General features: G+C 40.9%; 11 protein-coding genes and 1 long non-coding RNA gene across 19 annotated transcripts in view; 5 read left to right on the top strand and 7 right to left on the bottom strand.

The window, feature by feature from the left end:
- Window positions 1-13,401, bottom strand: part of LOC147800397 (N-acetylgalactosaminyltransferase 7-like) — a 22,845-nt gene extending 9,444 nt beyond the window's left edge. The window contains exons 1-3 of the mRNA XM_087137453.1: window positions 11,783-13,401; window positions 10,931-11,186; window positions 2,536-2,837 (exon numbers count right to left, since the gene is read on the bottom strand). Of these exons, the coding sequence (XP_086993579.1) occupies window positions 2,536-2,837; window positions 10,931-11,152 (524 nt within the window). The 5' untranslated portion in view covers window positions 11,153-11,186; window positions 11,783-13,401. The remainder of the gene's footprint in view (window positions 1-2,535; window positions 2,838-10,930; window positions 11,187-11,782) is intronic.
- Window positions 13,402-15,079: 1,678 nt separating this feature from the next.
- LOC110981448 (uncharacterized) lies at window positions 15,080-24,813 on the bottom strand. The gene is made up of 6 exons (XM_022239031.2): window positions 24,437-24,813; window positions 22,372-22,507; window positions 20,883-20,953; window positions 19,416-19,517; window positions 18,338-19,187; window positions 15,080-17,851 (listed from the first exon to the last, which is right to left on the bottom strand). Exons 1-6 carry the CDS (start codon window positions 24,722-24,724, stop codon window positions 17,778-17,780), a joined length of 1,521 nt encoding a protein of 506 aa, XP_022094723.2. The 5' UTR covers window positions 24,725-24,813; the 3' UTR covers window positions 15,080-17,777.
- A 64-nt stretch (window positions 24,814-24,877) lies between these two features.
- LOC147800396 (UPAR/Ly6 domain-containing protein cold-like) lies at window positions 24,878-29,757 on the top strand. The gene is made up of 3 exons (XM_087137471.1): window positions 24,878-25,263; window positions 25,830-25,958; window positions 27,090-29,757. Exons 1-3 carry the CDS (start codon window positions 25,206-25,208, stop codon window positions 27,314-27,316), a joined length of 414 nt encoding a protein of 137 aa, XP_086993597.1. The 5' UTR covers window positions 24,878-25,205; the 3' UTR covers window positions 27,317-29,757.
- On the bottom strand, window positions 28,708-35,484 carry LOC147800395 (DNA-dependent metalloprotease SPRTN-like). 2 transcript variants are annotated; one of them, XM_087137442.1, is made up of 6 exons: window positions 34,956-35,484; window positions 33,576-33,684; window positions 33,046-33,090; window positions 32,839-32,913; window positions 32,080-32,344; window positions 28,708-31,451 (listed from the first exon to the last, which is right to left on the bottom strand). In XM_087137442.1, the coding sequence occupies exons 1-6, from the start codon at window positions 35,303-35,305 to the stop codon at window positions 30,619-30,621; spliced, it is 1,677 nt and encodes a 558-aa protein (XP_086993568.1). In that variant the 5' UTR covers window positions 35,306-35,484; the 3' UTR covers window positions 28,708-30,618. The 2 variants fall into 2 exon arrangements, with proteins under 2 accessions (XP_086993568.1, XP_086993571.1); XM_087137445.1 differs by lacking the exon at window positions 34,956-35,484 and adding an exon at window positions 33,830-34,927.
- A 2,496-nt stretch (window positions 35,485-37,980) lies between these two features.
- LOC147800393 (uncharacterized) lies at window positions 37,981-49,373 on the top strand. 3 transcript variants are annotated; one of them, XM_087140335.1, is made up of 9 exons: window positions 37,981-38,709; window positions 41,458-41,536; window positions 42,573-42,673; window positions 43,124-43,225; window positions 43,373-43,412; window positions 43,856-43,950; window positions 44,900-45,090; window positions 47,345-47,543; window positions 48,421-49,373. In XM_087140335.1, the coding sequence occupies exons 1-9, from the start codon at window positions 38,527-38,529 to the stop codon at window positions 48,598-48,600; spliced, it is 1,170 nt and encodes a 389-aa protein (XP_086996461.1). In that variant the 5' UTR covers window positions 37,981-38,526; the 3' UTR covers window positions 48,601-49,373. The 3 variants fall into 3 exon arrangements, with proteins under 3 accessions (XP_086996461.1, XP_086996456.1, XP_086996451.1); XM_087140330.1 differs by having other exon boundaries at window positions 41,419-41,536; window positions 48,424-49,373; XM_087140325.1 differs by having other exon boundaries at window positions 41,419-41,536.
- LOC147800394 (uncharacterized) lies at window positions 39,537-40,878 on the top strand. Its single transcript, XR_015426218.1, has 2 exons — window positions 39,537-39,793; window positions 40,314-40,878. It is a non-coding gene; the product is annotated as an uncharacterized LOC147800394 (long non-coding RNA).
- Window positions 49,374-50,397: 1,024 nt separating the features above from the next.
- Window positions 50,398-63,506, bottom strand: LOC110981418 (L-asparaginase-like). Of its 2 annotated transcripts, XM_022238981.2 has the most exons (12): window positions 63,095-63,503; window positions 62,105-62,228; window positions 61,215-61,536; window positions 60,024-60,150; window positions 59,325-59,437; window positions 58,595-58,780; window positions 56,927-57,163; window positions 56,170-56,265; window positions 55,040-55,203; window positions 54,724-54,813; window positions 53,020-53,119; window positions 50,398-52,104 (listed from the first exon to the last, which is right to left on the bottom strand). In XM_022238981.2, the coding sequence occupies exons 1-12, from the start codon at window positions 63,348-63,350 to the stop codon at window positions 51,946-51,948; spliced, it is 1,974 nt and encodes a 657-aa protein (XP_022094673.2). In that variant the 5' UTR covers window positions 63,351-63,503; the 3' UTR covers window positions 50,398-51,945. The 2 variants fall into 2 exon arrangements, with proteins under 2 accessions (XP_022094673.2, XP_086996448.1); XM_087140322.1 differs by lacking the exon at window positions 54,724-54,813 and having other exon boundaries at window positions 63,095-63,506.
- A 3,437-nt stretch (window positions 63,507-66,943) lies between these two features.
- On the top strand, window positions 66,944-74,855 carry LOC147800392 (uncharacterized). 2 transcript variants are annotated; one of them, XM_087138592.1, is made up of 6 exons: window positions 66,944-67,068; window positions 67,721-68,074; window positions 68,877-68,938; window positions 70,207-70,284; window positions 71,327-71,422; window positions 72,252-74,855. In XM_087138592.1, exons 1-6 carry the CDS (start codon window positions 67,053-67,055, stop codon window positions 72,300-72,302), a joined length of 657 nt encoding a protein of 218 aa, XP_086994718.1. In that variant the 5' UTR covers window positions 66,944-67,052; the 3' UTR covers window positions 72,303-74,855. The 2 variants fall into 2 exon arrangements, with proteins under 2 accessions (XP_086994718.1, XP_086994726.1); XM_087138600.1 differs by having other exon boundaries at window positions 66,956-67,068; window positions 67,799-68,074.
- Window positions 74,856-75,369: 514 nt separating this feature from the next.
- On the bottom strand, window positions 75,370-84,833 carry LOC147800391 (uncharacterized). The gene is made up of 6 exons (XM_087138574.1): window positions 84,524-84,833; window positions 82,885-82,966; window positions 81,615-81,772; window positions 80,493-80,556; window positions 78,784-78,845; window positions 75,370-77,857 (listed from the first exon to the last, which is right to left on the bottom strand). Exons 1-6 carry the CDS (start codon window positions 84,707-84,709, stop codon window positions 77,561-77,563), a joined length of 849 nt encoding a protein of 282 aa, XP_086994700.1. The 5' UTR covers window positions 84,710-84,833; the 3' UTR covers window positions 75,370-77,560.
- Window positions 84,834-84,955: 122 nt separating this feature from the next.
- On the top strand, window positions 84,956-92,203 carry LOC147800390 (putative deoxyribonuclease TATDN3). Of its 3 annotated transcripts, none has more exons than XM_087138583.1 (9): window positions 84,956-85,160; window positions 86,622-86,654; window positions 87,297-87,416; window positions 88,434-88,535; window positions 88,870-88,979; window positions 90,153-90,208; window positions 90,604-90,716; window positions 91,278-91,352; window positions 92,035-92,203. In XM_087138583.1, exons 1-9 carry the CDS (start codon window positions 85,080-85,082, stop codon window positions 92,176-92,178), a joined length of 834 nt encoding a protein of 277 aa, XP_086994709.1. In that variant the 5' UTR covers window positions 84,956-85,079; the 3' UTR covers window positions 92,179-92,203. The 3 variants fall into 3 exon arrangements, with proteins under 3 accessions (XP_086994709.1, XP_086994706.1, XP_086994704.1); XM_087138580.1 differs by having other exon boundaries at window positions 91,275-91,352; XM_087138578.1 differs by having other exon boundaries at window positions 91,272-91,352.
- Window positions 92,204-92,239: 36 nt separating this feature from the next.
- Window positions 92,240-96,860, bottom strand: LOC147800389 (protein SPATA45 homolog). The gene is made up of 2 exons (XM_087138589.1): window positions 96,501-96,860; window positions 92,240-94,692 (listed from the first exon to the last, which is right to left on the bottom strand). The coding sequence occupies exons 1-2, from the start codon at window positions 96,757-96,759 to the stop codon at window positions 94,670-94,672; spliced, it is 282 nt and encodes a 93-aa protein (XP_086994715.1). The 5' UTR covers window positions 96,760-96,860; the 3' UTR covers window positions 92,240-94,669.
- Window positions 96,861-126,716: 29,856 nt separating this feature from the next.
- LOC147800388 (G protein-coupled receptor GRL101-like) lies at window positions 126,717-138,281 on the bottom strand. The gene is made up of 6 exons (XM_087144026.1): window positions 138,257-138,281; window positions 137,708-137,747; window positions 137,211-137,282; window positions 134,965-135,036; window positions 134,355-134,441; window positions 126,717-132,854 (listed from the first exon to the last, which is right to left on the bottom strand). Exons 1-6 carry the CDS (start codon window positions 138,279-138,281, stop codon window positions 131,759-131,761), a joined length of 1,392 nt encoding a protein of 463 aa, XP_087000152.1. The 3' UTR covers window positions 126,717-131,758.
- Window positions 138,282-142,031: the final 3,750 nt, after the last annotated feature.

Raw genomic sequence — 142,031 nt, 5'->3', positions numbered from 1 at the left:
TTGCCCTTCCCAGCGCCCTGTACTGTATAGGTGGTTTGTGACGAGTGAACGCATGTATGTGAGGTCAAAGAGCCTGGGGATTTCAATCCAGTTGATGAGAAAGTGTTTGTTAGTTTTCACGTCACCTTCACTTCATTTTTCTTTTTGCCTGCCGAAATCTCCTAAATCATAGCAGATTTTAATGTTAGAATGATATCAGCATCGAGTTTTAGTCCGAAATGGCAACACGCATTGGCTAAAAATATGCGTGGGCGTGGCCAGAATTTTTTTTTGGGGGGGGGGCAACCGTCTAGTTAAAACAAAACCATTCTACCGCTGGAAAAGGTTCGATTTTCTTTTTTCTCTCAAGCAAATAATTATGTTCTATTTCATTTCTAATGTTAAATTTCTTTTGCTGTTTTCTTTTCTTTTTCTTTTTCTTTTCAGGGTCCCCCCCCTCGTGGTGCGTATGTAAATAGGATTATTTAAACTATAAATGAAAAGGCACCGTAACCCTTTCAACAGGCAGTCACCCCTCTTGCGGATATGGAAATTCATACCCCAAAAGAGACTTCTTTTGTTTTCTTTTGTGTTGTAAATCAAGCTTGGGTGAAATGTTACATCCCCTTTTGTTCCAATTAGCATTCTAAAACCAAATCTCACTGAAATTTCACCCTAAAGACACATATGAAAACGGTGTGGTAAATAGGACTTATGACACTATTGAAATATTCGCTGCGGCGCGTCAAATTAATATCCCGCCGAGGCGGGAAATTAATTTGACGCTGCGGCAAGATCTTATAGCTCGCCGCGGCGGGATACACATTCAACGATTTTACTCGCCGCGGCGAGATAGTAGCCAGAAAAATATTCTTGCAAGTGGCCCTATACGCTTCTGTACCTCTCAAACACTTCTGGGAGTAAATTCATTCAATACCTGCAATGCACACCATGACAAATCTCTACAATGCCACAAATTTCAGGACAGGTGCAACCTGCTCTAAAATAATGGCAGACCAGCTCATCTCCTGATAATTATGTCAAGGTGAATAGTTAAATCATATGCAAATTTTGAAAAATCATTGAACGTGAAGTGGGGGAAAGTTACACGACAAACTAATTCATAAAATCGAAATAATGGACTGCTCAGGAACTGTTACAAGTACTAAAACGATTCCATAAATTAGATGTATCGCAAGAGACTTGAACATTTTCCACAACGTGAGAAATTGCGCACATTTTTTTAAATAGTTCACAAGATAGAATTGGGTCATCAAGTCTGCGCCTGCCGTCAAAGCAGCGCCACATACGTACTAAGCGAAAGCAAATCACAGGAATGTTGGAGCGATGATGCGACGGTCCGACGATGTGACGACTCCACGATGTTACGGTATGACGTTGCAACGGTACGACGATAGACGGCACGACGATGCGACGGCACGGGGATTCAATGGCACAGCGCGACTATGCGTGGGCACGATGCGACGATGTGACGGCACGACGCGACTACGCGCCGTTGACAGCGCATGTGGCTACAGACCCAAGCAGCAACGCCACACACGCGACGCGTAAAATGGCAGTAAGGAAATCCATAGACGACGGTGCGACCAGACGGTTCGACACAAGGGAGCTGTCGTGCCGTCGCATCGTGAAGTTGCGTTACCTGGAGAGAGAGAAATGTCCTAGATAAAAAGTGTCGTAAATAGTTCACCATACAAAATTGAAAAATGCAGGGGTACAAACCAGAGTGACATTGATGCATTCTTCCTGGGATGACATCACAGTTTTGCTCATGAAATACTCATAAGCATGAAAACAAAAAAAGCAGTAAAATATTCTTTGAAACAGTGAAACAAAAGTTGAAAAGATAATATTACTGAGACCCCAAGATGCATTTAGAAGGTTTGTAGTTTTCAACAATTGATAGCAGCTACCGTTTAAAGCGTCATGTTCAAATCCGCACTGTTTCTACGGTTAATAGTTCAAATGTTGAATCCACTACTTACATTCTGTGCCCATTTACAACCGTTTGAAAGTGCTGCATGCCGTATTCTAAATATTGAATTCAAAGTTTAAAGAGTGGATTTAAGAGTTAAAATGTTAATTGAACATGTTCACTCTTTCCCCATAAATTCTTGAATCAGCACTCAAACCTGACGCTGAATTTGCAGTTTAAATGCTGAAAACTTAGTTTAAGATTCTAGATTCACCACTTCAGAGCGTTATCACTGACCGAATGAACTAAGTGTGCGATTCCAGATTTCACATGACAAAACTTTGGCTAAGGCCTTTATTCAATTCGTTTGTACAGGTTCATTGTACCGGCCTGAGATGGCTTTGCTAAGGCCTATATTCAATTCGTTTGTACAGGTTCATTGTACCCGCCTGAGATGGCTTTGCTAAGGCCTATATTCAATTCGTTTGCACTCAGGTTCATTGTACCGGTCAGATATGGCTTTGCTTCAGGGTAAGAAGATGGTCATTCGACGGTATTTGATAATTCTTGATCCTGTTCGCTATTTCACTGTTTCAGCCAGCAAAGATCACTTCACTTACTGTGGATCCCGAATGTCCGGCACAGCTCGGTCCAGCGAGATGCGGTCACTGACCACCATATTGAACCCATATTCCTTGTAGCTCTGATCGTACAGAGCCTGTTCCGATGCCAGCAGCTTAGCGGGGATCCCGTTCTCCCCGACACCGCTCCGCCTTGGGGCAGGTATGTTTGGTTCATAATTTCCCAGGGTCTCTTTGAGTTCTGCTGGGGAGTTTCTTGGTGTGACCGCTTGGTGCTCAGAAGAGTCCTTTAGTTGACCGGAAGACAAATTTTGAGGTCTGTGATGAGAAGTGCTCAAAACCTACGGATGACAAACAAAAGTTTAGTTCGTCAATCTATTCCTGAACTCTTCATAACAAAGTTTTCGTCATGATAATAATGGAGGCCTAGCTTGGAGCATCAGTGATTCGAACTTCCATACATACAGGAATTTCCAAATTTAAAGGACAAACTCTGCAGTGACGTCAGTTTTACGTTACAAGGGGATTTTTTTTTATTGTTTTAAGCACAACCAAGCTTTTGTGTACTTCTGGGCGTCGCAAATGTTTTTTGGGATGGGAAGCAGCCGAATGGGGTGTCATCCATCCCCATTGACGTGGCCATTCGTTCTTCATTATTTTGGTGCCGTTTAATACGCCTGTCATCCACAATGTCTGTTCTAATTTGTACAACGTTCATATCTCAAACATAAAGTAGTTAACAAAATGAACGAAGGCATTTTCAGAAACCTTCAAGTATGAAATATGAACATCGGGCTAGTAGATTTAATATATTTTTGACGTGGAGTTGACGTTTACTTCAAAAGAATCTCGGCCACTGCACTTTTCAGGGCATGGCTCTGCACTTACGGAAACAATTGCCCGACGTCAGTCAATGCTTCCATCTCTCTTAATAATTACCCAGAGGACAACATTCAATGTGTACAGTGTGCACCACATTAAACTTGGAAAGCCTATGATTCATTCATGGCGTCCTTGAAGCGTGGAATACTTGCGATGGGAGAGGCGGGAGCAGGTGGCTTGGCAGTGCTGTTTGAAGTACCAGACATCGGGCGAGTGTAAGCGGTAATCGACACGGCTAACGCCTCCAACGATGGTCATGGGCGATTGATATGACAAGCCTAGCCATATCTCCGCCAACCTGCCACTCCCGAGAGACTGCACAACACAATACTGTCTTAAAGGATCCATGAAATGAATTTTTCTTTGAAGCCCTATTTGTGTATCTCTGCACCATTCTTCAACGTTTGAAGACCATTTAACATCTTTTTTGCTTTATGTGAACAGAAAAGTGCACTTTTTAAACATTAAAAATTGACCGAACATTATTTTCTGGACAAGTGAGGGCGCTTTTGATTTGATGTAAATCCAGGAAGACATGGTTAAGTTTGCATGTTTGCATCTTAAAATTGTGAACTCCTAATTTGCTGTCTAAAAACGTTTCTATGGAAGGTTGCTTACTGGCTTATTGCCATAATAATTATACTTACACAACAATAAGTTGCCAAAGGAAATGAAATCTATGATAACAGTGTTTAAAAACAATCTAGACATTTTCTTTTTGCACAAATCGGTGCAAGATCGAGATTAAATATGCCAATGTACATTAGCATAAAAACAAAAAAAGCTCCAAAACATGGGTATTTAAAATAAGGTTAACCAAAACCCAAAAGGTGCAATTTCAAGGGTGTTGTAAAATATTTATATTTCATGATCCCTGGATGCGGTATGACATCAAAGACATATGCCTATTGCCTTAAGTCTCAGAACACCAGGATGGAGTGATTATTAATATGAAACGAGTATATCAGATACTGCAAAGCTGTGTTTCGAGGAGGCAGGAAGTCGCGCTATAAAGAGGCCTTAATGATCTTCTTGTCACCTATGTCCTTGGTATGTGTGGTGGAAATGCCTGTGTTGGCGTCGCGAACAGAGAGTAATGAGGCAGGGCGACGTTTCGTGTTTAGTTTCGGATAATCGTAGGCCTATAAGGCGTGATGTGATGGTAGTTCCAATTAAACGCGAACAGAATCGAATTCGTTGCTTGCCAGTCGTTGAAACGTTCACACTAGGATGAATTATGTCTCCAAAGGGGGCTCATAAGATACATAAAGTTAACCACGTAATTTATGAAATTTCGTTCGGACTTAAAACTGTTGATGCTTTCGCAGTGCCTGGCGATTCGGCTTCAGAATAACGGCAGTTTTGCAGGCACTCCGTCAATTAACTGCTCTCATTGCTACACTTTTCATTTTTCCACAAAAGAGTGCTTTTTTTTTACCGAGACAGTACATTTCTGAATCACTCGACGGTTTTTATTTTTTTCCTGGCCTTGATTCTTGCGTTTCTCAAAGAACAAGATACAGTTTACTATTTTCGACACATGCGCATGGAAACGCAATCCCCTAATTACAAATTCCCACAATTCGATTCGGAAGAGCTTGGCACGAGCCAAAATATCAATTGTTTTTGGCATTCGCTGGCGGCAAAGAGCCTTTTCCAAGAGCACATGAGGCGACTAATTTCTTTCAGCACACAAATTTGGGAGGGAACCAGAAGCAAGGGGGTTTACCACAGTTTTAATGAAGTCACAATCTGTGAGCACATTTTGTGTGCACGCGTAAGTGATGATCCCTGGAAAGAAAAGTCTTGCAAGTAGATGTCCAACGACGATTCGCTGTTACCGGCGCCCCTGGGTTTGCAGCGGGTCACAGTGGGAATAAACAAGGCTTTCGTTGCTTTGTGGCGACGCTGAACAGAATATGCATCTCTACGATTGCTGCTACATGAGCCGTGGCGTATAAATCCAACAAGAACAACTTACTATGAACGGAAACGGGGCAGAAATAGAGCAATGGAACATTTCCGACATCCCCCCTTTAATGGCGGTGAGTGTGCAGAGCGACAGTCACTTTACCGCCACTGGTGTGCGGGGCCGCAAATGACACCAAGTCTTGTCATCAGATTCGTGTATATTTACGTCAATTAGGCCCCTCGAAATAGTTTGTCTCTGGTCAGACTGATGCTCCGGAATTGATGCGGCAACGCAGTTTTTTATCGTTTATTTTTTCCCTCCAGGGTTGGATAATACAGACAATTGCACACACACGTTGTTGAGTCATGGGGCTAGACTGACTTTATTATAATAATAAGCTGACATTAAACAACTTCAATTTGCTTTCAATGTGCAACATCTCGTCGATCGGGATCTAGGCCTATCACCCTGAGTAAGAGATCAACCTGCCCGCAAAAACATTGCCGCAAAGTGCAGCATTCGACCGTATCCTAACAGACCTAGTTTCAGTATTACCCCTGAACGTAATGTATACATTTGGAACCCATAATGGGATGGTACCAATTGATTTTGTGGGTCGAAATGAATACACTATGTTGGGAAATCCGACTGAAATTGGTACCTCTGCGAATACGGTCTATAGAGGGAGCTGTTGCAGCTCTCGCAGAAAAAAAAGACAAAGAAGATTGACGCGCATGCTTGAAATTGACGCGCGCTGATCAAAGACGAAAGACTTTTTTGGCCTTACCCAAATAGATCATAGCAACCGTGACGCTGGAGGTGTCACGCCTATTCTTGTACGCTGTGCCAAGTTTGCGTCAAAATAGGGCGACATAATGTTCCATGTAACGCCCACAAACTTACGAGATCACACGTGTGTGTAGGCATTCGCGAGGTTCTGAGTTGTTCGTGCGTTCTATGGTTCAATTATTTTACGCTCCTTCTATGACCTTTCCATAAAATCATAAACAGCACCCCCGTGAAATGATGTGACGTCCACATTTGTAATGTCCCCGGCCGGGAAATTGTTGTCATCGCCATGGACCTGTGCTGCCACAAATCTATACGCCATTGCCAGTACATATGAGTAGAGACAACGGCCCACGGCTGAGCCACAAACAAGTATGCCGTCATTTTAGTCATGCTGTCTAAAACAAAAACAACAAAAACACACCAACACCCACCAACAAATTGAAACGAAAAACGAAGATTAAAGAAATATGGAAGGGCTGCGTAGCACCGTGATCAGAATATTGACAAGAATATAAAATCAGTGCTCTGGAATATGACGTGATTACCGAGCTTTCGGTAACTGAATACCTTCTTCAGGGCAAGATTGCCCTGAAGAAGGTACTCATTTACCGAAAGCATCACATATTCCACAGCACTGATTTTATATTACATTCTTGTCAATACGTTGTAGATTACAGCCGGTTGCAATAACATTACATGTTATACACCCTGCAGATCATGGTCACATGCCGTGAGTTTCAAAGCTATGCATGGGCATCTTACATGGGGCCGCTATATCAGTTTCTGTAAGTTTGAATAAAATTATTTCTAAATGAAACAACCTCAGGAAACACTCTTGTCCGAATACTGCCTTCGTCTAAAGTTATTGAAAAGTCATGTGAAGATTGGTAAAAACAGAGATTTCATTTATGACCCCTCACATACACATATCAGTGCTCTAGGTTTCCTTGTCCGTGCACGTTTGATTTTAACCATTTAGGCCAACGTTTTTTAACCCTGCGCATGAGAACGAGAATGTATGGGTTGCGAAGATTTACCTACGTACTGCCGAAGGGGTCTACCATTCATTGGTCGAGCTGGCGCAAAGGTTAAATTAGACTTTAGCACTTTCCATGTATAGGCTATTACTCCATTGGTCTCCCGTTAGAAGTTCAGATTTTAATGAAGATTACCCCAAAAATAATTTCGTAAATTGTCATTTGGGTATGAGTCCACTGAGTTGCACTATTACTCATGCATTTGAGATTTTCTTTTATCTTGTCAGGTAATGTTTGATTTTCTATGCTTGCATGTGATCTATAAGGCCCTTTTTGTTTTCAGAAGCAAATGAACGAGCTACAATTGAAAACTCTAAAAACGAATACCAACACACGTTACTTGCCATTCAAAAGTTTGAGAAAGGCGCCACCAAGGGTGAACTTTCAGTCTCTCTCTATATATAATTGTGTCTATGCGTTGTTAGAAACGGACATCCCCTTTTACTTCAAAAGTTTCGGTTAAATAGTTCAAGGCCAGTATGCCTTATGTAAAAGAATTCTAAACGTGACAAATAAACGAATACACTTGTTCTTTGGCTTAGACTGTGTACAGGCGCAGTCGACCAACATCATATGCGGTACGGTGTGCAATACATGTATCCAAGTGGTCTGACGTCATTGCTCATGTTTGATTGATGGGAGGACCTTCTTTACTTAATTGGGAACAATTTTAATTTGTGAACTGAAAAGGAAACCCACTGCAACACAGGGAGTATGAAATGTCGATCAAATCAAGGGTTCAAAGTTCAGGATCTCTTTCGAGCTGCTCACCCGATATGCTGACATGGAAAAACCAATAACATGGAACTTTCAAAATTTCTGACTACCAAGCCAAAAATAATCATGTGAAAGTAGGCTCACATATAACGGGCTAGGCATATCTATCTAGTTTCAATTAACTTGATAAATATGCCTAGCCCATTAAGCAGACACACAGCCCATTTCTTCAAGCAAAGCTGCCACCGTATTTCTGAAAACTTTATGCATATTATTACTTTTTTATTTATATATAATCACACATGTACAATGCTCACATGACCGAAGGGCAACTATTACGGTCTCAATCCTTTTCAGCTTTGGAGCGCTGTATAGTTATCAGTCAACTACTTCGTTCCCAGCAGCTGGGTGGGCCTACTACTGACAGAACAGGCAGATTTAGGGCCCAAACTGACGAACACAGGAATTCGAATCCAGGAATAAACCAAGTTGAATGCCAACTGTCAAGGTCATAAGGCAGGGAATGAATCAATATTTTATTAGGTGTGAGCGGACGCTAAAGGAACTCTTCCCGCCAGAGAAAGCGAGAATGTACTACTTCCGAGTATGAAGAGGGAAATTACACATTGGCCTAAAGGGGAAGCGTAAACCCTCAACACCGGGTGTTAAACACTCTTCACCGGTCTAAAAGATGACAACTGGAATTAATTCTACACCAGATTTTGTTAATTTAACACCACGCTTTTCCAACATTTTCCCCCACTGCAAAATAGTTGGGGCCTTCCTTTAAAAATCAAGCACACCTTCCTTACCACCTCGAACAACGTGTGCAACACTAAACAAAAATAAAACCACGTTAATTGACAGATTTATTTTAACACCAATGATGAACATCATGCATAACTAAGGCCAAGCATGCAGTTCTCTGTCGTTGGTTGCATTCACTGATCACAATTATTTGCTTCAGAAATCGTGGGTTTTGCGACCGCGCTTCCTGAGTTTCTTCCTCCGTGTAGGGTTAATGCCCGGAGTTCTCACTCCCTTAGGGACGTCTCTTTAATTATTAAGAGACCATGAAATAGAAATATTTTACAAAAACGCTTGAAATTGCACCTTTGGGCTTTAATTAAGCTTATTTGAAATTTTTATTTGTAATTTTAGCCCATATTTTGGAGCTTTTTTGGTTTTTGGTTTATGCTAATGATTTGGCATATTCATAAGCAAATTATTTAAATGTTTAAATTACACTGGAGGGTGCAAAGATGCACACGAAGTGCTTCTTAGAAAATTCATTCCATGGATCCTTTAAGAGTGTAGCTGCAATGTATTTTTCTTAGATGTGGTTTTTCTGCAACTTTGAACACTTCTTTAACGTAAGAAATGTTTACATTCCTACTGGGACAGAGCATAGAAAAGAGGACTTCTTTGAACACTTGAATTATCCATGCTTTACTGGACAAGTGAAGGCGTTGTTGCTCAGTGTACATGTGATGTTATAGGGAAGACAAAGTTCAGTGCATACCGGTTTTTCTGCTCTTACATTTCTAAATTGTTTGCTTATTGCTCAGCACATAAGCAATGAATCCTCAAATAAGAGAAAATTTAGTGCATGAAAATCTACAAAAATGTAGAACTTTTGTGCGCATGTACAAACCAATGCACATTTTTGTTGAATGACATCACATTTGTACTCATGAATATAGAAAACTCATTAGCATAAAAAACAAAAAAGCAGTGTAACGATGGTTTAAAATAAGGTTAAGCTTAGGCCTAACTAAAAATGTCGAGATGTGAAAAAGTCAATAGCGTTAGTAATTGCACGCGCACGGCTGTTTGTTTTGTTTCGAATGTCTTTGTTTTTCTAAGGAAGCAACATAAAATCCAAGAGTCACGATCACCACCCGGGTAAAGTCCCTCTGAGGAAAAGCGAAATCTGTAATGAGGTTCAGAGTCTGTCTGCAACCTTTGTGCCACCGGTGATATAAACAACTCGCTTCCTCCCTGATCCCAAGAGCTGCTCGCTGTTAGTCAAGATAATTCACCCCGCAGCTGCCGCGCGCTGGCGATACAGGGATCACGCAGAAATAGCGTGGTGTAAAATCGCTCCACAGAACTTGCATAGTCCCCAAACCACAAGCAACCGAACGGACAAAAAAATTATTGAAACCGCTTCATTACAACACTAATTACTGGACGGAGAAATCACTCAAGCTCGGAAAAAACTAACAGGAGCACAGAATTTGCCAAGCAGATAAAGTTTACTTTTCATAAATTTCAGCGTAAAGTTTACCAGTATGTTGCGAAAAACATTCTGATTGCTGATTCTGGTTAAGTGATTATTATAATGCAACATTTTCTGCTCGGCACAAATCGGTTCCCGTTTTGGCAATGGGGCGTGCTGCTGCACTATGGCAGCTTTCTGATGACAATATCATTCATAAACGAGTGAGGCCATATTGATGAGGCGATTTGCAGTCGATCGAATTAACCTGTAAAAACGAGGCCTGTCAAACAGTGCATGCACAAAGCTATGACGCCAGTTTTACTCAGTAGGTTTTGTTTTCATGTTTGTGTTTTCTTCTGTCTTGAAAAGGATTTCAGGTCCTCCAATTTATTCATGTACACAAAATGAGGAGTAGTCAGGGTTTTGAACTTCTGCATTTGATCGGAAATTCCATATTTCCCGATAAATGTCAGGCAAATGCCACCGCAACAAGTCAGCTTCCCTGCTGAAAGTATAACCCAGAACATACAGGTAGAGCAAGGGATAATGACCAACTTCAACGCAATCCCTGCACATCAACCCCCGCACGTCACATGTATTTAGGTTGCTGTTGTGACTTAACTCAGTGTAAGAGACCCTTTCAAGAAGTTGGTGAAACGGGAAAATCTGCCCGCTCTGTTTATGAATAAACAAAACAATGTCAGCGCAGTTGAGGGCGCGTGTACAGGCATTTGTCTCTGAATCTGTATTTTTGTCCAAGTCCACGTATTTCGTGTTGCCATAAAATATGTCTCTTAAGGAATGTCATAATGATTCAGCCAAAACAAACCACAGGCCAGTGTAAACAGGGGAGCAAAAGGACGCACTTACATTGGCTGGCGCGGCGTACTCGTCCATCTCCCACGGAAACTGCCTGCCGCGATGAGGCATCATTTGTAGCAGATGCCCTCCCTGAATCCCGCCCGGATCAGAGAGTGGGATCAGAGAGGGGTCCCGACTGATGATCATTAGCAGTAAGGGGGCCAAGGCCAGGACCAATAGGGTGGCGATGGCAATCTGGAAGAAGTGCCTATTTCTGCGGTTCATCGCCATCGTTGCGTTGAGTGCTGCAGCTCGCTCAGAACATCTGATGGTTCACCCGATGTAAGTCATCGATTTATGCAGAAAAGAAATCCACACTGATTGGTTGGACTTTTCCATCTCCCGGAGAAATGCACTCAAATTAATACCACTAATCTCAGCATGTAATATAGTTTTCTCTGACACTCGATCAGCGAGTAAAACATGTTAGCAATATGAGAATGCGCCATTAACAATTAAAATCCGGACGATTTAGTTGAACAGGTGCAGACGACTAGACTGGCAGAGGCAAACATGGCTGCAAATACGCTAATCCCCATCCGTCCTTTGAGAAATCTGAACTGAAAATGTTGCTTTTGGAAAACAGGCTATACTTTCGCAAGTGAAAGTAGTGAAACCGAACGGCTTACGCACGCAATCCAAATAGAGAACTCTTGCATAATTAACTGAAGTCACGCATCGAAGTCGAAAACAGAAACCGACCACGTACACCCAAAGCACCCGCCCATCGCACACTGACTGAACCTTGGCCAATGCATATTACAACAAACCATATAGCTTTATCTCCCAGAACGGAATGCCACTTCAGCGAACAGAGAAAGCTTCCTATCAGCCCGACAACATTATGCAGTGACAACTTACTCCGCATCTTAAAGTACTATCTGTGGATTGATGAGACGGGAAAACACAGGCAACTGGCTTGACGGAGGAGCTTGGCCCCATGCAAGACTGAACGAGAACGTTTGAGCGATGCGCGTGACAGCACGTGCACTAGTACTGCGGTGACACGGGGGTGTTTGTACGTATTTACAGCGTCAGGTCGTGCTGGGGGTCAGTCCGTTCATGAGTGTGGGAAGGCTTGCTGAGTCGGATTGGAACATGTGGCGACGCGAGGGTGAGGTTCACTTTAACGGTCGTCACCTCCAGAGACCTCATGCTGCAACGATCCATCTATTATTTCAAACTTGGCTCGACGGAACCACCGCTGTTGGCCCCCCCAAAAATACACTCGCACGTTTGGATAACCTCTGCAAAATGAGGCTAAGAAAACATGGCGCTTGCTCGTTGACGCATCTTGCTAGTGTAATAACAAGCTCTTCGTCATGGTGACTGCTTATATCGGGGTTTTTATTTGCAGGTCGTATCATTCTGTCGATCGGACCCGTCTTTTCTTCAAGCTCTCTGTCAGATGTAGAAGATGATGAATTCCACACTCTCATAGACAGTTTGTCTGCGGCCTGCTTCGATGATTCGTTTTCTAATAGGCCTATGCTGTTTCTTGAATTTTAATCAGTCGACAGCGCAGCCGCATTTCATTTGTCGAGGTGGCAGGAGTTGTGGCCATCAGCGAGGTTTGAGGTGTTCATGTGTGCCGCCGGAGCATTGGAAGGGGGGATGGGGAGACCAACAATCCTCAAATTGCCTGGCCGTGGCAATTCAATTAATTAAGCGCAAGGGATGTACATGTATCGTATACCGCCACATCCACACGGGGTTTATGTCCACGACTTTCACGGTGCAAGCATGTGCAAACCAACTTATGCCTACTTAAAGTCGAATCGAAGTACATGTATACAAGTCATGTATACATCCCTCAATCTTTGTCAACAGGGAAACGGGTAGTCGCCCGTGACATGGGGTTGACATCTGTCCCTCGCTTTACTGCCTCTTCCGTTAGGAGCAGCGGCGGACAAAACATCTGTGGTTTCCTGCGACTAAACGGCCCAGGTTTGTTTTCCTGGATAACGTGATCGCGTGATCGTCATCAACTCACTTAGACGGGGAAATCCAACCTCAGACCAGCAGGGAACGGTACACTGGCATACCCAACCAAGGGAACGGGCAATACACTGGGCGCTGAATAATGATGCGATCTCAAGAATTAAGCGTTGACAGAGTTCTACTTTATGTTAATGGTAAAAGTGAAACATGTTAATTCTCATTTCTCAAATTAAACCACCCTCTACACAAATCTTTATGTGTAGTGTGGAAGCCGAAGAAAGTAACCACCCGTAATGACACAGCCTTATTATGGACAAATTCGATTAGACGCCATAACTGAAGTGGCATCACACTCACACGCACATTCTTCAGCTTGACGCGTGCGTACATTTGGAAAATCACGACACCCTACTGGTCAAAGAGGCATGTAACGCGCACGTATCACCTGTCCATGAGCGTTGTGCCACCGCAGATATGGCTTCAAATGGGCGATTCACAGTAGGGCGCCTCCAAGAGTTTGTAACGCGTTGGCCAATCACAGTGCGCGAAATCTTTCGACCTAACGCGCTAGAAAAGGTGGACAGATTTCGCGCATTGTGATTGGCCAACGCGTCGCAAACTCTTGGAGGCACTCTACTGTGAATCGCCCGTATTCTGCGAGTCAAATTACCTCATAAAATTGGTTGGCATTACAGGGTCCAGTCCACTAATTCAAGCCCCATTGAAAACAGTGTAAAATCAGCACCGTTCAGGGCCCAATAGCATGCACGCCAACATCCCTGAGATTTCTGAAACACAAATGAAATTCTTGTCTGGTCACTTATCTTTCAATATCTTTTCAATTTTTTTGTGGGTTAACCAAATACATTTTTAATTATTCCCACAAAACAAAATCACCCCCAAAAAGGTGATTTTTCCGAAGTCTGATTGCAACCCTCAACTTTCTCGGGCATTGAGGACCACTTTTCAACTGTAGTTTTTAGCCCTTCTGCTCTCATATGAAAGCTCAAAGACCCAGGGAGTTGATCCTGGCAACGATTTACACAATCTCACCATTTTGGGGGTCAAACAATCTCCTTTTTCAAAAGATACTGTGGGGGCACTTTTAATGCTGATGAGCTGGTCAGAAATTCTCACTTGAATTAGTGGTCTGCACCCTGCAGGAAATTAAGTACATGTATATGAGCAGCACAAAGTTCGCGTCGTTTGCTGGAGAACGCACACTATATTACAATGAATTATGCTACAAGAAGTTGCTGAATGAACAACTTGGGCCCGCACTGACGGGGACAGAGCCTTCGTGTCCTAGTCGTAGAGGCAGTTTTTGCCTGAGGGTTTTAGTACTTGATAAGCACTACAGCCACCGGGAAAATTGGAGGTGGCACTATGGCTGAGTTCGGGCGGCTTGTTCTCGTATGTTCATGAACAGCTTGATTTGTTGTTCTTGGGTCAGCCGCTCGAATGCCAGGAACGTACACCCGGTTATTGCTCGTAGTTAGTCACAAGCAACATGCAACATAGCGGCGTCCATGTACGTTATCCGAGAGTTAATGTTTTGATAACTGGGCTGAATTTCTTTTCTGTTTAAACAGGAACATTGATTTCTGTGTTACGAAGAATAATTAATGTTACTTTTGCAAAATTTTCTATTGTCTGTGGCTTTGTAAGCCATCACTCTACTTTTTTCCATGTTTGCAGCTGTTCCAAAATTAAAATCTCACGAGTTTTTCCGTGTGTTCTAGTAAAACCCTAACGAGGAGGTGGTGCGTGCTCCTGTTACGAGAATGGCGTTCTTGAGTCGTGTTCCCACCGTTCGAGCGCGAGAACAAAAAAACCCTGTTGAGAACAGGCCGCCCGAACTCGACCAAGGATGCGCGACGAGGGTGCACGACCGAAGCACCCTCTCCAGATACATGTATGTCTCATAAATTTCAGGGGTACAAATGGATAGGCAAAAAGAAACCCCAGAAATTAAGCAATAAAGGCTTCACAGTCCACTGAGGCGTCCTACCGTAGTAAATCTGCCTGCATATATTCTCTGTTTCACTCCCTCGAGTGTCACAGTCCGCGTCAAACTCCCGAAAGTAACAAGCTGCACCTGTTCCAAGCTTAACTCTCAATTACGACGCGTCAAAATTTCCGACCACCGGGCATTATTAATGGTATCTCAGTTTGTTATTATATTTACACGAAAAAAAAACCCAGCCACCCAGCAAGTGTTATCTGTAGCACTGCAGTTCAGTTTAATAACTGATGCAAGTTCAGATACCGACGTGAACTGTACATGTATTTACAGGAAGTAAGCAATAATTCATAAGACTACAATTCAAGTGTTATCCAGCGAAAACATACCAGTGGCGTAGCTAGGATTTTACGGGGGGGGCACAAGGGGGACCAACATCTTACGGGAGGTCACCAGCTTTCAGCGGTGTGATTTTTTTTTAGGGAGGGAAGCTTTTCTCCTTGTTTAATGTACATTCATCCCTTTTGTAGTGGGGGTACCTAGGGGCGCTAGGAATAGGGGGGGTGCCCCCCGGTGGCTACCCTCTGAAACACACTCCCGACTGTTTGGTTGATGTGGGAACCCACCTTCAAGAAACTCTTCGAATGTGGTGTAAAAAGTCTTTACATCTCTGAGTAAGATTCTAATTAAATAATCGATATTGATGGCAATAATGCGTTTCCGCTGGAGTTTCCACTCTGAGGGAAAAACCTGCCCCTCCCCACACAAAAAAAGAAGTTGACGGTGGGGCACGATGTACGTGCATACAGATCTTGGCTGGGTTAATTTTGGAAAGCAACATTATGTACACGACGCACTGCCGCATAAAATCGACAGGTCGGGGCAGATGAGAAAAGTGGCACTGCACGCGAGAACACGCTCTGACATCCTTTCATGTTCCAAACCTACACGTGGACTTTTTTGAGGACTGGGCATCCTGCCAAAAACAGAAACAAAGCAGCTGTGAAGTTTTCATCATGAGATCAATAACGTGAGACTGCCAATCGATACACGGCTCCTGTATCCATGAAATACATGTACCCAGCTTCCAGTTATCAGAAATGTTCTGTATCCGTTCACTGTCTGTGCAAACAGCTGGCCATTGCACATGCCGCGAATATTTCAAAGAACTGCATGAAAGTGCTACTGCTGCAATGATAAGGCAGAATTGATCTAATTCAAAGAGCAACTTATCGGTAAAGGCAATACTAGGGCATTACTGTGTAGGCGAGTTCCTTTCATTTGACCGATCACGCAATGACCTTTCCATAGGCGTGCTTACACCAAAGTGAAAATTATGTGCAATACGCGTATTCATGACCAGGACCCTTTATTTTGTAGACTGGCAATGGTCAACATGACAATGAGAAACGTTTGCGTACAAACTATACGCCAGGGACCCCAGTGATTCTAGAGACCGTCAGTGATGACGACTGTCCTCGAGTGCACAAACTGATACATCTACATTTAACACACCAATTAAACAGATTAAAGTGCGGTCTAGAGGAAGGCGGTGATTTCAAAGTCTCGGTTTGAACTGACTTTTACCCATGGAACTGCTGAAATTAAGGTGTGCACAGGAACTAGATACTTTGTTCAAGATAACACGAAAGGAAAGGAGCCCTTCATTTCAGAGAAAGAGCAAAAATGTATCCACAACACATGCATGACCTGTCTCACCTAAGCATGCCGTCTTACGCATCGACAAGTTAACTTTCCTTTGAGATGATGAGTCGATTTGTTCCCACATATCAATCAAGTACTCAGCAAAAGTTATAGAAGTAATCGCCCATCAGCACTTTTCATTCTTTGCACACTCTTTACAAAGTGTCACGATTTTCACTGTCAATTCTGATGTGCAGTGTGCAAAAGCATACCAAGGGCTCCTTTCTTTCACAGAATGTACATGTGCATGAAGCTCATGAAGACTGCAACAAATGTGCTGGAATGTGCCAATACAGCAGCCAAAAGCAGACTGTGTTGTTGTCAAGCTCGTTTGAGTCCATGCAAGTCCGTCGAGTCTCAAGTCAAGCCCCAAGATTGGGATTTCCAATCTGTTACAGCTAAATATCTGGTGTACTGACCTACAGTACATGCATGACTGCCCGGAGTTTACACTTGTGATTGACAAGGGGCATTCGTCTGACTTCAATCAAGACTGGATGAAATGTTGCTGTTATCTAACAGTCCAATGTACCCAAGCCTGCAACCAATGCCAATGCACTACACAAATACATATTCGATTGAGAGGCAATTTGTACACTTCCATAGAAAAAGGGAATCTTTCCCATCCAGAATAGTGCCATCTTGTGCTTTGATGTATCCAGCAGGGGAGGGGGAGGTAGGGCGAGTTGCCCTCCGTAAACATCTTGGTAATCCTTTTATATATTTTAAGGAACTGAAAGTGCCAGCCATTTAGAAACAATACTATTACTTTTCTGGGGGGGAGGGATTTTTTCCACAGGGGGAAAAAAATTGATAGTCATTTTGAGACCGTTTTGAGACAAAATTCCATTTTGATCCTCCCGGACCCAAGACCTGGATACGCCAATGCTCTTGTGTTTTCATTTTAAAATTCTAACACATGACAACGCAGACAATGCTACAATCAATGGGAGACTGAAGTTGAATGACAGCATGTACATTGTAACTTTCTGCTTTTAGTCTCTCTTTAGAAACAGCATTTAAAGTTGTAAAAAAATGTAACGGACTCAAGATTTGTAAAATGTCAGAGTGAAACCTCATTAAGGAAGACATACCTCCCATAAAGCCAACAACTGTGCAGAGATTTAGAATGGTATCTCAGCATGGCAAAAAGTCAATCATACGTGAATCAACAATGAGGTCCAAAATCTTGCTTTAAACCAAAACGTCAAGTTTCGATGTTTTTCTTCAGAAAATGGCGACATCAGATCAATCTCCAAGCACACTGTCAAGCCAGTCCTCTAGGCTATCTGAGCCATTCTGTCTACTGGTACAGGTAGTGGCTGAAAATGCAGCAAAAATCCATGACCAAATAAATTGTCAGAAAAATAGACAATTTGAAGTAGTCAAGTTCCATTCCATTTCCAAAATATGAGTTTGGGGAAATATATCTTCTTGAGACACTGATCTACATGTACTGTAAATGATAGAAAACAGTAAATCTGCTAACGTCAGTAGCTTCGTTATGAAAAGTAAGAATTTACTTTGTTTTAACCACGCCTTTGTATAAAAAGAGTGAAACAACAAAGAGCACACAAGAATTCAAGAAAGCAAGATTCTCAAAATTTGCTCTTGATAACAGTGTTTTGAACCATCACTGTTGTTTATATCAAGAGTTGGCTACATTGCATACATGAATAAGAAGCAGATTTTCAAAAAGTCTCGGTCAGTGCTGACTCATTATACGAGCTACAATCAAGTAATTAATGAAAGATTACGTCCTGTTCAGCAGTTTAAATGCAGATTTTGTTGATGGTTTGACTACTCACATTCAGTCTTCACAAGGGGTAGCGCTGGCTTGAATTTCTCGTCCCCATCGTCGGGTAGTCTTGGGCATTTCTCCTTGTCCTCATCTAGTAGCCTCTCTACCCTTTCCTCCTCGTCTAGCTGTCCACTGGTGATGCCTGGCTTGCTCCTCGTCTGCACAGGGTTCTCCAGGGCCAACAAGAAATTCAATTCGTCGTCATCTGCGTCTGAAGCATTTGGTGCTGAAGGCTGGGGTGCGCTTATTTGGGGTTTCTGCATGGGCACTGGTGAACTGAAAGGGAGTCTTGAACCAGTTTGGGATGCATTCTTTGTGTCATGGGCTGGAATCTCTTGCTGGTTGGATGCAAGATCCGGCATCTTCTGACTTTGCACTGGGGTTGATGGATCTTCCCCAGAAGTGTTCACTACAATGGTGGTCTTTTCTGAATTATTAACACTTTCTCCATTAATGTCTGAATATTCTGACTTCTTCAGCCTAACTGCATCATCCTCAGTCAACGCGATGTCTGGAACCTGATGAACTGTGGCAAGACTGGGCACATCTTGCAGTCTTCTGTCTAACTCAGGAAGGGTCACTTGTTGGACATCCTCCTGCCAATGACCGACAGATAAGTCCAAGGGAGACTGTGTCTGTCCATTCTTGGTCTGAGTCTCTTCTGCTACTTCCTCATCATTCTCTGCCTCAAAGCCGACGATGTCGAACTCTTCAGTATCCAAGACCTGATCACCATCTACAGGTACCAGAGATGATTTATCCTCACCAACTGATGTCCACACCTTCTTGCCTGGAGTGCTGCCAAATCGCTCTTTGTGTCTGGAGGCAAGCGCATCAAAGCTCTCCAACACTGATGGCTTTGAAAAGGGCAAACAAAGATACCAAAGATTTCTTAGAAGTTACTCTAAAATTTGGCACACTTCCGTTTCTTGCTGATTGTTACTCAAGACAACACTGCCTTATTCTTATTCTGCTACATGCCTTCTTTCCACCATGTCCACTAAATTTCAATCAGTATAATATCCACTGTACAGTACTTGAATTGGATCTCATAAGAACAAAATTTGATGCGTCACGGAACCCACCTCAAAGAACGAGCAATCAATGTTGAGTCTGATTGGTAGAGGGATTGCCATCAACCTCTGGGAGAGACCTTGGCAATCAATGGCTGGAATGCCCTCTGGAGCCTGGAAAAATAGTAATAATTCCAAGTTACACATTGGTCATTCTACAGATTTGGGGTCCAATTTTTTTCCTGCCAATTTTACACCAACGGTTAGCATATGATTCGGTAAGTTTACAACACATTCTTTGATTTTCAAGAGTGAGTAAGTGATGCAATTACCTGCCAAACAAATACAAATAGTTTGAAGTCAATTTCACTGAGATAACGCAGGTAAAATTACACAGGTCAGGTGTAACAGTGACAGAAAAATCTCACACACTAGTCCCAAATTTTAGAACGACCTAAATGCACATGTACGCATACATGTACTTGCAGTTGGAGCAAGCTTGTACATAAGCAGCCAAACTGTAGCTACGAAATGTTTGAAAAGCAGTGTTAATTCAAGATTGATGAAGTACATGTACATGTCAAGGCTATTCAAAGCCAACTTTCGATATAAAGGACACTGTTGTAACAAAAGATTTTACAAAGAGCAAAGTCAATGAACCCCAATCTCTTGAATTCTGGTGTGTTTCTTTGCTTTCTCTCTCCTTTTGCATGTACAACAAAATCCTGGTTATAACAAAGTACATTTTGTCTGGTCTCTGCAACACCATGATGAGAATGACGCGAGTTGACTGCACTTATTACCACATTCATCAGGATACCAATAAACAGTTCTTCATACATGTAAGTGTATGGTGCCTACACTCATAGATTACTATTAATGAGGTAAAGCGAGGCAGGCAGGGGACAAGCGACTTGCCCAAGGTCACAACATGTTAACAGCTGCTGGATTTCAGTCCCTTAACCAATGAGTAGAAGTCACAAACCCTATCCACTGAGACATACCTATATCCCCCCACCCTCAACAATTCAAATCTGAATTTCACTTACCTCAAACCAAGAGGCCTGCAAGTGATTTCGTTTTTAGAGTAGGGCTAGGTCTATTCTAATAATTCACTATTCTAAGATATTAGACCTTCAATTTGATCGAATATCAGAAGATTTGGTCTTACCGCCGGGCAGATTGTTGAAGATTAAACCATACAAAATCAGTTGCAATAACACACACAATGTACATGTACAGTTTGATAAGTATAGACGAACAATAATTCTTGCTCTGTTGAAAATTTTTATTTTTTTAAATGTTTTCATTTATAAAATGAAACAAGCTTGAAACAAGCCTCCACAGTGCAATTTTTCCCCTTTAAAACAAAAGAAAATTCTCCCTTCCTTTTCATGAATTTTTCATTCGAATATTCACATCTGGAAAACAACATTCAAATATTTGAGAATCAGTCAAATATTTGGTTATTGGGAAATTCAGCACAGCCCTGGGTATGAGGCTGACAAACCTACAAATCTGGCATCCTCTGACCGGTACCTGTCTCAGGTCTGACTCTTCTTCATCCCACAGCTGCTCATCCTTAAAGCGGAACTGACTGGAAGCATCTCCTGCACCCAAGAAATCAGAGGTAAAAGTTATTGATATAATCTCATATTGCATTATTATAGGCCTAACTGAAATGAAAGAAAAGTGTAATTTCCCTCGTTTCACAAATGAGGGGAACAAATGTGGGCAAGGAAAAGTTAACCCGAAGAGCCCCGAATACTGCAAAGTACTACTTAGTACTAAAATGTTGAATTCAGTGCTGTTGCTTGTAAGAGGACATGACCTTATTGTTCTCTGAAGCCATAAAATACAATAGAGAAGACAATGTGCTCTGGCACTATGAATGCACGACTTTATTGTTCTCTGTATGAGTAACAATGGAGGGTGCCCTAGGCAGAAGTAGTGATTTGTAGCGCTAGGTCCTTCAGGCTCAGACTACTGCTTAGTATTTTGTAGTACTGAGTACTGCAAGCCAAACTTTAAGCAGAACTGTTAGGGTGAAAGGACATGTCAACATGATCTGCCACTGGCAATCTGTACATGAACACACAGGCACGGATGACAGGTTGTAGCATCAAGCTTGCCTTGGAACACCTCCGGATGACGTCTGACCGAGCCACTCCCCCTTTAGATGTGAACACACACAATGTCCAAGAAATTTATGGAGGTGAACTGAGTGTTGAATTTGGCTGCTGTGCACAGCCTGTTCAACAGCAAAGTGCTCCGTGGGTGTGCCCCAAGGGATTGAAACATTAAAGATTATGATGAGAAGTCAATATACATGTACAGTGCAAATGACTTGCAAATCAGAATCTGTGGCATTCCTGCTGTCTATCTAAAGTTGGAGGTCAGACATGCATATTTCCTTTCTCAAAAATTGAAATTCTCGGCCCAAAATAATACCATCAGCAAGTGGTATAGGGTATACATGTACTCCAGCTTTATTCCTTCTTACCACATTCAATATCTGGCCAAGAACCTTGGCATTTGAAAAGAACTTGACTACAACACTGGGTGAAAGGCATTTGGGGACTTTTGTACCGCAGGCAAAGACTCTTCATCTGTAACTAACCAATCAGAATATCTGCTACGGTATACTTACATGCAAAAAATACTCTCCAGGGTTTACGTGAACAAAGTGGATATGTGCTGGCTGATCAGCTACGTGCATGAAAATAATGGATGCCAAGAATCGGCAAGTCTTTAATATTGCCCAGAGTACAAACTGATGAAGACTGATTGACCTGTCTGTGCATCTCAAGTGCATGTATCTGGCAGTGAAGTTGTAGTTAAGTCCATCACAGGTCTTAAGAGCTCCTCTTAAGAGCTCCTCACAACTTAATCACAGGTACCGTACACGCATTCAGGTCAAAAAATTACTTGTGAGAGGATTGACAGCTTGTGGCAGTTTTCAAGTCTTCCACAAGATACAAAGGTACCTGAACACAACTGGTCCAAAGCTGAAGGGCAGGATGCTCACCTGTTTGGCTGAGCAGGGCCTTGAAGTCGGCGCCCTTCAATCCATCATAGTTACACGACTCATCTCCATCATCATCCAGTGGTTCGTAGCGATCCCAGTTGCTTTCAATCTTCCGTCTCGAAAAGCATCTCACCCCCTGTAATACCAGCAAATTTGTCTTCTGAAAATGTGCCCATTATGAATGCAGGCATGTTGGAGGCTGTAGGTTTGCCTAACAAGAAGTACCGTATGCATGAAGCCACATTTAAATCCAAACCTGGTTTAATAATTATTCCATGATAGATTTTGTCACTTTCTTTTCATACTGGTTGGGTCCACAAAGTGCCTGAGGGTAGGATCAATGTGGGGCCTGTTTGACTCCCACAGATCTGCATTTTGCTCAGTGATTCTAACGCTGGTTCGCACCATTCATTAGGCAACTTTCGGTGTCCGTAAACCAACAATGGATCACTGATTGTGATCTAGATCCATGTGAAACAAACACAGACGTACAGTGTAGCTTACACAAGGCAACCATAACCTAGAGATTACCATGCATGCTGTGCCAAGTAAGTAGGACGGTGGGGACACGACGCGCGCGCTGTGTGATGCAGGCAACGTAGTGCGCAATGTGTTTGGATCGATTTTGTCATGAGAATGAGAGGGTGGTGCCCAAAAGCTCTGATTTTTGTAAAGAAATAATCATAAGATTTAAAGAGATATGCATAAGTTTGGACAGGTTTGGGGGGAAAAGATTTGCTTAAGAAAGAGGAATTTTTGATTGCAGTTAATGTACCCAAAGTGACATAACTAAAGTTCCATAAGGACATCACTTGACGCCTTGAGCACAAACTGCGCGTCGGTCACTTCACAGCATTTCCACTTGGCCCTATGTTACTTCGCCCCTTACCACTTTGCCCCGTTGCCACTTCACTCCATCCCCACATTACCCCAGCTGTGCTTGAAGGTGGAAACTCCAGCACAAACTGCCTTTCTTGTGGTGCCGATTGATATCACATGACAATGGATTTGATGATAAAATTGGCAAAAAAGGAAAGAAACACGATCACTTCTTAAAATTTTCATCAAAGTTTCTCGTGAAGTCTCCTATGGATCCCCATAGGCCAAGATGACATGTATGTCTTCTCTTCCATTTCAATCCTTTCATTTGAGCCACTAGACCATCTTTTGTGAATCTGTTTTCAACCAAACTTGACTTTTAAAGACAGAAATTAAAATGCATGTCTCCCCTTTTCATTCTGCTTTAGCAATTATATTCACTTGATAGTCAACAATCACAGCAACCCCAAAGTTTTGATAATCAATTTTTTGGTGAAACTACATGCAGGTAACGCAATGACAATTTCAGCGTAACTTCACTCCTTATGAAGCCAAGGAGTTCACTGCATTTAGGCCTATTGCCTGGCCATTTGAGGTGACTCTGTGATGGGATGATCGTGTTTTTCACTTTCATTGGCAAACTGTCTGAATTTGAACCCTTAGTTTAGCTGGGCAGATACATGTACATGTATACTGTCGACGTTGCAACCTGCACCAGTAGGTTAAAACCAAACTCACAGACGTTAAAGCTTACATTGGGGTGAAGTGCCGTGAACTAGGTGAAGTGGGATTGGGCCAAATCATGGCATTGGGGCAAAGTGGCAATGGAGCAATGTGGTTGTAAAGCCACAAACCCTATGGGAGTCTAGTCTAGAGTTGTTGTCTAAGTAAATGATTCACTATTTTCACTGCTAAATTTGACTTTTTGGGGTATGTTATATCACTTTTTGATGGCTCATAAACCATCAGTGATGTCCGTGTAATGGAACTCTCACCCAGTTAGTACACCGCATTTCAACTTAAATCTTAAAGGCTCTTTTCCATATGTAGGCCTACGTTTTTGGGTGTTCTGCATATAGGATGCTGTCATGCATTTTACTTTCACAGAAACAGAAATCGACTCCATGATTAACATAACGCGTGTGCATTGCGTTTGGCCGTTGGCGCAAGTGTTGACAGGCAAATGGAAAATTTTCCTGACGCGTCTGGAAAATTTCAATTTTAGAAAGCACAAGCGTAGGCCTACCTCAGCTTCGTCTTGTGTAAAGCCATTGCTTAGATACCTCTGTGATGATGAGCTGTGACTTTGCGATTCTGTTTGGCCATACTGAACTGATTCTTTGGTGGAGAAGGCATCTCTCGATTTGCTTGCGATTGCAGCGGACGATGAACTTGGAGTTGGAATTTCAGAAGCAGCCTTCGACAAGTTCGACTTTGATGAATTTGGCCTATTTGGGGCCTCTGCCTTTTGAGCTTGGCCATGCTTTCTCTTATACTGAGCACTCCGTTTTTTCTTGTGTTGATCTGGTTTCATGGTGATTTACGTTATAAAACGGTCAATATTTGAAGTGGTAGGCCGAATTTACTACAAGGCAACCCACTGCCACTGCTGGTGAAGTGCGAGGATCGTGAGCCTTTGAAAGCGCCCTCAAGAGCTTACTTTTTTAATTTTTACTTCGGCGTACGCGTTGCGTGGAGGGCCGGGGAAGCATGTAGGAAGGAAATAGCGCAACTTATGGATAACTTATGCCTAGGTAGTAACTTGTATTCTTTTCAGATGAAAAGTGAATCTTCACATTTAAGCTGAAGATCCCACCAGAAACACCAACAAGCGTCGACTGGCATTAACAGGAACTGGTGTCAGGCGTCACAACGAGTTACCCTAGTTGCAGGCTGCATCCTGATATTCATGATGATGATGTAGGCCTAGTCTGACTTTGAAAGTAAAAGATTGCGACCTACATGTAGCAGTAGCACTAGCAGGGCGCCGTGTGGCCTCCGTATATCATTCAGTGATGTGGTGCTCTATGTTGGATCTGTTTATTGCCTCGCTACTGATCTGTATACACACTGGTAAGACATACACCTGTATACCAGGGCGATTTGTTTTAATTTCAAATGTTCAAATTTCAGACTGTTTGTGACTGTTCCCAGAATCCAACACTTTTTATAGGAAAATGCCTTTTACATGTTTTATGTGTAAAGAGAATCACCATCCAAGTGGTGCATTATTAATCACATTCAAGCCCTCTAATAAACATGAGCCTAATCCCTTAGGCCCTGTAATTAGCATATAACTGGCCATGCTGACACAGTAGCTGACTTGGTAGAAGTCACAGCTCTGGCTAATCTGTAAACAAGGTATTAACAGAGAGTTTGCTGGAGAGTTCTTCTGTATACTGCAGTTCTTTATGTTGTGCACCGATAGCAAAAATGTCATGGGACCAGTTCACGGCCATTCAGAGTATTACAAATCTAGCTGTGGGTGAAGCATTACGCCTGTAATGATAAGCAATGTGCCACATGTATTGGCAACCCACTTTCAGCTGAGAACAACTGCTGGCAACTTTGGCCTGACACATGAAGATTTCCCCCCCAACCTGGCCTCAAATCAGTGTTTCCACATGGTTTGGTTTTAGTGTACAGTCTACAGTGCTATACATGTGCTGCTGAGGATACCAATGAGAACTGCAAAATCAACGAAGCACCAGTCTTAAGGACATGCCCATCTACAGAAGACCGGTGTCTTACACAGGTTATCTATTCAAGTAAGTTACAAGCAAGCTCAAGCATCCTGTCAAATAGGTAAGGGGCTGATAGATTGTAGCAGATGAGTCCCTTTCCACCTGTTAGGAAATTACTGATAATTATTATAAGTTGACAGTTAAATGTAACACAGGAGGAATGGAGACGGAAAACCTGTTACAGAAATGATCTGAGAACTTGGGATTTGGATAGTTAGAAGGAACCCACATGGTTGGGCAAAAGGACTTGTGAAATATCCAGGTGTTTTCATAAGGAGTCATCGGGCTTGAGTCCCAGTCCCAGGTTAAATTTCTTTATAGATATTTTCATAGAGATTCTCTAATTTCGACTCAGTATGTAGGCCGGTATGTAGGCAGGACATAAAAGCATACAGCTAAATGTTTATTAACTGAGCGGAAAACAATGACAGCAGCAAGAGAGGAACATTTCTTTGAAATAAAATAACACCTTAAAAGGAACTGCATGTAGTCACTGATATGTTTTTCACCATATTAAAAGTACAGTAAACACTTTTTTACTACTATTTAATTTCACGTCTCCCTCAAATTTTCCCCAAATAAACTGTACATGTAGATCTGTGTCATCAAAATACCGGTAAGGTACGAGTACATAGGGAAACAGGAGCGATACTCAAGGGACTATCACTTTTTAGGCCTTATTCAAGGTCCATGGTCAACCTACTCGTAGCCTGTCAGCATAGGAATCATCCCCTCTCTGCTGCCTGTGGTTGCCAGTGTATTTTTTGTGCTTTTCTGTACTAAGGACCTCATCACTCCTGGTGATGGGGAACAAAGTCATCAAATCGTCCCCATTCAAAGGGACGCATATTCAGTTCAAATCTTTTGAAGATGAGAAATTGAGAGTGTTTTATCTCCTTGTCAGTTGTTTTTCTGTGTTTTAAGTTTTATTTCTGCAGTGGGTTTCTTTTGCCTGATTGTTGAGGATGGGGTTGTTTGTTGGGCGGACTAAATATTGTATCAGATTTCAATAGCCTCTCTGTTAGTCTATTGATCTTGATGTAAAAATTAATCTCTTTGTAAAAAGGATCAATATATTGATTATTTATTGTAGAACAATTATTGTTATCAAGTTTGCAAGTATTGTTATTATTGTGGATACTTCCATTCTTTCAGCTGAGCGAGGCAAGTTGAGGATTGACAAGTACTGCGCATCTCAAGACGGGTGTGATGCAGCCACCGAGCAGCTTGGGAAGCGCTATTTCTGCGACAAGTCGCGGGCAGGATGGGGCTGTGTGGAGTGCTGTGACACAGACAAGTGCAACCTGAGCAGTGTTTCTCGAGTGAGGGCATCCGTGGCAGCTGTGTGTGCTGTTGCCATAGCGGCTAGATTTGTCAGCTGATTTCCTTGTTTTCCTATCCTCTTTATTGTAAATTGAAAACAAAAATCTGCAAAATCTTGCGCAGTTTGGAACTTCCTTGAATTGATCAGAATTCTTTATTGCATACTTGTATAACTTGAAATAGCAGCTGCATAGGATTTCTAGTCTTTTCACAGATGAACTGCAGGCTCATGTATTCCACAGCTTTCAGTCATTCTTGCATATCTAAATACCATTGAGAACTACATGTAAGTGAAGCACTTTGGACTTGTGGGCATTCATTGTTTGCCCAGTATCCATACACTGGAATGATCCAAAGAACCCTTCTCAACCCTCAGATTCGTCTCCGCCGTGGGGTATGCCTGTTCTGTAGGCTCCGACTTTGGCAATGTTTGGCTCAGCACAACTTGATATTGTGCATCAGGAATATGAAAATGCCTGATGGGAAGCCAAAGAAAATTGTGCCAAACTTATGTAGTGTAAACGATTAAAGGGATTTTTTAAAAAAATTGTTCCAAGAAGCCATGCTTGGGAAAGGCCAAAAGTTCTAAAGTCATTTGCTAGAAAAATGGATTCTATTTGGACAGGGGTCCTGTAGTTGATGACCACCTGTGGCAGTCCACTGGAGCTCAAGTGCAAGAATTCTGCGCACTTTATGCATGCCCATGCTTCCCTTTCTTCCTTTCACAACACTTTGGCCCAAGGACTGAGCATACAGTTACATGTGACTATATACCACTGAGGAGAGGGTATTACATGCCCATAGACGAAGCACAGGCACTTACCACTGAGGACAGTAGATTGACCTCTGAGGACAGGACAAACCAACAATGTTTAACTGCAGCTTTTGATTTCATTGACCTACCCCATTTGCAAGTTAGCTATGCCCCATGGACAGCCCTATGGAATTTTGTACATTGAAGTTTGTATCTGATTTTGTGCTTTCCCCATCCTTTTGTAATTTCACAAGTTGTATTGAATGTGATTCTGCTAGAACAGGTCAAATTTTAGAGATGTACATATTACTTACATGTGTTGGACTGTTTTTTTTTTCCTCCCAAGGTACTGCAAATGTAAGGGCAGGTACAGAGTAAGAACTTTCATTTCATTGAGAAAGGTCCACAATAATAGATCTTTGACTCCTCCGATATTGCAGCAACCTTGAGACAAGACTACCAAGCCACAGCTTCTCCTTCCTGCTAAGCACAGGAAGATACACTGTACATACGTGTATGTTTATGTAAATGTATATATTGCTAATGTTTTCAAGTCGGGTTGCCTTTTGCCTGTATATGCATTCTTATACATGTTATGCTTGTCCATGGTATTTTGGTGTAAAAATCTTTCGTTGTGTTCGAAAAAAAGATGAGACTAATTTCTGTGCTCTTTTATTTATTGCACTATTCATATAGTTTCATGAAACTTTTCCACTTTTATTAAATCCTCACTCTATGCTTTTAGAGACATTTCTAAATATTAGAAAAATGACACTTGTACATTGGGCACTAGTAACTTAGACATTTATGGCATTGAGATGGTTTCTTCCACAGTTCATTTTCCTTAAAGTGTGCTCTTCTATGTAGACTTGCATTTTAACGTTGTGTAAGTACACGTGCAGGAAAACAGTTGTTCCCTTCCTATTTATTTTTCTGTAAATGGTATTATTTAGAAGAGTTTTTTTCAGTTTTTCAAAATTAAGTGTGGATTGTGTGTGAATCTCAGCAAAAGTTACAGGTTTTCTTGCAAACAAAAAATTCACGCGAGGAAAATCAGAATTCGACACGGGCATGGATGTCGCAAGGGACAGTATTGACATGATTGAAGAAAATCAAAAAGTTAAAAAGAGGAAAATAGAGAGTACAAAATTGGCCACATGTACTTCTGTGAAATGCCTCAGAAATGACTCCCTCCCCTCCACTGTTGAGTGCTTTGCCCATCCTGAAAAGTTCAACGTACCCCCCATCCTGGAATGGGACCCCATGTAAACATTTAAAAGGGCAAATGTATCATTGCATGCATGCATGACACTCTAGGTCAAAGTCATATACATACATGTACATGTACGTATCGCTGCATAAAATATGTAAAGAAATCTTATGCTTTTTAAAACTTTTATTATAATAATCTCTTCTTAAATCCAGAGTAAATGTATTTTATAGTACAAAAAGTACTTGCATGTAAAAGCGAAAACCCTATATACAACATAAAATTTCTTAAGAGTTATAATCGAGTGAGTCATCACAGTAATTGCTGGTCCATAACCAGTTGATCCAGTGTCTCCTGATATCCCAAGCTATTCAAATGAACTGTGACAGGAATTCTTGCATTACACCACCCACTCCTTCCTTCCCAAATCCCTCTTCCTCATCCATACTTCTTCTTGTGCAGGGTTTTAAGTTTTGAATACGTAACAATTAACCTGTAGGCACATTGCCGATGGTAATAAAAACGGCAGTACTTGATTTACAGTGTAATGCAGTCTTTGTCATTCCGTCATGCAAGCATTGTTTAGAGCAGCTGCTCACATAAAGCCTTTCAACAGTTACAATTTCATTTATTACATTTGCAGCTCTGTAGAAAGGTTCATGGGTTTTGTCACTATCAGCTAGGCCCATACTTGTACAGGTTTGCCAAGAACAATTCTTTCTGCCAAATGCAGTCATTGCATCTACCACTGGAAGATACATGTAACATGAAGTTGAACTGATATTGCTCTAAACCTAGATTCATCATCTCACATCATTCAAATCTAAGCGATGGTCACTCTTTCATTTCTGACGACTGTTTCTTCCTCATTTTAATATATACAGCACAATGTAAAAATGGCACCTAAAAACCATGATCTACACATGCGTGCACTCCTGTCTAAAATTGTCATGTGATGAGTAATGAACTGACTTGTAGAAAACTTACATTTGCCCATTTTTGGTGGAAATACGTACATGTATACCATTTGGGAAGTCTATGAGAATGTTTGATACACATGTTTATGCATATACATTTGGAAATGAAATGGAAGGTTTCTTGTATTTGAAATGAAAGCCTTGCATCACTCTCTCTTCCCAGCTCGAATAAACAGGTGAAAGACAATTTTTTTTAATCCAGTCAAAGAAAACTAAGAGAGTCCATTTTGAACAATAAAATTAAGTGAAGTGATGTACATGTATGGAGCCCATGACTTTACAGCTTCCACTCGTAGGTACTGATAAATGTATTGAATTGTTCAAAATAACATTTAAAGACGTGCCTTGAAGCAAGAAAACAAAAGTTGTAGTGCAATCATCCTTCCTTCACGCAACAAATAGTCACACCCTCGACCTCTGTCATGATAAGCACTGATCAAGGTGCTGGTTGATTTTGGACCGTTCGACTTTGCATTGACAAACAGGGCAGTTGACCATCTCGTTATCAGGTGTTCTACTTTCTCCTTGTTCAGTGCTCTTTGTAGTGTAGGGGATGTTTCTTGTAAAAGATCCATCTTGGTGTCGTTCGTTTGCTTCACTGTCTCTGGGGACATAGTCAGTTTTGCCTGACTGCTGTCTCATCCGACTGAAGGCATCTATGATGGAGTCCTGTTTCTTCCCATGATCCTCTCTGGCTCCCTTGGAAGTGGATGCACCACTGTTTTTGGTTTTGGATGCGGCATCAGGTTGGCTGATCACTTCTGGTTTCGAGGTGGGTGAGCAATCCGCATGCTGCGAGCTGCTTTGAGTTGGAAGACCAGAATTATAGGCGTGACAACCATCAGACTGAGAGGACCTAGCTTTGCTGTGTGAAGTGGAGGTCTCCCCGATTTGGAATCCATTGGAGGGTGCCTCTTTGAGGGGCTTGTCAAACTTCACAATCACAATGTCCTCCTCGTCCGAATCATCGCTGTCAAATATCGCTGCAAGGGCTCTCAGTCTGGCATTCTTGGACTGGTTAACTTGGCTAGCATCTTCCACCTCCTCCTCGCTTTGGCTTCTTGAGGCAGGAGATGACTGGGGAGGTTGCTGCCCTGGAGACTTCTTTGGACCTTCAACCTTCTTCAGGAATTTGTCCAAGGTAGCCATTTTGGGTGCCACCAATCTAGATGTGGAGCCAGTTCCTCCAACTCTAAAACCTTTACCAGGAAATGATGAAGTTGGGACATCATCAGTTGCCCTCTTCTTTGTATCTAACATGCAAGATTCAAAAACAAAGACACTTGTAAATTCACTACAGTATGTATTACATCAATAACAGTGATACACCACAATTTAAAGCAATACACACCTAAGCCCGTGTCCAAAACGGGCTTCCAGAGCTACGGCTAGGTCTATTATCTGCACGTCGCCACACATTTCCAATGGAGCGAAGACCTTGACCTAGCTCTAGACAAGAGATTCAGATGCAGCCTAAGAGAGGTACATGTAATGTTTTTTAATTTCATGGGTGGCAAGACAATAAAATTAGTCTAGTCCTTGTTCAAAAGGAATACCACTTGTCTTACACCAAGCAAGAATAGATGGGTGCACGCACACAGCAGTTGTGTCCCTACCAATGAGACACCTTTGCTATACAAACATACAACCTCTTTTTCCTGCTCCCAGTGGAATTAACAACTCCTACCATGGACAGACACGTGAATAAGTGGGCTCCATATTTTCGCTGATACGTTTGGTACATTTTTACACATGCACCATACTCATCATGTTACCCACTATGTAAAAAAAAAAATGCCTGAAGCCATGTTATACTGCTTAGGAGGACTTATAGAGATCCGTCTGTGACATTTTTCAACATCAGGGTTCATAAACTCTCACCATTTTCAATGTCGTCCTCATCGGCATCTGCCTTCTTCCGCTTAGTTCCTTTCTTGACTCCGTATCCTTCAGGTTCCTTGACCTTGGTATACGACCCCCCACAGGTGCGCTGATGCTCCGCCCACCAGGGATCCCGCTTAGATGGTGCCCTGTTCATGGCTCTGCGCACCATTCCGTAATACGGGGGTCGTTTCTGACAGGGTCCATTGCAGCGCCACCAGTGCTGACGGTACACATCCACTTCATCATGAAAGTTGTGGTATATCTGGACCGACAACAGTTTTTGATTGAAGCCAAGAAGAATGGTTGCATGTTTTTGCTATGAAATTAACCAAAATTACAATCCAGGATGCATGGGCATTACTTAGTAAGAAAGGGGGCTTCAATTCCTTTTCTGTTACACACAATGCCACAGTCAGATGGTTTATTTCTTTTGTTACATTTTTAAACAACTCACAGGTTTATTGTTAGTAAAATCCCACCTGTGAGTTGAGTTTCTTTGACTAAATGAAAGCTTGATTGTAAATTGTACATCAAATAATGTTTCCATACTTGGGTTTACTTGATTTCTGATCTTCAACTTAGGGCTATCTCATATCAGACAAGTAACAAATGACCGGAAAATAAATTTAACTAGCACTGCCGAGCCTTCATGGCATCATATTTTGGGCACAACGATTTCGTAAACCCAAATGCAGGCAAGTTCTTTATGGTGGGTTAAACTCATGAACCCAAATTTGTTAATGACACAGAACTTACAGTAATGTTTGTGCCAGTGGATTGATTCAATCTGTTCATGTGCTTGCAGAACTCTGGTCCATGTCCATCATGATCCTGTGAGAATACAATTTTCAAAGATAATTTCCAATTATTCAATATAAGTACAGTTCTACAGTAATTAAACTTTGGCCCAACACCTTCGAATGGAGAAAATTACCAATATTGCAATGTATAATTTTGTCTTACCCTGTTATTGGCGGTCACAAATAAATAGGCGTGGATCATCTCGTGCTGCACAGGTGGAAAATGAGTGGACACAATTTAATGATAAATTCATTGCTTATTTTATTCATTGCTTACATCTTGGGTAAGGTTTTTCTTCACGTTTAGTGATAAAATCCAGTGGTAAAGGAATGATGACAAATGTACGATTTGCAAAGCGCAAACAAAGACTTTGCAGATCTGCATGTAGTTGAGAGGCCACGCTGGATTGGTACTGTATGTCAGTATCAGCATGATTGCACTGCACTATCAGTTGATGATGTACGCAATGTCCCACCCTATTTCCTTTTTTTTCCCAAATACACTTCCACAACTGCAAAGCAGAAGGAAAAGGTGACTAGGTTAAAGACAGAATTATTGCAAATTGTGCAACAAGATCAAGATTAAGATTTGCCAATCATGCCCAATATGTAAACTGTGACTAAACCAGGGCTGGAAAGAGCACAGCAGGGCGAGGCAGAGCAAGGTGAGGGGAGGAAAGGGCACAATCTCACCAATAATGTTTCCACTAAGTCTTTTCTTGGTCTCAGTTTCAACAATGGGGCACTCAAACGAATGGAGCACAGTCCTCCATGCCCTTCATAACAGCATAAACCTGCACACCTGTTGGAAAACATTGCAAAAGTAACGAAGAACTACACTGTACATGTAGCATTTCAAGAGAAAATTTCTCCTGTTTCAATTCCCAATAAGTACATGTAACTGTATAAAAATTCTAAGTCTTCCACAAAATACATCTCTGACTGACCTTACTGCTCATGCAGATAGGGTAAACTGTGTTTATACACGTATGTAGAGAAGAGTACGTTTGGGCAGGTGAATCTGCATATGTATAAGCAGAAGTTTATTCAAATCAAATTCAAGCAAAAAGCCTACATGTACATTAACCAAACACAGATTTACCATGCAAAAACCCCAGCTCTGATGTTCTACCAAAAAATCTCACTTTTCCCTCTTTTGAAGTCACAACAATCCCTCTGTATTCCCTAATCAGTGGTACATCTAGCAATGGGATGGATAACCCTCACTCTTCCTACATAGTGATTTTTTAAAAAGAAATGGTAATGTTACGTCCCAACTAAAGCATAAGTCCCCATAATACTCGGGACAGTCCCAACTGTAATGCTGCAGTTGGGCTGGCCCAACTATTGTTGACCAATGTCTGTGGGAAATGTCTCAAGTCTCAACATTATCCAAGTCAATGTGTCTCACACTTGACACAATTCATCTAAAATGTGGCACTTCATCTGTTCATCTAGCCTTATGTCCAGTGACACGGCATTTGTAAATAATATGACTTTGGCACATACTGGGCACATCATGCACACAGGACCTCTCTGCTGTAGTTGGGCCGGCCCAACTGTAGCACTCTAGTTGGGACGGGACTAACTACATGTATAGTTGGGACTGATGCTATAGTTGGGGCGTAACAGTATACATGTATGTAAAGACATCATATGGCACAGCAAAATCTCTGAGAATACATGTAACTATCCATCATGCTCAGAATTACATGCATGTGCTTGGCGCAACCTTCAATTTGAAAACTTTCATCAGCAAGTCTTTATGCAATAGAGGGGAAGAACTGTGGGGTCTAACGCCCGCCTTCATGGGAGTGGGGCGCACGTCAGACCCCACAGTTTTGGAGGTTACAGTACATGATGTACATGATTACATCATGTGGGCCTAGGTCTACCTCCTTTCTGCCAAATTTTTCACCAGCTTTATTGAAATAAATCTATCAATGGCAGATTGTTCTAACTGTATAATCTGAACACAACTGGATAGTTATTTTAAAAAGATGTTGGTCTTCCTGACTAATTCTGATGGGGGTATTAAAGTAAAATATTTCCTCTCGTTCTGGTAATGCTTACAAGGTCATTCGTGGACTCCACCTGACTTCGACGCCTGCCAATCGTCCCCAAAAATACTTGTCGTTGAATTCCAGAAACATGGCTCTCATGTCGGGGTTAGGGTCCAACAGTTCCCACCGCTCATCTACAATGGACATTGGCTGCTTTAGGCTCGGATTTACAGCTTGTGATACACTGCCATATTCTCCGAATCCCGCATCATGCTCATCAATTGAACTTGATGATGCCCACGCCGTCGACGCGGTGCCAGTGGATGGTTGCTCATTTTCTGCTATCTCCCGTACTGCTTCCTCGTCGAATTGCGCCTGTAATTTCAAAGCAAGTTCTAGATCCCTGTCTCTAGACATCATTATGACAGTTGACACTTATCCCGTATTCGTCCGGCATGTCCAGTACTAGTCAGTTAAACTTTTGCCCTCAAACGTGATTGCCAAAAAAGCACACATGACAAACGCCGCGCTAATCCCGTCCCACGTTTTTCGTGGCGGCATTAACTTAACGCCACACACGATCTGACATGTCCGATGTACAGTATATATATATCAATGAGTTATGGGAGAATGTCATGTGACTTAATCAGGTGACCGTTTTGTTCACGCACAAAAAAGTGCAGGGGGCCGGGTGTGAACATGTGCACTGATCTGTGTAGAGATAAATCAGTGGTGTGGTGTGAATCATTTCAAAATACACCCTCTTTTGTTCCTATTCGGAGTGGATTATTTTATTTTTCAAACACCACACCTCCTTCGGTGGCTACGCCTCTGTTAGGAGACAAAACACTCCTATGAGTATGACGGTCTTCAATCGTAGCTCAGGACGCTTGGGAAAAGCTCTCGCTAGGTGCCGCATCTTTGGTACACTGGATTGTGTCTTTATTTTGTCGCAGGAAATTCCATGCTGTAGAGTGGTTTACAATCCAGACAATCGGTCTAATTTATGTTTTTCAATTTCAACAAAAACCTCTTCCTTAGAGTCTGAAAATCAAGTTTTAAGTCTAAAAAACTTTATTTTAAAAATTCCGTGTTCTGATTCTGAGATATAACAGTTTTAATGTATAAGCTAACACTAGTAGAAAATAAAAAAGATCACATTTTGTTTCAATGTAAAATATCTACCGAGGCAAATAAAATACTTCGTTTAAATATAAAATATTGCTTTTTTATGTTGCCTAGACGTACCCCTTCGAATGGAATAGAGTATGATATGGGTCGATTCTTAGATGACACGGGCAACATAATACTGAAAAACTCCACTAAAATAGCACAAAATAAATCTGTTTAACAAATTTTTATGATAAGACATTTTGAAGAGTGCCTTCTAGTACCCATGGTAGAATACCATAAATTTGTAACATATCAAGAGAGTAAACATCCTTTGTCAAGTTAAAATCACGGTAAATTCGCGGAAATGACCCTTGCACCCGTAAAAGACGAAATTTCGATCGATGTTTTCACTAGAAATATTGTCGATCGCGCATAAATGAATAGTTCGTGCAGTTCAGCAACACGTGCCCGTACTTTTTGCTCTCTGATCCCACACGGTTTGTACGATGTCATCGCATTGAATATCGAAGTGCCGAAGCCACGGTTACATTTTCGACAAAGTGATATCTTTTTAGTTGTGATTTATTCGCCCATCTGCGATGAAATAGGAATATCTTGCCACTGATTGCATGGAATGTGAGATGCATTGTTGAGGAAAAGTCTTGCCCAAGAAAATTACAAAACGAACAAAGTTTTACTTTTGTAAACTTGACCGGGAGTGGAGCACAGTATGCGAGCAGAGGGTCTGGTTTAGCTAACCAGGCGTGTTTTTTTTTCAGAGGAAGCCAGATACACAGGTATCTTGGACTGATTTTTGTCAGGTCAAAAACCCCCAAAACAAACAGACAAAAGGTACTTGAGCTGTCAATGTGATGTAGAGCAGACATTGAATGGCTTTATCGTAACTCAGTAGAGCTTTATTTCCCGGAACTTTTCCAACCTGAAATCAACCCAGCCAGCAGAGGTCCATCCGACTCCTTATAAGAACCCCCTCAATTCGCAAAGCTACATATTTTACATTTTTCTGTCTTCAATGGCCAGGAAGATGGAACTCTCTAACGATGAGATAAATACCTAAAGACAGGATGGATCGGGCACTACTGTAACTGTAGCTGTAGAAATTAGAGCCGACTACAGCTTGATGGAAAGTTCACGGAGCTGTAAATTTCCAAGCAACTAAAAGCACACAGAGGGAGAAATGTGTGGAATTGAACAAATAACTGCCCCTTAGCATTCAAGAAATTTCTGTGATGAATTATTTTTAATTTTTGAGAAAGAGTCATCTCCAAAACAAATGACACATCATCATTACTGTTGCAGAAGCTTGTCCAAAAAGGCTGAAGCTGATATTCACACCCACTCCCTTAGATGAAGTGGGACCTCGCAAATTCCCGGACGCGATATTAGAAGAGTTGTGAGTAGAACCCATGGAAAATGGAGTATCCCGAACTCAGTTACTTTGTCTTATATAACATAAAGAGAAAAACTGTTGATGTTGGCATGAGGCTATTTACAGGTGATTTCTGCAATGGAAATAAGTTAATCTAACTTTTTTGCGTTATCCCTATTATTTCCACTTTTGGGAATCTTTGAGTTGGCTTTTCTTTAATTTATTTTTTGTAATAATATTTTGTGGAATGGTGAATAAATCAAATCAAATCGTTTAATTACTTCCCTCGATAAGGCAAAATGAACTGCAGCAGTTATTCCATTCATGAAGACGTAATTGGCAAACTGTAAACTCAACAATTTATTTCAGAATTTGACTGGTCTTTAAACTGGGGTACGAAACCAACATACATAAAATAAAAAAGCAGCCATGAAAAATGCTTGCACAAATCACCGAAACCTTTGTTTATTCTTTATTTAACCTCTGATCAACAACAAATATTGTTTTGATATCGCACCGGTACAGCAGAAAAAACAGTGCAAACGTTTATGCAGCTGAAGAGGGCGCTATGCATAAGTAGCGCCCTCTCTTAGATTTTGTTCCCGTTTTTGACCAGTTTGGTAAATTCTCCGGTTTAAATCTTTTCAACCTAGTTTTCTACATTTGGAGATGATGTTCAAACATGTTTGTTTTGTTTTTTAGGAATTTGGACCCTTCATTGTCCTGATATCGACTGATGTCTATGTCAAATATGGTTTTAAACCACTTTGTACCGTGGAATAATCTAAGTCCAAGGCTGCAGTGTTAATATAGCCTAACTGTGAGCTACAGTGGACAGAGTTACATGATTGTGTAGTAGTCCTATACGGTCATAAAATAACAATAGTCCATGCAAAATTCTGACCTTCGAACCGAAGTCTCCTTACTTCAAAATGGAACACTGATGACAGCTAGGTCCCTTTAATAACATATCGACCACCTTGACAATTTGCTACCTCTCCCTCAATATCACAAGCGGTTGTTGAAGCTTGATTTGAATAGATAATGCAAAAGGTCCGCTGCCAGTCTGTCTGTTCGTAAAAGTGTGTTTAATACTAGTAGAGACAGCGAGCTACACTAGCTTGGCTTTGTCACAAAAATGCCGATGAACACAAGGAAACGTTCTAGTCAACTAGGCGATTTACCAGAGGAGAAGAGGTCCAAACATGGCAAGGAGCCTTGTGTGGCCGAGCCTGAGCTGTATACCACCATTCCACCACAACCAAAGGCGAAAAAGCCAGGCCAGCTTACACACGATCAACTCAAACGCTACTTCGACGAGGTACGTGTGTGCAAACCCTACCGCGGTTGTTGACTTATATTACTAGGGAGCTTAATGTGATACTACTAAAATAATCTTCAACTGCCATTCGCAGTCCATCGCATGGCATGCCTTCTTAGGCCTATTCTTATTCGATTTCAGTTGACGAAAGGCGAGCATCGACGTAGCTTAATTCCCAAGTACTCTATGGGCTAAAGATGCTAACAGAAAGCCTGGAAATGACCTGGGGATGCACTCTGTCAAGTCTGGAGAGGGGGGCAATACTTCAAATAGACATAGGCATTGTATTTAAATTTCTAATGACCAGGCCTTTAGAGGTTGCAATCAACCATTACCTGCATGGGTGTCAATCAGTGAGAGACGGAGTCCCCCCACAACTTTCAAAGTTTGGAAGATATCACATCATTTGTCCTGTCTACATTTTTTCCAGACCCTAAATAACAAAAATGCGGGGAAAGAAGGCTTATATTTGATTCATCTTTCAGATAAAATTACGTGGAAATGAAGTAAATCTTCCAAGATAGTACACGTACTTGCTAAAAATGGTTGATCGCACCACAAAACATCAAGAACCATCAGTTCCAGGGACGTGGACGTCAGGCTGTTACCGCGATGCGCTTCGCGCAATAGCATTAGAGTTCTGATCAAGGTTACCCTCCCATATCTTTCGAAATAGCGTTTATGGGGCAAACGGGGGGAGGCACAGTCCTCGACAGAGGGGCATATATGCCCCGTGACTACGTCTGTTACCCTACAGGTGATAAAATCTAGCGAAGATAAAAAAACAATTCCAGCCGTGCCCTCGTTGAGTTGATGAATAATAACCCTGAGGAGCCCCATGTGACACATATGTAACATTTTTTTAAACATTAATTAAAATTACTTCCAAACTAAAAAATCCTTCCCAGTGCCCACCAAAGCCCAAAGTTACATCGATGTAACATAAATAGTGCCCTCTATAGGTTGTTTGAGGTTCAGCTGCCATGTCATGACCTTTTGAGAGTTCCCTCTCATGTGTTACCACCAAGGATAGTTCGTCTTGCCAAACTCCTAGAATTCTGTGGCGTTTTTCAAATCGTTGTTGGTAAGTGTCTTGCAGATATTTGATGTAGGAATTATCTATAGATACTAAAGTTCACTTTGATACAAATATTTGTGCAATACTTGCTATTTCTGCAGAGTAAAAGTGGATTTTATGGCCATGTTACACCCATGTCACATTGGGATATTGCGTGCACTGTACACGTGTACATGATAGTTATGTGTAATGTATGTACATGTACGTGCCCATGTACGTAGTGTATACGAGTGCATGTACATGTAATTTGAACATCTTGCTAGTTGGCCAGTACCTAATTTGTAAATTTGGAATCCCTACTTTTTGGAGGGGACTCGTCTTTGAACTTGAAAAAGTCTGAGAGATGTGGGGCAAATTACATGTACGTACATGTAGGCCTAGGCCTGAGGCATTCATTTACATGTGCATGTGTGTGCATGTCATTAGCCAATTCAACTCCTGCAGTTCTGTTCTTGCAATTTCCATGTTTCTTTATGTCATCAAGTGGTATTACTGGCGACAAAAGTGAATTTATTTTTTTTTACAGGAGGATGGCTTCCCATCAAAGGGGCCGGTTTCATGCAAAAGATGTATTGCAAGTTTTGGATTGTGATGAGAGCGATGATGGGTCAATAGATGACAGCGATTCAGATGAAGCGATGATGACTGGCCAGTGAAAGTGCAGAAGCGGGGCAGATGTAAACTTTGCGCAGTGAACAATACTAACACCTTGTGTGAAAAATGCAACGTGAGACTCTGCTTAGTTGAGGAACGTAACTGCTTCAAGTCTTACCATGTGTAGTGCCTGTTACTGGTATTCATATCAGTGATCCAGCAGTGTAAAGCCAAGATGGTTTATGATAAAAATTTACATGTTCGGGTATTGATACTTTGGGGTCGGGGGTCACTTCAACAAACAAAAGTTTAGAGAACATTGAAAATGCTGTCAATAAAGTGTTCATTGGTTTATCCTAAGGGGAAATTGTCATTCATTAGGTTGTTTTCAAATTCCCAATTACACCCAAATTTTGACCACAGAAAAAAAATACATGTATAGGCGGGGAGGGGGGTGCACACGACCCCCCTCCCAGATTTGACCAAGAAGTTGACTATGTACCATTAATTGACAAAATGGATAAAGATTCCTAAATATTTACTTGTACATGTACCTGATTGCGGTATGTATTGTGATCCATATCCACTCAGTTGCAAATAATAAGGTATATGTATGACCCAATGTTACATATGTGTCACATTCCGAAAAACACCCTGGGGAGACGAAATGTTTGAAAATAAAACTTGAATGTGGTAGAGCATCTCCAACAAAGGTGTTTCTGCTAAAAACAGATTTTTATGTCATTTACAAGAAGCCTTGGGTTCCTCAGGGATAATTATTGTGCACCAATTTTCATGACCTGCAAAAGAAAACTTCAGGCAATACTGCTCTCAAAAGTTAACAGGGCTAGAAGGGACACACACTTTTGTTTACGGTAGGATTCGTGGATTGATACTTGGAGGGAACACGAAGAAGTTGAATTTAAAATGATTTTAAAAATGTTTTACCCGGAAATTCTGTTGCTCTCTTATTTTGCGTCCACTGTGACAGTACCATTAAAGTTAATACTTTAGAAATAAACGTTACTTTTTAACAGGGATATCTTCTCATTCCTGATTTCTTCCAACCATTTGAGCTGGATCCCGTAAGAGAAGGCATTGCAGAAGAAGTGGACCGTCTGGTTGACCAACTTTACAATGCCGGCAAGATCAAAGGTTCGCAATTCCTTCAATGTTACACATACGGGCACACATTTAACACATCTCGTTTTGAAAAGATACTACCCTTTGATTTCACATCGATTTTGCCTTTAGTTTTCTTGCAGCACAAATTTTTAGTTCAATAAGAAAAGAAGGGAAAGCCATAGTTTTCAGCTTGTATGTTAGTGAACGTGCTTTTGTAATAGGCCTACTGTAATTCCAAAACTTCTTTTTCAACTGGAGTCGAGTCTAGTTACTGTAACGTAGTGACCGAGTCGAGTCGAATCATTAGGCCAAAAAGTTGAGTCGAGATAAGTCAAGTATTTAAATTTATCTCTGGTCACACTACATCTTACTCTTGATGATAATAACACGTAATATTTTCATTATCAAACGGTACTATGAGTTATTGCACTTTTTTCGCAAGTCTTATCAACTTTCACTCGAATTGGGTCTTCTGCTGAGGGACTCAAGTCAAGTCGACTCATTCGTTCGTAGTGACCCGGGTCAAGTCAAATCGTCAAAATTGTGACTCGAGTCGGACTCCATTTCTGCCAACCATTTCTACAGTTCTTCAGTTCAATTGCCGACATAATTCCAAAATCGAAATGCCCTGTGCGTCCACAAACACAAACCGAATAATTAATGTCCGACGATACTTCCGGGCAATGCCGAAGCCAACCCGAATTTAAAGGTGGCCTCGCAGCAATGAATTTATAATTAATGTCTTATACCATTATTAGTGTTTTCAAAAGAATACGGTCTTGGCATCAGTGGCGTATCCAGGTCTTAGGTCAGGAGAGGCAAAATGTATCTTTTTTTCTAAAAATCGATGTCTAATTGTTTTCTGCTGTAAAGAATCCCCATTTAACCCCACCAAGAAAGGTGCAATGGTATACGGTACCGTTTCTAAACTGTTGGCACTTTCAATTCCTAAAAACATTTCTTGGTCACTTCTTATGTAAGGTGTCTTATTGCGGTATTGCGTTCTTTCTCACATGACCGTATATGGATATAGTTATCAATTATTATAAGTTACCTGCCGTTTCAGACAAATGCAGCGATGCTGGGTTGTTTCAGCGCATGACGCTGATTGAAGAGCAGTTCCCGGGTGCTGCTGTGTTGCTACACAAGACAGGATATCTTCCTCAGGTAACCCATATGAATCATGATATGACATATATCACATTGTACAACGTTGCCCTGCAGTGGTTTTGATTATCTGCCCTCTGTGTTTCCTTCTTGTGGTGAACGTTTGCCTCTATTATAAAGAAATTGAAATCTTGCAGTTATGGTTAAGTCACCAGTTCACCGAAGTTAATGCACATTTAGTTTAGAATAGAATAGAATAGAATAGATCTAGAATAGCACAACTTCATGGGCAAAAGTACTGTAATGCCAGTAAACTCTAGCTGTTACCATGGTTTCTTACAATTATGTTTTGAGTGTTTTTTGCACGCTTTTATATTCTTGTTTGCCCGCTTTCCAGCATGTGTCACTGAAACGGATCGGTGTTTCTCCTCCTTTGTCTTTTTTGTTTTAAGCATCATCTGATCGGATCGCCTAATGTCTGGTTTTCTTTTCTCCTTTTTTTCTGGACAGAGGTTTCGAGACTTGTGGTCCAATGAGCGTTTGCTGAATGTCATGGAGCAATTGATCGGTCCAGATATTGCAGGTCATCCGGTGTGGAATCTTAGAGTTAAGGTATCGTCAACTTTGTTTTGTCTTTCAAGTACTACTCGCAAGTACTGGCAGCTAGAGGTTGTCCCATGATTACTGCCCCTTCCTCCGTCACAATTTTGTATTTCATTTTATATTACCAGAAGCAACACTGTCTGTTCTTTATCTTAGACTCCCCAAAATGAGCAAGCGACAGTGCCCTGGCACCAAGGTAAACATGAAACTTAGCTATGCATAAAATGTTCTATATTGATAAACTACTTCCACAAGTGTAAATCTCAAGAGTTTGACATCCGTCATTATTGTGGGGAATGTTATTAACTAGAAGTGTGGATTCTCTTGGTTTTCATGAATTCATGCTTTTGGAATAAAGGAGCTCAGATCTTGCTTTCATGGTTTTGCTATGATCTTGGGTGTCTCGGCCCTTATTTGGATTGAGATGAAGGACCACTATCGTATTTCAAACTTCCAATACAGTTTACATAGCACAGTATTAATCGATTCCCATTTACGCAGGGACGTTTTACACCAATGGGAAGGGGGTAACTACTTCGGTCAATAAATCGGGGCTCTCATCCTAAAGGATTAAGGCTCATGCTCATTACCATCCTGAAGTATTATGTACTATGAGTAAATTGATTTGTTTTTTACCAGATAATGCGTACTTGGGTCCTGAAGCTCTTCATGTGCTGCAGCCCACTGCGTGGATACCAATGTTGGATGTCCAAAAAGAAAATGGATGCCTGCAGGTAATTTCGGTTCAAAGGGAGTTGGCACGTGTCCAGTGATCCCACAGACCCCCGTATTGGCCATCCGCATCTCTCTTGCGTATGCACGTCAAATAATTCCGATGTACAAGTGATGTTTTGAAACAACACTCTGTTGTCAAGAGATGGATTGAGAAACTTAGTTACTACCTTAAAGAGTATACCCGAAGTCCCGGATGGACAATTGCGAAAATGGAGCGGAGGATCCCTTCAGTCTGAGGAAGAGTAACCTGTCCTTTTAACCTTGGGGGAAAGTCTGTTTCTTCTTGCCATGCAAGGCTCGGCTATTAAGTAACGCTTTATAAGCACTCTGTTTCACTGGGGTTTTTTAAGTGACACGTGGTGATGCTGCAAGGAAATGTGATTTTGTCCAGATCATGTTATGCCAGGTGCAGCATACACCATCATAATAATCAGATACGGAATTTTATTCAACAGTTCAGCAACAATGCACGGCGGTGGATATCTTAGTGGTAAAATCCCTCTGAAGCATCGAAACAGAGATCGCAGCGTGCGTGAAGACCAGCTGACTTGGTGCAAAAGCGAACAGAAACGCGAGTTTGTGAGGGCATGTCAAAATTTATTCGCGCTGCGAAGTCGGGAAAGTTGACCACATTTCAACTCAAACACAATAATTTAGCAGCAAATCTTTCACCTCGCTTCTCTTTCGTATTCGCGTGACGTATGCACCGGCCTGTACATCCGAACCAGGATCATTATCCAATGCATCTGTGGATAGAAGCAATTCAGAATATCCCCCATCCGATCTGTGTGCATGAAAATCGCAAAGACTGATATACGGCAATAAAACCGTCTCGCCGACCTCATTTCTTTCTATGTATTTTAAAAAGGTCAATTTTCTCTCGTGCCACTCATTCGTGCTATGGTCTCACTTTTCTCCAACGGTAACCTGGACTGTGTGTTGGCCCAGGTCATACCTCGTGGACATCGGAAGGGCGTCACAGCCACCCACACCTGCTGCGTGGGAGGAACTTGGTATGTGCAAATCAAGGACACCAGTGATATGATGACTTCCCTCGGTGTAGATGTCAAGGATGCGGTTACCGTGGAAATGCCGTATGGAGGAGTTCTGCTCATGAACAATGCTATACCGCATCAGAGGTTTGTTTTGATCCCTCTACGTAAGCCTCCACCTTAAGCTTTCTCTACACTACCCCGCTGGCACCTCCGACCTTTTTACTCCCTAGCAACACGTTCAATCAACATTTGCATCGAAGTGCATTTGCAACTGAGCATCCATTGCAGCTAAAATTGCACCCTTTCTTTTTGCTGCTCGGGGCGTGGCGGAGAGCGTACTATCAAACTGTAGGGGTGTGAAGTGGCAGAACGCAGCAACGGGCTGTAGATTTTGTAAGAAAAATTAGGAACCTAAGGCAAAGCAAAATCGGAACGACAAAATGGACAGTAAAACCACACGGCTAGTAATAGAAATTGGGATGATGGGAAACGGAAAAGACCACTTCATCGATCAAACCGACCAACAGTATCCATCAATGAGTTGAATTTTCGTGTCTCGAAACCTATCGGGTATACCCATTTATTTCCAAATTGTTACTCTAACCTTTAACGGTATATTGATTGCTCATCAGCATTCTAACCAATATATAAATCGTCAGAACCGTACGTGAGGCTCCCAAATCTGTCCCGCCGTAGCCTGCTGATCAGAGAACATGCTATATAGTTATACAATTTAACATTATACAAAGCCTTCACGAAGACAAGACAATTTTTAATGATTATAAATTCACAGGCGTCACCGGAAGTGAGACATGTCTGTTACGATATGTCACATGCCATCTTTTTGAGACATTAATTAATTAATTAATTAATAGTTTACATCATATCTCACACCTTACACTGCCTGGCGACCGTCATACTTTCTCAGTAACTAAAAGTAAGTTACTAAGGCCCGTAGCACCAATGTATTAGCACCAAATATGAATTATCAAAAGTGGGGTATTTATGTTTCTCCAAAGTTTGTTTTCACGAGATGTATTTTTAAGTTCTTTTTTACGAGCTCTATTTTTAGAAACATTGTTTCTATCTTTGGAAAAAAGTTTTCACAATACATTTTCTTCAACTTCATTTTTATGATGTGAATATATCTGGCGGCCTGATACAAAAAGCGAGTGATCTCAATATCCCCAAAACATCTCGTAAACGAATCTAAATGGAGTTAAATGGAATTTCTTTTGTTTATTAAAAATATATGTCATACATGTAAAACAAGCTTGGAAAGGACATTTCATAACAACGAACATTGGAAAATTCTGTCCCGTGGAAACAAATTTGAAAAATATATCTCAAAATGGAGACAAATTTCGAAAATACATCCCATCAAAACGAACTTTTGCACCTTACTTTTTCCTAATGAATAGGTGGCATGTATAGTCGGAACAGAGCACAGTGTTAAGTTGTAACCAACTGACGCGCGTGCAGCTGAAACATACATATCATTCCCAAGTTCATGCACTTATTTTCATATTTCGTTGGTTGGAATTAACCTTTTTAAATTTCCAAATCGGAGCCTTTCTCTAAAACAGAAAAGTGCAGACGGTGACGAATTTATTTTGCAAATTACGATGGCTTTACTATGTCCAGTAATGTCGTCCGGCGATATAGTCCACTTGTTTCAAAATAATTTCGCATGCACTTTTGATGGGCCTATACATATAATCGCTCTTTTTATGCGTTGAGGAGTTCTCTTCAGCCACCGAAAATAAAAATCAGGTGCTGGAGAGGCGGAAAAATCCAAAAGTTATGCGGTGTTGGCCAAGCATTCAGGTGCACGGACTCCTGAAATTCGCTACGAATCGCAGTTACCGGCTTCCATATAGGACTCATGGGTTCTCGGGGTTCCCGGCCCACCACACTTCCTCCCTTTCCATCCATTTAATCCAAAAGGATCGAGCGGCCATGCAAGGGAGGAAATAAGACAAGCCCCTAAGCCCTGGCCGCCGAGTCGGCCATACGTCTCGAACCTGTACTAAGGCGCTCACCTGGACTTCGCGGACAGTCCCAGCAGTAGAGCTTACCCAATTGGCTAAGATACTGTTGGTATTTTAGAATGGAAAATTTAATACTTTATACCTTGTGACCAGAGCCGTCCACTGAAAAATCAAAAGGAAAACACCGGGATTCGAACCTTGAACTCTTCGTCTTTCAACAGCCACCTTAACCACTCGGCCATTGGAAACCATATATGCGTAATCTCGCGTGTGTGTTTAGAAAAACACTAACTTGGCCTATCTGAATGGGGACATTACGCAACAGCAAGTGTGACAATTCAGGGTCTCAGTTGAGTGACTAGATGGTTTAGATGCAAACCAAATTAACTTTTCCTTCGTCTTCTCAGCTTGGAGAACTACTCTGACAAAATCCGTTGGAGCCTCGACCTTCGTTGGCAGAGGCCAGATAAGCCTAACGGTTTCTATGGCATCAAGGACAGCGTGCTCATGCGCACATCGAAGGATCCCAATTATACGATAGACTTCGAATCCTTCAATAAAGTTGATAGGCACATCAAGGCTGTGGATTCGATGCTAGGAACAGAGGTAGGCTACAGGGTCCCAAGTTTTCAATAAAAATGTCCTTCCAGTCCCCTAGAATCAGGATGCATACAATAGCATCTCCCTTATCAAGAAATTTAAAAAAAGCACGAACAGGAGAGTCACAAATAATACGGGCCGCATGCCACCGAAATTAGTTCCTCTTAAACGCAGCAAGGCCACATAACGAGGTGCTATCAAAGTTAAATTCTGAAGCATATTCCTGCCAAAAAAAGAAAGAAACACGTGTCCTCTCATGTCGTTTCATGACCCTTTGGCATTGTAAAATAGAGAGGAACGGTATCAGCATGCTCATGATAACGCAATATGAGCAAACTTTGATCAACATAACAAGTCAACACATTAGCCTAACCTTGATGAAATATTATATGCCTACTGCCTACACGCAAAGGAAAACCCGAAAGTTGGTGAATTTCACCCAAATTTACAGACACAAATTTCATAAATATTTTGTCTAGTAAAATTTTCGCCAGACTACCGAAACTTATTTCTAAATTATGCTAAAAGGGCCATGGGGGGGTTCTGTATCCAACATTACCTAGTATTTTGGGGCCTTTCTCGAGGCTTTTCACAGGCTTTCAGGAGGGAAAACGAAAAATCACAACAAATAGCATTTTTTCTTTTACATTTAGCAACAGAAATTGCCTTCCTTCTCTTTTTGTGTCATGGCATTCTCTACATAGATCTGATGATGAATAGATGCGAGAAAACGCGCTTCCAGCACCATTCTTAAGCTCGAAACTGAAAAATACATAAAACTCACTCAATGCCAGTAAAGAAAGAACTTCAGTTAAATTTGTCATGAGTTTATACCCTAACCCCGTGGGCCTTTACCTGGTGTATACAATTCCTGTTCCTGCAGCAGAAAGAACTGGGCGTGAGCCGTGACACAAAGGCAGACGACGAATTCGACACCACCATAATGGGTCCCTGGATGAAGCGATGGGAGTTGGTGCATCACAACCGACATACAGCCAAATTTGAGAGGAATGAAGACAAAGGTGGCGCTACCAGCTCTTGGCATTCCTGGGATAAGGCTTGATCACCGTCAACACTAAACCCCAAGGATATGCTCTTGCGGGGGATTTTTGGCCCAACCTGCCTTTGATATTTTCAACATGGACATTTATAAAGCGCAAAACATATTCACCATAAAGGTGCTCAAAGCATTTGCACGAATAAAATATCACAGAATTTACTTGAATTAAAAACAAACTGAACGGACTAAAAACAGACAAATACAAAACTGTCAACAACTAGAGTGGTTAATTGAAGGCTTCCGGCATTTTAATTATTTTTAACTTCCATTAATTCTATAAGTAAAAAAATAAGGTCAGTGGTTTCAACTAATACTTTCATTAACAACACATTGAATAAACCCACCCTATTAAATTCAATCGGGCTTTATTTACTTACAACTATGGCATTGAAACACTGAGCATGATATCCAATATACGGGGAAATAGTTCAATAATCCGTTAAGCAATCCGGCAACTATCAAATAAAAAATCCAACTTCCGAAACCTCGCAACAAGCTTTCAACTGCTAACAGTACCTACAATGTTAACGCAAATCCAGCCACCAACCTTTCCCACCTCAGTTTAAAGAGTCTGCTATTTCAGCTACATTCTCATGTAAAAAAACCTACAAATTTAAGAACAAAAATAAAATCCTTCTCAAGAAAACATGACATTATTCAGAAAGTCAGCGAACATTTAAAATATTGTGTATGACCTAGAATTAAAACACTGATAAATTGAAGTAACTTTGTTTCAGTATCTATAACATGTATCAATAAACCACTGCAAAGCCTTACAGTATTGTCAATGACGAATATCTATATCTGAGGGCATAACTGATATTCAATATGGTTAAGCAATGAATGAGGAGACAAATACATTCCTTGATCCATCCTATTTCAATCCAACCACAGTATGATTACGAAAAACAGGCAGAAATTTAGCATTCTCCGCCGATAAATAGGAAGCAAATAATAAAGTGCTGAATATAGGGAGGGAATAAGAAGTTGCTTATCAGTATACCAAGATCATGCAAACTGATGATCAGTCTAATGCTCTCATCATGCTGTCATATGTAAAAGGTCTTTGACCTTGAAAGGCTAAGGCTGCATCCGAATCTCTTGTCTAGAGCTAGGTCTAGTTCTTCACTCCATTAGAAATGCGGGGAGACGCGTAGACAATAGACCTAGCCGTAGCTTTGGAAGCCCGCTTCGGACACGGCCTAAGCACAGACGTGTCTAAGTCTATAAGTCTTCTCATTCCACTTCATGAACGTAATCATTTAACAGTGATAACACCGGATTTTAACAAAGTACCTCATTTCTTTGTAAGCTCTTCTGATAGCATCAATAGTAAGGGACAGATTCCCTCTCTTCTAACATGATTTCAGGTTTCACTGCCTTTTTTAAGGTTCATCGATCAAGCACACAAAATTAATTGCTTAACGTCCAATCTAATTCTGCTAATCAAATCTAACGTCCAATCCTTTCTACTATAAAGATTTTGTCTTTGGGATCATTTTGACATGAGTGTTAACACACCTTACGAAATAAAAAGATAGTTATTCAGCGGCTTTCTGCATAAAATTCACACACCCACGTAAATGTGTTAAAGTTAGACCGGTGTTACTGTTAATTTTTAATCATGTTACGCCTCCATGTACCACAAATTTTTGTATTGTATAATTACTGGAAGAAGTACCCAGATGACTGGAAAAATGAGAGTAATTATATTCCTTTTGATATCGCGAATAACTCTTCTTTTTTCCCTCTTAATCACCAGAGTTAAAAGTCGCAGCTGATTTCCAGTAATTTTTTCCCTAGTAATACACCATATGAACATCAAGTAGTCTCGTCAACACATACATGTGTGTAAGGAAGAATGTAAAATTTGAAGTTTCTAAAATTTGAAAAAGAAAAGCCCGAATCTCAATGCCACAAAAAAGGGCAAGAAACAGCTTAGTGCTTACTAGAAAGAGACAGATGGAATAAATTTCCAGCAGATATTGAAACGTTCTGCTTCAAGCCTTATGTGGAAGTGAGGAAAGTGAACGGTGAGTTTTACAAGACAGCATCACCGCACAGCATTTGTGCATGAATTTTATAGTCATTTTAACAAATGTATCATGATCACAATTAATGTGACGTGGAGTATATCATTAGTTTGAGATTAATAATAATACTGAAAGTGATCAGAGAGAACACAATGCACTTTCTCGTCTTTGATTTGTTCAATACCATTATCACCTGTACATTATCTCCCCCATTAAGCACTGGTGTATGTATCACCTAAAAGCCACTAATTTATCATACTAGTGTCAAAATTCACTTAAGTTTGACTACAGACCCTGAGTTCAAGACCCTGAGTAGGAAGTACAAGGTTAAATAAATTCCATAAACACACTTTTATGCAACATGTTTGTCCCATATTGCTAGTATTTGGTATTTCCTTCGATATTTGGTTTGTCTTTGCCAACACACATTTCTGTGGGAATTTTCCCACAAGCTCTAGGCAACATATATGTGTAATAGAGTGTACGGAGATTAATGAATTGTGACTAAGGACTGACCAAATGAGTCTTTTCCAGTCACAAAAATCTTCACCAACAGCAGCCGTTAACATCAGTACGTCCACACTGCTGGAGGCGTATCCAGGTGTTGAATTGGAGGGGCAGCCGGGAGCAAAATAAATTTCTCTACTGAATGCTTCATCCATTACAGATGACAACCCCTTTCCTCCACCTAGTTTAGGAAGGTATTGGTAACATTGCCGGAGTGTTGGCAATTTCTATTCCCTCAAAGATGGAAGAATAAAGTGGAAATATGTCTCCATGCCCCCTGCCCCCAGGATACATCACATCGTGCTCCATGTTGAGCAACCTTTATGTGGCTTGACACTTTAAAGGGTTACAGAAAAAGAAAGCGTTTAGTTAGCGTGAAGTATTTAAAAATAGCAATAAATACGTAACCATATGTGCTGTGCGTATCGGTGTTCTGGCGATGACATCATCAAATCAGCCTAGGAGTGCGAATGGCCAAAAGGGAATTTTTTTGTGGGCAGGGACACGCAGGATCTTTCATTTATTTCGAGGTCTCAATTAATGGGGTAAACATTAATTTTATGAAGTTTTTGAAATGGCTACGTATTTATTGTTTTTCGGAAATACTTTACGTGAACTAAATGCTTTCTATTTCCGTAACCCTTTAACACACTGGCTAACTAAACCCCAATCCGCTATGTAATGGACTAGAATTTACATGTAGTTAACTAATGTGTCACGTGCATTTCACCACCAAGGTTCCTACAGTAGCATGTAGTACAGTTCCAGCCATTCAGTGACTGGGTTCTGAAGACGGGCCACTGTTCCTTTAACTGACCGTTACTTTCTCCAGACGGTGGACCACTCCCTCTAAACCTTTCTCCTCGGCGATTCTAAGGGCCGTGTTGTTGCAGTGGTCCTTCAAGCTTGGATCGGCTCCGGCCTCCAGCAGGAAGTCAATGCATTCCTTGCTGTTCTTCAGCACAGCCTGGAAACCGAGGATAAATTTACGTGCAATGAACCTGTCAGCATTCTTGCTGGAGAGGAAGGCAGAGACCTGCCACCTCACTGGAACTGTTAAAGAGTCCATGGTGAGTTTACAAAATATATATAACCAGTGGTGCCACCTCCCTGAGCAGACACATTATGTGCCTACAGAAAAGCCCACATAAATGCATATGGCACAGTACATGATGCTTGCCAACCAATGCTATTCTTTTCATGTAAATAAGGGATTCGTCAATATCTGAGGAACTGGCGAAGGGTACATGTAAGCACATGTATGTAAGGCATCATTGAAGTAAGACTATACAACCTTCTCCCACTGTAGACCCCTGTGTCCGTGAAGGATGTCACGAAGAAAATATCATCAATCAAGGTTTGCAAAGCATATCCAGGACTTTTCCTAACCCTAACCCCCTAGGGACCATTGAATCCTGCATAACCTTGTTGGGTTCAGCATGGTTAGGCTTAAGGGAGGGGGCTGCAAAATTCGAGAGTTCATGCGTTCATGGAGGGGTGAGGCTGAAGTTTGGGAGGTTTTAAAGCACTTTTTGGAGAAAAGGAAATAACCTTGTCTCAAAAATCGTGCTCCTCTTACTGTTGACTTTGAAACCGAAAAAAAAGAAAGAAACTCTCAACCTTTAACCAGGGATCAACCAAGGATGGTTTGGTTGGCAATGGCATATGCAGCAGGGGGACAGTTACAACCCCCCCTCCCGAATGTCGCCAATTTTTTCAGATGGGGTGAAGATCCTTTTGCAAATAAAAGAACATGGACTATTAGTTTAAAAAAAATCTCGTTCTTCTCCCCCACATGGACCCAAAACTTGGATAGACGCCACTGCTAGTTAGCCAAACCTGTGAAGCAGCAACAAACCTCTACCTAACTATCACCACTTACCATATGAAGTGGGGTATTCCCACAGTAGTCCTTGGCATTCATATCTTCCCCAGCTGCGAAAAAAGCTTCCAGCATATCCCTGTCATCCAATGCAGCTGCACTGATAGTTAAAACAAGAAAGAAAACAAGGTTGATGAGAACATATTGGGGGAACTGCGAGTATAAGACAGTTGTACAAGTTTGCAGTGACCGCATTATGACAAGGAATCCAAACTAGGTTCCGGGGTACCAGACTGTTGATATCAGGAACCCATTCTTAATCATGGGAATGGTAACATTTTATAAGCAACTGTCCAAATGACTCAGTAACATTGCAGACAAAGCAAAACTTAAGTAATGTTTGGAAGAGACACAAGGGAGTTTGAATGCAATTTTTCACATAGTTTCTTCTGTTCCTTTGACATTTGGGGTAAGCTTTCTCTTGCAGGTGTCTAGGTATCCACATTTACATCAGTAGGTTATGAATCCTTTTCCCCACACAATATGTAAATGCACCTTACAAAGTACTCTGTAAAACAATTGACTCTCGGTGGTTCTGCTAAAAATCACGCAGCAGGACACTGTAGCCATTATCTGAGGGCTTTATAGTGAGTGTATGGCACAATGTGCTCAATCTGGTCTATATGGGTAATTCCAGATTAGGGGTCCAACAGTGTGACATTTTTGTGTCCCTGTTACATCTGATGACCTTTGTTATTTGACATGGAAATATCACTGAATTGATTTCAAACTATTACCATTTTCTTTTTGCAGGTAATTTGCATTAATTCCTCACTCTTGGAAATTAGCAAATGTGTCGGTTCTGAACTTACAAAATCACATGCCAGATGTGACAGGGACACGCAAAAATGGACCCCTAATTTCTGGAATTTTCCATATACACATGTAGAGTATGTGTACCTTTCATCAACACAGAGAGCTTTGTCAAATTTAAACTTTTCTTAAAAAAAAGAGTAGTTCCCTGTGTAAACAGGTGGACATTTTCCAGGTATCTGGATGTCTTGCGTTTTTGACATGTTTGATGTAGTAGTCTAGAACTGAATTCAATTATGTGATTTGTGGCTGTGATTTAGGGAGTGAATTTTGGCACTTTTATGGAAACACTGGCATGGAGCAAACGACAGATTTTGATTGGACATACATGTACATGTACAAAGCTCACATGAGAAAGTGCAACTACGATTTCTCACTTTGACGGCAAGTTCGAAACCTGCTAAGTACCCTTAAGGACTGATGATTTTCTTGTTTTTAAAATTGAAAAGGGGTTGGGAGCCAGATGATGTTTGATACTATTGCAGAATTTTTTTGTAAACATCGTCCATGTATACAAATTACCATGTTATAAAATAAGTCCATTTCTGGCAGTAAGCAGTGAAACCAGCGTGAATTCAAAGGGTAACATTAACTTCAGCCATCTTTTCCTCCCCCCCACATTTTTGGGAAAGGGTCACAGGAGAGATGTTGAATGTCCAACCCCATCCATTTTGCTATGCTGCATTTAAATTCTCTAGAAAAAATTTTCAAGCTAAAGGTCAACAAATATAACTCTGTTTCATGTCATAAAACTTCTCAGAGCATGTACTAAACTTTGTTGCTTGTAAATGAAGACCTCCAGTTCTTGGTCATGTATGTGCATGACTCGTCCGTCTTGTGACTACGGATACAGAGCTGGTGTTTCATCTGCATTCAATTTAAATGACTTACTGGCAAAGAATTGTGCCAAGTTCATGTTGATGACTGGTATGAATGAGGTGACCGCCTGTCTTCTTAATCAGCTTTATGACCTCAAGATTCCTGGCAGAATGAAATGAACGTTCGTAAATTTAAAGGGAAAATATGAAGCATGTAAATCCACCGATCGGGGGAAAACGTACATGTACCTGTTCAAGATGATCATTCCTTTTGGCGAGAAATGAAAGGGAAAGATGGTAAAATTTGAAGGAGACTTAACAAAGGAGTTGATACAGTACACAGGGGTAAAGGACACACCACTGACTTTTTGGCAATTATCCACACTTACTTTGTTCTAATGCTGTCAAAGAAAGGTGAATTTCCAAATGAGTCCTTGACATAGATCGAGCAACCTCTTTCCAGCAGGTATTCCACAACTTTGACATTTTTAGTGCCAGCCGCCAAATGAAGTGGTGTTCGCCCATCGTAGTCTGCAAGACTCAGGTCACCTCCCTTTGTTGGGTGATTTAAATTAAAGGGAATATAACAAGATAAACAAAGAAATACGCCTTTCTCTCCAAACTTCCCACCCATGAGATAGAAACAAATTTGACTGAAACTGAATGCATGCACCTGTTTCGATTGGGCCTGCTTATATATGTGACCCGCTCTGCAAAAAAGGGTAATGAGTCGCACAATGCCAAAACATGGTATGGCCTGTTTTATTTGGAGAGGGTAAAATTTCTTCAAATATGTGATTTTGGGTTTTTTCCTTTAATAGCTTCTATAACATTGATACTTTCAGAATTTGTGACAACAAGCACTTATACTGATGAATAAAGATGAAAAACTGATCATTCAGTAGGAAATCCTACATAGCATTGTGTTTCCAAGTGCTACACTTTATGAGCTTTTTCTTGAAAAGTGCTTTTATTGAATCCAAATATGTATATATATCTATAAATATATATCTCCGGAATGAAGTGCACTACATGGGTCATTCATATATCAAATTGTAGCTTTTGATGTACAGAATCCAGCCATATCAAAAACTCATAACCTGAATCTGGTGACTTATTTCCCAATTTTCCAGAGCCGGTCACAAACCTCTTGTCATCCTAATAAAATTGCAAACCGTAAGCCCGTGAAGTCACGCCCTGCTGAAGTCCCTGACACCAGCTGGCTGCAACAGGGAACAAAGATTACAGGCTGAATTCACAGCCTAAATGTCAATCTGGTGAATAATGAACCACTGAGACCTCAGAATACAGTGTTCAACTCTAGCTGTGCTGGAAAGAGAATATAGCAGTTTCTGGGCACCGCACCACATTATAGACACCCTATTTTGCCGAAGCTATTGCAAACTTTCACCAGTTGTTTACAAAAAATAAACCAACAACAAAACAGATGAATGAAAAAATGAGCGATTAGAACAAGGAAAGATGAATAAACAATGATATCTGGTGATTTCCTACTTACACATTCCCTGTAATATTTGAGTGATGCTAAGTCTCCATTTTTTGCTGCAGCACACATCAGCGGAGGGAAGAGGGCATCTTGTACAGCTTTCACTTCCTGAATCAACATAACAGAGTCTCTTTCATAGAGAGCTTCCTTCCCCCCAAGATTCCCTCAAGTGGTATATAATATGACACCGCACAATCTGGGCCCTTTCTGCAAGGCTGCAGGCCTGGCTGAAATACTCAGCCATCAAAATTTTGTCTGTCAGGCTAGAGTGAACACCAGACAGTCCTTCACGTGTTTGTAAGTGTCCAGTAAATGAAGATAGGAATTTTTAAAGAATTCTGAAAACAGAAAAAATTGATAAATGTCCCCGCCAAGCACCATCATTGATAACTGCCCCAGCAGGAAGTGGTTAAGCTCTTTTGGTCACATAAATTTCCTGGATAACGAGGTAAAGTGTCTTGCTCATGGACAGTACACCGAGACCCAGCAAAAAGCATTCCCATGTGATTTTGACAGCATTTCTCCTCCACCACACAGAATTGGCCAGTGTGTGTCCTGTTAGAAGTGATGCATCTGTAGTCAAAGAGATGCCATGTATTAAACTTCCCAAGCTTAAAAATATAGTCATTTTATATGGTAGTGACCACTCATATTTTTCCTTCTTCATGCACACATGCACGATAAGCATTCAAATAGTGAAAGTTTCACCAGGCACAAATAGTAAAAGTGACTTTTGAATTTTGAACGTTAGAACTTTATTTTGACCAACCTGACTACTGGTGACATTTAGAGTGTCCACCACTGCCCGGATGAATTCGCTGTCCTTCAGCGTCATGCTGTCTTTGTGCCGGCCTCCCAATTTGATCTCGCCTCGCAGGTTGCAGCGTAGCCTTGCCAGCTTCTCCTCCTGGGACAGCTCGTCTTTGCCCAGGATGTAGCAAAGCTTGGTCAGGGCCGCCTCTGGCGTAATGTCACCACCAGGAATGACACCTGCTTCAAGCAGCGACTGTAACAGGTTCACAGCACAGAAAAGAGTTCATGAATGTGCCCGTTTCAAATCTTTTGAATCTGCCATCTGAAATACATGTACTGCACAATTTCCAACATGTTCACGGAACTGGTTTAATATGTCATTTATCGAGCTCAAATTTTGACTTCAGCGTGTTTAACTTGTGTGCACATTTCCAGAGGTAACATTCAGTGAAGCAGGGTATGCTTTTAAACTGGGGCAGTGTCACAGACAAAGTTCTGTGCACGTCAAATTTAAAGACGTTGCACCTTTGACGTTTAGGGGAAATTGCTTTAACAAGGCACTCAATCTGACCTACACATGTGCGTCAGCAATAACCTTATGTAAAACAAAACAAAATCACAGAAACTGATATGCATGTATGTATTCACTGCATGTGGTGACATAATTATTCACCGGGTAAACATGCACGTGTACATAGTTTCTGACAAAATGTCAGGTGTTTTCTCTCGTGCATTTCTAGCATGTTTGTTTAACATCCTAGCTCAGGGATAATCCTTGATGGCATTCTCTTGTAATACATGTAAGTATGTGTACGTGATGCATGTTCTTCCACTTAATGTGTGTACATGTGCACGTACTCGTTCTTATCCAGGTTTAGGGTTGGCAGAACGGACATTATCTTGGTACAAATAGAATTAAGTTATGCAAGAACTTTTTTTGCAAATTTCTTGCTTTATCGCTGAATCTTGTAAGAGTGATGTGTCCCAGGTAGAGCACTGGCCGAATAGTTGGGACAACACCCCCTAAGCACTGCAAGGCCAGCTCATGGGAAAATTAGCAACTGTTATAACGAGCTGGGATCATCCAACCGTCAATAGGACTCTCCTATGGTGAATACTGATGCTGCAGATGAGGAGAAACAAAGGCACCTGTGTATTAGGCTGGTATCCACCAATGCTCACCACATGTAGCAAAAGCAACAGCCATGTACATGTCTTACATTTTGGATATATCTTTAGTATCTATTCCCAAACATGACTTTACTTTCGAGTCACAAGGTCAAAGCAAGTTTTAAAAATAACACATTTCGTTTTTTACAGCTCCCCTGCCATGTTATGGATTGCTTTTCTTGTGAGCAGTCGCAGATAGTCTGCTGATATGGAGATTGGAGGCCATGTGTTACATACGTGCACCTTGAGTTGACATACAGCGAGCTAGTGTTGATGACAGGCCACATGACAGGCTCTAAACCAATGGGAATAGCCAAGCTGTCTTAGGTATTTATGAATGTAAAATCAAAGTTATTCATCAAAATTCCATGGAAAAGGACTAAATCATCAGGCTGTAGACAATCAAGAACAACAGAGAGACGGGTGAAAGAAGAAAGCATTTCAAGATTAAAGGAATTTAGAGAGCCGAACATGAGTTTGGAAGTGCATGTATTCATAATTATAACAAACTGACCTTTCCGGTGCGATAGAATGGTGACACGGTGCCCCTGGCACACTGTGTGCAATTGATAATCAGCATGCCTCGCCCTGTGGCTTCCCGGACGACCTCAATCAGGTCCTTGCGATCGTCCGGGCCGTTCCCTGCCCCAAACGTCTGCATGACCACTCCCCTCATGGGGGGATTTAGGAAAGCCTGAACCTGTAAGGTTTCGATGACGGAAAAGGAAAATCTAAGGTGTAAATTGGTGAATGGATGATGGAGAAAGGGGGTTTGGGAAGAGAGTGTGTTGTTAAAAATATTTTAAATGCACTAATCACTTAAAATCTTGATTGGCCTTTGAACGGCACGGTACATGTATCACTGGCGAGGTGCGGCCAATAAGCATGGAAAGCCATTCTACTGATGTGCTTCACTTGTTTCTGCTTAAATTCTACGTTGTTAATAAATCTCAACCCATACTGAAAATTTAAAGGCTTTCAAAACTGCATATGTGCACATAAAAAACGGCACACTTTGTCAACAAATAGGCCTAATAGCACAGTTTAGGTGTACAAGATTCATGTCGAAAAAAAAAAATAACTCTATGTCTGGGCAATTAGCCTACGTAGTGATGCCATCCAACTTTGTTCACACATGTGCTCTCTCGAAGGAGTCAAGAAAGTCGGATTTGAAACTCCATTGGAAAGCATACCCATAGTACATCCATGCAACTAAAGCATTAGATCATCAGTTTAGCACGTACCGCCTCCTTAGTGATACCAGGAAACAGCCTAAGGAGACCCACGTGGCTTTCCATGGAGGAATGGACTCGGAAACTCTCCAAGCTATTTGGTCTGAAGAGGCTCTCCCAAGCCACTGGAGAAGACAAGAAAGGAACTTTTGTGAAACAAAAACACCCAGGAATTGGCATTTACAATCCTGCAGCTGGCGCAAGTGACATTTGTGACTTAGCCAAAATGCACATGTGTGTCATCATGGATGCAGGCGGAATGAATCGGTGCCACTACAGTAACGTCATCCACTCTGATTAGTCTACTAACATGTTACTAAGATCAGAATATTAACACAAATATAAGGGTTTGAGAGGCACCCGGCGAACAAGAAACTACTGAACAGCCAAGGTACCGTATGGCAGTACAGATTACCAACTGCAATACACGTACATGCATACATGTACATGTACATCAGGAGATGTCATTAACGTTTCATACAGATGGAAGCTGGGTATACATGCAAAAAGTAATGGAAAAACAGTATTACATGGTAGGAACTGAAATATTGAAGCTGTCAGGTATTATACCAGCTACAAGGAATTATTGCAGAGGCTGAAATTGACAGCTCCACGAGCCCTAAACTGGTTCACAATGTTTTGCTTTTTTTTTTCTTTTTGGTGGGCCACTTTTCAAAATGTAATGTAAATACCGGAACATGAAGACTTTACCTTCAATGTTGACTGCCATTTTCACCAGTGGTGGGAAATTAGGCGAGTCAAAACAGCTAAAGCTTTCACTGGATACTTTCACGACCCGATTGCCTCGATATAACTTATCATTGAAGTACAATGCCACCTGAATGATATGAAAAGTAATATATTCAAATACACAAGTACATGTACAGGGACATGTATGCATATTTGTACTTGGAATACTTAGTTGGTAACATTTCTGCTAAATGTATGTATACAAAAAGCTACCATATTTGATAGATCTAAACTTATGTGGAAATCTAGCGCTAGCACCATGCAAGGATACGATCTCTTTGTGAGTCTGTATGGTTCTGAAAAGAACTGTTCAGAACCATACAGACTCACAAAGAGATCGTATCCTTGCATGGTGCCTTTCAGAACCATACAGACTCACAAAGAGATCGTATCCTTACATGGTGCTACTGCAAGCTTTCCACCTTAGTTGTCTGTCACCATGAATAGCTTGAAATCCCATCAGATCTAAACTTATACTGTTTAAAGAATTGCTGATTTTTACTTCTCCTGGAAAAGTTTGCCTTATCTGTAATTAGGGCGTGTACAGTCAGTTTATCCATGTGTTAACTTAACACAGACTTTAATTCAGAGTTGCTGCACATGTACTTGTAGCACAGTTTATCCGGCCAACATCATACATGTACATGTAGTTCCTATTTTCATGTAGCATGTAATGGGCACCAGTGATTGTCTTTTTGAGCAACTAAGACATTATCCATACCAGTGATGGACAAATTATACATTTAATTTTCATGGTTTGTAATTGGCTTGCTATTTTCAGTGCGTCAATATGATACCAGTGTACTGGTTATAACGTATGCAGTAAGATAAGTTGCAGCACTTGTAGCTTTACGATAGTGGTATAAATTTTGGCAACCTTGTGTTATGAACACATATTACGAATGAATTTTTACTTTTTTGTGGTTTGGTTGCAAATTCTTCAAACGCTGTGTTTAAAACTTTTCCCATTCAATGCTTGACAAATTGCAGTTAATCCGTATATGAAATTGGTTCATAATTTGGAGCCTGTTCCTAGCATGGTCGGTCGGTAGTTGCCAAGTTCTGATGCACAGTGCCAAAAAAACTCACAATTTAATCAGAGACAATCCAGACAGGCTGCATGTAAAAGGTCCTCTTGTTATCATGACTAACCTCTGGAATGACAAAATGGCCGGCAATGTAGATAGCTCCTTGCAGATTGTCCCGTCCGTCGCTGCGAAGTTCGGGCAGGGGCACCTGCGCCCCGGTCAGTATGACCGGCTTGCCAAGATTCTCCAGCATGTAAGATAGCGCCGATGAGGTGTACGCCATGGTGTCTGTGCCGTGGAGGATGACAAAGCCGTCATATCGCCTGTAGTACCGGCTGATGTCCTCTGCCATCTCCACCCAGTCGGTAATGTTGAGATTACTGGAGTCCTTCAGGACCTTGTACTCATGGATGTCGTAGATCACGCGGACTCCTTCTTGGGATATACTGAAGCATGCAGGGGAAACAATAAATACTTCCAAAATTTAATAAATCTGGGGAGACATCTGAATGATTTCTTTGTGAACGGCAGCTGGACTTTTTTCTGCAACCAGACTGAAGGTTAGAAATGGGGAAAAAGTAGAATGAAATCATGAGGGTCACTGCATGGCGCACACTAATTTGAAAAGACAAGCAAACTTACATATGAGCGGTTGTAACACTTCCCATTATCCAATGCATTCTTGTGAAGTAAGTAGAAGGGTTCAGCTTTCAGGACAAGGCATGAAGTAAATCTCTTTGTTCAAGTCCACAATGTACACCGATCTGAGTAACAGAGCACCATACGCGCATGCACGTGCAGGTGTACCAAGGATGCCCTTCAAAACCTTCCTCAATGGCAGATGCATCAGGTCAGCTGTCCAGGTTCTGAATTGTAGAAGGTCTGGGAATTGCTTCAAGAAAGTGTCATTTATTTTTTCATCCCTCAAGAGACCTTCCCCTACCCCTCAGGAAAGGTGCCGGGGCTTGATATCTCTTGAATCAGAATTTGTTGGCACAAGTATTCAGTACTTACGGCAAGGCAAAGGGTCTCTCCTCCATTCCAGGAGATGGATCAAGTAGGGATGCGTACTCCTCATCATTCAGCATGGGCATCGCTCGCACCAGTTTGTGGAAGTACCCGGGACGCACCACATAGACTACAACATGGAACATGCACTACATGAATGAAAACTTGGCTTTTGTTGCAAGCAAAGTTACATCCCGAAAATCTATTTCAGTTTAAAAAATACTGAAAAACTAAACAAAATTTACTACTTTAGTTCAGTCAGTTTAACTCCAAAATGGTACGGCCAGCTTTCTCTGACGTTCCATATGAGACTGGTCTGAAAAATATTAAGTTTTTCTAAAGTGAATACCTCAAAGTTTTGCCTGCTAAATGTGGCTTTTTAGGTCACGTTATTGCTTTTAGATGGCTAAATAGTCATTGCAGGGAAACATTGGCAGCATCTGCATACATGTACGCACCTGTATTACAAAGTCACCACTACAAAGCCATAACAAATGACCAACATATAAACATCACCATCTCCATCATCACAATCCTCAACATGGTGTACATATGAATATGTTCTAACTGCTCACGAAACGTATATACCTCAACATGCATGTCCATGAATCTTTACAAACATGAACATGTAGGCCTGCTTGTTCACATCTGTATGAAATGCAATGGCACACAATTTCAAGCATGTGTTACCATGGTTACATGTGTTATGTAGGCTTGAGTTAATTCCATTATTTTTTTATACCATCCCCATCATGTTTTGATGCTTTTGCCAAACCGGAAAATGTATATAGACCTAAAAAAGGTCTAGTACTGGTAGACGATAACGTTAAGTTAGTCTAGGCCAACTAGTTAACTAATGTTAACTTGAAAAAAAATTAGTCCTTCCTCCATGGGCTAACTGAGCAGAATTTTTGTGAAGGCCTCGTTTATTAAGCCTGTTGCCATGATTAGCATTGGGAGAAATCCTTTCATCAACAATAACATGACGCAACTAACCGTCATTTTCTTTGTACATGCCGATGGTTCCCCCTGCGTACAAGACCAATACCCTAGACTCGGTCTCCTCCGCGAATGATGAATCCTTGCCAGAGAGTTTACGTGACCGAACGCGAAGCGGCTTAGGACGAATTGGTGCACGGAGGGGCCCTCCAACGTCACTGCCATGACTGCCGGCTGTACCGGCACGTCCTCCAGCACCACGGCCGACAGCCAGCGTCGAGATCTGAAGCACTGATGAGCTTTGCCCTTCCATCTTAGGAGATGAATTCACTTATCGTTCCACTTTTGAGACCCTTATGGGATGAGTCTTGGTAGAACCAAATCTGCTGTTTTTTTAGGTGTTTATCATATAATTGCGTCCGGGATCGTTCACCACTAGTTGGAGCTGAGAGCATGGAGCTGTAAAAAGTTTTACACATACGGCTAGTGTGCATGTGCCGTATACGCGTACCGTGCTTACGTGCATAAGGCCGGCCACGCGTGCTAATTTGTGTATCCTTAACATGTAGGTGTGTCGCTAAGAGCTAGCTAGAGATTCTCCTCATTGGTCTCTGATATGTATACGGAAACATATAAAGGCCATCAACATTTTTCTCCCCGCGGTGCAGTGAAGGAATCGAAAAGTGAGAGGAGAACTGTCTGAATGGTTTGTTACAGTACACCTCGGCTATCCATGTCTTTCATGATTTTTACATCCAAAAGTGTACTTTTTTTAAATTCATCTATTACCCGAACGATTTTCAAAGTAGCGGTACAAGCTTGTATGATGTAGTTGTAAGCAAGCATTAACTGCCTACATGTACATGTATCATGTATGTGAATTGAAGTGACCGCGCGGCCATCTTGGGATCTAAGTACAGTGGCCTCCTGTTGTTGTAACTCAGGCTATTTGCGCCAGTACGTTTATTTATACACTTTATTAATCTGCATCACATTACGGAGTTAGGGAGAAGGTCCAGTTTTAGAGGCAGGAGGAAACCGGAGTGCCCGGAGAAAACCTACAAGAGTAAGCATGGACTGGAAACCAAAAGCACTTAAAGCCTGGGCCAAGGCGGGACTCGAACACGGGCCTCATTGATGCAAAGCGAGGAAAGAACCGCTACGCTAACCCGCTCCCCCAGAGTGGCCTCTTCTTTGATCTCCATGTCTTTACAATAATCACGGACCCATCATGATTTATAGTGGAGATTCATAAATTCCTCAGACAGTCTCCCTATTCAACAACATGCAACTTGACCGTAATAACATTTGATGATGCCCTCTGAGACTGTGATCAAAAACGGATCTCCATTATAAAAACTGATCAATAGGAAATCGCGCATTGTTCGTGCACAAACTGCACGGCCGAAAAATGGCGGCACTTCAGGAGGGTCATGTACATGTGAAGTTGGAGCGGCTGTGCATTTATTCAAAATTGATTATGGAGAAAACCTTTTTCTTGTGGGACGGCGGCTAGGCCCTCGGCCCCACCCCCTCCCGAAAACAAGCAAAAAAATAAACAGAAAATGCGAGAATATCATTTCCAGAATTAACTGACCATTTTCTTATTAATTAAGTAACGAACTTGAAACCAATAATATTAACATGTTTTTGTGTATGTATATGTTTTTATTTCTTCACATCCCAGTTGTCTACGGTCTTGCTTGGGCAATACTTTCTATTTGCTTCGGTTCAATCGTGATTTGTTCAGTGTACACACGAATTTCACCAAGACCCACAATAGGTTTTGCCAGTAAATAGGCCTATGTTGTACAAACTGTCTACGTGTTTTTCCCTCTGGTTTATGAGCCAACACTGAAAAACGTCATCAGTAAAATAAAATCAAGTCTTAATTTTAATTTTACAAACTTACAGGAAAAATTGCACTGAAATTCATTCATATGTAAATAATATTTATTGAAAACCGACATGTGGCATACGGAAGTGTAATTGTGAGCACAAATTGGGAGCTGGGCTATAACTGAACAGCCAAATTAAGTTACTGCTATTTTACCACAGACACTTGTAAATCAGATGAAAAAAAAAAACAACTTACATTTTAACAACTACTTTCCTGAATGGAAAAAGTCAGTTTTAAATGAAAACGGATAATTTTATAATTTAGACAAAGTTCTTTTCATTACATTGACTTTGAATTCCTTGTTTATTACTTCAGAAACAGAAACGTCAGCTCTCTGCCTCTCACTTTGGTTGCATCTCAGGACCCTAAAAAGGAATTCTGTCACTTATATCACATCGTTTGTCACACGATTTGGGTTCAATGCGTCTGCAGATCCGACAAACACAAATCATGGCTTTCTTGAAGATTTTTCCAGTGAAATCTAAAGGAAATAAACGACAAACCAATCCTTCAATTTTTCAAACCACTTTTGCTGATAAGTATTTTTTTTTCTTTTTCTTCCTCATATGATTGCTGAAAGTGTTCTCACTGCACTTTATTCGTTCATCCAAAACTGATCAAGATAACCACTGATTTGAAATATATCGCCAAACGACAAGTTATCGGTTATACTTAGCGAGAAGATATATTACCACTCTGTAATTTATGGAGGACGAAAAGTGGCCATCTGCTTTTCTGCTCTCAGAATGGTAGAAAAGCAGATTTTATGTTCTGGTAACATGCAATTTCGACTTTTCTACTTTTCTGCCAACTCAAAAAGCAGAACAAACATTGTTTTCTGCTTCAAGAAAAGCAGATTTTATTACTTTTTCCTCATTCGCTGGCGGCCGAAAAGCGACAGTCTGTTTTTCTGCTTTCGAACTCGAACAGGCAGAAATTTGGATCGAACATTTTGACGACAACCATGAATTCAACTTTTCTGCTTGTGTGATACCGGAAAAGCAGATTTTACATTGGTGGCCGAAAAGTGGCCATCTACTTTTCTGCCTTGCAAGGGCCGTGAACGGGGTCGTGAACCTCAGATTATGACTATTTCCTTTCTTGGAGATTGAAAACGTTTAAACCAATAATTACGGTCCACCATATCTTTTATGATGAAAGATTCACACGTTTTCCTTGGCCCAAGCAAGCTTGTGTGTCTATTGGATGATAGTTGAAAACTGCCTCACAGGGACACTGATACTGCAGTATGGGATTGGTCCCTAGAGAGCATGGTTACGTACTGTACTGCTTTCCATACGTCTTCACTCCCCTAAAATGGTATTGTCGTGAGTTACCAGTTCACGACCCCATTCACTTCCCATTGAGAACAGAAAAGCAGATGGCCACTTTTCGGCCACCTATGTAATATCTGCTTTTCCGGTATCACACAAGCAGAAAAGTTGAATTCACGGTTGTCGTCAAAATGTTCGATCCAAATTTCTGCCTGCTCAAAAGTAAAAAAGCAGACTGCCGCTTTTCGGCCGCCAGCGAATGAGGAAAAAGTAAAATCTGCTTTTCTTGAAGCAGAAAAATAGAAATATGCATAAACAAACACTGTCCACTCTGCTTTTTGAGTTGGCAGAAAAGTATAAAAGTCGAAATTCAGTTGCATGTTACCAGAACGTAAACTCTGCTTTTCTACCATTCTGAGGGCAGAAAAGCAGATGGCCACTTTTCGTCCTCCATAGTGATTGTACAATGAACATGTACTAAGACCATGTTTTTATTATAACCGACACTTTGCTCGTGTCAAAGCACTGCCATTAGCGAACCAAAATTTAAAAAACGTTTCGCTAGCAGGAAGTGATAACCTCCTTGTAACAGGTCGTGCACAATGTAGCCAATCACGGTCGGCAAAGCCATCAGCCGCATTTCCAGGCGGCGCCCCCCGCCTGTGGGCGATGGGCGCGCGACGAGCGAAATTATGACATTTGGTCAATTGAGGGCGCTTTTTGAGCAAAACTGTATAACCAGAGCAAAATCATTTCTGTAATAATATACACATACGTGTAATAATAGTAGTACATGTACGTACGCTACGCAGTTTTTAAACGGACAAACAGATGACTGGATATGGGTGGCGAAAAAGGTACATGCAGCAAATGAATATGTTGATTTTCTATCATGCTTATGGCTCTTTCTCTATGTCAATGTCTGTGTGTATTTCCCCTTGCGAGCTTGCGCTTTTCAAAATAAATAGGCCATGCATGATGTAGGCCTAGGCATGCTAGGCCTAATTTAACTTTTAAGTCTGTAAGTTAAATTCTACAACAAGCTTACATGTAAGACTGACCATCATGACCATGCGGTATGCTGACACAGAGTTAAACTTTTCGAAAGTACTGGCCTAGGCCTAAGTTAGTAATGCATACATTGTACATGTTGGCCTACTCTTGTACAGTCATCGTGTAATGTAACAAGGGCCCAAGGCATGAAGGCCAAACAAGCACGCCAAGGCCCATGCCAAGGGAAACCATTAGTTACATGTAGCCTGTATGGCTAATTAGGCCCTATTTCGGATTACTTTATTCAGCCTTTCAGGAGATCTCACTCTGGAATCCACCCTCCCCTCATCACAAGGCCCACCCCAGAATATCAGTGAGGAATTTCTTTAAAAGGGATTTGATGTCTTTCATCATGCGCGAAATGGTCATTTTGTTAAACATAAATGCTCATGTAAGGATTTTCATGAAATCCCCATATGCCTACCTCAAGTTACTTGTTTTTTCTCTTATATAAAGATGCATACAATCATGAAAATCGAGAGCAATCTCGAAGAAGACATTCAAGCTCCTCACCCTCTTCCTCGTGTTCTCAAGAAATGAACAGCACAGATCACCGAGTCAAGCCAAGAACTGTCTCCCCCATACGGAGTCGGGACCTCCAAAGGCACAGTGGCAAGCGTGACAGGGGGCGTTCCAGCAGCAGCAGTGCGTCGTCTCCACATAGAGGTCGGGATAAGCACAGAAAGAAGCTCAAACGGCGTTACTCATCGAGTAGTTCCTCCACCTCGTCATCATCGTCATCATCCTCTTCTTCTCGCAGTAGATCTTCATCAGAGTCATTCTCAAGCATCAGCTCATCGTCAAGTAGAGGTAATAATTTGTACCCTGATAAAAAGCTCTTCTGCCATACACGCAGGCGTAATGTAAAATTAGAATCCCTTCTTCATACCAATTTCTCAAGTTATTTAACAGATTGAAAATGGGAACGTCACGTTTTGTCTATCAGACCCAATTTTAAGTTTTATTTCATGAATTTTAAGCCCTCTGACGAGCTACATTTAGGTACGCGTATGTTGAAGGTGGAATTTTGTATTTTTGTCTATTTTTTGGTCCTTTTTTTCCGTGACATCACAGTATGCTTTTCATCAGTTGTAATACACAGTGCCTGAATAAATCCACCTCATCCGATGATTGCTGAACATACATCGTGATTTGTTTTATACTCCTACAAACTCTTTCTTCGAGCATGAAGAATGCACTAGAAAAGACACAAATCAAACACGCCATCAAATCTGCCGGGAATTTTCTACACAGACAGGGGTGTTTGTTGAAGCAGTAACTGAAAGAAATGAACTGAGAAACCCTTATGTTTTTATGGGTAGAGCGAGAATGGATTATGACAGGTACATGTAGTCCTCATGATCAAGTTTTTAAGAATATTTGTCCAGTTATTTAAAACTATTGGAGGTTCCACAAGCATCAAATGAAAATAAGAATTTCATTTAGTGACTAGTGGAATGTTCCTTTCCTTGTGGAGTGGAACATCTGTCAGTGACCTGATGAAGAATCATTCTTACCATTCCACTCACGATGACAGCACTCAGCAAACCATAAAATCAAAGACACCTGTGTACATGTATCTTTCCCTGTTTCTCATCTACGTGCATGACAGAGAGAAAGAGACATAGAAAGAAGAAGAGGAGGAAGGAGTCCAAGTCTAAAAGGAGGCACAAGGTGATGAAGTCCAGAAACTAGTTTGGTGAAATAGGAACGATCAGTTAGACTTTCAGGAGGATACAGGCTGTAACGAGGGTTAGAAAAAAGGTCACATGCTAAGTATATACAGAGTTTGAACTCACAGAGATAGTATTTCATGTATGGCTGTTACTGGCTTTCAGAGAGGTTTAAATTTTTAATAATGAGGGCCTGAGGGAAACTTTTTAATGTTAATCTGTGTGTCATTTTGTTGTGACCCTGAAGTCGTGGAAAAAAGAAATGCAGGCATTCAGGGAGAGTTGTTGAATCATGTGGAGTGATTGGCAAAATAGTGTGCAAAGGGTGGTTACTTGGGAAAGGGCATGCTTTGCATAGTATCCACCTTGAGCAGAAGCACCCCTTATCATTTGAAAAGAGCAGTGTGTTAACGGGGAACGTTCATTTTGTTGGTAGTGATGCAACTGTAATGCTTGCATTTCATAGTTCATGAACCAGCGAAGTGCACTTCCTGCCAAAAGAGCCTCCATTGCTGGGGACATTGCACCCTCACTTGGTTCAGCTTGGGACAAGTGATATGAGTTGTTCATGTGAATGGGTGCAAGAAATACCAAGTTTGAATGTTGGATCAAAGAATGAGTAAATCTCTGAGTCTTTTACATGTTCTAGGTACATCTGTAAACTGCAGATAGTGACTCTAAATAGTGAACATACAAGCTGTTTGCCTTTAAGATTGTTTGCCTTTTTGCCTTGAGATTAATGCTTGTAGTGTAAAGAGCTGTGCCGAATATTTGATTGATTATCGGAATGTTATTTTCTGAATTAGAATATTCAAATGCAAAATTCATAAAAAGGAAGGGAGAATTTTCTTTTTGTTTTAAAGGAGAAAAGTTGCATTTGGAGGCTTGTTTCGAGCAGATTTAAATGAAAGCGACAGAAATCTTATGATTCAAGAAGTAAATTATTCATTGAAAAATTCGAAAGGAATAGAAACTTTCGACAGCGCAAAAAGTAGTGTTTGTCCCTTAAAGTTTGCTAAATCGTGGCTAGGGATACTCTTCAATGCGAGAAGCTATTATACCAATTATAATGGGCCTCTACAGTTGTGTGTTATTGCAACTGATTTTGTATATGGTTTGTTCATCAACAATCTGCTGGTCGGTGCGACCGCACATTCAGATATTTGATTGATTTGAAAGTGAATATTTGAACAGTGAATTATTTGAAATGACTCAGCCCTATAATAGTTCTGTCTTCTGTTCTTTGTCTTTTCTAAAATCCACTTTCAGAGAAGTCACAAAAAGAAGGCAAAGGGAAGGAAGAAGGATGAAGGCAAGTCTTCTTCAGGACCAGTGCAGCTCTCCAAGGTATTGAAGACAGGGCTTACCCTTGTTGATAGCATCTAGGGTATTTCCATTCCCCGTGCAGCTCTCCAAGGTATTGGAGGCAGGGCTTACCTTTGTTGATAGCATGTAGGGTATTTCCATTCCCAGTGCAGCTCTCCAAGGTATTGAAGACAGGGTTTACCCTTGTTGATAGCATCTAGGGTATTTCCATTCCCAGTGCAGCTCTCTAAGGTATTGGAGGCAGGGCTTACCCTTGTTGATAGCATCTAGGGTATTTTCATTCCCAGTGCAGCTCTCCAAGGTATTGGAGGCAGGGCTTACCCTCGTTGATAGCATATAGGGTATTTCCATTCCCAGTGCAGCTCTCCAAGGTATTGAAGACAGGGCTTACCCTTGTTGATAGCATCTAGGGTATTTTCATTCCCGGTGCCGCTCTCTAAGGTATTGAAGACAGGGCTTACCCTTGTTGATAGCATCTAGGGTATTTTCATTCCCGGTGCAGCTCTCCAAGGTATTGAAGACAGGGCTTACCTTTGTTGATAGCATCTAGGGTATTTCCATTCCCAGTGCAGCTCTCCAAGGTATTGGAGGCAGGGCTTACCCTTGTTGATAGCATCTAGGGTATTTCCATTCCCTTGTTTTGTCTAGATACATGTACAAGAAAAATTCATCAACTGAAAATTCTGTTTCTTCTTCAGGCATTCATGCCCCTCCTGTCCTGTCTCAGGGTTATAGGTGCTAAATAAACAATTTGATATTTAAGTCTTTGACCTACATAGGTGAAGTATGATAATAAAATTCAAGGAATAACTTAGTGGAGGTGATTTCAGTATGGTTCAACTTAACTGTCTATCAAGGAAATAGAAAATGATATTTTCCAGTGAACATTCGTATAGTTAAAAGTTATTTAAGAGGATGTTTTCAGGAACCCTTTCAGAAATCAAAATTGGTGGAAAACATTTTGATTAACATGGAAGGGTTCGTCACCTTGTCCCCCCAAGATATCTGTTCACCTCCAGTGCAATGTTTTCATTAGTGGTCTTTTGATCCATGTCTCGAATAGTTTATCAAGGAGAGAAAGAAGCAGGACAATAAGAGGAGTGTCATCTCTGGGAAGAAGATCAAGATGAAAGTCAAGAAGACCAGCAAAGACAAGGAGGTGGGTAGAGGATAAAGAGACAGACAAGAACACATCAAGACATCACAAGTGCAGTCACAAGACCAACGTGAGCAGTGACAAAGGAATGCTTGTTGTCATTGTCCATTTGAATTACCTGTGACTCAAATCCAGCCTGGAGGCATGTCTTGTGTTGGTCTTCCGATGGTCTTGTTGGGTCATGTGATGGTCTTAAGTGCTCTCAGTTACAATGCCAAATTACATTCACAGTTACCAAGGAACGAGTTCACGTTTCTTTTTCCTACCGAAGAAAAGTTGGTGTGATTTGCTGCTGTCGGGAGCATGCATCGGAACACTCTCCACGAGGAAAAGAAAGTTTGAAAAGTAAAAACTGGAATTGTGTCATGTTGGATGGCCCTTTAGCCTAACAGTCTTAATACACTCTTTGCAGTTAGTGATTGCCTTTCATGGGGCAACTGGAGCGACGACAATTTGCCAACCAGTGGTCAATATTGCCTGGTACTCAGGATGTCTTTTGTGCATGGGCTACCAGGAAACTTCACCCAGTGGTTGACAAATGGTCATTGTTTGCACTTGCCTCCAAGTGTTCTAGTTTGCCTCTATTTTGAGTGCTATGAAAGGAATTTCAATAGTAGCTTTTCCGTGTTCTTGGTCCACTTTCCAAAGACATCAGAACGTACATGTATTTCTGAGGATTGCTACAAATGGTAAATCAGGAATCTGGCTCACGGGAGAATGCAGTTTTTGTCATGTTGATCATGATATCAGGGTTCTTGATAATTACTGAAGACAGTGCAAGGTTGAAGTTTCGTATTTTACCCCGGCATTCGGTAAACTTCTTCCTTCACAGCGTGATTTGAACAGACGGGACCTACTAAACTTCCTGAACTCTACAATGTGACCCAGTGAGATCAGATGACGGTGGAGAAAGCAGTTGATTACAGCAACACGATTCCTCTCCCCCCTCCTGCCACCACCAATCTTTCAGTCCGAACAGTTACAGTTCATCCTGTCACAGTTAACCGGATCAATTGGCATCTTGGCCTGTGTGCGTACAATCACGTCTTGTCCGGAGAGATGATAAGAGCCAGCGTTGCGTAAGCACAGACAATGCATTGGCATACCCGCTGCATAGGCACGGGGCTGTAGGGGCACTGTGTACTTCCTTTATATGCCATGTGTCTGGTCTTAATTAGCACCTCCTTTTTTGTTAGTTCTCACCCTTTCAGTTTTATCAGGATTGAAGTAATGCCATTGTACATACAGTTTTCTGTTTGAGCTGCATGCACTATGTTTGTGGCTTTGTGAAAGGGCAGATCCAGATGCAAATTTTCTTCGTTTATTTAGTGGAAAATGAAGGAATTTCTCTGTGTAACTTTTTGTAGCCTTCCTGAGTGTTTAAATTTTGGGTTTTTTGCATGTTTCCAGGAGGAAGAGAAGTAAATACCCCCCCTCCCAAGTTTCTTTTCTTTCATAATTCAAAAGCATTGTCCCCCTTTGGGGGGTCATAGCACCTATTGCTCCCCCCCATCTACAAATGACTTTGTTTGGCAACTATCAAGGGAAATGCCAGGCAAATATATATAACCAAGTGACTGTACAGGGCAGCATAAGTGGACTGCATGTGCATCGAAGTTGAGTAACACGGGTTAATGAAGGCATAACATAGAGGTTTGATATCTGGAATTTGGACTGTGAGAGTACACCCCAGCAGATGTGCACCAGGGAAAAGAAGGAGCCACCCAACAACTTATTTTGCCACTGGTGTAGGTTTAGTGGTATAGAAAGGCTTTCTAGAAATCACTTTCAACTTTTGATCACGGAGCAAAGCGAATTGCTTACAAGTGCTCTTTCTGGGAATGGCGTGGCTTGTGTTGTAACATACACGTCTTAAAGTTGTAACAAATTGATATTAGTGGTAAGGGATCATTCTATAAATTCAGGGTCCAAAAGTGCAACATTTTTGTGTCCCTGTTACATCTGACGTGGAAATATCAGTGAAGTTGATTTCAAACTATTTCTATTTGTTTAGCAGGTAATCCGCACTCATTTAATCTCTTCGAAATTAGAAACTGCGTTCTGAACTTACAAAATCATGTCAGATGTGACAGGGACACTAAAACAATTGGACCCCTAATTTACAGAATGAACCCCATGTTTATGCTTCATAACCGTGACTCTGGATGGTCATCGGGTATGTAGTGGATATGTGTACACAAGCCACTTACCTGTCAGCAAGAACTGGTTCCAAATATGTTACCTGTCACCACAAAATGAGCTGAATGTCAGAATTTTAAAAAATTGAGATATTGGGTTTTTTTGAATTCAGCAGATAAAGATCCTGTGAAATATTTGGAATTAAATAGGAGACAGGTTACTCTTTTCAATTATTACAAAATCTCAAAATTGAATTCCGCTTCAATGTGACTTTGAACCCTCCAAATAGGAAAGAGTGGGATGTGACTTGACTCTCATTTTGTCGTAACAGGTCATATTTGGACATGGCGCCCATATGCAACTGAAGAAATTACTTGGTAACTTTAAAGACGATAACAAATGATTTAAAACAGGGTTCCCACAACCTGGAAAAGTCATAAAAAAGTCATGTGGAAATTCATTTTCGTTTTCCAGGCCTGATAAAGTCATGAAACTTTGTGAAAATGTCACGGAAAAGTCATCAAATTTTTCAAACACTGTGTGTTACTTCTTTTATCAGAGATAAGTGCATAAAATGTGTGAGTTTATTTGCAACTTTAAAAGTCCCAATGGTCCAAGAAATATCATAATTGGGTCATGGATTTTTGTTAATTTGGTCAAGGAAAAGACATAGAATTTAATTTGATTGATTAAATTGTCCTTTAGGTGCAGGAACCCTCAAAAGGTTTTGTGAGAAAATTTTGAATAAAAACAATGTTACACATAATTTCAATAAACGTCATTCTTTGTTCATATGCACAGTTATTGAGCATTTTGGAAAGCTACAAAAACCGATATAAATTTTTAGTTAGTTTTCTGTGGCTTAAATTTTGCGGGGATTTGACCTCCCTGGTACCCTTGCTTCACCTCAGGAGGCGACCCAGTTGCCATACTATCTGTATAATAGTCGAAGGCTCTGTTGGCCATCCTTTGAAGTTGCATGTAGTATTTTCTTCACTACAGTGTATAATATTTCCCATTCACTGAATTGCTTTAGTCTGTAAAGCAGTTTCATCAAGTTACTGTGTTTGCGAAAACTAATCTTTTTTTTTTTTTTACCTTGCCTGAATTTTTTTCAAGGGATAGGGGTTACCACTACTTGAAAGAGTGTGGAAAGGTAAATTCATCACTGCATGCAATTTTTTTCATAATTGGTTCATTATTAAGTAATCCATTAGCTGAATACTGTTAGTCACTTTAGCTCGGGGGGAGCAGAGTAGCAGGTATGCATATATTAAAATTTGACTGATTTTTACAATTGCCTCGTCTGCTTTTTTAAAGTTTGCAAATGGAGCAAATTCTCCTTAAAGTGGTACAGTGCAGAGTTGAAATTCCTACTGAATGCAGTTTCCCCGCATACTAAAAGGTTGATATCTTGCAGTTGCACATATGCAAAACATTTTGTATTTTATCTCATGGACAAGCCAAACTTTGATTCGAATGCAGAACTGTATTGCTATATTGGCCAATTTGTCATTAAGAGAAACAAAGTGGGGAAGTTACCAATTTATTAAAAAAAAAAAAACTCAGTCTGAGGTTCATGCAGTGCAGTGGCGAAAATCTGCGTTGGTCATCAGGGGACAGGGAGGGCCAAAATCCTAATATGCCAGTGTTGAGTTTACATGATCTGAATAGGTGTAAACCTGTGTGTCCTTCATACAGATGCTGGGTGCACAGTGCGCATTTCTCAAATATGAATGTACATATATGTAAATCACTTTTCACAGCTTTCACAGTCTAGTACTGCTAACAGAACAAACCAGACACAGGAATGATAGTGTTTCCTTTCTGCGTGTATTCTTCTGCAAAGCTCTTGCTCACATTTCATTACCACGTCACCTTTCTTTCTGGATTACAAGCCTATGTTCCTTCACTCTCATTTTTACAGAGCCTACCCTCCCTGTTAGCACTCATGATTCTACAAGTAAACCAGGGAAAAGTGAATGTGAACCGGGGAAACCCCAGTTCCTAATTACTTTTCCCTGGTGTTACAGCTTCTCCACTCCTTCCAATATGGAGAAAGAATTCCTGCGTGTGTTGATAAAGGAGCTCAATGAAGGGGCAACATTGCTTCAAATGTAACAAAGCCAACTGTGGAATCGCCCATACTTCAATGTGAAGGCTGTCAAAATAACAGAACAAAGATACCATCAAGAGAATGCCTGGAGTGTCAACTGAATTCCTATTACGGCAAATATTCATTTGGGTGATGGGTTTTGCCCTGTTGCTCCGGTACAGTAAATATGTGCAGGCATGGCATACATGGTGTGGACCTCTGCACAAAAGAAGTCCACATAATGTAGGGTGCGACGGCGTAGTGTAGACTCTCACACGTCCACACAATGTTTCCCCCTCTCTGAAAAACAGTTTCAGAGGCATTTTGGGGTCAAGGTTACCTGCGGCAAAATGAAGAGGAACAGTCCAGGGAATCATCAACAAAAATCCAGCTCAAAGGAGTTATCCTAGTTGGAGAAAAAGGAGCATTTTCCTCAAGTTTCCTTAACCACAGGAGAACAAAGGAATGCCCACACTTTGTATGTAAAACAGGTATGTGTGTGCAGGTACACAGTGCTTTGAGTGAGTTACGTATCAACTGTATGCAAAAAAACGTTGTTGAAGAAAAAACCCTTCATATCCTGTTCACCAAGCACTGAAATACATGGAAGAGGGCTGCCAATAGTTCCTTGTGGTACTTTCCAGTTATTTCATTCTAGCATGTCCAACTGCTATGCACAAATATCAAAAGTTGTATCCATTTCTGTTCTCAATGGAGATGAGGACTAACACCATGGTTTAGGTTTGTCTAAGGGCATTTTTGAAACGAGTGGATTCAGCTTGGACTTCGGTTTTGCTGCTTCCTGTCAGAGCTTGAACATGTGGTTTCGAACGCTGATTCAAAATGGCTGCAACCAGCAAAACCAAAGTCTCCGCCCAATCCCCTCATTTCGAAAACACTCTGATTTGCTGATGGAAAATTGTGGCCTCTGAGAATGATGTTGCACTGGTTGGCATCGATGTATCTGTTCCAAATGCTGGACATTGTTTAGGAACCGTGACTATTACACTTGGCATTCAATCCGTCAGGACAATCCTAATCCTGTTTAAAAATGTGGAATTTTTCTTGGAAATTTCATGTTTCACTTAAAATGTACAATCTTGGCAAAGATACAAAAGATATCTTTGCATAGAATAATTCGCATGGTTTACGTTAATATCTACATCTATGTACAACATTCTTAATCACTTAAAAACAAAGCAAAGTAAAGCTTAAAAAATACACCACTCTGCTATTAAATCAGAGCTGATAACGAAATGAACCCACAACAGATAATCTTATAATAAATATAGGCCTGGGCAAAGCAATTCACTCCAGCATGAATAGAACATGTATCATGTGTACTGAAGACAGGATTGAGTCTTGTCCCAGTCAAGTAACACAACGAGCCTGGTACTTGCAGTGTTCCAATCCACTTATTGAGTTAGATTTGGACCTGCGGCTGGGAAGGCTTACAAAACAAAATGAAGCTGGATATGAACCTGCTCTTTGGAGGGCATGGGTTCAATTTCTGCCCCAGTCTGATGGCAAATGGAGCACAGATTTAGATGTGACCTGGAGGAAGGAGGTCTGTATCCTTCTATGCTCAGAAACACACCACTTGATCAAAAGACTTCATGGAGACAATAATATATAAAATGACCGACTTTACCTTAATCAAAATTGCTGGAAAATTGACATTATTATTGATGTTGGGATATTCCGAATCTAATCTACACTGTTCTATGCTGTCATCAGTCATACTGCTCCTTGCTTGGGCACCCAAATGAGTAAGGATGTACACTGTCCAAACTCAAGGAATTGGTAAAAATTTGAAAGGAAAAAAAAAACCTGCCAAAGCAAAAAAATTCAAACGACAACCAAGAATAGCAGAAAATGCAAAAACCTTAGCCAAAGAGGCCAACCCCTCACGTTGGCTTGCCCATATTGGCAGGTCTAGCCTTGTAGCGTTTCATTTTATTATTGTGGACCTGTGCCATAAGCCGTTGCCTTTTCAGTGCAGAAGCTGTTGCAGCTTGTGGGTGAGCTGTGGATGTCTCATTGTCTTGAGCTTGGGCTCGTAGAGGTGTCAAGGATGTCGCCATCTTGGACTCATTCTCCGATGGCTTGGTGATCACCCTTTGGGTTTTGTTAGCAGCTAGACTGGCATGAATATTGATGGATTCGTAGATTCGACCAGACTTATCTTCCAAGTCAGGCAGTAACTGGAAAAGGAGAGAAAGAACAACTAAAACTATTGTGGGACAAAGTGCAAATGAAAACAACCAAACCGTATGATATCCCAGAAGAAGAAGTTGCCAATCAAGCACTTTGGTTTCAATGACCAGCAGTTCTTTGTGAGCAAATCTCACATCTGTTACCCATACAAGGGGCTGAACACAGTCTTTTGCAAATTATTGTTGAAACTGGGGTGAGAACAAACAGTTTTGTTTTTTGAAGCTAAATTGGGTTTTTTTCAACCCTCTATAAGGAAAGGAAATGAAACAGTCCCTCAATTGCATCAACAAACTATTACTCCTTTAGGATGGGCCATGGCCCATGTTCCCTCCCCAGGATCCACCAATGACAAAGCTACATGTATACTGTGTAGCATTTATTTGTCAATAATGCAACATTTAACATGGCATGGAAGGCAAATGAACAAATGTAGACCCTATCTCAATGGTGCCTATACTTTTGTAGTTTCACATTGGTTTCACCCTGTTTTAGATTTAGTAGTTCTTGCCCCCCCTTAATTCACTTTTAGTGAATTCAGTTTTAATAAAGTGAAAATCATCAAATATGAATTACCACAAGGCTGATTTGATTTTTCAGTCGGAGTATAAAGTAAACCTGAAAATTAATCTGAACCATGGGTGGATGCAGGAATTTTTCCTACATTCAGGCTCAATGCCAGATTTTTTGGCCAATCGTTGTAGACAGGCAGGCAGGCACATGGGTAATGCATTATGCTGTAAAGGTGTACAGTACCATTATTAGAACCGTTATTACATTCTTCAATTGATATTTTTTTTGGCGTGTGTGTGTCTCAGCGGTGGGGGGGATTCACCCCCCCACGCAGATCTGTGAACTGGCCTTAACGAAAAAGGTACATCAGAAACCTTTTAACTTGAAACAAGGATATTCGTACCCTGGACAGAACTGATACTTGGTCACTGGATGCGGTGACCCGGCTGGAGACATCCTGCTCATCTGCTCCAAAGAAAAATAAAGTGACGCCTTTTAGTTTTAATATTTACCTACGTACTCATTCAGTGCATGTAATTTTCATGCTGATGCCTCACCCATGTAATGGTACACAAGCAGCCAATAGCCAATTCAGACCACCATGTCTTATCCATTTGGTTTAGTTATTGAACAAAGTACATTCAAGGAGTTTCAAGGAAAACACACTAATGCTGACCCTGATTCAGTGCTAAATTAAGTCTAATGCCCAATGTCTAGATGGCAATCTCAAACTGAATTTCATGCAACTTGGGCGTACGGTATATGTTTTGAATGGGTCTTGAATCTCTCGTTCTTCAAACTGCTTCCCACCAACAAAAGCTAAGCAGATTGCAGGCTAAAAAATATGCCTTGTTTTCATGCTATAAAAAGCACTGCATCACATGCATTGGAAAAAGAGTTGAGATCCTGCATTGGATTTGGAATGACCTTGTTCTTGGAACCATGTTAAAAAAATCATGAAATGCTAGTGACCCCATTGACCTTCAACCATTTATTCGGACCCTTCCCCAAGTCCACTATAAAAAGCTTGAATCAGAAGTCATATTTCTCCTATTTGGAACCTGTAAGGGGCATCATTAGCCTCAAGTAGATTTATGATCTGGGCTCAAGTTAACCCTAACCCCCTTCGGGTTGCTGGCCCTAACCTTCTCCATTCACACAAAGTTAAACACCCATATGGGACTTTGTGCACAGAGACTGTTGGATTTTTGTTTTTTTGAGGTATGCCAAACCCAATGCAAAAGCCAGCTGCCTGGGCCTACCAGACCTATCCCTACAGAATTAAACACTTTACTGCTGTTGATGTCTGTGTGGTTGGGGAAGGTTAGGGTTAAAGGCTAAATCATAGATAGAATGCAGTTATATGTACGTGTAGCTCATACACTGTCACTGTGACATACATGTACTGTACAGTGTATACTGTTAAAACACATGTGTAACCATACACTGGTGATGCACACTTGTACACCTAGGCTGAGTTTGGGCGGCTTGTTCTCGTATGTTCACGAACAGCTCGATTTGTTGTTCGTGGGTCGGCCGCTCGAACGCCGGGAACAAACAACCGGTTATTACAAGCAACATGCAACATGGCGGGGTCCATATACGTTATTTGAGAGTTAAGGTTTGGATGGGCTGAATTCTTTTCTATATAAACAGGAACATTCATTTCTGTGTTTCGGAAAATAATTAATGTTAATTTTGCAAAACTTCCCATTGCCTACATGGTCTATGGCTTTGGAAGCCATCGCTCTACTTTTTGCAGCTGTTCAAAAATCGAAATCTCACGACTTTTTCCGTGTGTTCCTGTAAAACGCCGTCCGAGCACGAGAACAAGAAACCTGTGTCAAGAACAGACCGCCCGAACTCTACCCTAGAGAGCCAAAGACTGTATATGACTCAATACATGTATAGTCCTATCCAATGAGTTAAGCATGAATCAGATTTAGAACCAACTTCTGAAATCAAGTCCGATGTATGTGTACAGCGTAGTGCGCCATAACACCCATGATCTTGCTTGTCATACGTTCCCCTCCCCCACAGTTGATCGGGTGACAATCAGTTTCGCCTTAATGACAGCTGCGAATTGAATATTTCAAGTGCATTACAACTCACCTTCTGCAGATATAATTGGGCTGGGGTCCTCAATGGGCTTGGGTAAGACAGGCTTGTACTGCTCCTGTGGAAAGGAGGAAGTCAACAAGTAGAGGCATTGCACCACACCAAGGCATATGGGTAATTTCAGAAATTAGGGGTCCAAAAGTGTGACATTTTGGTGTCCATGTTACTTCTGACCTTTGCTACTTGACATGGAAATGCAACCAGAATTGTTTTCAAAACTATTGCTATTTGTTTGGCAGGGAATTTGTATTAATTCATCACCCTTGGAAATTAGAAAATGTTTTCTGAACTTAAAAAATCATACGTATGGACCCTTAATTTCTGGCATTACCCAAATACATGTTCTAACATGTCTAATGACTGATGGCAGACACTGTCACCATGCGGGTTTGTCCTTTTGTCCTGTAGAAATATTATCGTACTCTAAGACAACTGTATGGTGTACAACTTGAAATGTTTTGAGGAAATCATGCATGGGCCAAGAACCTTTGCCCGTTTCAGGCAATGAGGATATGCCTCCATTGGGCATGTCGGGAGATTTTCCTCATTTCAACACGACTTGCATGTGAACCGGTACTTCAAAAACTTTGAAAAACTAACAGCACTGTGAATCTCAACGCCGTCAATTTGGAGTGACTCCATCATTTGCAATGAATTTAACGGGACACTTTTTTTTCATGGCAACGTCCGGGCAGATTTATCCGGTGAAATCGCTATGAAAATAACCCCCTGGGTGACCCAGCGAGGGCACGTTTGGGCAAAGTAAAAACAAAGGGAAAATGCCTGGAAAATGTAAAGAGGCCTCCCGCAAAGCCCAGCTCATACTTTGCCGCTGCCTTAATCCGTACAGAGAAGACTGACAAGGTTTACTGTGAAACTAATCTATAATGCAAACTATGCAATGTACATGTATGCATGACTGCTCTTTCCAAGAGAAAGACAAATGTAGAGGCAGTTTCTGGAAGCCCCTTTAAATATATGTCTCCTATATTCAGTGAGAAATATTTTCCAGAGGACTAGAAAAGAAAGGCTTATTCATATCCCTTGAATGCCCCACTGCATTCAAGCCTCACACTCCGTTTGTCTACATGTACATAGATGCATATTTGTACTTACTGTAGCTGTGTGCTGACACTGCAGCTTCTTGGCCAGTTGCTGAGTCAATCTCGGGGGGAACTCCTTCCGCTTTGCCACTGTTGCCACAATCAGCGCATCCAGATCGGCTGCCGTCTGCTCTGCATCAGCTTTCTTCTTCAGGTCCACCGGCTCAAATTCTGCCCAGAGGAGGATGGACTTTGCAATTGACCCTGCACCAACAACCCCGCTGTGCAGAACTTTCAAGGGCCTTTCAGGGAATGTCACATGCTTTAACCCTAACCGCCTAGCATACTGTTTGGCTTACACTACACAGTACCACAAAATACTAAGTAATAGTCTGAGCCTGAAGGACCTACATGTAGCGCTACCGATGACTACTTCTGGCTGGGTTACTTCCGTTGTTACTTGTATAGAGAACAATAAAGCTATGCATTCATAGTGCCACAGCACTGTATGGTACATTGTCTTTTCTATTTTACCTTACGGCTTCAGAGAACAATAAGGTCAAGTCTTCTTACAAGCGACAGGACTGAATACTACATTTTACTACAACTACAATGTAGTAATTGGTAGTACTATGTAGGGTTAGGGTTAAACTTTACCATGGGGCGGGGGGGTTGAGCGGACACATGCCCCCTCCCCCACAAATTCCTGGTGGCCCCCCACTGAAAAAATTGATGAATGGATATTGAACAAGGCTAACAAAAACTTGCCCACAAAAAACACACCACTGAAAGCTGGTGTCCCTTTGTGCCCCCCCCCACCAGTAAAATCCTAGCTATGCCACTGTTGGGCTGACACAAGTACATGTATAGCACAGAAAGCCAGTGTGTGCTATACGTAAATGTACACGTAGCCCGTGCCAAAAATTGTTTAGTTAATCAACAACTTATGCTTGCAGAATCAAGTTCTATATAGATGATTTCCGGCTGGAATATTTTGGATGAATTATATCAGGTGTGAACAGCATAATTTCGGAGGAGTTTGAGCATTTTTCAATAGAAATTTGGCAACCACAGTTAGGGCAGACAAACTGTACTGGTCGTCACCCGGTAGTTTGGACTGTCCTGACTATACATGTACATGCGACAGATGCTATAGTTGGGGCATACCATTTAATGAATTTTTGAATAAAACCTACAACATTAGATACAGATACAATCAGACTGTTGTGATACATCACATACACGTAGGCCTATCACACGTAGGCCGATTACAAGTAGGCCTATTACACGTAGGCCTATAGCTAAAACAGTGCACTGGGAATGAAAGATTAAGAAATCGGAACCTTTGGTTGTGTCAGCATCAATAGCCTCAGCCCAGGATTGGCCATCAACACAACAGTTTTCATGGAGGGAACTCTTGTACACCTGTGTGAAAAATGTATGAAAAAATCCATTAATGGCAGACGATTCAAGTGAGCTTAACCATGTCAACTGGGAGGCTCCTTTAAAAGAATTCATCTTCACCTCCAGTAAATGCAAGATGCAAGCATACGTGTACATGTATATAGGTAGGCACAATGTGAGCATGATAAAAGTTTAACAACACCACCACCATCATAGAAATTGATTTTGTTTTAAGTACATGTGTAAATCAATCAATTATAACCAATTCACGTACACGCACAGTTTATACACACGTGTACCTAGTGAAAAAATTTAAAAACTGGACAGGCCTACACATGTCGGCCCTAATCAAAGTTCAAATGTCGTGTCAACTGTTTTACTTGCTGTAACATTTAATATTGTAATTTTATTTAAAATCATTTAATTTGTTGTGGCGACTTTGCCGTCAGTGAAACTCTGATGCCTGGCAAAATTAGGGCAGATGGTGAAAAATTATAATGCGCATATTTTTAATGACACAGGCCATGTGGTATACGCATATTGCTCCATGCATATGTCAAAAACCACGCCGTACTCAAGTAGGCTTTTCTCTAACCATAGTTCCCATAAGAACTGTGGTTCCCTTTGTGAAATTTATTTGCTACTAGTGCCCTCTCCCTCAAAATATCCCATTTGCATTGCCGGAAACTGTGCGGCACAGGGTGTATTTACATGTATTTGCCTAAGGTTTATGAATGAAAATGAAGCTCAGCCCACCATAGCAATGTGTGAAACTCCTCGTGTTTTGGCTTTTGTAATAAATGTATTTTCCCCTCTGTTTTACTGGAAGGGTATCAAAGTGTTACTGTTTGCAGCTATTAACCCCTACAAGCCAGGAGACGGCAAATGCCGTGGCTCACAGGGAGGATAAGTGAATATCACGCATACATTCTATTCATCATGCAGCAGCGATTTCAATGTGGGCCTGCTGCTGGTGCTGGATAGGGCTTTGCATACTGGGCATGCCACAGTCCAGCAGTCATGGTCAAAAGAATCCCGCTGTGAAGGGGTTGATATTGTACATGTAATACTTAAAAGTATGCAGTTGTCAACTGTGCTACTGATTTTCCTGTATAACATTAACAGGCTCATTTAAGGCAATGGCGAGCTAACACACATGCGGCCCTAAGGTCACCACTTAAAAATGGCCAACTTAAATTTAGTCTCAGAAAGACATCTTCATGTCAAGGAAGAATAAACCATGGCAAAACCGATGCAGACTTATCAAAGTATCTTGTTATACATATTACAACAAGATCGTTTACTGAAAACAAAACAAAAATACATGATTGTTAAACATGTTAAGATGACGAGTAGGCCTTGGCCAAAATTCAGATTTGGGTGGCGACTATATCATATTATACATACTGTCACGCACTTTAGGCCTAAACCACCAGTCCATCATCATATCCCTGGCAATGGCGTAGGCCAACAAAAGTAGTGTCAGTAGGCCTAGGCCTACTCAGTACATGTATGTAGCTGCATAGGCCTAGCATGCCTAGCAGTGCATAGCAGTAGCATTTTTCTATTTATACAGACCTCTCGAAATCTCCGCCTGAGTCGTTCCTTCTGTTCCTCAGGCCACTCTGAATTCTTCCCAATTACCCTATCGATGGAGCAAAGTACTTTCTCCACTGCTGCATCCAATGACTGCTTGCTACAGCAAGAAATCCTTGTTTCAGTTGACAAGGCCTCTGTCCCACAGTCACTACCTTCTGTCGCCATTTTGACACAAACTGGAATGGTACGATGCCTAGCCTCCCCTATGACATTTTTGCTTTATTAACACACTCAACAGGTTGAGAACAGCCTATTTTAAAATTTTCCCGCGAAGTTAGTCAGGTATCAACCTGTCTCTGAAATTCAAACTATCTTGTAGCGAATAAGTGAAAGGATATCAGACGTAGGCCTATCTTTTGAGCTACGGCTGCAGCGGCACGTGCGTTATTATTGGCCGGCCGTAGCCAAACATGGCCTGCGTACGTGTGCGGCGTTTGTGACAACACGATGTACACATAATGCTTCAGTTGTGTTTTGCCGTCGCAGTCTCGGCTAGTGTTGATAAGTTGGGCTGGTTGAGGCGTAAGGTTTCAGCATGAACCAGGCATGTCAGGATTCATCAAATACCTCGTACATAGATGCACACTGCCACTTGGCTGCTCAAGAATTTACTGAGGTGACTTAAGATTTTTATCTGTCATGAGACCTATCTGACATGTCTGATCATTATTCATCATGGGATAAACCAACGACCTGCCTCCATGTACATTGTAAAAACCGTTCCTCCATGTAGAAACCAAATGGTGTGGCCTGTGGGACATGTGGGAGGGGGTGTGGATGAGGATTTGGTTGTTCACTAAATAGTAAAAGGTGTGCTGGTGGTTCAGTTGGTGGCAGTAAATGTTGGAATGACATGTCATGAATGAGGCCTACCTGCCCCAGGAAGTATGTGCTGTCATTTCGAGTTTCAATGAACATTAAGGCTACTTGTATTTGTCTTCTCAAAACTACATCATGTATTTGTTCATTAGTGTGATTACAATATAAATATGGAGTCATAGGTGTACAGAGGGGAGAGACCACTGGAGCATATGAGGTGCAATATTTAGTGTTGGGCTGGTGAAGACTGTCATTTGTCAAAACTGACAAGTTCATGTAAATAAGAAAAGGACACACGAAGGGACTTTAAACTTGTAATTTGTTATACACAAGACTTTTAAATATTGACTGACTGGGGAACCTCACGTTACAGGCCTAAAACATAAAAATACTGTTCTTTATTAACATTTATTTCCCTGTAACTGATTTAAGAAAGTTATTCAAATGAAATGGAAATGACTAAACTGGAAGATTTGAAGTTTGAAACTGTTTAAATTGCTTTAAAAATTCAAAGGATATGTACTATTACAGTGCCAAACACCAGGACTCGCCCTTTCGATAAGTACATGTATATCTTGTGTAGCACATCTTGGCCACCGTAGGTTTCAAAGAGTGCCAGCTTGCATAGATTTGCACACACATTGTTGAACCCATAAATGCTGCCTTCACCTTGGCACAAAATGAAGTAACTTTTTTGTGTGAATTGCTTCAAAAATAGACTGTGAGTTGTAAAAATAAATTCACCTCTAAAATTTCAACTGCATTGTACTTTTCTTTTTTTTCGTGTTTCAAAGCCTTAGGGGGTGCACAGAAATAGGAGGATCGAGTATACATGTACATGCATTTTGGGAAAGATGTTACTTTAATGCCCAAGTACTGCCCATGTATATGGATACTGTGTGAAATACAGTATCGCTGTCAGTACTGCAAAGTTTGGGCAGTGGACAGAGGTGGATACCACATTCAACACTGCAAAAATTTATGACTTTAAAGTGTACCTGAACATGATAATTACATGTACGTTTTGACTTCATTTCATGTTACAGGTACATGTATGAGAGTTTTAAACACTTTGTACTTTATTTTTCAATGCCCCCCCTCAAAAAAATTCTTTGAACTTCCAGTCTAAGCATTGTTATAAATTTTCAAATTGTACAACTAATTTGCCTGAATGTGAATGGGAGTGTTGGTTTATACTGTAGCCATAGCAACTAGACATTCTAACATTTTGGTTCACTTTCTTTCTCTTGTTTATTAGGATATTGGAGATGTGATTGATAGAGCAAAACAGGTAAATGATGATATTATTTCTCGTACATAGAACCTGTTTGTAATTTCTTTTCAATTGATATCATATTATTTGTAAATATGTGTCCAATTTTAATCTGTTCTCACCTTTGATGTACAGTAGTGTTAGTGATATAAAGTGTAGCTTTGTCCAACCTATAAGTGCAACGATTTTAAATTCTGCCTTCATCAACAATTCAGTTGCAAAATCACCCATGTGCACAGTACAAATAAGCATTTTTCCACACTACATGTATGCGCAAACCACTACAGGCATTTCTTGGCCCAAACCGGCATTCAGTAGTAAAGCCATGAAGCACCTTGCATTCTTTCCTCTCAGTCAATGTGCCTTGGCTAAATTTGAAGGAAGAAGTTTGATAATGAAATTGATTGAAAAAAGTTGCAAAGCAGATTTGATTGAGTAGTGCATTAAGTTTTAAATCTTTTGTTTTTAATACATGTGCATGGTTGCATATTTATAGTGAGGAATCCTTTGAAATTAAAACCAGTATCTAATGGAATAAACAGGGTAAATAGAGTTTTGAGACTAAAAGGTTTTACAATGTACATGGTATAAACTGAACTTGTAGTCTGACACGTAACCATGGTCAATAAAAGACTCGATTTTTGGTTTTGACTTAAACAGGCTGGTGTGAGAGCTGCCCTTGTCGTTGCCGAGCATCAGGGTGAATTCAGTCGAATCCTTCAACTCAGCCAGCAGTATGCAGGTTTCATCATGCCCTGCTTAGGTGTCCACCCAGTTCAGGTAAATATGTGTGGTCTGAGTCTGGTTTCGTGAGAAGAAACAGAAGTGGGGCAATCTCTTTTCATCAGGCCCTTGGTTGTTATTGTGAGGTATGGGTATAATATGGAGATAGGCACTATACGTACACGATGGAGGGAAGCTATGGCCGTTGCCCTTTCCCATGCTTGTGTGTGTTACTCCCGCCTTCAGCCAGTTGACCTCCATCTTATAGCACATACAATGTACATGTAGTCATCTTAGGAAGGGGAGGGGCAAGGGAGGCACTCCCCCCCCCCGAAAAAACAATCAAAATAAAAAGAAAAAAGGGGGGATCAGAGGGGTGTGAAGAAACAAGAATGTAAAAGGAAGGAAAGGAAATTGATATTGCCAATTTGCTTGGAAATGAGAGGACCCTTTCACCAGTGATGCTTTTTCATTTTGCTGCCAATGAGTGCTCGCTGTGCACCCCCCCCCCAGGAGAATTCCTGTTGATGCCCATGTCCGGCATAGATTATCTGCTTGGTCCAAAAGATATGACGGGGCTATACATGTTTATCAAACATGTTTTGGGAAGTGCCTGCCATTTTCTGCTGAACGGAAATTGGTAGACAGTTTTTGCACTTTTCAGGAAATACTTGGGATAGGGTTTTTTTTGGTGGGGGGTTCACCTTCAACCCAAAGTTTTAGAAAGCAGGTGGGAATCACTTTGTGAGCGTACAGAGCCATCAAGAAAAAACAGAAGCAGTTGGTGAAAAGCATGGTTTAAAGTTAACATTTCAAAATACATAATAAAGGATGGCAACTACTGCAGATACTACAGATTTTCCATTAACTTCGTGAAGGATGTATGTTCAAGTATTCAGTGGATTATGATAGAATTGAAAGTACGATTACAGTTTATTTGTAAGTTTCTTGAAATTAATTACATTCATTTACTTTTGGAGTAAGATCACAGTAGATATTGGTTGAAGCCCAATCCTCAGATTTACATGCCGCTCATTAATTGATTGTTAAGTGGTACCTTATTCATTTATGTAGGGTGATCCTACCAAGGAGCAGAGAGGGGTGCGTCATTCTGACCTTGAGGGCGCTCTTGAGTTCATTGAAGCTCACAGTGATGAGTTGGTTGCAATTGGCGAGGTACGTGGAACCAGATCCAGTTTTGCCGGAGCAGGATTTTTGAAGTCTTAAATCAATTGGCAAGGCTGTACTGTATAAATGTTGATGGCTAGGGAAAGCTTAAAAGGTTTAGCAAACAATAACATAGCACCTCAAACTGGTACATGTAGGTCTGCACTGAAAAAACAGAGAAAGATCTGTATGTTTAGTGTTATGAGGCACACCATACTGCATTGGCTGATGAAAGAATTCCTTCCTCCAGAGGTTACCCAGAAAGAGTAGAACCCCTTTACGAGTGCTTGAATTTCTATGTGGACTTTGCCTGTTTTTTTTTTATATTGATGTTATCATCAAGGTAGGACTGGATTTCACACCTCGATTTGTAAAGACTGATAAGGAGAAGCAAGAACAGCGAGAGGTTCTTATCAGACAGGTTGAGCTGGCCAAGAGGTTGCACCTTCCACTGTGAGTAGAAAGAAGAGGGGGACATTGCATGAAGACTTGGCCTTAACTTCAAGTGTGATCTGTTCACTTCAAGTGTGATCTGTTCACTTCAAGTGTGATCTGTTCACTTCAGAGTGGTTATCTTGGGAACAGAAGATGCTGTTGGTACACACCAATGACCCCAAATTCTTGTCTGAGATTTCTTGGAACAACTTGTCTTCTCTACCTAGTGCCGGCTGGCGCATGAATTGGTACTGCTCATACGTGTACTCTTAAATAGTTCTGCATTACTCAGGAAACATTAAATCTACATGGTTTCTTCTAACCATGTTCATAGTGTTTCATCCCTACACCGTCCCAGTTAATTTAGCTGTAGACCCTGCTAAATGCAATGGCATGGAAACTGGAAGAATGACATGGGTCCTCGCCGGAATTGGGAAAAGAGCTTTTTCTGGGTGGGGTGGGGAGTGAGGCAAATGAAAACTCAGCAGCAGCACATTGAAGAACCATCGATGGCAAAAGGGGTCGATTCTGAGATGTTTCCAAGCAACTTGGTGATTTTATCCCCTCTACCGATCTTTCCATTTATTTTCTTTTTTTCTTGTTAGTTTGGGTTTTTATTTGGAAGGTACATGTAGGTTGTTGGAAGGGTGGCAAATAGCCCCACTTCCCCAAAACTCTTGAATGGAATTCTCTGCACGTTCAGGGGCAGACAACCTTCAGATTGCTGCCATTTTGATGAACATGATGGTGCTGTTTTCGGCCAGAATAGAGTTGGCCCCTGTTTCATTTTGCATTTACCATATGGCTCCGGTGTAAGGTGGATTCACTTGTAGCTACATGTACATGTAAACTGTTGAACATTTCACACGTTGGCAATTTCAAGAGGAGTGGTCCTGAAACAAACAGCTGGTTGGAGTCGTTACAATGCTGGTACATCGGCAATGCCTCAATTTTTAAAGTTATTAGAGGTGTATCATCCCAAAATATCTTTGTACCATGCGTCAGAGGGATTGAGGAGCCAATTTGGGGAGACTGTGGCTGGAAAATGTGAGAATCAAATTGCTTCACCAGGTTAGGCAGTTGAAGACATTCTTCTAAGTAACTATAGCCGGTACATTTACCGCAGTTTAGGTGTAATCCTTGACTTAAACAGTATTTTGACTCGTAATAAAGAATGTTGATTTATTACAGAAATGTTCACTCAAGATCAGCTGGAAGACCAACAATAAGCCTGCTGAAAGAACAAGGTGACTTGGGCCCTTCTCCATTTGACTACTAATTTGAAAATCTACTAGTAGACAAAATGTTTAGCTCACAGCAAATGAAGCTGTATTCCTTTCTCAGTTTTCACTTGTATGACAAGGTGCTGTTTTGCAGGTTACAGACTTTGCATGTTACAGCATCTAGCTCCATTTGGTACCATATGTTGCTTCCTCTGCAGTTATTTTACATAAAAAATATTCAGTGGAAAGACGTCTCCATGTTTTTAGGTAACTGTGCTTATGTCTCAGTTGGTTTTCTTACAGCTTGCCTTCTCGTAAGTGCGGCTGATAGGCCTGCTTTTCTTCCCTTCTGAAACGCAAATACAATAAAACTGTAATGAGTAACTAAATACAGACACTTTCCTTCTTTCCTTGACCAGGGGCAGAAAATGTCTTACTCCATGCCTTTGATGGAAAGCCCTCCAATGCCATGTTAGGTGTGGAAAATGGGTACTACTTCTCCATACCGCCCTCTATAGTTAGAAGTGAACAGGTACCTCTTTTTTCTGTTACGAAAATGCAGATTGCATACACCATCCCAAATTACTGTTATATACACTGTAGGAAAGGTCAATTTTGTGACAATATAATGCAAAGACTAGTTTTGAATAGAAACATTCTCAAACTGAATGACATCACCATTATCCCTTGACTGACCCCCCACTCATACATATAAACAACCTCTAAAATTATTGTTTAAAAGTTACTCTGTACTGATGAGACTTGTAAGTTACCATGTTTTATGATAATTGCATCAAAAAGTCCCTGCAAATACATACGTTAAAAAATTTGACAAGCCATTTCTTAATTTGCGCTGTTTTCTCAATTGAAAGAGTAGGCATTGGCTATAGGCTGAAATAACAGAAATACATGCAAGTGTGGGTGTGTATTTTGTAGAACAGACTTTTATCCACTTCTCTACTTTGAACACCTCAAAAGGTCTTTACTCCAAGGACGGTTTGGGACAAAAGTCTCCTGGGTAATTAGATGGAAAACTTCTTTCAGCCTCAACAACTTTGTGGTCTGGTTTTTCTCCCTTTCTTGAAAGAAGCAGAAACTTGTAAACCAACTGCCTCTGGATAGGATCCTTCTGGAGACCGACTCCCCAGCACTTGCCGCCGAAAAACAGGTACTTTCATCTGACCAAATTTTTCCTAATTCGCTGAGTGCCCTCCTTTCAGGGATGAGTAGCATCTTAGTAGCATGTGTACAGGAAGCAAACTCACGCATGTGCAGGAGTTTGAATACATATAAGAAAACAGCTGGTTTCATAGAAATCTGACAGCCCTCGTGTACACGCAGCCTACTCTTCATTGGGCCTATAGTTCACCAGTTAATTGAAATATCCACATATTGGCGGTTGCCATAGTTCAGCGTTAGGCTATAGACGTTTTTCCAGTGATGTCACAATCATGCTGGACCTATGTTGTGTTGTGATGGTGATGAGTGCGTAGTGTTGTGATGGTAATCTACCTATTCAAGATAAACTAGTCAGGCATGCAGCGTTCGCACATGCGCTTGCACGTGGTTGAAGCTGCCCGTAGGAATATATGCGATCGCTGTGACTACAGCGGTCCACAGGTGGTGGATATTGTTTATAGTTAGCACAGTCCAGTCATGTGGGTGAAAAAAGTCTACTAGTGTTTCATTCTTTACAAACAGAGCCATTTCCATAACCATGCAGAATGTAAACCATTATTGTGAGGAAAATTAGTCCGGGGGGGGGCTGTTGTACATCTTAATTCTCTTTCTACTTTGCATTCAGTTGAGATGGACTGTAGGTTCCTTTTATTTTGATGTTGCTGACACAGACTCGAAATGAGCCCAAGAATATCTCCGTTAGTTGTGACTACATTGCCAAAGTGAAGGGTGTGTCAGCAGAGGAGGTGAGGCGGATTACGACTGAGAATGCCCTGAGATTGTTCCCTAAACTGCACAGGTTGATACACAGGTGATTGAGCAGAGACACCTTTGCAGACGAGTACATAAAATCATGAGCACATAAGTCATTCAATGTACTGTACTTCCACGTAATTTATTCCACAAATGCAAACAATGATTTAATAATGTTTATTACTGTACATGTAGTTTGTCACACTGAGGAGCAGAATATCTTTAGACCAGAGCCAATCAAAGTGCTTATTTGGAAGCTTAATTTGAAAAAGGGAATCCAGCTGTATGGATGAATTGGGGCCATTTTCATTAAACTACTGTGAAAGTAAGTTCCAGTACTTGGCAGAACGGGATACAAAGGCACTGATAAATACATTTAAAAGATACTGGTATGCTTCCAACTTTCTGATTGGATTAATTGTACAGGTAGAATACCCCTTCATATTTCTAATATGAAATGTAAACATCATTCACAGTTTGAGTACGTGTAGAATTGTCACAAAGAAGACTAACGTGACCTTGTGCATTGACATTCATGTAAAAATAGATGGGAAAAAAGGGCAACAAGTAAAACATCCCTTGCCTTTCTTAAATTTTCCATGGTCTGTGAAAAATTAGACAAACGGAGTTCATCTTTATCTATCCCCCTCATACTCGGAGACTACATATCTCCACCCTTGAACTGTAACTGAACTTGTACATGGATGGGAACTTTGTACTTCATGGGGCAATGCGATTTCTTTATAGCAGGTGCTTGTATCAGAAAGTCGGCTTGTCTTTGGGAACATTTCAGTGGGCATCAAGGCAAAGACAAAGGACATCAAGGTCAATGCCGCTGTTGCCTCCATGACGTTCCTGCCCTAGTATAATACTTTGGATCCAAATGTCCATTTTTGTTGTTTATACTGAAAATATGCATATATTCCAGAAGAAAAACTTTGTTTTGAAGTTCAATGAAGTAAGAGCACTGGATCTTAACCATGTAATGATTCATTTGTTTCTGAAAATACCGTTAGATATTTTTAATTGTGTCAGTAATTTGCATAAAAGCCATACATGTGTGTCCATACTGCAAATTATTCACACTGACATGTGCGTATATATAGCAATAAGATGTTGGATTATGTAAAATGCAAACATTGCGTGTATGGATAAAAGAACGAGCATTTTGGTAGACAAAAATAAAGACATGCACAGTGTAACTGCTGCACGTTACTTTTAAAATTAAAAAGAAAGCTCCCTTCAACATGTGCAAGCCTTAGCATATGTATTTGCAAAACTTTAAGTATTTAGATCTCAGATTTTGAACTGCGAGTAAAAAGTCTGACTAGCAGAAAATTGATATGCATTTCTCTACATGAATATCCCAAAATATGAACATGTATTTGCACTGTTTTTCAAGCAAAGTACATGTACATTGTATGCACATGTACATGTATTTAACCATACTAGTGGAACTTTGCTAAAAAGTGGTATTTAACAAAACATTCATAAATTGCCGCATGGTGGTTAAGCTTTTGCTCCATGTATGTAGAATAGGCCTGCTGATTGGCTTCCTGATAGACATTTGAATAAATACTATGCTCTTGTCACAATCTTGCATATACAATGTACAATGTATGTAGATTTTGCAAGGTCAACTATTGATGTGTACATTGTTTACACATTGTGTTGTAGGAAATAAAATCTTTACAAAATAATAACCAGACGTTTTGAGGGTCGCATAGAGTCTGTAGTATTCATTTTTGTTTGCCTGAAAGCATCCTAAAAACACCCATATCTTGTATTCCACATCAGCTTATATATTAAGTTCAGAAAACGCCTTTGTGGTCAACTCAGGATTTTCAAGATATTAAGAAAGATTGGTTGAAAGGTCCTGAAATCAGGAAACTGATGCTTAGAAATCTGGAATTTAAGAAAATTCTGGACAAATCTCACCCCTTACATAACTTCTCAGAAGCATTTTAAAGAAAATAAATACAAATGAAAAGCAATTTATAGCCAAAATATATGTACACTTTGATTGTATGGTTATGCAGTGTTTCAAAGGATTAAAGAAAATTACAGTGAAACCAGTTTCTAGTAATGTACGCCCTGTACATGTACTTATGTATGGCCAGAGCTACCTACAGTGATAGAGTTAAAGTCATAAAAGCCGACCTCCAATGATAATACAGCAGTAAACAGAGATTAGGTATTACCCCCTTAATTAACTAAAATCAGTATCTTTAAGATGTCCACACAAACAGTTACAAGTAAAATAAATGATGCCCTTGTTGCAGTGCGCTTAAATAGCCTGACTGGAATTCTTGGAAGTCTTTTGATGGTCTCATGAGGCCTTGTGATGATTTGACTACAAAACTGACCAAAAATATAACACGGGCCGAGGCCAGCAGGAAGTTTAATTCTGCGTCAGCACCCACCAGCATATTCTTCTCAAACTAAGCAGAGTTACGTATGACCAAGTTCCAATTCGTCAGCCCAGTGTCCAGTGAAGATGACTTGAAGCTTGCCCATTCACTTAAGTGTTGCACATGGCCCACTGTTTGTCAGTTAAATTGCTAGATGGCTGTAGTCTGTAGAATAAGCAATTACATGGTTTTTGATTAGCATTACCCAAATCAATTAAATCATAGAGACAAAGGGGCTTGAGCTGTGGGTGAAGTACCTGACTTTACAGTTTCACCCCATTTCACTTTGCCCTAACGGGAGGGGGGGTTGCCAAGTGGATGCATGTGCTCCCTCCATTTGGAATCTGTGAATAATAGCTATGTAGCTGTAACTTCTTTTCTCGTTTTGCCCTGAAAAAATGTGTGCCCCCAGACATTACTTTTAGTTTGAACTTATAGGCAGATACTGCAACCTGGGCGGTTAATGCCCAAAAGATTCCAATTAAGGAAATTTGCCAAAGAAAAGCTTACATGTACGTAATCGTCAATAAGATCTCTGCCTACAAGCCTATGCAAAGTAATGCAATATAGAGTAACATGGCCAGGCAACAAAGTTATCTAATTTTTTCGATTTGGCAAAGTCAGCGATGGTCTTTGCCTTTAGGAGCGAAGTTATGTTGAAAAGTGTTGTAATGCACATACTTAGTTGCATCAAAATATACTAGTTATCGAAACCTTTGGTTTACTTCAACTCTTTATCGATCACGTAATGTGAATATTGCATTTGTAATGTCAAGCAATCTCAAGTATCAGACAGCTCACACTGGTAAGATGATCTCTCGCTGCCTGGTGATGTCTTTGTTGTGTTTTTTTAATTAAAATTCAATTTTGTGTTCCTGTCTAATTTACAAGTCAAGTTTGTTGGTAATGGATTCCAAAAACTTTACTGCTCCTATAGTGAAATGTTTCAAATGGAAGGACTGAAATGGAAGAAAAGACCGGGGTTGATTCATGAGAGATTATGGGGGAAAGTTTGATGACAGTTGAAATCAATTATATCCTTTCTTTCATTAGTTCCATTTTATTATCAAATCCACTGTCACAGGGCTAAGGGTGAATTCCACTAAATCATTGTATTTATGCGCGCGCGAACTCATTAACATTTTGATTTTCCCACGGGATGTTTACAATAAGACATGTCAAAATCAGGAAGAATCATAGAAATATTTCTATAAATCTCGAATTTGAGACTGATTTCCAGTTTCCAGTTTGGGTTATTCCTTTCACAAAAAGCCCCAGATTGCGGGCCTATTTTGGATAGAGGCAGGCATCTATATTCAGAGCGAAGCACATACACGTACCATACAGTATAGTTTTACTACTATTTTAGGGGTATCTTTGGGGAAAGGCAAGTATAATAAAAAATTGTGGCTGACCTCCATAAATTGAAACAAAAGTGATCATCTGGCCATAACTGAATTTCCAGTGAAAAATGGAGGGCACCCTCTTCCCAAGAGTCAACAGGTGGCGCTATCACTGTTTTCTATGGGGCATATTTGGTGTAGTGCAATTCTAACGTGTTAATCCACACCATCTATACAGAAGGGGCATTGGTTATGCCAAATTTGTCATTTAGTGATTTTACATCTGAAATCATCATAGGGGCCTAATTCTGTTGGGGGCTGCTCGTTGCTATCAACATTTTCAAAAACAATCAAGCACAACCTGACAACTCAGTGGGCCAAAGTGGAAACGGAAAGCTTGTACTAGTGGCCAGAAAGACAAGGCAAAAGGCAATTTTCAGATTCAAATGGGGCAAGGTGACCAACACCCTGCAGTTGGCCTACACAGGCCCAGGCCTAAGTCTTATCGCAAATACTGCATGGGTGATTTTGCACAATAGTAGAAAGGCATTGTGGGAAGGAAAAGGGGCAATGCTTGCTCCTTTTTATTTTGTATGGTAATCGAGTTCACAATGTTCCACAAGAACTTACATGATTTGTTCGGGAAATGCCTCCGCTCCTTGTGCGTCTTGTCGTTAACTTCAAAGGTACAGCGGGAATCGCTTTCGGGTTGTGACTGTCCCTCGCTGAACACGGTGCTTTTGAAAGCGTTCTTGCTGTGTTTCCGCTCGGCTCTGCACCAGTCCTGCCGACTATTCATCTCCACCGTGCACCACGATTCTCGTTGCATGTTGATCTCATACATGTTTGACTGGTGACTGTCAACGCTCTGGGCCGTATTCTTGGACATGTTGTAGAACTTTTTCAAAAGTCCGGGAAAGAAATCTGGGCCTACACCGTACACATATAACCACTTCGTACAAGGTGAATGCTTCAATATTGTCAATTGAGGACGCTCTTTATTTACACATAGCAACCGGTCCCACGCTCGTTAGCAACGGTTGATCATTATCCTCGCCGTGCAATCAAAAGAGGGCGTTATTGACAACCCGTTGGTTAAGTCTATGATTGGTACCACAGACCGCAGACAAAAACGCATAGACCGCTAAATCTTGGGCGTATACCCATGATTTTAAAAAAGTATGGCCAAACAACGGCGAAACGATAGATGGCAGCACGTTCAGTGCCTGTACTTTTTTACACGTGCTCCCAAATACGTTCGCCTTTTTTGCTCTTATCCCGGCCGGGTACAGCTATCTCTTCTTTTCAACTGTTCCAACCGCACTGTTGTTTTGAATCCCTCTGGGCCAGATTAAGTAAGAGGTTTTTCTTTCAATCAAAATGGCTTCGTAGAATTTTATGGCTGGAATTCTTTAACTGTGCGTAAATTCCCTATATCGAGGAGTGAGTTTGCCTCGTAGTTTTGATTTTTGACGGGCGTCGCGCAGGTCGCGAACTTGAAAACCCCTGTAGGTTTGAATAGGACCTGGTGGTCTCTGCGTTTATATGTCTGTGCAACAGACGGCTCGTGACTGAATCAAAAAGCGTGGCCAAATTCACCCCTCGGTATAAGGAATTTAATTATGCACAGTTAAAGAATATTCCAGCGATAAAAATTCAAATAAATATCTTCAGAGGTCATCGGTTAATGAATGGAAATTTGAAAATCATGAACTGGGCTTTAATTTGAAGTGCATTTGAAACGCCTTAGATTCTCGTGAGTATTTTTCCTAATGTTTTGAAGTTAGGGTATTTATCTATTCCACCATGTTCCATGTATTTCTGCACGCGAGCTCATTAATATTTTGTGATCTCTCGGGGATATTACAATAAGGCATGCCATAATCAGGAGGGTACTTGGAAACATTTCTATAGATCGCGAATTTAATTTGGGACTGATAGTTTACTGTTCGGGGAATTTCTTTCACAAAAAGCCCCAAATCGAGGGCCTATTTTGGATAGAGGTGGGCGGCTACATTCAGAGCTGAGCACATAGTGTTACTGCTGATGAAAAATGGAGGCCAACCTCTCCACGAGAGTCAACAGGCGGCGCCATTTCGGTCCGATTTTGCGCTGTTTTCTATGGGCGCGTATTTTCTGTAGTGCAACCATAAATAACCTGAGTGCAACCATATGCTGAGTTCGGGCGGCATGTTCTTGTATGTTCACGAACAGCTCAATTTGGTGCTCGTTAGTTGGACGCTCGAACGCCGCTTACGTACAACCAGTCATCGTAGGTTGTTGCATGCAACATGGCAGCATCCATGTACGTTCTTTCAAAGTAAACTTTAGAAAATTGGACAGAGTTAATTTCTGTTCAAAAAAGGAACATTCATTTCTTTGTTATGGAAAATAGTTTTTAATTTTGTAAACTTTCCATTGTCTCTGGCTTTGTAAGCCATTTCGCTTTTTTTTTGCGGCTGGTTCAAAAATAAAAATCTCACGAGTTCTTCCGTGTGTTCCTGTAAAACCCTAACGAGGAGGTGGTGTGTGATCCTGTTCTGAGAACAGTGTTCTGAAGTCGAGTAGTAGAGAACTGACAGTTCTGGACCACACGCCCTTTTCTGCCGTTTTTAGCAAAAACCCCTGGGTAGTACATCGACTCAAAAAATCGGGGGAATCCCCTAAAAATCTGGAATTCCAGATTTCCCCCGGTACCTCATCGACCCAAAAAATCCGGCTCTAAAATACCGGGCGAATATATACATTCTGAGCCAAAATCTCTTTTACCCATCACACGCACCGCTCGCTACGCTCGCTCACCTTTTGACCCCGGCTGACTAAACAACTCGTGACTGGTACTGACTTACACAAACAAAAAGGGATTTCCCCTTGCGAACAAGTCTCGACCTGCCCGATCTGAACTCTGGACCTCTACTTAAAGCATGGCTCTGTTCAAAGCAAAACACGCTATGTTTACAACCGTCTTAAGTAAATGCTCTTTGTATAAATGGAAGAACAAACTGGAAACTTGAATTGTTATTTTTGCAAAGACGTTATTAGTTCTCGGAGATTGACGGACTGTTTAGATTGCTCTCGTTGTTTTGCTTCTAAAAATTTATATAACTGCGTCGAATGTAAGTTGTGTAAGAATTGTCGCCATTGTAAAGATTGCGTTAGATGTAAGGGTTGCGTCATTAGCATCAATTGTGGTAGATGTAAAGATTGCGTAGATTGTTTTAATTCGTATGACTGTAGTTATTCAACCGCGTTGAATGATTGCGAGGACTGTCACAATTGTAACAGTTGTATCAAGTGTTTTGGTTGTATCGATTGTACTTGTTGCGTAAATTGTGTAGAGTTGCATGGGTATAATTATGTAGCGCGCGTAGATGGTAAGTTTAAAAAGCTGAGACCTGTGCGAAAGGGGGAATTATTACCCATTTCAGCTACTAAACTTGACTCAGTTCTATATAAAAGTGGGTTCATTATTGAATATGACACAGATCTAAAATTTATATTTTAAATAAAAATGATAAAAAATTTAAAAAAACCTTATTATAAATAGAACATGTATATCGTCTCAAATGATCACAAACGTCTAAATGCCGGCAACAAAAACCCAAAAATTACCTACGGTCCCTTTGACCCTGAAAATTTAGTCATTTTAAGACCCGCAAAGAATTTTTCTAAGATTCTCTATTCTCACGAGGGCCAACATAAACGATTGTTGATTAGGCTCGAAGACCCTTGTTACGGTATAAACCCGGTTTACAAATATGGTACTAAGGAACCTACTGACCAAAAACAAATTTGTTATCAACTGTCTCCCAATACTGAATCGCTGCTATTACGTATAAATGATTCAGTTTACAGACATTTTGAAAAATTAACAGATGAGGCCCTGGAAGACCTCCCCGTGATTACGCGTAACTCTTTTAAGGTGTCTCAGAGATTAGACGACATACCCGATCAAATTAATTACTTAGTTAAGCCGGCTTATACCGATAAAAATAGGATGTACGTTAAGATCGCCTATGACGCCTCTTTGGTGGATAAATCGTTTAAAGAAATTGATCGCTCTCTTTTTGCTAATAAGAAATGCCAAGCGATCTCTTTGATCTCTCCTAAAGATATTTACTACGGCGCGCACGGTTCACTTTCTTGTGGTGCGAGTGTTAGGTATAGAGTTATATCGGCTATGCTAACGGTTGAAGAAAAACCTTACCTTTTGGACGCGTTTGATTAAAAGCGAGCAGAGCGAGCGAGTACGACCGAAGGGAGTTAAATAAAAGTTAGTGAAAGTCAATTTAACCTCGGTTAGTTAACCGGGGTTAAATTTTTTTGCTTTAAATAAATAATCTCTTTATATAAAATGACTGATGCGGAACTTTGCCACTTGCTGAATCTAAAGGAAGTACACATAATTGGGGCAACGAGAAATGTTCAACCGAGGCCACCTTGCGATCACCAAATACTTGAAACGGGTGAAAGATACACGTGTAAACATTGCGGTCAAATTTTTGGGTGGGTTTCTTCGTTTGACGCTGCAGAAGTGGGAGATCGGTATTACAAGCATCACGTTTGGAAAAAACCCAAGCCGCCAAAATCGAGAAAAACGTTGCAGAAGTATAATCTTTCTTTTCAAAACGGCGAAGCGGGTGAAATAGAATATCGATTGAACCAAGTTTTAAATGGTAATATCTCTCGAGGTAAACCGTTGAAGGCTTTAATTGCAGTCTGTTATCAAGACGTCACTGGGGAAACTGAATCTAAAGTGAAAGAACTTTTTGATGTCTCGGATAAGCACTGGGAAAACGCTATGGAGAAGTTTAAAAATAGTTTAATTTAAAAATGGAAACGCATACGTTTTACTTGACTGAAAATCCTCAAACGTTTGAATTAAAAAACGAGATTAACAACATTAAAGGCGATAAAGTAGTCCGGGTCAAAAACATTCAGTTTGAAGCTGAATATTTATACGTGGCGCAAGACACCGACATTCAATGGGATACAAATTTGGACAGAAACGAAAAAAGAAGAAAAGAGACGGCTCTAAAACTTATTTTGACGGGAATGAAAGAACCTATATATGCTTTGCTAGCTCCAAGTTTGGCTCAACCGTTGCCAGAGTCGCAAAGAGGAAGCATCGTGGTGTCTACCGGGTACTACGGAATCGATTGGTTTGATTTTATTTTAAACGCCATCCCTGGAGTAAGTTTTAAGGTGCACTCGGAATCAAAAAGGGTGACCTTAACCATTACGGATCCCAATCTCAAATTGCGGCTCAATAGAGAGGTGGCTAACTTGTTAAACTTACCCGAAAACAAACTTTCACCCAACGTTATTTATATAGGTGAGTATAACTCAACTCCTACGTTTATTCACTGTCAACAATTGGATCACTCTATCAATTTTTATAACGGAAAGTCTTCTAACCTGCTCGGCGTTATCCCTTATGAATCAACGAATAAAACACCCAAAAAGCTATTATCTCGGAACATAGACGAACTCACCTTTTCTTTGAGAAACGAGCGAGATGAACTCTTAAACAACGTCGGTAAAATCTTGATTGAATTAGATGCTTATTAATAAAATGGAGACGCATACATTTCACTTGACTGAAAATCCACAAACATTTAAACTAAAAAACGAGATTAAAAACGAAAAAGGGAGCAAACGTATCTGCACCAAAAACATTCAGCTAGAAAAAAAGTTTTTTAACATTATGAGAGAGACAGAGATTGAGTGGGGGGCAAAAGAATTATCTAACGAACCCGGTGATGATGGATCAATCAATCAAGCCTTGGTGCAAAAATATAGTGATCTATATATAGGTGAAAAATATGAAATTGAAAAACCAAGTTTACAATTAATAGATGTTTTTTTTGGATTTTATTTTGCGACTCAAAATTTTTTAAGAAACATACAAAAATACACTTTAAATTGGGAATATAATGTTAGACGAATAAAAGTATATAAAGCACACATGTTATCTATAATAAGTGTAATAAAAGACAAATTTACTGATTTTTCTTCTTTTTATTTTGGTGTACATTATAAGCCTTTATATTTTAATCTATTATCTAATGATACTTTACGACAAGAAATGGAAAAAAAGTTAAACCTTCTTGACAGCGGTTCTTATGAAGACGAGCTTTTTGTAATACAAATGCTAGATGACTTTTTTTACCCAAGAATGATTACTGAAATAGATGTAAGTTTGATCATTTCTTTGTCTTTTCAAACGACACTAGCGGGCATTATACACGCCCTCAATCAAATTTTTGATAGATTAGACTATGCAAACCATCTAAAGGGCAGGCCACCACCGACAACTGAAGAGAAACAATTGTTCATTTGGGATACTACGTCTTCTACTGTACAATCTATTTTAAAAGGCCAAGCAAAACCCATATTTAACCAACTTTACACAAAGCAAGCGTTTGAGTCTATAAGTATCTCTGGATTGACTGGCAGCATCACCTTAGAACCCGGGTATTACGGAATCGACTGGTTTGATTTTATTTTAAACGCCATTCCAGGCGTGAGTTTTAAAGTATATGAAAAGTCAAAATCGGTGACTTTAGTCATTTTTGACCCTTATTTAAAACTAAAACTAAACACGCACGTGGGTCAATTGCTCGGCCTGCCTTCTGTTGAATTACAAAACTTTTTTATATACAAAGGTAAATATAACATCGATAGTATCAAATATCTGTTTATACACTGCGAGCAGCTCGATCCAAATTATAACTTTTATGACGGGAAGTCTTCAACTGTACTCAGCACCAGAGACACAGCTCTGTGCAATTTAGAGGTAAACCCAACCTGTAAAAGGCTCGTAGATCGGAACATAGACGAACTCACCTTTTCTTTAAAAAACGACAAAGGTAGGTTGGTAAGCGGTGAAGGAGATGGAATTTTGCTCGAGGTGAATATCGTTTAAAAACTCTTAATTATAAGATGACGACTAACATATATCCTGATTTAAACTCGGTTGAAGCGAGTGAGTATAACGACCGGAGCGAGAACGAGCGAGCTTCAACCGAACAAGCGGAAACAAAGATTTACAGACTCAAAAAGATCGAAGAAATTAAATCTCAAATCCAAAGAGAACGCGACGCGCGCGAAGCTAGTTACAAAAAGATCAAACGGCTCTTAACCGCGCTCGGGTACGTAGAATACGGCGTGGAAGCACTAGGTGCCACATCGGCGGCCGTAGGCATTCCCGCTATTTTGGGAGTGATCACTGGTCCCGTCGGGCTCGTGATGGAAGGCGTCGCTATCGGTGCGTTTGGCGCTTATGCGGTTCTAAAGTACGCATCTCGTAGACTCACCCGCAAAACTAAAAAACACGACCAAATTCGAATGTTGGCAGACGCTAAATTAAATACAATCGAAGAATACGTATCTCACGCGATTGAAGACGGCGACATATCCCAGGAAGAATTTGCCCTTATTTTATCTGAGCTGAAAAAATTTAACGAGATGAAAGAAAAGATTAGATCGCGTACATCTACAAAATTGGAATCGAGCAAAGCTCACAGCGAGCAAGAATTTGAACGTCGAGTCAACGAAAGAGCAGAAGCGCTAGCGGCGGTTTTTAAAAAAGATCTTATGAAAAAACTTGGCGAATAAGTTTTACAAAGTCGGTTGGGTATGAGCGTAGCGATCCACCCGCTTATCGAGAAGCGACCATTCCAACGGCACCTGTAAAAGACTGGTAAAGATTATTTTTAAAATTCTTTTAAAATAAATGGGAGGTAATTTTAGCAGTCTAGATATCAGAGTAAACAAAGACAATGCCTTTACAGCCGAGTTTCCAAATTTAACACACGCGTATAAACTACCAAAAGTAACCACGGACGAAGTGGTAGAACGCTGGAACTCAGATCCGTTGACATTTTATCAAAACCAATTTAATTTTGCGGTCTATTGCGCGACAACAGCCTGCGGTGTGGGTTCTGATCTACTGTCTAGTCACGACCCATATGTCTCGGCTATAATGAGGTTCCACTTATATTACACCGTACGAAAAATATTTCACGACTGTGTGATGCCCATTCCGAGCGACGACGTATTTGACGTGATTAACAATAATTATGACCATCGGAAGTTTTCTGACACGTGTCTTTTATACGGAGTTGACCCAGATATGAACTTTAGGCAAAAAGTCGATCTTTATACAAATGGCCTTGGTACCGCTTATTATTTTGACCGAGCCGGTTTGATGGACACGGGTGTTAGACAGTGGTTACCCGTACCAGGAAACGATTATACTCCAAAATTAGATGCAGACGATGTAGACAAAGACTGGACCGCAACAAATTTAAGTCTCGGGGTAGGTGCTAGAACGCCTAACCTTTCTTTTGTGCACAAAGTCATGCGACTCGGTTACTCTAAGGTTAACTCCGGCGTAACGGCACAATACGTAGTAGAATATATTTTGCAAGACCCAAAGGTTGCGACTACCGGATGGTGGGGTTTTATTCCTAAAAAGTCGCAGTTTACAGATATAGGGTTTATAAAGGTAAATGAATCTATTCGAGCCTATGTCTATGCGTTATTAGGGTCTCAAGTTGATACTAAGGTGAGTATTTTGTCTTATGGTACAGGGTTAATCGCGCAACAAAGATTTAAAACAATCATAGAAGCAGAAATTAATCCAGCCAACCCCGATTCAGAAAAGTCGACAGATCGTTTTCAAGATATGTTACAAAATGCTAAAACACCATTAGATTATGTACTAGCCCCAGGGCTATATCTAATACCTTCAAACATGGACTTACGGATAGGCGTCTTTGAGGGTTATAACAATAATTTACAAGTCGCGACTGGGGATATGAAAACTGGGTATGTACCGAGTTTGAATAACGGAACGAGTACGAGTACTAATGAAGAACTAGAACCGGAAGTGTTACCGAGGAAGCCAACTGTAAACCCGGTTTTTAGTAAGCCTTTAGACACACACAACGAAGAGAAATTGTCCTTGACCATCGGAGCCGTTGCCGTGGGTGTCATCGGTTTTACGCTGTATAAAATTTTAACTTAAACGAAGCGAAGCGGAGTATGAGCGAAGCGAGAACGGTTTGATGTAAGGCATAAAAAAAATTCACCTCAAATTTGGGGTGAATTTTTATCTTATTTTAAAATCTATTTTTACCCTTTTTGCACGTACGTTAAAAGCAAAACACCCAAGCCTACAAACAAGGTCCATAAATGTTCTGCCACCCATCCAACCGCTTTACTCGCTACGTTAAAAATCCAACTCAAAATGCTACCGATGATCCCGGGCAAAGCTCCTAATGCGCTCAACCCGAGTTTCTTTAATACGTTGGCTAAATTTTGTAATTGACGTTTGATCCAATCGGTGACCCCGCCCTTGGAAGGAGGAGCAGGCGTTGGTTTAGGTGCGGGTTCAGGCGTTACGCTAGGAGTTCCAACAGCTCTAACGCTAGCCACGATACTACTAACGATGGTACTTATCGCTAAACCAATAGCCGTTAAAATGCTCACGATCGTGACGCCTTGCTCTCTAAATAAAATATTAATTCGTTCGCGTAAAGTCAAATCTTTACCTAGAGCCGTTTGGATCGTTTCTTTTAACATTTTAAGTTGGTTTCTAAATCCCGAGGTTAAATTTTTTCGTTGGGTATTCAATGCTTCTAACTCATCTTTACATTCTCTAAGAAATTTAAGATCTGATTCTTTTTGTTCTTGAGTGATATCTGGTTCCTTTAATGCATCTTCAGTTGTCTGAATATTTTCTTTTACACTCGCGATCTTAGCTTCTACAAGTTTTAATTGTCCTCTTATTGTTTGTAAGCTTTGGTCAAATCCTCTAATCTCTCTGAGAGTAAATTCTGAATTTGTATCTTCTGGGTCTAAGTTATGAGACTGTTCTGCTATTTCTTGAAGATGATCGAGTGCCTCATCTAATTTGTCTACAGATCCGTCTTCACTCGTGATCTTTTCTATATTTTCTGAAACAGCTTTTTTCCTCTTCAATTAATTGAAATCCAGGGTCTTTGTAGCCTTTTAACCCTAAAGTGTGTCTAATAAAATCTCTACCACCTTCTTTTTCTAAGCTAGACAACGCGCGAAACTGTCGCCCACTTCTATCTGCTTTTAATTTTGTCAGACGGATTTCTTTGCCGTTATGAGTTGCATAGAGTCTTTCTTCTGAATCGAGGCTAAATATATTTGTGTCTTTCATGGTCGGTTCAAGTCCGGTAGTTTCTTTAATCTCGTTATAAAAACTATACACCTCCTTTTTAGTTTCATCGCTAAGCTTATCTTCATCTACCTTCTGTCTTAATTCTTTGAGACTAGACTCTGGTCCAACTACAGGAGGGTTTGGGGCGTTTTCTAATATATCATCATCAAAGATATCGTCCCATTCTAGTTCATCTTGGTAGTCTTGCTCAAATTCTTCTTGTTCACGTTCTTGTTCCATTTCTTTCATTTCAAATCCCCCTTCATCCATTTAAAATAAGAAAACTTAACTCGGTCCGCCCATAGGAAACGTTGAGGGTAAGATACCCTGCCCCACCAACCAACCTTGGGTAAAGAGTGCGCCGCTGGACAAAGCGGTTAATTTTAATGCATCTTCGGCAGACAACTTATTGAAATCCGGTGGTTTAATTTTAAATAGTTTACTCGACAGCATGGCGTATCCGAGTGAGATTCCTGAAACAACTGCGCCGTGGTAAACCGTATTGACGATTCCGTTTACGTCGATTGATTTAGCGTTACTCATATTTATATATAAAGAACTTTTAAATAAAGCGAGCAAAGCGAGCTACGACCGAAGGGAGTATTTATTCCATATCTAAATCCGGTTCTTTAGTCGAGCTTTGCTCGACTTTAGTCGCTTCTTGCTTTGGTTGAACGCTAACTTGTCGTGAACTAGTCGACTTATTTTTCCAAATTAAGTAGAGAACCACAACACCAGCGATACCCAATCCACCGAATATCAAGCTTCTGTTTTCAAAGGCCGTTTGGGTAAAGCTAGATTCTTCACTCGGTTCGCCCGCTAATTTCATCTTGACTAGTTGTTGCTTCATCTTCTTGTTATGTTCGGCCAATTTTTTACCTTGTTCTACGCGCTTTGGGTTCTTAGCTTTAGTACTCCCTTCGGTCGTAGCTCGTTCTGCTCGCTTAGTAACTGACTTAACTGCTTTCTGAATTTGGTTGCTCGAGTTCGCTTCGTTGTTGCTCGCTTCTGTTGGGTTCACTTCGTTTGTTGACATCCTCTTTTATAATAACAGAACTTTTGTTAAACTCCAGGTGTTTTGTTGTAATCAGCATTGTTGTAAGTGGAGAAAGATAAACTCCATATTTATAACAGACCTCTGTAAGTAGTCTACCCATAGTTTGACTGATAATCGGATCGTCGTTTAAATCTTTAGTCAGTGCTTCCTCTGATTTTAAGTTGACGTTGAATCCGAGTAGATCGATCGGAGTAGCTATTCCTAGTAGGCGAGAGTACAAACTTAAAATCGAGTGACCGAGGGTTTTGACAATTTCTTTGCCAAACTTAACTTCGTAGAGGTTAAACAGTTTTTCTTGTTCTTTTGGTGGCAGAGCTTCGATTTCTTTTATCGTGTATTCTTTGCCTAGGTACTTCTTACTTTCGCCCGAGGCAGCTATCGCGCAAAGGCGGTCTTTTACGTTTGAGCTGATTGCTTCGCTTTTTGGTTCAGTGAATATGCTTTTTATGTCGTCCATTTTAATAATAAGTACTCTTTAAATTTGTTGTAGGTATGCTTTAGTCGTATGTATTCAACTGTATAATAAGTCAAGTTAGCTGCAATAACTAGCTGAATAACTAGCTGGACGTATTGTAGCATTGTTATCTATTTACTATAACTAAATTAAATTTTATTATAGCACAGCTGAATTAGCTATGCTCAAGCAAAGGGTAAGTAATTATCAACAAAGTAAAACAAATAAATAACTAGCTAAAACGTATTATAAAAAAGCTATTATTTAGTTACAACTTAGCTGAGTAACTAGCTAAAAAATATTGTAACTTGCGGGCGCTTCGGTATTTAACACCAACTTACTAAATCTCACGGTGCGTAGATGCCTTTTAATTTCCCCTCTCTTTTCATCTGGTACAATGTCGTTCTCGTCCAGACACTGATCAAACGAACCACGGTCCTTGCAATGAAAAATTGCTGTCCAAGCAGTATTCTCACGAAAATCTTTTAAAACTGAATTGTACTTTTGCGTCAAAAGCCAGCAGCTGTGAAGGTAATGTCGACCCGAGAACGCCATCTTAGACAACGCGCAAACTGAACCACTCTTAGATTTTTTTCGATACTTGATAAACTGATCGGCTGCACAATCGTCGATAATAAACAATGTATTTACACCATCGAATACTCTCTGATAAAGTTCGATCGCATCATTTAACTCTAGCCTTTCTCGATCCAGGTCACATAGGTAAACGTTTTCATCGGTGTACACCCACAGTCGTTCTAAATACGTTTTATTCTTAAATAGCGTCGGGCATATAATGACGATAGCTTCAAAGGTGAATCGGTATTCTGTCTCTAAAAGATTTAAGATCCAGTTAGTCTTCCCGCTGCCAGTTTTGCCCACGATCAAGGCGCAGTGGGGATTCTTAAACATCTGGTTCTCACTACGCTCATGCTCCCTCCGGTCGTTCTCACTTCTTTCATAACTCGCTCGCTCGTTCTCGCTACGCTCATAGTTCGCTCGTTCCACTCGCTCGTTCATTTTTAATAAACCAGACTTTTAAAATTTCCGTCCTCCACCGTTAGTTGAGAATCCATCACCAGGAACACGTACATAGTCAGCGGTCCTGCGGTTTCGGCCGTTCGTTCCATCTGTATAGATATGTCCCCACCTCCACCGAGAGGTCTGCCCGATCCATGGGCGGAATTGTCGTCGGAACTTCGGAAGTCGAGCCAAAGCCCGTATTTATCTTTTAGGTAGTCTGCTAGGTCTACTCCCAACAAGGATAAGTCCGAGACGACTCCTCTAGCCAATTCTTTATCCGAGTCTCCGAAATATTTTGTAACTTCGTTCCAATGTTGATATTCAAACAGACCCTGGGAGTACAATTGATTTGGTTTTCCTTCGACCGTGACGACCGTCTTTGTGATGTGCGGATTATAGAATTTTTGCGGGTTCTTGATCGTCGGATCTCTAAACAAAATCAACACCCCTTTTAGGCTTCTAATACTCTGGTCGATGCTGATGTTCCACAGCGTGTCTGACTTGTTTACCGCTTGCTTCTTCCACGAGTGAATACGGTCGAATAGATAATACATCGTCTTCTTGTTTCTCAAGGTTTGGGCCAAGTCTCGGTTGGTGACTACCTCGTATTCCAGGGTCAGATCTGAAATTTGATATTCAGCCGCGGTATCTGACGAATTAACCACTTTGTCGTGTCGGTTAAAAGTTAGTTGGTACGTCAGAGGCTCTTTAAACCACGAAGGATAAAATGGGGTATGATCTGTTAACATAGGCGTGTCTAGTGGAATCGCGTACCTGTTTTTAAAAGCGTCGGCAATTGCCTTGTCTTTACCGTCGTTTGCGGCAGCATTAGCATCGTCAGCCCCTAGACGTATCTTAGCTACGTTTTCTCTTTTCAAACCAAAATACGCCATATTTTTAGCCTGCGACGGGGGTAACCAATTGTCCTTGAAATTGTGAAATACGTCCGCGTCATAGTAACTTACGATTTTGTTTCCCTGGAGACTCACATTTATTTCCGACACCAGGTTTCTCGCCACGTTGTTATAAACCGTCCTGTTGTCGTCCGAGGCACCGTCGAGATCGAGTTTAAAAGCCAACTTTGCAGTACCGGGTACCATGACTTCGTCCATACCTAAAGAGGGGAATTTTACGTTTAACGTGTGACCCGCGTCTACCGTACTCGGGTTGTGCGTAATGGTGACTTCACGCCGCTCGACTTTGATCGCGCGAGGAACTTTAAGTCTGCGACTCGGGTTAAGCTTTTTGGTATACATCTTACTTTTATATAATACAATTCTTATTTTATAATTTTAAAAAGAAAAGAAAACACGACTAACGTTAAACCCGCTGCAAAAAACAGATCTTCATATTTTTCACCTTCTAACATATGGGCGATTTCGTCGATCTTTAGCTGAGTTTCTACCTGTTCGGTTTGAATCTCGATTAATTTATCTTTAATTTCGGTAACACTCGCTTCGGTAACACTCGCTTCGCTCGTTGCTCCCTCTGGTCGCTTCGTTGCTCGCTTCGCTTCGCTTCGCTCGTACTCACTTCGTTCGTTCTCCATATTTAATTTAACCTTATTTTAAAAATGGCTAGTGCTTTAATGATGGTTGGAGGAGCGATAGTAAACGCCTTAGCATTCACAGGCTCAAATTTTTTATTTAGCAGTTTATCAAAAGATAACAACGTCGACGAAGAACGAAAGCGTCACGACCTCGCGTTGGAGCAATTAGATCAAGCAAAACAAGAGTGGGAACAAAAACGCGTAGACATGCAAGACTTTTTAAATGAACGAACGCAACAAGAAGGCAAGAGTCAGCAAACATTTGTAAAAGTAGACGAAGCGTTGCGGGAGTATTCAGAATTGACCGGTAAGAGTATTATCCCGTTACCACCAGAGCCTAAGTTGTCCGATTTTTACGAGCCTTCCGAAGATCAAAAAATTCGCGAGTTTGTTTGGATTATAGGTGGAACTGCGATAGTCGGGTTGTTGGCTTACCGGTACTCGCTGCGCTCGTAGCTCGCTTTGTGTAACTTATTTTAAAATGGAGAGAGAATTTTCAAAATTGTTTTACAGCCCGCAAGGCTACTGGCGAGGAGAAAGTGCTGTCGATCGTCTACACGAAAAGACCGGTGCGGACAAATCAGTTATTAGGAAGTGGCTAAAAAAGCAGGCCGTTTGGCAAATATACTTACCCGCACCACATTACGTACCCAGACCTACAATGTTGCAATCAGAATCGGTCAAACCTAATTACGCGCATCAAATGGACATACTTTATTTACCCTGGGACCGAGTTAAAAGGAAAACGTTTAAGTACGCTTTGACCGTGGTAGACGTGGGTTCGCGGTATAAAGAAGCAGAACCGTTGACCAGTAAAACCGCCGAACAAGTTAGCGAGGCAATAAAGAAAATTTACGAGCGAGCGAAGCGAGCTGCGACCAAAGGGAGTAACGGGCGATCACCTTTGACGTGGCCCAAATTCGTAATGGTAGACTCGGGATCTGAATTCAAAGGCGAGTTTAAAAAGTTAATGACAAAAAATAAAGTACAAATTCAAGTGGGTGAACCTGGGGTACACAGATCTCAAGGAATCGTGGAAAGGTTTAACCGCACTTTAGCCGAAAGGTTATTTGGCCACCAATACGCTCAAGAAATGTTAAATGTAGGTGTGCGTAACGTGGAATGGGTGGAACGTTTGCCTCAGGTCGTGAAATCGTTAAACGAGGAAAAAACGCGGTTAATAGATGCCGTTCCTGCAGAAGCTATAAAATCAAAGCGAGTGAAACAAGAACCGAGTACACCTGTAAGAACTACCCAAAGAGAACTTCCTCCAGACGCGGTCGTCAGGTACCTCTATTACCCGGGTGAGCAAGAGGGTGGCACCGTCAGAAGGGCGACAGATCCGATCTGGTCCGTGGACGTCTATCAAATTGAAAAGCGCACCAGTCAATCTAAACGAGTGAAAGGCAAGAGAGTCAAAACGGGTCCCACTTTGTACTATTTATTAAACGGACCAAATAGGAGTTTCGTCAAAGAGGAACTTCAGGTAGTACCTGAGGACACCGAATTACCAGAGTAGCTCGTTCTCACTGCGTTCATAGCTCGCTCGTTCCACTCGCTCGCTCGCTTATGCCCGTAAGCCAACGTATCGATTCCGTTCGGCAATATGTAACGCTTTGTGTCCAACGGCGACAAACTAAGTTTATTTTGTGAAATGGTGAACACCCGATGTTTATCCGATCTAAATAGTTGTTGTTTATTGAAATGAGAAACCCTTTCAAATAGGCAGCTTTTATACATCTCGTGGGTCAATCGTTTCTCGGTTACTACCTTGGAGACCCCTTTCGCCTTCTTTAAAGAAAAGTACTCGCCTCGCTCATAGCTCGCTGACGCTCGCTTGTGATCTACCGTCAGAATTGAATACATCTTTGGTCTGATACAAACGGCTTCTAAAATTGTTTTACCGCCAAACTCGTCTTTCATTTTACCTATGACTTTTTTATTTTTGACGCTGTAAAGCGGATGACCCGGTGGATAATTACTAAAGTCAAACAAATGGCGCTTTTCGTTTAGGTAACCAGTTAAATCGTCAGAGCTTTGCTCGATTTGAACTAATAGAGAATCAGTGTCCGTATAAAGTAGGTTTACTTTTTCACCAAAAGTTGATTTTAGTTCGTTGTAGTAGAAATCATACATCAACGTTTTTGAGATATCGAGAATACTTACACCGCAATAGATTGGCTTATTTAATTTTGTTTTGGTTCGGTACATCTCCACAAACGAAAGAGAACAGTCCCCAAATGGCACCGTCGATTTATAATTCGGTTTATACGTTAATTTTCTGTATTTGACGGCGTCTTGTTCGTCCCTTAGGAGGTGGCCGTCAATTCGATGTCTTACATTTTCCATCGTCTTGCCAAATACCGAATTGTTCATCAATTTGAAAAAGTCCTTCTCAAAATCATTTTTTGCTTTCTTGCGCAATTTTGTGTTTTTATCGATGTAGCTCTTCATCCACGGCTTTTGGCGGAAACGCAGTACCCGGTGAACTTCTTTGATCCACAACCCTAGTTTGAGATATTTTTGTAATGTACGATAGTGAACCACGTATTTTTCTTTGGTGTTGAGAGTAGCCACGAGTTTGTCTACCGAGCTCGCTCCGCTCGCTACTTCGCCATTACCAATTAAATCCTGTTGGTAACTCGAAAACCATTCGTTCGGCACCGACATGTTTTCGGGTGCAAGTGGAAAGTCATTATGTTTGTCATGGTGACGTTCCGGGTAATCTAAAGAAATCTCAAACATGTAACCGTAGTCGTCAGTTAGCCGTAACTCTTGGATGTAATAGTAATTGAATTTTGCTAAGTCTGTTTCCCAGGTAAATTCCCCTACGGGTAGATATTTGCTCATCGCCCAGCCATATAAATTATTTGCGTCTAGGTACATGATCTGTGACTCTGGCTTATTTGGGTCGTAGTCGGGTAATTCTGGACTATTAGCTTTCGCGTATCGCTTTGCGCCCACACTCGAGATACCGCCTCTTTTTGCCCTTTCAAAAAACAAGTGCTTGTCGATGTCTGTCAGCAGTTCCAGTTGTATACCCGAATGCTTTAAGAGGGCATCCCACGACAGGCCTGGCGCCGTATAGTAGTTAGCCGGGTCAAGGCCATAGTTCTTTTTGCATACCTTCCGAAAGTTTTCAAATACACCCGCGAGCAATAGCGTGTCCGTTTCCACGTATAAGTCGTGGTAGTCCCCCAAGTTTTGACAACCAAAGGCTTCCCATACTGTTTCCGCACGAGCGTATTCTTGCTCGGTTATCCCTCCCTGCTTCAGAGAGCTATAAAAAGCGTCTACTGGTGGGAGTTTTGTTTCTTGAAATCGATCAAAGGAATCGATATACTCATAAGGATAAATTCCCTTTTCCAAGAGTAAATTTGGGTTATTTGGAAACCTTTCACAAAGTAATTTAAAATCATCTGGTGAACAATTTTTAACCAACCGATCTAGCGAAGCCGCCATGAAATGAAAGGAGTCTAAAAATCTGAGTTGGCCAAAAGAAAACGAAATGTAGTTCTCGGTATTTTTAGCGATCAACTTAATTGATTTCCCATAAAATTCGTGAGCACCCTGCATAATCAAGTGCGCATCGTATTTCTCCAAGTTGTGTAAGATAACCGGAATAGGTGTTTGGTCGGGCACTATTCTTAACTTGAGATTACAACTAGCGTGCGCTGGGCCTCGGTACTTCCCCGTCACGTGACAATGATCGCGAACTTTTCTAAAATTGTTGATGGGCTTTTCGCAATCTAAACATTTCCACTCTTTGAACCCAGCTTCATTTTTATGACAGAAAGCAATTTTGTCAGCTTTTGTCTCAGGTGGTTTTGGAATATCACATTGACAGTGAGATTCATCCGCTTTTGCTCGATCTATCAACTTTTCGCAGATCCAGCATCTATTACATTTTTCGTAAATTTTTTGTAATTGATCGTTCCAAATCAACGGCTCTTTGTTTTTAAACGTTTCATTTATTTTCTCTGTTTCCTGAGAAAGTGATTCTACAAAATCTACAGCCGCGTCTTGGCCTCTATATGTTTTTCGGCTAGTGCAAACTCCATCGCATCTGACGACTGCGTATGAGTACCCGCAAGGCCTGTGAATCTGAGTTTTCACCGTGTTTGTGTCAGTCAGCGGTAATTTTTCTAAAACAGACTCAAAATCGGCGTAAATGACAAAAGGCGCGTCTTGCTTATTTTTGTAATTTTTGAACTTGAGTATATTCTCGCCTTTGACTGGCATTTCGACTTTACACGTAGGAACGTTTAAGCCTTGGCAATCTTCTTTGTGGCTGGCTAACTTTTCTTCAGTTAGGAAATGTGTCATGCACTTGAAACACCAGTATTTTTGGCCGTCGTGTTTATTGATGTCACCCGTCAACCGAGAAAAGTTTTTAATCCAACAGTAGTGGTTTTCGTCACCTTTGTTAAATAAAAGTAAATTGATCGGTTCTCGCTGCGCTCGTAGTCCGCTCGCTTCACTCGCTCCTTCTTCTGGACGCTTGCTTTTGTGGAGAATGTAAATACCGTCTTTTTTGGTATAACCAAACACATTGATTGCCAAGTTATTTTGCGATTCGATACGAGGGATTTGTGAAATCGGTGTTGGAAAGCTTATGTTTGTAAAATTTAGACCGTCTGCTTCTGACCGGTAAGTCGAAGGCCGCTCGTCATGTATTTTATATTTTGGATTTGTTTCTAGCTGACTTTTGACTCCGTCTGAATACAGCTTTAAAGCTGCTCTCAACGCCCATCGAATACATTCTTGATCTTTATTTTGGACGTTTATGATTGCTTTTTTGTCTAACAATTCCTTAGGTAACGGAATGTAAGAAGAACCGACTGGATTATATTTAACCACGTTGACGTAAAAAGCGACAACTTTGTCAAAGATCCACCCCGAGCCTTTTTGTGTATGGGCCTCCACCTGTTCGATTTGTTCTTCGCGTTGCTTAGCGAGTGCATTTTTAACGCTTGGTTTACTCGTTACTACGTCTTGATCACTCTGAAAGGGAAAGGTGCCGTAGTCAATCGTTCCGTCAATTTTTTCCAATCTAAACTGCACTTTAAGATGTGTTTGTAATTTGTAACTCCCGATTTCTTTGAGTTCAGCTAACGCTGTTTTCTCTATCAACTGCTTGTAAAAATCAAAAAAATGTATTAAATCGTCTTCATAGAAGCGAGGAATCAACTCCCAATTACGAAAATTATCTTTAAAACGCCTTATACGTTTAATGTCTACTTCCTCGAGTTCTTTAGGTTGTGTATAAGCTTTAATCGCATCAATAAAGTCCTGTTTGACGTATCTGTCTTTGTTTGCATAAGGAATATTATATTTTTGTACCGTTTTCAACAGCTGCCGATATGACTGACGCGGGAGATATCTAAATTGTTTTTGATCCTCTCTGATAGCTTTTATTAGCTCTGATCGTGTATGATATTTGCGCCTAGGTGACGGTAATGGGATTTTATACCGTTTAATAAAATCTTCCAAAAACACCTTCTTAAATCGAATAAAGTTCGTTAATATAGGTCGATGTTGTTGATAGCTCATGTCTCTTTTTATATATAGATTTATAAAATTTTTATCAATTTTATTCAACATGTTTTTTTTATACTACTATTTTATATAAAGAGCATTTATTTAAGGCGGTTGTAAACATAGCGTGTTTTGCTTTGAACAGAGCCATGCTTTAAGTAGAGGTCACGAGTTCAGGTCGGGCAAGTCTCGACTTGTTCGCAAGGGGAAATCCCTTTTTGTTTGTGTAAGTCAGTACCAGTCACGAGTTGTTTAGTCAGCCGGGGTCAAAAGGTGAGCGAGCGTAGCGAGCGGTGCGTGTGATGGGTAAAAGAGATTTTGGCTCAGAATGTATATATTCGCCCGGTATTTTAGAGCCGGATTTTTTGGGTCGATGAGGTACCGGGGGAAATCTGGAATTCCAGATTTTTAGGGGATTCCCCCGATTTTTTGAGTCGATGTACTACCCAGGGGTTTTTGCTAAAAACGGCAGAAAAGGGCGTGTGGTCCAGAACTGTCAGTTCTCTACTACTAGTCGTGTTCCCGCTGTTCGAGCACGAGAACAAGAAATCTGCGTCAAGAACAGGCCGCCCGAACTCGAGCATAGAGACTACGCTCTTGCGGCCTCTATTGTCGGTCTACAGACATTTTTAATGAGTCTGTAGGAACAGGGCGACGTCTGTAAGGGTGCGTCTATTTTCCACAAATGTAAGGCGACAACAGGACAAAGACTCTACACTGCAATAGCACGACGCGACAGCTCGCCGGCATTACGCAAACGTGCGTTGCAACGGCACAACGCAACAGCACAATGTGCAAACAAGACGGCACGACGCAAGGCTCGATCGGACGCCAAAGTGCGACACGACGGCAGGATAATACGATGCAACAGCACGACGCGACGGCACAATTATATGCTGCATAACAGTCACATAGCATGGCGACAATCGACGATTTGGTATCACTGTAATAAAATAACAAATCTATTTTGGCCGGCATTGAGGACAACTGCCAATCCGACGATACTCAAGTCATGATATGATGTGACATGATTTACAGACGTAGTACACTGCAGGACATTGACCTTCAGGGTTAATAAAGCCTTGGACGTAAGGCTTGTGGGTCAAAGTCTTGGCCTTGAGGATCAAACCCTTTGCTCCAACACTGGCTTGTACTCAGACTGACATGTGCAAAATGGCATAAAACGATGACGCGATCATGTGATTTATACAATTTGAATATTCAGTGACAACCTTGCATCTTGCATCAAGTTACATTTTGACAATTTGAATTTGCAACAAAGGACAGCTTACAATCAATTTCTTTAACGTAAACCTTCAACGAGCACCTTTCTGTCTCAGTTAACCTTAATTTCAACTTTGCCTCAAGATTTTCAAAGGGTGTTTTAATAGCCTTTTTGTTTTTCATGCTACGAGTTTTTCCATATTCATTGCACAACTGTGATTTTACCCCGGGAGAAATCCTCAACGCAAGATAGTATTGATAGGAAGAAGCGCACTGACATTTCACATTACTAAATATACGACAACTTAAGGTCCTCATGTTAAAAATGAATTACAACATGACAGGAAAATAACTCACTTTTCAATTACATATTTATAGAGAAGAAATTCACTTTAAGGGGCATTCATGGGACAGGGAAATGTGTCTTGAGAACTACACCACAAATCAGATCCACCACTTAACATATTATTTAGCAGAACTATTGGGGTCCTGGTTCAACCTTCGGCTGTCTTTTTGCGCAAATAAAGAAAACGCCACCCCCCCCCAAAAAAGGAGAAAAATATCGCGTGCCATTAACATAATAGTTCGTGCGTGTAGACGGGTGTCCAGACGTGCACGGTACGGGCACTTGCCCGTGTTAATGCGTTTATGAAATACTAAGGAGAAGCTGTCCGGAAAAAACATTTCATGTTGACGACCATTGTTTTATGTGTATTTTTGGCTACGTGATGCACTACTGTAGCGTTTTGGTCACTCAGCCTTTACGGAGAAACATTCTCTATACAGTAAGGTTAATGGTTTTATCTCCTTAAGTTGATATGAACAACAAATTATAACTTCTTTGAAATGGCCAAATGGTTAAGGGCGCGGTTTTCACATCGTTAGTCGGTGGGTTCGAATCCCAGCGGTATCTTTTTATTTTCCCAGCGCTTGCTGTCAGACAGTAGCTATAAGAGACGCTAAATTCACCCTGTCAAATACCATCAGTACCTTAGCCTACCGGGTAAGCTCTTCTGTTGGGACTGTCCGCGAAGTCCAGGTGAGCGCCTTAGTACAGGTTCGAGACGTATGGCCGACTCGGCGGCCAGGGCTTAGGGGCTTGTCTCGTTTCCTCCCTTGCATGGCCGCTCGAACCCTTTTGGGTTAAATGGATGGACAGGGAGGAAGTGCGGTGGGCCGGGAACCCCGAGAACCCAGAAGAGTCCTATATGGAAGCCGGTAACTGCGATTTGTAGCGAATTTCAGGAGTCCGTGCGCCTGAATGCTTGGTCAACACCGCATAACTTTTTTTTTCTTCCATCGCCGCATTTTTTCACGTCCCTGGGGACCCAGAACCACAATGCAATTCTCCAGGTTTGAATACCCTTTGCTGATACCAATGCTGATATCAGGCTTCATTTATAATCTTAGTCTCCTACATAGAGAATAAAAATGAATCCCAACCGTGTTCGGGTTACATTTCTTCTATTATAAGTGATCTCAATATAAAAGCAGTAGCGTATCTAGTGATTGTTTATGGTTCAGAAGTAACAGATCCGGGGGTGGCACAGTTGGGCGGAATAAACTAATCATGTACAAATAAAGGACAGCTTTGTTTTTGATAGTACTGGCAATCAACCAAGTTGAAAAACCGCTCTAAATACCTCTCTTCATACATGTGTAATGTTTTTAATCTTTTATTTTATTCTAAAAACGTACAATTATAGATGAAATCCCTTTCTTTTTTTCGAGTCAGGGCCATGTAGTAACTTGAGCAAATTTCATTTCCATATTCAAGGCTGATAGATTGGGAATTAATAACCACTGGCTTGTCTGAAAACTTTTGGTCGATTCAAATATTTGGACTGGTGGGTGTAATGTGCTATTACAAGATAGGAGAGCGATGGGCTGCTTGCCCAAATTTTGAAACTCAAAGGCCTGATTGGTCCAGCATAGAGTTTAAGTTTCAAAACATGAGTACTGTACTGCCTCCAACCCCGGTCAAGCGCAAACCCTGTGTCCGAATTTCGAACATACAGTCGGCAAAACCCTGACGCTTATCAGCGCAGCAGAAATTGACCCTAGCTTGCAGTCACGATTATTTCCAGTAGTTGAAAAAGTTGGAAATTCACAGACGTTAGCCTAACGTTAGCCTATCAGCCCTGCTCAAGTCATAGGCTCATAAACTGGATGAGAGACAACCTTTCCTAATTTTTTCACCCCAAAGCGATTTTGGAACCTTTTTCCCTTCTGTTTTACACGTTTTGGGGAACATTTTCAAAACTGGCGTTTTCTAAAGGATGCAGGAGAGTGAATAACCAAAAACTGCTTGCTCTCGCGAGCCAAATCACAATTTGTGTGCACGCAAATCCTCTACGAAATAGAGCATTTTGTGGCCCAGGAACTTGAGGATTTGTAGAAAAGTCAAATTTAGACGGGTAACTTAAAGAGTATACAAGCTAGCGTCTCAGTGATATTTGGAAGAAATTGGTGTCTGAAAACGGTCTACTTTTCGGGATGTGTAGGCATCAATATTTCAAAATGGCGAGGGGCTTCAAGACTGCATTTCAGGGGTGACCTTAAGTGGAAATAAGTATCTTCAGAGGTCGTCGATTAATGAACAGAAGTTTGAAAAGAAAATGAAAAGACTTTCAATGTAATTTAAAAACACGCCTTCTTTTGTTCCGCTAAGAGCCAATAGACTTGTACAAGCTTGCTAAAGTAATATGCGGATCTGATGGGAAATGCGAGTGGCCAAACTGAGTTGAAGAAAAGGCACTGTCACAATGATAGTAGGATCTACAGCACTAGTGCTTTATTTTAGAAACACAGACTGATATCACTGAAAGTGTGATGGTAACCGAGGAAGACTGGACCGAAGGAAGACTGAAGATGGAATATTCTGAGAGTAATAATTTAGTGCAGGCTGGGTGGTAACTACCGAAATCCGTGGTCAAACTTGCAGTAGTACAATTGTTGAGAGGTATTGCCTGGAGGGGTGGGAGTACTGCTTGGAGATTGCCGGATGGACCACAGAGAAATATCTATAAGGTTACAAATCTAACATAAATGGGAACTTCATCAACAGTCTTAAAAAGAAATTGGTCAGAAATTGGAAGAAGGATCGGCCAGATAATTAAAGAGTTAGAAATTCTAGGATTATACTTATTATGTAAGAGCAGTTCCCATATGTAAATTTTGCTCTCGTTTTTTTCTTTTTTTTAATAAAATATGATATAGGCCTACGCTACTAAATTCAAATTTATGAATTTATAAATTATGCCGTGCATAAGTGACATTTATTCAAGTTAAAGCGGTTAGATTATTTCAAGATATATAAGGCTTTTGACATGTCTTTTCATTGATTCCAAGATATCTTAAAATCAATTTCAAGATATCTTGAGCTCATATTCAAGATATTTTCAAATCATTTTAAGTCCTCTCTAAATTTATTTCAAGACATCTTTAAATAAATGCCTTTTAAGATATCTTCGTTTTCAAGACATCTTGAAATCGTTTTCAAGATACATTGAAATCGTTTTCAAGATGTTTTTAAATTACTTTCAAGATATCTACAATTCGATCTCAGGATATCTTGAAATCCATTTGTCAGATATTGTAAAAACAGTTTTCAGATATCTGTACATCCATTTCAAGATATCTCCAAATAAATTAGAGATATCTTCAAATGGATTATAAGATATCTAGAAATGAATTTGAGATATCGTAAAATGGATTTCAAGCTATCTCAAATACGATTTACTAAAATCCATATCCATTTCAGGATACCTTGAAATAATCAAAAGAGACCGCTGTAACTTGAATAAATGTCACTTACGCGCGCCACACTAAACAGTTCACCATACGAAGAGGTGGCGCAGGGCACGAAAAATAAATTGCACCATTATGCACCAACAACTTGGAACCTGGCCGACACTTAGGCGCACGTGTGTTCACCCACCCTTACACGGCTATACTTGTGGGGTATTTCCTTTGTTCTCGTGTAGAAAACTCCTGGGTTGAAATTTCGACCGTATGTCCCAGATATAAAGCACCAAAATTGGTACCCCACAAGGGAGAAACTGGCCTTGTCGGGTACTTCCCATTGTTCCGGTACCCCACAAGGCCCCATGTATAAGCGCAGGATGACATGCATGTAACACACACGTGCTTACGAGTTCTTGTGCAAACTTGGCGTAGCGAACAAGAATAGGCCTGACACCTCTAGCTTTGCTGTGATCTCTCTCCAGTTCGTAATTGTATCGTCAGTTCAGTTTAAACCACGCCCACTGCATATAGAGTTACATGGAACCATGGAACCGGAAGTTAATGTGCAACTTGATTGTTCGCCCAATGGAAGCTTGCAACAGCGGTGCGTGCACGTGTATGACGAAGTCACTTACGAACCGGATGTTACGCACTCAGTGCATAGGTGCGCGAGTTCATGCCCATTTGACGCGGAGCACGCTGAGTACGCGCAACGAGCATAATGTGGAATGTATGGTCTTCAAGTCAAGATTAAATCTGATACACCGTTTTCCTAAAGACTCTGTCCATAACAAGTACGTCTCACTTCATCAAATTAATACTATTAAGGAAATAAATATGTGCCAATTAGTACATTAAGGAAATAAATTAGGCACCAAAAGTGATATAACAAACAAAGGTGTCGTAGCCCCAGGGATTCATGTGAAGCCTATTTTCAACCAACCAGATTAATTAACATATTATCTCACAAGGGGTACAGCATTATCATCAGGGATCATGATGACACCGCTACATAAGATGACTTCAACAACGGACACGTCATATGCACTAAATTTGAACCTCTATTCCACCTCACCCAACATAAAACTCGCATTTTCCATTTACTTTGGCTTTACAATTGTCCTTTTTCTCATTTGCACAGAGAGTCCAGTATTTATCGTATCATCTAACCGATTTGATTCGTTTAACATAACCCCCTCCATGTAATTATTCAATGATTTTACCAAAAAAGATCATATCATACATTTACCTTTACAAAAAATATTATTAACCATTTTAACCTTAACTACATGTAATACACATGATTATACACCAAAACCCACTAAAGAGAGGCGGGATATTTTTCACACAACCTGAATCTCACTCAGGCGTCCTATGCCTGATCTTTTTTGGCATCATGCATGTACAAAAAAACTCATCAGGGTGTCAATGTTTTTATTCTATGGTTCTTGTCTCTTTTTTATGCAGGGACGCACTTCTATTTCAACTCATTGTGATATATGAGTTGAGTTTCACAGCCTCACGCATGGCGATCAAAGTACATCCGGGACGTTGGTGGAAAATTTGTCTACATTTTGACTGAGCTGTCCAACGGAACAGATGGGAAAGCGGTATGTTTGATTTTACAATAATTGGCATCAGGTGGCAAAATGACGGGTCAAATGTTGTTACAAAAACCATGGCTTGACCCTTGGAAAAATACACTGCACTGCGGGTATGTGGATTCTTTAGGGGTTGAGAGAAGCTAATGATTTCAGGGCACTAAATCCCTAGATGTGCATGTAGACTCCATGTTTTTCTCATGCCAAGCTTGTTGGGAAGAATCAGGGGACGCGTTAAAGAACACCAGGGCTAATTTGACTTTAAATACCAGTTTGTTATTTGAAATGGACATCAACTTGCTGGTAATCGGTGAAAGAGGAAAGAAAGAGCTTTCAAAATAAATGAAACTTATATAAGCTTATGGTAAATACTTACTAGTTACTCAAAAACTCAACTACAGAGCCATGACACCTTGAAGACACCCAACAACTAGTGTAGATAAAGATTGAATTGTACAAATTTAAGTCAAGAACTCTCGCCTTCACACTTTTGGAAAATGCAATTTCAGATGCCACCATGATTGACTATGTAGGGCAATTTTCAGGTCATTTATACTCGAATGTATGCAGACTTTTTTTGCGCGGGAACAGGACCGGAGAAATGTGGGATTGAACAAAACAGCAAGGGGTAGGTTAGGAAGTCTCTTCTTCTTTCGCAGATATTTCCCTCACTACATGAAATAACGATATTAAACGTTCATCATTCTATAGAATAACATGTGCCCTTTCAGATGACGTCGACTGACAGACCTGGACAATTGTTAGGTTATTTATGCTGGAGACTTCTTTGCACGCCAATAGGACCTGAAGTGTAGATAAAGGTTGAATTGTACAAAATTAGAAAACAGTGGGTCAAGAACCCTAGCCTTTTCTCGCTGATAGTTACTGAAATATGGATATTAACATTACATCATTGGATAAAAATATGCTCTTTTAGATGCAACCGTGGTGGACAGATTTAGAAAATTTTCAGGTCATTTATAATCAAATATGTGGAGTCTTCTTTGATCAGGAACAGGGCTGGACAAATGTAGAATTCCACAAAAATAGCAAACAGTATTAAGAGGGGAACACTTGTCTCATTTGGAGGATTTTTTTCATTACTGCATGAAATCAAGATATTAAACTTACATATCTGGATAGAGGAACATGTGCCCTTTTAAATACCACGGTGCCATAATTGACTAATTTTTTCAGTAATTTATGCTCGAATGTAGGCACACTTGTTTACACGAGAACAAAATGTAGAATTGCACAAAAATGGCAAGCAGGAGGAGAAGAACTCCTGCCAACTTTCGCAAGAATTTCCCTATAAATACTAAACATATTATTGAACAAAGGAGCATTCCATCACGATTGCTAGATTGAGACAATTTTCTGGTTAGTTTTGGTCGAATATATGCAGACATTTTTGCTCGAGGAAAAGGATTTGTAAAGTGTGGACAAAGGTTGAAAACAAAAACAGCAAACAGCAGGACAAGAACTCCTGCATTCCTTCCAAAATGTTGGCAATCCTAAATTAAATCTTACATTAAATTACATGATTTTATTTTATTTGATAGGGTTCCTATACGTCCGTCGACGAGGCCCCAGGGATCGTCCTGCCAAAATTGCCACTTTTGTCCATGTACCTAGCCGACATTGCAGCATTGACAAGGACACACGCTCAATCAGATCAATACATAAAATTGCACATAGTATATAATTGCTAATATTGCACTCGAGCAGAGGTGAAACCATGTTGAAGATCTAGCTTGGATATCACGTGTTATAGATAACAGTCTGAACAACACACAGCACCAGCATGTCTAGTTACAAGACTCACTATGCTATGAATGAAACATATGCCGGTCACAAGGTCTTAAAAAGGGGCTTATCCAAAACTTGCCTTCATACACAATGTACAACCTCCAGAATGAAAAGAAACATTACAACAGAAGTTTTGGTCCTGGTCGACGTTCTGCGCTGTAGGTGTGATTACGGATGCTGTGTCCCGGGTTTCAGTGCTGCAATTTCGGGGCTACTTGTTAGCAGGGCATGATTTGTCTTGTATGGTCTGAGGCCTGTGTTATTTTGTTACATTTCTGTTGGATGTATCTTGCCAACGAGACAAGTAGAATGATTAACGCCTCCCAAGTCCTAAAAGACAAAAACCTAATGACATAGCGCACGAAGAACCACAGATTATTGCCTGCATGAATCGTGTAGGCTTATGGCGAAAACAAATGTGAGAAAGTACGCTGTCGAAGTGCTTCAGACCATACAGCAAGAAGGACACAGATATGATCAGGCTTTGTGTGATCGCTCCCACAATCAAGAACCTACGCATGATGAATTAGCCGGACTCTTTCCAAACATGCCCTTTCCTCTGGTGCCTAACGCCGACCTCAATCCTTAATTTGATTTTTTAAATGTACACATTCAATGTAAAACCACACAGTTTGTCTTGGTGCATGCCTTCGCGCATTCCTGGTTCCCTTTTCGGATCTCGGTTAGGCCTATGTGGGCTGGCAAACATTGGCACTTTCGAATCCTTCAAAAATGTCATAATGGGGCCCCTTGCACCCCTTTCCTGCAGTTTGCCTCACATTTTTTCCACCCCCAACTACACTGCTGGAAACATGCAAACATGGCTTTAGTCACTTCCCAATGACTTATCAAATAAAGACTTTTTTCAATACGGCATTCACTTCATATGGATATTGAACTATCTGTGTGCTTGTGAAGACTCCGATGACGATGATTTGATCAGCTTGTAAAGTGAACAAGAGAGTTTGTGTAGCCTATAATCAAATTCACTGAAAGGTATCCTTTAGCTGTTCCTCACATTGAGCCGACACGAAATTGAAGCGGATTCGAAAACGCGAATACTATTCCCTACGTTTGGGAAATGTATTAGTGGTCATGATGCAAACTAACCGAAGGCTTGTTTAGCAGTGTAGGCCCTGTCTAGCTTTTGATGGCGTAGTGGCTATTTGGCTCATTCAACATGTTGTTTGGGAGAAAAATCAAAAGTCTTATTCATGGTCCCAACATCCTTGCTTTCATTTCATGTTGATATTTTCGTAGGGATTTGGAGGTAATATCTGATAGGCCTAAGTAAATTCTTTGTAACAAAAAAACAATATATATTAATAAAATCCGTCAACCCTCCCCCGGGATACTGCTGTCTGCCTGCAGTTTGGGCAGATAGGGGCCCTTACTGGTCAACACCAATAGCCACTGGCGCGAATTGGGGGAATGGGATTGGAAAATTGTTAAGGGGTTACCTGTCTGGCCATGGATTACCATATGACACTATAGAGGGCGATGTAGGCCTATGACTCGTAGTCCTGCAAACAGGACATCCAAAGTAGGTACTCGTGGCTTACTGGTGTGTTTTTTTCTCCCTTTTGAGTGTCAGTGAATACATTTTGATTGGGGATAATATATCCCCATCCCACAGAATTCTCACTCATGCCAGTAGCTCTATCCTGGAGAAGCCGAAGCCGTGCTGGATTTTACAGTCATTTGCAAAAGTTGAAGGCCACCTTGAATTTTATCGGTATTTCTGTCACTGGGCCTACATTACACTGTCTCACTGAATGATAACTTAACATAATTTTACAGTGGTGCATAACATCAGTGTAGTGCTACATACCAACTTGAATGAAATGCTTTTGCAAAGGCAGGTCTTGTATAACATTTTGTCTGTAAGGCAGCTTGGGTAAAAAAAAAGCAGTTTAAGCGAACAGAAATAAGGGAGGGCACACTGAATATTAGACTGTTAACATGTCAAATCATGGAAATGTAGTAAAAAATGTTCAACCAAGGTACCAAGGTTACACATTGAAAATAATGTATGTTTTGAAAACCTCCCTTTTTCAAACTCTTACTTGGTGTTTCAGATTTTTTTTTAACTTCAGAAATCCCACGTACAGACTAGGCTCAAAACATGGTGAGTGGGGCGTGAGCTGACTCCAGAGAATTCTACTCTTATAGTGAGAAACTTCTGTTCATCCAACCAAGCCCTTTGCATTATCCAGAGCAGTACCTTGGAGTAATGATCCACGGATTTTTGCTCAGTGCAGCTTGGGGTAAAACAAGACATTTGGATTTAAGTATTGCAAATCTGCTGTTTTATATGATTCAATTTAGGAATTGACAAGTTTTGAGTCGGCGTTAACCCTTCATGGATGAGGGTTATCCAGGAGTAGAGTAGTAACTTCAACGTTTAACTCTGTAGCCGTATAGCCGTCAGGTCTCTTATTTGCCATTTAGGCCTACTGTGGAAACTAACCAGACTTGACAACAGGTGGCAAAACAGCAGCCTTGCCATTACACAGGCTTGGCCGTTGGGCCATTATTCAGTCAACCATGTAGTGAAAGTAGTAACAGTTTGCCTTTAAAATTATTGACTTTGTTAAGCTCTGGGGGTGAGCTTGCTGTTTGTCCGTATGCACATTTCCTGAAAAGACGGTTTTGTACTGACGTCAGTCAGTTTTTGTCTGGGCCAAAAAGGTGGCTGCGTCCTTGATATTGCTTTCAATTCAAAAGGTTAGATGCCTTCTTGTTTCAGATTAACACAATTCAGTATAAATATCCGACAAATTGAAAACACAACTAAGAGCCACAATAATGTTATCTATTTCTACTTTGATGCGGCCTATACTCGGCAAGGTTCAAGAGTCTATATTTAATTCCGAGGAAATTGATTACTTATAATTATAATGCTTATTATTAAGACCTCTTTTTTATAATACTTCTTAGTGACGCCGGCAACATACTGCGTGAATTTAAAAAAAAAAACTTTTTGTTCACAACATACTTACAGTTTCAATATATGTACCAATATTTGGTTATACACAGTAACACACTGGACTTTTAATTCAAATTCATACGTTTCTTTGTCTTTAAATTATCCATGCATGCGGCATCTAGATTTTTTGCCGACTCTCCGAGTATATTTACGAGGAACATTATGCCACTTCATTGGTTCTTTAGAAACAAATGCCCGAATAGATGGAATTAAGCCAGGTACGAACAATGGTAATTCTTCTGACTGTCTTCTTAATCTGCTTTAAACAAATGCATAATTGTCAAGAGATTTTTTGACAAGCTGTTTACATGCTAGCAGTTTTGATTCCACACCCCAACGCCATGAATCGCCTTCAAAATGGGTTTTTAAGATACAGTAAATTATCTCAATACTGCCTTGCTCACTTGTTGTGATAGATTCAAAGAGTACTCTTGTGTGACCGTTTTTTTAATTATTTTGTTTCCTACTTGTTTTCTTCAGAAGACTGTGCAGCACAATATACCATCATGCGTCACTCGTATTTTAATATCAACACTACTGTTACCATTACAAGCTTGAACCCACACAACATTGTGTGTCCATTCCGGGGGGGGATACATCCCCCTATACACATGTTAATGTGGGGGATGAGCTATTGAATCACACCCAACTTTTGTGGTGAGCAAAAAAAATAGTAGAGTGTAAGAATTTTTCAGACTTCCAACGACTAAAATGCATTCAATATCACGCAAACAATGTAAACAATTTCAAAAGTCATAAATATACCATTTAGAATACATATTATAGATGCACATTAATATCATGAACATATCAACCTCTTTATGTGTCAACCCCTCCCTCTTTTCACACTTTAATGCCACTTTCCTCCCCACAACTTTCTCCTTCTCCAATCCCTCCCAATATCTTGCACAGATCTACGCCACTGCAATACAGGAATTAATATCAGTTAACAATTTAAATTGGTTTCTAATATAACTTAATCCAAAGATTATACAATTGTAAGTACATACAGACAAATCTGGGGAGTCGTTGTTAAGACTCACGCACGGGTTATTAGCTTCTGAGCTGCCTAGTGCTCGTATGTTGGATGTGGAAAGTATTATAGCAATGCCTTCTAATTCTTGTCAACGTTTGAATTTATACTACAAGCACTCATTAATTCGACTCCTTTGGACTCAAGCTCATAAGCTCACGTGCATCCCTCGACCAGAAAAGGTCGTAAAAGGACAAATCTCATCTTGAAATTAACAATTAATATCAGCACCCTCACTGGTAACAATTCCATCCAACCCTTAGAGGCCACTGTTCCCTTTTTCTTCAGGTAATGCTTTTTCGTTTACCTCCTACAAGTGCAAAAAGACTGAAAACTCGATGTTTGGCATAAAATGCAAAACTCTGAGTGATAACACGTAATGACAATGCATGTGCTACGCATGTGCAATGCATGTGCTCAGTGTGCCCCGCCAAACCATCCGTCTGAGAAGGGAGATCCATAATGTACTTCCAAGAAAGAACTGAGAAACATGATGTTTCAAGTATAGGAAGCTTTACACAGACCTAAAATGAATGTCTCAGTGAAATCATGTCCATCTACACGGCTGGCTTCCTTGTTTTCTTTGGACTGGCCCCCTCTTTTCAGATAATGCAATGAGTGTTTAACAGAATAGCTTACACAAGTTAGGGTTGCAGTAAAAAATTACATAATCTAACTTATGTAGGGGCGCAAAGAATGCGGGACAGGTGTGCTGGTATCCAAGCGGCATTTACATATTTGATTGCGTAGTTCGCCATGTGATCGTGCATGCGTAAAGCGGCGCGGGACTGGTGCAACTTTATGTTTTGTCTGGACTATGCCATGCTGCGCGTGGTGTAATCGGTGTCTGGCTGGTGTAGCGTGGTCTGGTGCGTGAACAGCGCTGAGTGTGTCCGAGAGAAAACGTAGTGCAGGAAAATCTACTAAAACGCATGACTGCATTTTGTGTACAAACAAATGTTACACTGAGGCTTCTTCCTGAGATGTCATCACAGTTTGCTCGTGAATATGGAAATACTCATTACCATAAAAAACCAAAAGGCATTAAAATACCCTTGAAAATAAGGTTTATTGAGGAATTAAAGTGAATTTTAAATGTTTGCTACTCAAAAACACTGATTGCAGCTACCCTTTAAGTAACCGTAACGTATCCGCAGTAGTAGACTTATTAGTCACGTGTACTGTTCTTAGTATCGGTAAGAAAGGATCGTGAATAGAACATCACTGACGTGTGGGTAGGGTTGTGGGCAGAGTTGCCGAGGTCTGCCCGAAGATCACCGTCTAGGAAGGTGGTGAAATACTGGACAGCCAGAGTGTCAGCAAACGCCAAGAGTTACCCTTTATTTTGATTTAGTTAGCACCCGCAATTGGCGGATATATCTTGTGTGCAGTCACCCAAGTGAGGAGTGCCCAGTTGCAGATACATGTTATAGGTTGCGGAGTGCGAACTATACGCGGCACTCTGCGATGTGTGGAGTGCCGGTTATTCAAGTGTTCTTTTGTAATTGTCTTTTGTGTTATTTTTGTATAGTATAAGATAAATTTCAAGTGTTGAAATATATTGGTTATATAAGCTAAAGAAAAGTATATTAAATAAGTTCAGTTAAACTTGCCGTTATTTCATGTGCCCAGACATGCTCATTGTGTCAGTCGACCAGATCCCCCAACCAATTAACAATCGGTGGTATAGTTCCACCAAAACGGCCCCTAACTCTGGACCTTAGATTGCTCGTCAAACTCCTGGGCCAAAGCTGATAATTAAGAGTTAGGTCAGGTGACTTTACTGTAGTCAGTATCAGAACAGGACAACACAACGCTCAAATAGTTGCAAACTTGAATTAGAGAGTGGAGAAGGACAGACTAAAGACATTTCTCAGTGAGAGTGCTAGTGGTGCACTCTGTAAAACACGCCGGTCAGATGGGAATCAGGTCAACTCGCCCCCTCGTCAAATCGCCCCCTTACCATCTCGCCCCTTTGCCAACTCCCCCCGACTGAGTCTCCCCCTTGCAAACTCGCCCCCCCGGCAAACTTGCTTCCTAACCAAGTTGCCCCTTCAGAGGAGAGTCCGCTGCTTTGGACATCTACATTTCTATGTGTCCTTCAGAAGGTGGGATATTGAAGAGTTCACCTTGAGAATTATTCAGTAAACTTGCGTTCAGATGATTCACTCACCCCCTAAGCGAAAGTCCGCGATTTGACATACAATGGTTGACCCACGAAACCATCTAAAAATCACCTGAAAACAAGCCTCTGCCAGCCCTCTGATCGATAAACTGAACCGCGCCACTAACATCATGTGATCCGTCCGACCAATCACCAGACGCTGTGCGGTGCGCGAGTCTAACGCAATTGCAGCGCGACGACGAGAAATCAAAGGGCTGGGAAACGATCCAACTTCCAAGCTTGACAAAGCAATCCTCAACCAAGAAACACTCATGAGTAGAATAACTGGTATTGAGAACAAACCGAGGGAAATGGAGGAATCTCTGCCTTCTCTTCCAAATCTATGGAAGAACTACAGGCGAAGAATGAATCCTTGATAGACAAGATCCCCAAGATGACTGTCGAATTGCAAACGGCGAGGATGAATGTCACAAACTTAAAGCAAACAACCCTTAGGCTGGAACGGCATTCCCGCAGTTATAATCTCCGATTTGTTGGTATCCCTGAAATCAGATCCAAGGATCCTGCTTATCCCTATAATGAGATGAACAAGATTCTCGCTGAAAAAAATATATCTTGGCTAGATTTGTCTATCGTCCAGAACTAAAAACTGTCTGGGCAAACTGTCAAGGCAACCCTTACGAACCCAGGAATCTTTGTCATGTGAGATCTTCCGTTAGATGATTTCAGAACCAAAAGATTTCTCCGTGACATCATGAAGAGGGCCCAAGAAGATGGAAAGGGAGCCGTTTTCAAGCAAAGCAGCCTGAACATTAATGGAGTAAAAATCCCTCCCCCATGAATAGCCCAACGCATATATATAAATCATAGCTTGGATTAATCATGTCAAGGTTAAGTGGTGATGATATTTGTACCTTTTTTTTATCTGATAGGACTTTGATAAGTTCCTTCTTTCTTAGAATTTCCTTAATTGACACCCCTAGCACATGTGTAAAGCGTTTTCCTTTCATTGAGTACTTAGAACTTCCCTGTTATGGTTATTCGCATCCTGTTATGTGGTATTTGTTATTGGTATGTGAAAAAAATTGTTCAGTTATAAATGCCTGTGTATGTATGCTGTAATGTCTGAACTAATGACAAATATACCACTCAATGCATTATTATCTATCATTGCCTGAAGTGTAAGTTGGTTTAAGACACAATTAAGCTCCCAGTATGGCTTAGATTAAAATATATATATTCAATTAATCGAGATATGTTTTGCAAAAAAGGCATTCAACTTTTAAAACAAAGATTTTTTTTCTAAATTCAATATTAAAACGAAAGGTTACCAAGCTTTTTGCGCTACTCATGGCCTCGATAGGGTCAAATTGCACGATCATTTGCGTAGGTTAAAAATGACCATTTTCCGAACCGTTGATTCCGCCTCACTTTGATATGATAGAAATCTGTATATTCTGTGAGTCTGAACTTCTGCTTTGTACACGTGTTTGTTTGGTTTTGTTTTCTGCGTGTTTTGCTTACACTTGCAAGTTGTTTGCTTAGGATTTAGTTGTGCAACACACGGTGAAAAACGTGTACAGGTAAGGATTGAGGGACGAGTTGATTGGCACAATCAAAACCGCGGTCCACGCGTAAATACTAGATGATAGTTTGACCCTCCCTGTCTGAGACAGAATCCCCATGATTATTATTGGCATCCAACAGCTGAAATCGGTTAAAATGATCGACGCCATCTTGATTGCCATTTTGATTTCACGTTCCCTGTGTGCATTTACTCGGACAGATTTTGCCGTCCGCTTCACACTGATAAAAATGGCTACGTAGCAAAATAGCACAATCAGGAAAGCAACCAGATTTACGCCAAGAAAGAGAACGATTGAAAAGATCCAAGATGGTTTCTCTCCTGAAGGTTTATGAGTGGTGTCAAACCTGTATAGGTCTCCTATGTCGTAAATCTCGCTAGAAAAAGATTGGGGCTCAAATTGGGCGTATACTGTCTTAGTGCTGAAAGGAAGGCCGATACATACATCCGAAAGTCCATATACGTCCGAATCAGTCCCAACAGAAAGTGTTGGCACTAAACTCAAACAAAGCGCCGAACACCATGAGACAACAACAAGGATTTTGGTTGTTTTGTCCTTGAAACCGATTTTTTTAAACGGAAAGACAATGCCAAGAAAACAGTCAATGCTGATAAGTGTAACGAAAAACACCGAAGCCTCACTCGACAGAACTGACAAAACTCCAGCGACTTTGCACGGTATGCTGACGCGCCAGTCTGGGGCATAGAAATAGTACTGGTCGCCATAAATTAGATCTGCCCCTGCTATGATTAACATGTACACACCCATCAGAAAGTCTGCTGCGGCCAGATTGCAAACCATAAGCGACAATGTCTTTTTTGTCCCTTCTTTCCCTTTCCGCTTAAGCCTCCAAATCAGCACAGAAAAATTACCGATGAGGGCGCTTATTCCTAATACCCATAATGCCACTCGCAATATGACGTTTGGCATAAGGCTGTCGCACAGGTTCAAAGCTGGTTTAACCTTTGTTGTCAGGCAGTCGTCCTCGATGGAAAAATTCTGTAGCTCAGAAAAAGCACAACACAGGCGGTAATCATCAACGGTCGTCCACCTGCAATGTTGATCAAAAAGACACGTCTTAATGCACTTTGAGGAATTCTAAACATAAGTTGTCTTAGGTTTAATAAGAAAAATACAAAAGTACAAAAAAAATAATATAAAAGAACCAACATCGTCTGAGGAAAACACTACTGCTTTCGTTGATATTAATCAAATTAGCAGTCACTCCCAAGGAAGCAACAATTTGTCTTGCGCGACACAGAAAGCAGTTGGTATCAATGTTTAATTATTTTAACACTAAAAGAGCCAGGTTACCAGTTATGTTGGCCCCCTTTCATAGCTGTGTGGGGGGATCCCTCCCATCCAGTTGAGGTACCTTTTTGAATCTTGGCATATACCTACAGATGCTCACCTCATTGTAAATCTGAAGTTTGAACTCGAAATAAATGGTTTTGTTGTTACGATTCCTTAAACATTCAAGGATGCGTGCCACAGTGCGTGCAGTGAGCACCACATACCCTTTTAAATGACCTGTCTCGGAAAACGGGTACTGCGCCACATTCATGTGTTTGATTTTCACAAAACTGGTGTCGAAATAGCCAAGCACTTCGACAATATTGGTAAAGGTATCATCCTGGATGGCGGATTCCTCCCCTAAGATCTTTTACGGTTAAAACAGTTTAGACAACTCTTATGGCAACTCTCTAACGAATTCAAAAATTTTATCCCATCTTCTAATTCAAAGAGCAAATCCATTGATGAGCATAACCCAGATATTCCATGACATACTGTGTCATTCAAATCCATTTCTGGGCATACTTTATGTCACATTGATGTTACCTAAGGAGATTGAAGCAGTTATGACCTGTTGTTTTCCATGGTAACAGATCGCAATTTTATCGGTTGGGAAATGGTCACTTTGTATACCACATATTACAATATGTTCCGGATCGCAAGAACATAAGCGACGTCCACCGTGGTACATGAATAATTACCTCATTCACCTTGAAACTGCTGTTTCCAAGGCCTTTCAAAGGGATGTCACACACTGTTTGCTTTTACACTTTACTTTTCTAACTGATCCGAAGTCTACTTTCTCACAACAGAAAGCTTTGATATTTGTATGAGACTTCCATATGACCACGAACTGTGGAAGTTTACGTAGGCCCCACATCAGCCTGGATGGGAATGGCGCGTCCTATTTTATGGAAATGAATTGAAAAAGAAATGTAACAAAGCCAAACAAATTAAATAATCTGCAATATTCAGTTCTTTGGGTGCAAATCGACCTGGAGCTTTTTTTCCCTTCTGTTTTTCTTTTTAAGTTTCACTGATCCAGGAAAATAATGTACAACCCTTGTCAATTTTTACTGTAAAACCCTTGTCAATTTCACGAAAATAATTGATTCCTCTATATGTGTACCACAAGTGAATCTCATACGGCTAAAACATGCGCGTCTGAAATAAATCAAAAAGGCTGAAATTAAACGCAGGGTCAGCAAAATTATTACATTTGATATATTTCGCACAGAAAAGAAATTTAACGACTCACTTCAGGTTTGAAGTCTGTATCCCTCCAAAAGCACCCTTTTCGATGTTAGAAATTGTCTCGGTCTTTCCCGACACATTGATCAGCGTACTGAATAAATTGGAATATATTGACATGATAGATCAACATTATTTTTAAGCAATTGCAGAAATAACATTTCAAGTCACATTTGTCGAAATGGCCATTACGAGCACCGCACTTTCCAAGTCACTGGCAACTGTTACCAAACCCTTCCCTGCATTTTTGGGTTTTTTTCGGCTGTTAAAGCAAGCAATCAGAGGCAAAAGTTGTATCTGCAAACGTAGTTCCACATCCAATATTTTTGTCTATAGGGTAGGAGCTTGAACCTAAATTCATCCCTTCCCCTCGTAAAACAGCTGCTGATGCACAAAAACATCAGCGGGCAGGTTTCACCCCCCCCCCTACTTCGGTTTGCCACTGCAGCTCCAAGGTTAGAGGTCTTTGACCCACCAGAGGTCTTTTGATGTATTATGTGTAATGAAATAGGCAGATTAAACATTTACCACAAAAATGTGTAATGAAACAGGCAGATCACATATTTACCACTAAACAGCATAAAACTAACACAAAACAGAGACAACCTCATACTTACAGCGACTGGAGGTTGGAAAGTCCGCTGAAGGCGTTGCGTGGAATATGATCAATTGTCAGACCTTCCACCCAACTGTCAAATCAAATGAATAATAACTTAATAAATATTCTGTACAACTAGCTATAGATCTTCAAGCATTTTCCACACGAAGACTTTAAGGGAGAACAGTCAACAACTGACTTTCTGACAGACTCGGTTCTGAATGGGCCTGCTGACCCTTGTGACTTTTCAAGGGACTTTTCAAGGGAGAACACACAATATTTTATTAGTCATAAGAATGCAATTGGAAACATAAACAAGTGCATCAATATCAATAAAAGTCAAACAGTATCAAGGATGTAAATAAAGTGATTCTGCATGTCAACCCTTCCCCTTTCATATCACAATCATCATACAGGAAAACACATGAAATACACTATGCAGTGTACGGTTTAGACAGAAGTTGGAAACGGAGGCTTTAAAGCGCCACCAATAGTTTAGTACAGGAGGCGCTTTTTTCACGTTTTCGGTAAAAAAAGCACGACCGCCTTGCCCCAACTATGTGAATACTTGGCCAGTCTGAGGAAAATCGTTTAATATACATGTATTGAAACATTCCGTCACATAAAGGGAGAAAATAGAAGGATGACTGTTTAAATTCCTCGGACTGTCGGCCTACCCCTAACCCCACATATTCAGTTTGTATAACGTCGGGCCTAATCCTAACCCTACTCTAACCCCTCCCGTTGGATTCATCTTCTGATCGACCTAACCCTCATCCCTACACAATCAGCCTAACCCTACCCGTTCAAGTCATCCAAAGGTCGGCCTAGCCCTACCTGGCATACTCATCCCACAACAGCCCAACCTCACCCGTTAGAATCATCTGACGATCGGCCTAACCCTCATCCGTACACAATCAGCCTAGCCCTAACCCATCCATTAGATTCATCCCATGGTCGGCCTTGCCTTACCCCTAAACCTATTTATTAAATAGATCCAAAGGTCGGCCTCACCTTACCTGGCAAATTCATCCCAAATCAGCCTAACCTTAACACTCCCCGTTAGATTTATCCAACGGTCGGACTAGCCTTAACACTAACCCTAATCCTTACCCTAGCCGATTCACCCCACGGTCAACCTAACCCTAGCCTAGCCCTAACCCTTTAATACACTACCTGTGAAAATTCATCCCACAGCAGCCTCACCCTAACCCTACCGGTAAATTAAAACAATTCAGATTCAATGACATAGTCATGATGATGATGATGATGACTTTAGATACCGGTAGTAGTGGGGGGAAATCCTAGACAAGAGGAATTTAAATTTAAATCCCAAAGAAAAAAAATAGACCAGATAAACTGATCTAATAGGGTCGTTTCACAAGAGCGTGCCTCTAAGAGTTTGCAACGCGTTGGCCAATCACAATGCCCAAAATCTGTCGACCCAATGCGCGTTTGGAAATGGTCGACAGATTTCGGGCATTGTGATTGGCCAGCGCGTTGCAAATATTGATGGCGCGCTATTGTGAAACGCCCACATTCAGTGGTTTCGTTCGCGGCCCTCTTCAAAATGTGATTTTCACAACAGACTGCGGGAAAATTGGATCTCGCGATTTACCTCCGTCGTCCTGTTTCAAAATAATATCGAAACCGCCCGGCTTATTATTCACTGTTACATTGGAAGCCCCCCTGCAATGGTTCTTCTTTTTATCACGATGTGATATTAAGACCTACGCGGACGGCAACCTGTGCAGTGAAAAAAGACTGATTTTACTATTCAAAGCACTAACGTTGCAGCTTTTCAATGAAGTTGGATCTGTTTACAGTCTGTGCTTCATACACGTACGCTATACGCCACGTACACGTGTAGCCCCAACTGGGAGCTGTTTTTAGTTATTTTATGGCATCCCAGCTTTGCCTTTTGCTGTTAAAAGTGTTTTTACAATGTTCTTTCGAAGTTTATTGTTGATTTCAAAATTTGCATATTGAATGGGCTGGGGAACCCCTGATCATGTATGCCCGGCGCTAAAAAAACAAACAAAAACAAAACGAGTGATACTTTCTGGTGTGCGCAATAGAGGGCAGCTATCTTTACCAAGCCGAAAGGGGAGTTATGGCAGCTGATGGACGGGGGAGCAACTGCAAGGATTGAAGCTGTCAGTTCGCTAGATCGAATGTGTCCACGTGAGTAACATTGTCAAGGGAAGACAGCATGACGCGTTCTCTCTGACGAAGTAAACATATCGGGAATGTTTAACAACTCACAGCCAATTGAGATTGGAGAGCCCACTGAAGGCATTTGACTCAATGTTACTGATGTTAAAGTCCTGGAGGTACCTGTCAAATGAAGGACAAAAAACACGATTAAAAACATCAGTTAAAAGAAAATAAAAACAATATTTTAAAGTCGAAAATAAAATTAATCACTTGAAGGTCACTTTCAAGGGTTGTACCTACCACTAACTGCTTCGAGAAGAGGTTGACCAGACCTTGGTTTATAAGTGCATGCTGGCAACGTATGGGTAACAACATTTCCTTAATACCCTCAGATTACCTGTACAGAGCCAATTCACATTTTCATATTCCCGTAACAGTAGTTTCCATTCCCATGCGAGTTTGCGCCAATAGAATTTCAATAGTACTATTTATCCTGAGCGAAAGATTACCTTACTCTTTTCTCTTAGGCAAATAAACCCTAATTTCAAGTACAGTCAGGAAACCGAGGTTGAGCCATCATAAAAGATAAAAATTGCTGTTTGTACCATCTAGACTGAAGGCACTGGATATTCAGCTTGCGGTGTTCTAGATATGACAACACGAATTAGACAGTACAAATAACCTACAGTGTCTGGAGATTGTAGAGCCTACTGAACGCATTTGCCTCAATGCAACCGATGCTAACGCCTCTCAGGTGACAGCCAAATGAAAGGAAAAGTATATAATGGTATTTAAAGTTGGAAAGAAATAAACTGCTGGTCAATTTGCCAGTAAACATTTATCTATAACCGTTTGGTGAACGTTGACATTATTTGGTATGAAACGATCTCCAAAGCTATGAAACTTGCTAAATCGACTGGAATCCGGCTACTGCGTAATTTTAACTTGTTTTTTATGGGGTACCCTTGAGTAATATGTAAAGTAAATGAAACTCTCTAATTCCCCAAACATTTAGTGGGGGCTCTCTTTTTCCAGATGACGTCGTTTCTGTATGATTCATTTACATCTGGAAACCAGACAAACAAGATGGCTCTTATGTCCTGTGTACACAGTAAAAAGTGTGGGGGTCAGTCTATTTTAGCGGCAGGCGTTACGTGCGCAAGCAGTTGCGATGGACATCGCGCGTAGTTCCAGGAGAAAGTGAGAGTAAAAAAAGGCACGTGGCCACACCATGCTTGGAACCAGATCCTGACCCGAAACCGGAGACGTTTGGGGGTGGGCTAACCCAAGTGGATCAAATAAGTGCAGAGATTAAAATTTCAGCACGAACTCCAACTTCCATTTAAGCAACGGCCACCCATGCACTCATATGGCATTAAGTTTCCTTTGCATCGTTTCACTAATCGATCATGTTTAATAAGCTCTGCCCCCGTGGGATTCTTGAACAAGAAACCAAGTCAGCGGGTCGATTACTCGGGTCAGGCCCTAATAAACGGGACACATCGTGCAAAAGTCAAATTGAACTCAGTCACATAATGAAGCCTTTTCCAAAAAATCTGTCTTTATAGCATGATTATTAGTTAAGAAGATAGCAGTCAGAGAACAGCGTTTGCGCCCAGGCAAACATCCCTTCTTAGCACTCAGGTATAAAAGGTCAATTTAATTCAAGACGTAAAATCAAATTTTGTGGCACTTAGTTACGTGATGTGATACTTATGTGACTGAGCATGATGTTTAATATTTGTTGAACATCTATTTTTCTTCTGTAGTTACGTAATAGGGGCACAAGGATTCAAAGAGTAATGTGTTACAGTTGGAAGTTGGGAGAAATGTCTGTATGATGTAATAAGGGGTCCTTGGGCGTGATCTTAAACGGTACATAATTTTTTAGTGACTAAAAACTTTGAATTTGATTGGGTTTTCTTTTGGAGTAAAGGTAGACAAACGGTGATGAGGTTTTGATGAAAACTGATGTTACTTCATTATCATATAACGACGCGTGGTTTTATCTTAACGGTACATGGCGACTCTTTACGCAGAGAACTGTCGGTTCGAATGGGTTCACGTTTAGAAAGTGGATAGACGGGAAGTGTTGTAGGTAAATATTAAAATGAAATTGTGATGACGTCAACATAGTAACGTTACGTCGGTTTAAAGCTGCATATTTCAAGGACTTATAACGAGATAATTATTTATAGTCCGATCTGGTTCAGAATTTTTATGCTAATAGGCATCAAAGGTGCACTTTCAGGGTGTTATAAATTGACAACTAACACAGGTATGCCATGATTAAATGGATCAATTCTTGTAAAATATGGAGAAATGACATAAAACCCATCTTCCAGATTTACCGCAATGTATTAGTTTGTATGAAAAATAAACGTTGGAAGGACGGGAACCACAGAGTTTCTTTGCTTTTTTGAAAAACAATATTTGTAACACAAGAATTATTAGTTTTGACTACTTAAAGAAGTCAAGGAAGACGCCACGTATATAGTCTTGCAAGTAAAATCCACAGAGAAATGTCGCTCAAGACATTGCATTTATGCTGAAAAATGACGTGAACTCGCAAAGTTTTTAAGTCTTTTTCATTTTACAAAGATCAGGGCAACTTTATTGATAGGGCACCTGATGTTGTTAATTCATACAAGTTGTGGCATACATCAAGTTTACGGTGTTCTCTCTGACAACAAAACTGGTACCCAAAACTCCCGACTCGAGCACTTTCCCTGGACATTGGTATTAAATTACATAGCTTGTCATAGAAAAACTGCTTGCAGTGCTCCCTGTGACAACGCAAATGAGGGATTACAGAAAACGTAGGCCTACAGTGTTTTGAGACTGTAGAGCCCACTGAAGGCATCGGATTCTAAGGTGCCGATGCTTACACTTTTCATTCTCCTGGCAAATGAAAGGGAGTACAAAAATGATATATTTAAAATTCGAAAGAAAGAATCATTTCATAAATTGATCAAATACTTAATTAGCATTCCATCAAGTAATATAGCCGGTGGTACCTATGCCACCAATAGATATTTGTTAAACATCGACTTCTGTCTACAAATAATGTTCATTCGATGTTGATTTCACTGAAAAACACTGGTGCCCGATCAATGCGCTGCACCAACATTTAAATGTTTATTAGGAAATGATACTGCTGACGCTTTTTTACGTGAATTTTGCAAAGTCACTTTCAGGTGCTTTTGAGGGCTGTAACTGATAACATTTATAATGATTCGTTTTAAAAGCCATCAAAACAAAGCTTTTCCCGTGTCTTGCATGAAAATCCCCACACAGACCACGAGGTACCCTTTGCCCCAAGTCTGCAAAGCAAGAGGTCCAGAATGATAAATTTCGGCTTGAATTGGTGATAAAGTGAGGACATGATGTAATGATGTCCATTTTCCAGGAAATTACAGCTACTGACTGACCACTTAGCGACCTTTGCCCCCTGTTCTGGCAGTAAAACATATTTTCTATTACCTCCCTGCTTCAGGTTTGATTGTGTTTTTTTTTTTTTTATACCAGAGATATACATGTATGTCGGTTCCTAAGCCGCCAACCTCTTCCATAGTACATTGACCAAATGGGGAATACGAGGATTCATCCAACTAGTTTGAAGAAACAGCACAGCCCCGACCAGCCGGAGTTTTGAGGCTTAATCAATGGAGAAAAACGTTGCTGGCAAGGTCGGAATTAAAGAACTAAGAACAAACACGCACCAAGCGCACTCAGGATAGGGCCCCACCAGCAGCGGTCGTACATCAGTCCTGATTTCGATAATAGGACGATACAACCCTGCAAAACTCCTATCGGCACGCTATCATCTTACGAGGTCCCGGCAACCCACGCGCGCAGCCAGCACCAGGAACTAAGATAACGCGCTCTTCTGATTAGTTGCCGTGCAAGTTTAATGCATAATTTCCACGGGCATGAATTATTAATAGCCCAGACTTAACACAAGTGTACACAGTTACCCTATTTTGCCACAATATTTCCGCATATGAAGTGGCAAATCTGCACCTATAAGTTATTGCCAAACCTTGGACTAAAGAGCTCATGTCTTAATTAACAAATAGGAGGGAATGTGATTGCCTATATGACATTTGTGGACACCATGACCCCAATCTCTAAGAAATCAACACATTCGCTGTAGAAACGTATGGGGATGTTCAATTTCTCCAAACCGAGGCATTCGCTGCAGAAACCCATGGGGATGTCCAATTTCTCCAAACCGATATATTTGATGCAGAAATCAATGGGAATGTTCAATCTCTCTATAACCGGGACATGCGCTGCAGAAATCCATCCATGTTCAATTTCTCCAAACCGTGACATTCGCTGCAGAAACCAAAGGGAATGTTCAACCTCTCCTAATCGAGACATTCGCTGTAGAAACGCATGGGAATGTTCAATCTCTCCTAATCGAGACATTCGCTGTAGAAACCTACTTGAATGCTCATTCTCCAATATCCCATATCCAACTAAACTTACTGTAATACCCACTAGACATGTATAATGAAAGGAATAGCCCTTGGCCAATTTGGAAGCATTTCCTATCTTTTCCTAGCATTTTCCTATCCTATCTGTCTTTGTTCACGGGCTTTCTTTGATGTCCCAAAGATCGTGAGCGTTGCACCTGGCTTCAGCAATCGTGCAAATCTGACCCCAAACGAGTTATAGATATTCGGGAGAAAACACCGTGGCTCGAAATGTAGACTGAACAGTTTGGAGCTCGCTGTCGGTCCTGACCATTTGGCCCTGGTCACCCTGACTTCCAATCGCCAGTTTAGCCTAAATTTCGCTTTTACTTGGAAAGTAAGGCATTCTCGTCCCATCTTTATAGGTGTTGCCGCAGGCTGCGCCAGCAGATCTGGTCGGCGTGATCTCTTAATTCACCAAAAAGCTAGAAGGAATGTTCTAAACTGG

The sequence above is a fragment of the Acanthaster planci genome, linkage group LG01 (genome assembly GCF_054643075.1).
Source record: "Acanthaster planci isolate LZ-2023a linkage group LG01, COTS_SCS, whole genome shotgun sequence".
Classification (NCBI taxonomy): Eukaryota; Metazoa; Echinodermata; class Asteroidea; order Valvatida; family Acanthasteridae; genus Acanthaster; species Acanthaster planci.
This window is presented reverse-complemented; position numbering and strand designations above follow the sequence as displayed.

Bases quoted from the DNA above. Each gene is read 5' to 3' on its own strand.
- LOC147800395 (XM_087137442.1), bottom strand. From the start codon at position 35,305: ATGATGTCTAGAGACAGGGATCTAGAACTTGCTTTGAAATTACAGGCG. The intron at 33,685-34,955 runs GTAAGCATTACC...GTTTTCCAACAG, and splicing joins TGGAGTCCACGAATGACCTT to GTGTGCAGGTTTATGCTGTT. The intron at 33,091-33,575 runs GTGAGATTGTGC...CCACCTGTGCAG, and splicing joins ACTTAGTGGAAACATTATTG to CACGAGATGATCCACGCCTA.
- LOC147800389 (XM_087138589.1), bottom strand. From the start codon at position 96,759: ATGTCCAAGAATACGGCCCAGAGCGTTGACAGTCACCAGTCAAACATG. The intron at 94,693-96,500 runs GTAAGTTCTTGT...CTTATTCTACAG, and splicing joins GCATTTCCCGAACAAATCAT to ACTACAGCCATCTAGCAATT.
- LOC147800388 (XM_087144026.1), bottom strand. From the start codon at position 138,281: ATGTCCATCGCAACTGCTTGCGCAC. The intron at 137,283-137,707 runs GTACAAACAGCA...TTCATTTGACAG, and splicing joins CAGTGCCTTCAGTCTAGATG to GTACCTCCAGGACTTTAACA. The intron at 134,442-134,964 runs GTAAGTATGAGG...CAATTTATTCAG, and splicing joins CTTTCCAACCTCCAGTCGCT to TACGCTGATCAATGTGTCGG.
- LOC147800393 (XM_087140325.1), top strand. From the start codon at position 38,527: ATGCCGATGAACACAAGGAAACGTTCTAGTCAACTAGGCGATTTACCA. The intron at 43,413-43,855 runs GTAAACATGAAA...GTTTTTTACCAG, and splicing joins GACAGTGCCCTGGCACCAAG to ATAATGCGTACTTGGGTCCT. The intron at 43,951-44,899 runs GTAATTTCGGTT...GTGTTGGCCCAG, and splicing joins AAGAAAATGGATGCCTGCAG to GTCATACCTCGTGGACATCG.
- LOC110981448 (XM_022239031.2), bottom strand. From the start codon at position 24,724: ATGAAACCAGATCAACACAAGAAAAAACGGAGTGCTCAGTATAAGAGA. The intron at 20,954-22,371 runs GTGAGCATCCTG...TCTTGGGTGCAG, and splicing joins GGCCCTGCTCAGCCAAACAG to GAGATGCTTCCAGTCAGTTC. The intron at 19,188-19,415 runs GTGGGTTCCGTG...CCCTTTTCAAAG, and splicing joins TTGATTGCTCGTTCTTTGAG to CCATCAGTGTTGGAGAGCTT.
- LOC147800391 (XM_087138574.1), bottom strand. From the start codon at position 84,709: ATGGCGACAGAAGGTAGTGACTGTGGGACAGAGGCCTTGTCAACTGAA. The intron at 80,557-81,614 runs GTAAGTACAAAT...TCCTTTCCACAG, and splicing joins AGTGTCAGCACACAGCTACA to GAGCAGTACAAGCCTGTCTT. The intron at 78,846-80,492 runs GTGAGTTGTAAT...TCTTTGGAGCAG, and splicing joins CCCAATTATATCTGCAGAAG to ATGAGCAGGATGTCTCCAGC.
- LOC110981418 (XM_022238981.2), bottom strand. From the start codon at position 63,350: ATGGAAGGGCAAAGCTCATCAGTGCTTCAGATCTCGACGCTGGCTGTC. The intron at 61,537-62,104 runs GTAAGTACTGAA...TGCATGCTTCAG, and splicing joins GAGAGACCCTTTGCCTTGCC to TATATCCCAAGAAGGAGTCC. The intron at 55,204-56,169 runs GTAAGTAGGAAA...CACCCAACAAAG, and splicing joins TCAAATATTACAGGGAATGT to GGAGGTGACCTGAGTCTTGC.
- LOC147800396 (XM_087137471.1), top strand. From the start codon at position 25,206: ATGTGGTGCTCTATGTTGGATCTGTTTATTGCCTCGCTACTGATCTGT. The intron at 25,264-25,829 runs GTAAGACATACA...GTTTGGTTTTAG, and splicing joins ACTGATCTGTATACACACTG to TGTACAGTCTACAGTGCTAT. The intron at 25,959-27,089 runs GTAAGTTACAAG...CCATTCTTTCAG, and splicing joins TACACAGGTTATCTATTCAA to CTGAGCGAGGCAAGTTGAGG.
- LOC147800390 (XM_087138578.1), top strand. From the start codon at position 85,080: ATGAACCAGGCATGTCAGGATTCATCAAATACCTCGTACATAGATGCA. The intron at 85,161-86,621 runs GTGACTTAAGAT...CTTGTTTATTAG, and splicing joins CTGCTCAAGAATTTACTGAG to GATATTGGAGATGTGATTGA. The intron at 88,980-90,152 runs GTGAGTAGAAAG...GATTTATTACAG, and splicing joins AAGAGGTTGCACCTTCCACT to AAATGTTCACTCAAGATCAG.
- LOC147800392 (XM_087138592.1), top strand. The intron at 68,939-70,206 runs GTGATGAAGTCC...ATCCACTTTCAG, and splicing joins AGTCTAAAAGGAGGCACAAG to AGAAGTCACAAAAAGAAGGC. The intron at 71,423-72,251 runs GTGGGTAGAGGA...CTTCCTTCACAG, and splicing joins AGACCAGCAAAGACAAGGAG to CGTGATTTGAACAGACGGGA.